Raw genomic sequence first — 144179 nt, forward strand, 5'->3', positions numbered from 1 at the left:
AAAAAAAGGCAGGCTGCAAGCTAATTTGAGTTTAATTCCTTTATTTCTTTCGGAATTCACTTTTCATGCTTTGCCATTTCAGAGCTCGGAGGATCGTGTTTGCGCTCTCTTCAAAATCCCTTCCCATGGTTTCCTCCTGTGATCTGTTTATTCGGTCTAAATTAAAAGGCACACACACACATGTCACAGGTGAAGACGTACACATTGACTCTGATGATTTCTGCTCTGACATGATTACCAGCTGAGCTGATTGAGGGGGACGACCTTCACAAGTGCTTATCCGGGGCCGCTGCTCAGGGCAACCTAATATTGGAATTGGATTATTCCTACATTCCTAATTAGTGCGCTTGGGCTTTTGGATCAGCTCACTTCCATCAAGGATCATCCATGCAATTATATTTATCACAAATCTAAGCCTAAATAGGCTGGTGGACAAAAAGGTTGTTTGTTAAGAAAGGATTTGGAGATGGTATTGATCTTCCTGCGCTGTCGCCCCTATGGAAACATAATTCACTTTCAGACTTGGCCGTACACTCCAACATGGTGTGCTTTATTTTCAAGCTGCTGCAGCTCCACTTTCCTTTTAAGAGAGTGTACCAGTATCAACGATCACTCCAGTGTTCTAATGGTACATTGTGTTTGCTAATCGCCTTAGAAGACTAATATCTGATTAGAAAACCCTTGTGCAATTATGCTAGCACAGCTGAAAACAGTTATGCTGGTGATATAAGCTATACAACTGGCCTTCCTTTGAGCTTGAAGTTTGAAGAACAAAATTAATACTTCAAATATTAATCATTATTTCTAACCTTGTCAATGTCTTGACTATATTTTCCATTCAATTCTCAATTCATTTGATAAATAAAAGTGAGTTTTCATGGAAGACACGAAATTGTTTGGATGACCCCAAACTTTTGAACGGTAGTGTATAACTGAGGTATTAAAAATGTCAGTGTCGTTTTTTAAAATTGTTTTTCCTAAACTTCTGATGGGTGACTGAATTGCATCCCGGGAGAAGCGGCGTCGCGTTGACCGCCTTCTCGGAGCGCGTGTGCCTTTGATCGATGTCGCTCAGATTGACAGTAGCCTGGAGTGCCCACCTGCGACCGGCCCGCAGAGCGTATTCCATGTCGCTGTGCGTTAAGCCAGAGCGCTTTAAATCGGCGGGACTCGCTTCCTGTGACGATCTAAATTACTGCGATCGACGCAGACCCTTAATACGATCGGATGCGAGGCGTGCAAAACACGAGAAGCTTCGAGTTGAACCCCTCGCACGCTCTCCCCGTGAGAACGTGGGTTTCCTGCAGGCGCTCCGGGTTCCTCTCCCCGCTCCGTCCTCTGGCGGGAGGAGTATTCCCGCCATATCTCTCGATCCCGGTGCGACCATCAGGACAGGAGGTGACGGGAGCTGCTCGCCACTATGTGAGAGGCAATGAAGTAACATAGTGTAGGAAGGGATTGCATTGATTGACACATAGTAATATTAAAATATTAATTATGAAATGCTATTGGGACACTTCCACACTTCATTACAATTCATGAAAAGCATGAATTATTCCAGAGTATCGACAGCTGTTCATGAAACAATATTTCAGTTTTTGAAAGTGAAATTGTCACATTCATACCCGAACTGCTTATTTCCATATACCAGAACTACATGTAGTGTACGGCATCTGCTTTTAAACAAAAATAAAAGACTCAAAGATAAAACATGGCTACATACTTATTGAAATCAAGGTATACTTTTGAAATGCATTGTATCATTTTGTAGCCATTATTGAGTCAAAGATAAGTGATACATATAAGTTAAAAACAGACTTCTTTGTAACTTTGTTCACAATAGTGATGACACTACTTACATGTGGTCAATAACATTTACAGTGCTCACAATGACCTTGAAAACAAGTTTTATTTTACTAATTAAAACCACAAGTTCATGCTCTTGCTGACATTTTTACATTACACTTTGTGTTATTCCCGATAAGAACAGGGGGGATGTTAATCGTTAACCTTTTAACTGACAATACACCACATGTTGACCAATACATGATGTAGTTTAAAAAAGTTTAAAAAAATAAATAGAGCCAAACTAAGAGGAATGGTTTATCGCTTAAAGGAGCACAGCTGGTCCACCTTAAAGGTCGGTCCACCTTAAGTGAGCCTGGGTTGTTGTCGCTCACCTTGGGGCTTATTAACCCCTTCGGGACCAGTGGCTTGGTTCTTCAGGAGTTGTAGAAGTTATTCACTCCACATTCACTCCAGTGCTACATTATCATGTCTGGCACACAGCGGACACACCTGCAGCGAAACTAATTGATGCTGTGGAGACTTACTGGGAGAGTGTCTGATCCTGCACACTGGTATTGGTACCGGTGCGTCCCGGCTTCCTATGGGAATGTGTTTGTCCATCTGCCACATGGAGGCTTGTTTCACCGTGTGTTCCCTTCTGATTTGCAGAGCTCCAACAAATCGTCAAACACATGTGAGTGCTATCTTTCCATCTCTCAGAGCTCTCAGAGGGAGAGCAAAAACACTGTTGCTCCTGCTCTTTTAATGTGATTTTTGCAGCGTTCTTGACTCAGGATATACACGACCAATAAATGCAACGTCAACAAGAGTGATAGTGTTATTACATTTCTATAAATATATAAAGAGATGTTCGCCTTTTGATTTACTCGATTAATTGTCCCGGAGCAGATTTATTCACCTTTTTTTCAAGATTACGTGAAGAGGACATAAAAGTCGAGGCTCGGATACGTCCTGGCCTCCTGGTGGTCTCTTCCTCGGTGGTCTCCGCGGATGAATATTGGTTCCGCTGGAGCCCAAAATCTTCTCTGCTGAATATCCGGCATGCATAGTGGGACCGTAAACCTGTTGTAGCAGCAGAGGCTGTCCAACGAAGAGATGAGGGTGGGGGTGTGTGTGTGTGTGTGTGTGGGGGGGGGGGGGGGTAGTTGCTTAGCACATGTTGTTTGTTCGCGCTCTGGACTCCAATGTCCAGAAGGCTTGTTTCCGAAAAGATTCAAGCACCAGACCCCTGAGCTCATGTGAAACTGATGCGTGGAGGACACTGATCCATCCTGAAACGGGACAACACATGTCCAAAAACATCCTCATCCGTGCCTTCCTCTAAAGGTGCGTTCACACCAAAAGCAAAGCGATTTTTCGCGTCGCCCAGAACGAGTTTACTCGCTCTACCTTTTGCCGTGTTCAGGTCATAAGCGTTGAGACGCTCCGCGAGGGGCGGGGCTTATCTCCGTGTCTCGTCTCCGTAAAGACCGTTATCATCTCCTTCATCCACCAGAATAACTAACCACTAGTTCTGCTTTATATTTGTCGTGGACATCCCACACACTAACGCCCTCGTGTTTGGGTTGATGACATCACCCGTAGGCTCACTCAGCTCGGTCACTTTCACCGATGAAGTTACTGTGACGTCTGAAAGACTTCCGCTTCCAGCGCTACGAGAGCGGAACTCAAGAGCTGATTGGCCGAGTTGCGACATGACCGCCTCAAAGTTGAAATATTTCAACTCGGGGCGAAAATTGCGCCGCTGAAAACGCGCCGCTGAAAACACGTCGCTGTAAACGCGTCGGCCACATCGCGTCGCCCCAAACGCCCCAAACTCGCCGCCCGGGAAAATATCGTGTCTATCGCAGCCACACGCGTCTGTACGTTGACTTTTCATGGGATTCGGTCGCGCGAAAAAATAGTTTTGCTTTTGGTGCGAACACACCTTTAAGAGTCAACATTTTTCTCGTCCACATCTCTGGCAGATATGGGGGGAGGGGTGAGGGTCAGGCATTCAAATGAAAAGCGGCGCGTGAAGAGCAAAGGGCCCGGTCGTAACGAGCCTCGCATGCTTTGTGAATCGAGGGTAAGCCGAGCACACACACGAAAGGGGCTTCGTTTCTTCCCTTCAGGGACATCTGGCAGGGGTAGGAATGCGCAGCTATACCCGTCTTCCCAGAGGACTCGCTCAGCTCCTCCACGAGTGTTACAGTGCAGCTCGACAACAACAACAACAACAACAACATGACAACGTTAAGTCTTCATCTAGCAGGCTACTCGTGTCCTGGTTTCTTGTTTCCCTCTCTCTGAAAGCATACGGCCTGTCAGACACGTTCATGTGCTTCATATGTGCATTTCGTCATAATGAGGATGTTAGAATCGAAATAAGGCAAGCGATGGCCTCGGGCTCCTGTGAAGACTGAACATGCTCTTGTCTCGTACACCTGCAAGTGAATATGCCCACCAATTAGCCCAACATATACGTATTCTGTCCGATATATGTTTGCTAGTTTGAGGCAACATCTCGACCACCACCAACTTGGAAGACTTGTTTTAGCCACGTTAAGGATGGCGATGTCGGTCGGATCGTTGGTTCGTTCATTACTTTGGTCCACTATTAAAAACAATTACTCTATTAAAGACATCGGTAATCCCTGGGATTTTCATCTTGTGCCATAATCAATGCGGAGGTGTCTTGAACTTACGTTCTCTCGACTGACCAGCAGGGGGCGACTCCTCTGGTTGCAAAACAATATGATTGTATGGAAGTCTATAAAAAAAGCAACCTATTACTCACTTGATTTATTCGCACAGTAAACATTGTAAACATGAGTTCATGGCCTCAATCTCTAGTTTCAAGTCTTCTTCAACACAGCATGATGTTCATTTGGTAAATTATAGTCCATTTAGAGTCCAATGGACCATACAGTGGAGAATGGGCTTACAGTAATGTGATTGACAGGTTGCTTTTCTGATACCAGAGCCATAGCATACAACACAAATAAATAACTTGTATTATCACTTTTTGCCCACAAAGGGGTCAAAGGTCACGAGCGGAGCTGACGGATTCAGTGCCACGGATGGTCTGCTCGCTCAACAGACGTATATGTGCAGTATTAAAGTCTTTTTTTTAAAATGCCATGAAAGAAAATGTCATGGACAGGACACACACACACTCTTCCGTCACATTGGTCTCTCTCACCAACCCTCTGCATGTATTATTTATAACATGCTAATGAAGAATATTGATATTTAAGGCCGGCTGTTAGGGGCCAAGGCCGCTGCTACGATGTCAAAAAAGAAAAAGAAAAAGGAAAGATGTTTTTTTCCCCAGAAAGGGGGCCTGCTGCGCTGAAGCGTTATCACCGGCGTTTCTCGATGCGAGGCGGACTTCTCTGATGAGGCCGGCGTCGCCCGAGAGCAGAGAGGCGGGCTGCCTGGAAAGCGAGCTTTTATGTGATGGCCGCCGTATCAGCGGGGCGGCAGATGACAATCTCGACGCCGAAAAAAGGGTAATCAACTCGCTTATGGCCATCACGAGGGGGGGGACAATGCGAGAGGAGCTTTCTTTAATTATTAATGCATTTTCCATGTGGGCAGCGTTAACCTGCTGCTCGGCCATTCGCAGATACAACGACGCCAGAGGCGGCTCTCGTGCCCCGATGTGCTCTCACCACAGAGAGAGAGAGAAGCCATTTTCATCATCGTTACGGCGCGTACACTCGAGCCGCCATCTGTCCTCCGACACAGAAAGAAACTCTTTTTAAAAAAAATCTGGTTTTCCTCGTTTTCTCTTTGTTGTGTTTTCTTTGTTGCATTTTGTTTTGAAGCTTTTTCGGCACGTCATTTTAGCAAGTGTACACATTTAAATAATAATCCATGTATTTACATAACTGAGCTTTGGGTGAGATTCACAGTTTGATTTTTGCCAATACAAAGAACCTTTGTTTAAGCCCCCAAAAAACGACAACAAACAGATTTCACTTATTCAGTTGGGACAGAAAATAAATAAAAAATTGGAGAGGAAAAGAAACCAAACTAGGCCAGAGGATTGGACGATGGGAAAGAATCTGCAATGTGTGAAGACTAGTCGTGAATGAACCCGGCTGGAGCCCATGAGAGGTCAACGCAGGACAGATGTGCAAACACAAACTAAAAATTAAAGTGCACAGTGCAGATGCAGCCAACTGCATACTTAATAAGCAAGAAGCGAAGTGATGGGAACCTGTCTGAGAGCAAAGGAAAGAAAAGAAGCAGGTTATTTCATACAGGAAATGTAAAACCAGAGAAAAGATGAATATAAAACCCCCCAAGGGCAAAACAGCTGCTGTTGCTATAGAAAGGAAAGAAAAGAGGTTAAACACTCAGAGGGAATGAGCCAACGCAATACCTGCTTTGGAATGAATCACCATGTATGTTCCTCCTGCTGTGTATTTACACCAGAGCTTTAAAAAAACAATTCTTATACAACTCTCGACGGGATAAAAAAAGCGTATTTAAGGAAAAGGCCCAACTATTCCTTTAAGGTGGACTTCAAAGAAAAGTTACGGTCGATGATGTAAAATGCAAAATAGTGCAGTGTTTCAAAACTAGATCAAAAGGTCGTTGCATCACCAGGGTGAACGGCCCAGTAGACATTTTGTGTTGATATTTCACGTCTCTGGGGCTCTTAATACAGATACATCGACTTTCATCTTCCCCGTCCGGGGGAGAGGGTTATCTTTCATTTCACAATCAGCAGAATCTGACTGAGAATCTTTACAACGTGTCATTAACGCTCTTTCCAGCTTGTGGGCACAACAACATCATCCGACCGCTTCAAGATCACCATGAGGGATGGAGCAGCTGCCACGCCGGCTGACCCTGCAGGGGGTCGGGAGGCTCGGCCCGCTGAGGTTAATTAGCCAGGACGGGCTCGTGGTCCATCGTGCAGGAGTTAGCATCTCTCTCTCTCTCAGGCTGGCAGAATATTGACATGAATACACATCAAGATGTCCTTTGTTGTAAATGGTGTTAAAGTAAAATACAATACAATGACTAACGTCTGGCGCTGGCGACCGGAGGAGCATGGAAACGCCGGCGACAGCTCAATTATCCACACATCAATCAGCCGGTTCGGTAAACGGAGCCGGAGTGATGTGGTGCGGGAGATCGATGGCCCTGCGGTCTGCTCCTCAGACGAGTCCCCCCCCCCCCCCCCCCGCCAAGCTGCATGCATCCGGTTTCTTACATTGACAACTTCAAAATAATGCCGATTGTGCCGGAGCTTTGATCGGATCGTCACTGCGTCACATTAGAGATGTGTTTAAGTCCAGTAGGCATTATTTTATCTTTCTTCTTCCAACTCCTGAGGCTGCAGCTGTTCGAGGCTCCAGACGAAGAGTTAACACGCTGGCATCTGATTGGATAAGCCTTCGTTGACTTGTTTGCTCATTGATCTCCCTGTTTAAGTTTTATTCATCTGTAAAACAACAACCTGACCAACCCATACATGTGACTATTGTGTTGTTCTGTTGTTTCTATTTGTTTGGACAGCCCAGTTTGTGTGTGTGTGTGTGTGTGTGTGTGTGTGTGAGGCGCTGTCTAGACTAGAGGACTGAAACAGAGATCGATAGACAGAGTTTCTTGAGCTTTTCTTGCTTTTAATTAGAACTTTTGTTCCTAATTCCATTTTCAACCTGTTCACCGACAGAAAGGAAATGATAGGGAGGGGACAGAGAGAGAGAGAGAGAGAGGGAGAGGGAGGGAGGGAGAGAGAGAGAGAGGGAGCGAGAAAGAGGGGGTGAGAGGGAGAGAGAAAGAGGGGGTGAGGGAGAGGGAGATGGAGAGGGACAGAGAGAGGGAGAGAGAAAGCGGGGGGAGAGAGAGGGAGAGGGAGATGGAGAGGGACAGAGAGAGGGAGAGAGAGGGGGGAGAGAGAGGGAGATGGGGAGGGACAGAGAGAGGGAGAGAGAAAGAGGGGTGAGAGAGAGGGAGATGGAGAGGGACAGAGAGAGGGAGAGGGAGATGGAGAGGGAGAGAGAGATGGAGAGAGAGAGAGAGATGGTGATACAGAGAGAGGGAGAGGAAGAGAGGGATGGAGAGGAGAGGGAGAGAGAGGGAGGACGAGAAAGAGGAAAGCTGCTATTTTTCTCCGCACCTCCTCCTCCTTATAGGATCATTGTGTCCAACTCAAACACACGTGGTGCCGTGTTGTGATAGTTGTGATTAGTTGATGAATAAATGTATTGACGGGTTGGAACCCGTCACTTTATGCTGCTGGTGTTCGGCCGGAGGCTGCTGGCAGGAGGCTGCTCTGATTGGTCCAGCACATTTGGAAAGTGCAACTTCGTCCACACGGTGATTTATTCACGCGCAATAAAGAGCTTGATTGAAAGCACATATGCTTTGTCATCAGTTTTGTTAATTGTCCGATATTTATATCATGATTTATTGGGAGAAAACAATTTATTAGAGTTAAAATCTGACAAAATGGAATAACTCTCTTTTCATAACCATATTTTGGCAAAGATTCAATGAAAATTCACGGTTGAATCTGTCTTTTTAGATCAAATAGTCGACCGTTGTTGGTCGCCCATAGTCTCTAACTTTGACTCTCTCTCTCCTCTGTAATCCACCGTGAGGCTAAACACGGAGCTGAAACTCCCTTTAAAGCTCTGTGGAGAATAATGATCTATCATGACATCATTCATCGCCTTTCACATTGTCACATGTCACGTGGTGCATCATTATCACACACATATAGATGATATATTCTATTATAATGCACAGTATCCGTCCTCTAGTTACAGCCCATGTTGAGTCCTTCCGGCCTGTGAATGGCTAAAATATTTACATTTGAAAGGTTCCGCATGACTTCTCAACAGACCGTTGTCATGCGTTGTGGTAATTAACCCTTTCATGTATTGAACAGCCTCTTGTTATTGACCCAAACTAATTGCCAACACGCTCTCAACAAATGACTTTTCTGCTTCGCTCAGTGCGTTTACATGATGGTATAATTCGAATCTTGCTTTAGTCGGACTCTGCTATCTTTTGGGGGATCTAATATTATCCCAATATACATGGCAGTGAGTAATTCGAATCATTGGCCTTTGAAAGCATGTCATATCCGATACCATAGGTGGCGCTGTTTTCATTACAACTCGTGGTGATACAGCCATTTCCGCTTGACCTCTTCACCACTACCAACAACAACCAACAACAACATTTCGAGAAAGAACCATGAACTTTAGTATGTTCAACTCCTTCAATACATTAAGCATAAATTCCGTCTGCTCTTCGGTCCAGAAATGTGTGGTGGCTCTTGTGTTCTCCATAGCGTTGTTTGTTTGTTTTCTGCCGGCCAGGCTCCCGGCAGTGACAACTTATCGTCTCTTTCGACTTCCGGGTCACGACATGGGAGGGAGGGGGGAGGAGGGCGGCGGGATCTCAAGCGTGCGCAAAGACGCAAAGTCCAGTTCCTAATCCAATTCACCGTTACATGCCGCGATAGTCGAATTATCAACCGGATCGGATCGAGTTATCCAGGGGTGTTAATCGGATCGTAGTCGGACCGCACATAGTCGAACAAAGGTGTTGACATGAAACGGATCATTCGATTTCAGTCCGACTAAGCCAGTTATTCGAATGCATGTAAACACGGTCACACAAAAAAAATCCATGACCTCTACGAACTACAAAGATTCTTCTCACCTTTGTGTTATAATTTTGCCGCGCTCGCGTTATTAATAATAATGCATTTAACTCATTCATCTGAAAGCTGCTGTAAGAACCTTTCTTGCTTCTCCGTGCGTTTTTCTTTTGTTTGTTCGCGGCTTTTGTGGAGAGGGTCTTTCAGACGGCGTGGAAGTAACGGCGAGGGCCTTTCTCTCGACTGTGGCCCCGTGAGTGCGACGTAATGGAACAGGTAAGAGGCGGTCGAGCTACACGTACTGCTGATGGGAGGTTGCTCCAGATGCCATTATCCATCACGGCCGAGGACGGAGAGCTCTCACATCCACATCTCATATTATCACCTCCCGTCCTCCGGGGTCTCGGCATCTCTCTGATGTACATCACAGAGAAGACAATGGGGGGCTTTCAGAGGAGTCATTTGCTGCTCCCTGCTTCTTCACCCTCCTCCACACCCTTATTTCATCTTGACCCCTAGGCCCACTGCTTCTGTCCCCAAATTGTCTTTCTGGTTCACGATCATCTCCAGATAAAAAGCGGCACTGTGTTTTTTAAATCTGCAATCGCACCAATAACACACGTCTCCCCGCATTAGTCATCGCGCTCTTGTTTTTTTGGGGGGGATGCGACGCCTCCCAGTTAATCGACCTTGTTCACGCGTGGCGCTCCATCACTCAGCCGCTGCAATGAGACGGGGTGTGTGTGTGTGTGTGTGTGTGAAAATGGCCTCATTAAATTTCACAAAAGTCTCCATCACTGGGGAAAAGAGAAAAAAAAAACACCCGAAAAAACACCCACAACCAATTTGAAGACGTTGTTGTCGCTCCTTCATCGGAGGAAAAAAAAAAAATGTCATGAAAAATGTTTGCACATGAAATGTGTGTGTGTGTGTGTGCGCTTTTGTCAAATTGTCACACCGGAAAAGTTTATCCAAATCAAGATTCTGATTTTGAAGTTCGGGGTGGTGCTTCCGGCTTTCTGCCGGTGATAATCAAATGCAGCAGGTGGTGAGGAAACGTGCATCTCGGCAATCATCTCCATTGACATGCGTTAATGGCTCATCAGACTAAATTGTACTAATAACTGCTTTCGGGAATCGTGATTGCGCGTACTTACGAGGGTCTCGGTGTCTAATAAGGCTGGTGTTTAACTCCCGAGGAGCCGCGCGTCTGTTTTGAGAACCTATGACGATGTGCGATGGATCATTAAAAACATTTAATCGTGTACGGTGAGGAGCGAAAATTGGGGATATTTTTGGGCGAGTGGTTACGGATCCTTTTATCTTTGGCTCGCTCACAATAATACTGTCGTAGACTCGGACTAATGCTCGTCCGTTCCCTGCAGCCGTCTGTTGCATCTTCATTGAATTCACTGGATACGGCGCCTACGTGAGGATCTGGATGGCCGGAGCGTCATTTAGAATCAGAATCAGAATCAGTTTTTAGAATTATGCTTTTGCTTTTCTGCACGTTTCCACGGTCCCGATAAATAGTTGCAGACCGACTGCCTTTCAAGTGGCTACACAGCGTCGAGGTTTGGTAAACGGCTTTATTTAGCATTCTGTGGGTGTCTAGAACACAGAGACACAATGTCTTAGCGAGGAAAGCGTGTTACTGCAAATCCTACATACATACATCTAGAGATCCCCCAGCCAGACAGGTTTTAAGAATATTTCTATCATAATAATTGCTGTCTCGGAAGGAAACAAGTTGTCAAATTGTCTGTTTGTACAGATAATCATCTTTTAAAAGATTATTTCGCAGCATTTAGGGAGATGGATTTGTTGTCAGAAATGGAAATATGATATTGATCATTATCTTTTTACTATCAGAGATGCATTTGCCAATAAAAACCCAATTGTTTTTTAGCCGATCGGACTCAAGTGTATAATATTTTCGCCACAGTGTGATGGTTAAAAGTTCAGTTTGGCATGGAGATTAAGAGATGAAACACAAATGTTCTCATCATATACACTTTTAATACAAGCTACAAAACTAGTGCAGACATAACAAGGTTCATACTAACACAAACATTGTTTTTTTAATGCTATGCTCTATACTTATTAAGATATGCATATTGCTATTTAATAAAACAGATTAAAGCGCCGGATTGTTTTTTTAGTTATTGATCATTTCTTCAAACACATTTATCAACAGTTCACACGATCTGACAGAAACACAAAAACACAACAACGTGTAGCATGAAGGGGGATCTATTGGCGGAAATACAATAAAATAATGTTTTATTTTTAAATGTATAATCACCTGAGAATAAGATGTGTTATATTTTGGTTACCTCGAATGAGCTGCTATATATATATGTACACAACACAACACCAAACATATTTTCCTTCTGCTACACTAGAGAACTTTCAGTTAGTTGCAATCTCTACTCTCAGCACTAGAGGGCGCCAGATCCTACACATTGCACCTTTAAACTGAGAAATAAAAAACACGTCAGGCATTTAAATTGGTTCACAAGTATAATACCATGCCATCATTCTCATAAAATACCAACATCGGATAAGAACGTGTTTATTTTCATCTTCATCCTAAATGTTTATTGCTTAAAACTAAGGAGATTTCTGTCGGAAAAGGAACGCTGAAGGGAAACTTTGACAGTCCAACTGTCTTTTCAGCCCTAATATTTTCCCATTATGTCAGCCGAGTGCATCTGTTGACACCACCATCGCACCACGATCCGGTTTTATTTGCTGCAGTAGCTACAAAGAGCATCTCCTCAACACGCCGCTGTATATCTGCAACAGAGGCAAACTGTGCAGTCTATCTGCTTTCATTAAGACAGAGTGCTGCGCTCCCCTTCTACGGTAATTGACGTGTGGGTGAGCAATGACTTACAGCGGAGAGTCTCGCAGACAGGCCGGCTGAAGGGAATACCACGAAGTAATCAATATCGATAGCAAAGCAGCCCAAATGAGAGGAGCGGCTGGCGGGAAGGGTCCTGTTTAATAGGCGGCGGGCGAGGCCGGAGAGACTTAGTGGGCAGCACCCGGGAGTTTTAATAACACAGAATCAATGCACGCCGCAAAACCCTTTCACGGTGAAGTTATTAGTTGGAGAAAGAACAATGCAAAACTGTCAGCGTGGAGTTGTGGACTTGCAGCGATTTTCAACAGGGTCCATTTCGGAGGGCAGGACGGATCCCCACGCGTTGACGTGTCGTAGCTCTGCATCCGTCTCTCTCGTTAACGCTCATGGATTTGGGAAAAAAAAAAATCACAATTCAATCCGCGGTCTCCGGTTGCGAGACATCGATGTGAGGAGACGTCCGGCAGCTGGTGCTTTGCATGATGTAGAGGTTACAGAGCGCGGGGAGATTTGTCCTCTTGTTATCCCGTCGGCCCGGCATTACACAGACACAACAAAGCTGCGGGATTTATCTCAAAATCTATTATGAAAAATGAGGAGGCAGAAACGAGGACCCGTCATAACTCAGCGGATACTCTCACGGCGTTTGCCGAGGGGCGGGACCACATGCGGAAGCTGAAATATGGCCGCTGACACAGTCGCGAATAGAAGTCAAAACACACACACACACACACACACACACACACACGGAGCGGCATCACTCTGAAGGTAGAGCCCATAAAAAGTAAATGAGCTGCTCGGTGTGTGTTTAGCGAAAAGCTCGGCCGGTGTCGTGGATCGTGATGGACGGGCACTTGTGGATGTAAATGAGCGGCAGGTGATATTTAGAGCGTCGTTGGTGATGCACGACGCCTGTCGGCTCGTAATGCAGATCGGCGATACGCAGGAGAAAGATTCTCAGCCCGAGGCGTCTCGTCACGATATTTTGTGGGCGAGTTATCTGAAATCCTTTTAACAGTTGGCCATCTATGAACCTCCATGATTCTCCTCATTGCAGTTGTCACATTGGATTTAAAGGATTTTCAGGTGTTCGCTTTAACATTTCCTGTGGAACCTCTCAGGAAGGAGTGGGTTCGCATCCCGACTGCTGCTGGAGCCGAGGTTAGACTGTTTGAACCCGCTTGTGGAGGACAGAATGAATGGCCTTTGTAACATACACAATAATCATTAATATTAGTAATCTGGTCTATATTCCGTTCCAATTAACGTCTATAAAATAATAAATATAAAGCTTACCAATGGAAATTTATGTATGACAAATTTCATTATGTATTATTATTTCTAACCTTCACATAAAGTGCATATGGTATGAACTTTAGACACAATTTTCATTAATTATTATTATTATTATTTTCATTATACGTCGATTATTTTCTCGATTTTGCCGAAAAGTGAAAAAGGTTTGACACAATTTCCCAAAAGTTCTTCAAAATGCTGAAATTGTAACACCAACTTCTCAAACCCAAATAATGTTCTATGATTATAAGGAATAATTGTTACAGCTCTAATGATATTCATGTCAAAGATTGAAAAAAAGTAAAAAAAACGTGTCCTCTTCAGGCAAGATATCAGCCTCAGAAATCCAAGTGTTCTTCTCAACAACAACCTGGTGGTGTCGCTTTGGGCGTGAGACCCGAAGAGTGAGTAAATAGAGCAACTAGACGCCTCGTGTAAATGGAGCGGACACTCCGTCTCTTCTAAGACTGATTAGAGATCAGTTATCTCCTGTGAATTGACCTTTAGCATTACAGATAGAAATGACTTAGAGGACAATCTCTGTGACGCTCCGGTCCATCAGAGGCTCTGAACCCATTCAATGTGGCGGTAAGACGCTGCCTCGCGGGTCGTCACTGTTTTGATGATGACATCATTCAGAGGAACAGGATCATGATGTTGAGCTCTGGCGGTTTCATGAATGCCGACACTTGGCATCTCGTCGCAGCGACTCGTTTGGGTCCAGAAAGCCCGAGGAGCTGAACGGCTTTATGCTACCAGGCTGACCAGCAGAGAGGAGAGGCCGTGCAACCAGTGCTACCAGTGCTACCAGTGCAACCCCGTTCAAATCCAGTCCTTAGAATAGACTTTTAGCATGAATGAATGCCACTGTGCTTGAGTTGTAATATCAATGTTTTTGAAAAAGTTCATTGCACCAAGAATGTGGGCCAGCTGCGTGATGTCGCTGTAATTTCCTGAGCCGGCGTTGGGCTTGAATGCGACGTGAATGTTCAGATAGGAAACACAACGGCATTGGGCAGGTTTTGAAATGGCTCCTCGTGTCACTCGGAACGGCTTAAAGGTTCCAGGAAATGAAACAGGTCTTTTTCCCCGTGGTGTTACCGTGTGGCCCGAGGAGGAATGTCCAGCTGTCCATCACGTTACACAGAAAACACAGCAAAACATGTTTTGTTTTCTCTATCAAACCTCATGTCGATTTCTTTCCTCTTCCAATTACTCAGTTCTGCCCTCCAGTGAGGGGTGATTATAGATTTGACCTGCAGGTAAAGTTCGGATCAAAAGTAAAAGTGATTTGAGTTTTATTGAACGAATGTTTTGTTTGAAGACAATGTGACATTGTTACAATCTGACAATGTGACAATGTGACAATATGACATTGTTACAATCTGACAATGTGACAATATGACAATGTTACAATGTGACAATATGACAATGTCACAATGTTACAATGTAACAATGTGACAATGTGACAATATGACATTGTTACAATCTGACAATGTGACAATATGACAATGTCACAATGTGACAATGTGACAATGTGACAATGTAACATTGTTACAATATGACAATGTCAGAATGTCACAATGTAACAATGTTACAATGTCACAATGTTACAATATGACAATATGACAATGTCAGAATGTCACAATGTAACAATGTGACAATGTGACAATGTGATCGGCATGTCATCTGTTACGTATCATCTCATCTCATGTGGACTATTTTTATTGATTTTTTATTCCATCCGACAATATTAACTATTTCAACAACTGTTTATGTCATATGAAATAGTTGTGGCCTCGAAAGAAGAAGAATTACGTGATTACTCGTTTAGTCTCCCACTGTGTTCCAAGGGGGGCGGTGTGTGTGTGTGTGTGTGTGTGTGTGTGGGGGCTGATTTGATTTAGCTTTGTTCAGAAAAGTGCACGTTTCCTTTCGACTCATTATTGAACAGCGGCGCATGCGTTTGGGTTCTGAATATTTAGGCCGGATGTTTTTTTGTGGTTATGATTGTTCAAGGCTTCAAACTGTGATTTTCCGGATATTCTGCGATCCAAATAAACGAGAGCTCACACTAACCTTCTCTTTCTCTTGTGACGGGTGAAGAATACACCTGCTCACATCCCAGCTTGTTCCAGGGCCGCATTGTTATGCACTTGACACTGAAACAGGAAGTTGTTCCTATTTATATCGGCACCCATTGAGATGCTACGCTTCCAGTTTCTTTGACCATCACTGACTGATTCCTCAGAGAGACCGTTGTCTCTTTGCGCCCCTTAACTTGTCGGTCAGGTTGAAGGATTTCTTTTTCCTTTTCTTCTGCAAACCCTTCGTATGACGCGTGGAAGACAAATAACACGTATAAAGTCGTGCTCTCATCCATCCAACTGTCACAGATCAACCCGGCTATACCACACTTTTAATCGGCGGTGGAATCTGGGAAATGGTGCGACAGTATTGCAATTAAATCCATCCGATGTCCGATGCTCTCACTGTAATGACGGCCATAAGCATAGTGCAGTGTTTGCAGAAAATAATGCCAAATATTCACCCACTGCTCCCCCTCAATATTCATCCTGCAGCAGTGCGCGTGGTCAGTTCACATATCTGTGATAACAGCAGGACGGTTCAGCGTCCTTTATGGAAACTGTTGTCTTCAACTGAACAAGTGAATTGTTTCATTTGAGTATAAAATGTGAAGTTTGCTGGAACTAATCGAGCGTAGTCGCCCCGGTGTGTTTTGATGTGAAGCCCAGTGCCAGGCGCAGTTTACAATCCAGCCTCATAAATGCGACATTGTTTGTTGGCAACATTAATGGAGGAGGACACGAGGCAATTTGGGCCCTGTGTCCCCCTCGATTAATTTGGCGTGCAATTTCACGTAATTGTATGTCTCCATCCCGGACGCCGCCAGTGAAGGGAACAGCCGTCAGGTGTGCAGTTGACTTTTTGGGGGTTTAAACTATTCCAGTTTTTTTTGTTTTCCTCTGTGAATGAAGAGTTGTCTTATAATTCACATAGTTTCAATTATTCACACCTGGGAGCTGCCCAGGAGAACTATTGTGTTCTCCTGTCAACTTTCCGACCAATTAGCAGCTCCACTGGAGCGGTTAGCCGTGCTAATGCTTTGCTCAAGGGCTCTTTGACAGTTGGGATTGAGACTTTTTTTTCACTCGGCGCTATGGGGATTCAAATGTGCAAACTTTACTAGCCTGTAGCTTTCTGCTAGTCTGTAGCTTGCTGCTAGCCTGTAGCTTGCTGCTAGCCTGTAGCTTGCTGCTAGCCTGTAGTTTGCTGCTAGTCTGTAGCTTGCTGCTAGCCTGTAGCTTGCTGCTAGCCTATAGCTTGCTGCTAGCCTGTAGTTTGCTGCTAGCCTGTAGCTTGCTGCTAGCTTGTAGCTTGTTGCTAGTCTGTAGTTTGCTGCTAGCCTGTAGCTTGCAGCTTGCTGCTAGCCTGTAGCTTGCTGCTAGTCTGTAGTTTGCTGCTAGCCTGTAGCTTGCTGCTAGCCTGTAGTTTGCTGCTAGCCTGTTAGCTTGCTGCTAGCCTGTAGCTTGCCTTCATATTTGGTTTTAGAAATATTTGGTGGAAAATGTCAACAATTTAGCCCACAAAAAGGGATTTGTTATCACGCTTCAGGTTTGTTTTAAATTGTATTCAACAAGAAAACACTATCTCTAATTATAATTATCGTATATGTTATATTATTGTGATTTCTGTACATGTATATTCTTTATAGTTTTACATTTACATCACCCATCGGGATCTAATCACTGCTTTAAAAAAGTTTGTTTCTTTAAAGCAAAAAAGGTGACACCTTGTTACAGAATATTCATGATGGAAACGCTCATTTCCAGTGGGAGTGAGGTGATTGACAGCCTCGCGAGGGAGTAATATCACCCCTGTAGTGACACAACATTCACATGTGGGAAGACGGAACAACTCACAAAAGATATGATATGCTGTGAATGTGAATTGGGTTAATTTTTCATTTTTACTTTTAATTGTTCAATCAGCGCAGAAGATGAGTGTGATTTTCTAGATAGTGTGAAATGCTTCTTTTTTTAGCTTGACTATTATTCATATAATGATTTGGTTATTCTATTAGTCTATTAGTGTCTATGTATTTAACTGTGTTGCTCTACTGATGTGCTGTTACTCCGCTGTGTCGGGATGAGCCTTCATACCGTTGACCTGCCACTCACTTCTAGTTGGTTAAAGCTGAATTACACGCTGTGTTTTCATATGTATCCCATAATTTTAATCCACAGGCTACAATGACAACTTCCATTTATAGAAATATGCGGTTTGGTTTCATGAATAATCAAAACAACAAAAGACTTTTTGTTTTGCCTCAGGGAATGTTGCTGTCAGGAAGGAGACAGAAAAGGATCCGCCTCCAGCTTTGAGAACGCACGTTTTTTATGAATCATCCGCACGCTTATCCTCCCACCTTTGACCCTGAAGAGAAGTATACAGCGTTGTAAGAAACAATCAATATCGTTGTTTCTCTGGAACACGAGAGGTCACATGTTGACGACATCACCTGAACGAACAACCAATATCGTAGAAGACAATCTCTACAATATTGATCTATATACACATTAGATATGCAGCATTCATAAACAAAGGCTAGATGTTTTTTTGGTGTTTTTTTGGTTCTCTTAAGCGGTGACCTGAGGCCATCCGCTCAAATATAACAATCACACAGCCGTTTTAACTGCCCAGTTAAAGCACCTCTTAAGCAGTTTAGAAAGCAGCTTAAGCTCCGCCTTCTCCCAGAACTCAAAGTAACTCCATCCACCACTGCTCCCATACACCCATCAACTAAATATCATATTACAGTGGGTGTTAGGTGAGGGCACGTGGGATGTGACCACAGAGCAACAGGAACTGGTGAGAACCGGTTCACTCGCATATCAACTGTGAATCTTTAAAACCGCCTGAGGAGATAACGAAGTGCACGGCCTCTGCTTTGACCTCTGACCTCTTTTTGCCATATTTGCTTGCAAACATCTGCCCGAAACACGGCCTTTATTAAAGTTATTTTTTTCCATCACTGGCACTCAAAGCGGAATCCCTCAGGAGAAACACGCTCTGGAGAGTGGGCGGACTCGCTGGTTGATGTGCTTTAATGTTTCTAATGGCCGTTCATTACGAAGCTGTGAGTGCTTTGACCGTCTTGTTAGGCAACATGCTGTCTGATGCCACGCTGAATATGAATCCCCCTGCAGATCAGAGCCAAACCAAGTGTGGCTTTTTCCTAGAATTGCATTCTCATTTGCCATAAAAAGAACACGACATCTTTCAGAGGAGGACTATAAGCGGTTTAACTCTAAAGATAAAGTTACAAAGAGAAGTCGTCGCTTTCCAACTCTCACTAGTTCAGATGTCAAAGTCCTGTAAGTATTTTCCTCACGTGCTTCGTCATCTCATTTCATTCATCATATTGTAATATTTGAAAGTTTTTTTTTTTTCATCACCGTGAGGACGATCTTAACATCTACAACACAGGTGTCAAACACAAGGCCCGCGGGCCAAATCCGGCCCGCTGCATCATTTTAAGTGGCCCCTGAAAGCTTTTCTTAAAGAAATTGAAGCAACATTTCCCGTGCTTTTATTTTGAAGGTTTCATATTAAATGGATTTATGTTGTATATTCTTATCTACAATATGTCTACACTCAAATAAACAATAATCAAATGCAAAGAGTTATTTAACAATATGTTCGAGGAGCTTCTAAAGTGTTTCCGGCCCTTTAAGAGGGCAGCCATGATGCTGATGTGGCCCACGGTGAAAATATGTTTGACACCTCTGATCTACAAGTATTAAAGGCCGCGAACGAATCTACGAGGTGGATTATTTTTGCGGTGCTTGAGTCGGAAAATGCTGAGGCAACGTTTTTTGGAAGGAAATCATCAAACGAGCCGAGAAGAAACTCGGCTTGGCAGAAGCTTTGACAAATGGCCGACACATCCCCCCCCAACCCCCCCATCTCCCCTCCCGCCTCCTCGTTCTCAGCGAGCTTGTTTTGAAGCTCTAAGACTGTGTTTACGGGCACCCACCGGGGCTTGAAATTAGCACCTGCCCTCCAGTATGTTTAAAAATTAATTGAAGCAAGTGGTGTCGTCAGGTTACCAGCCAAGTTGGCGAGCGGTGAATATAAAAGTGATGCTTTAAATAACCAAAGAGCACGCTGCACAGAGCAGGTGGAATATAAAAGTGAGGAGATGTTATCCGACGATTATTCCTAACAACCTCCAAAAATCATTAATTAATGTCAGTAACAAGTGGAGAAAAAAAAAGTTTCCATGGTGACGTCGTCACAGTCCAAAACTAAATACTTTTGGTTTATAATTACTATAAAACACAGAAAATCACTAATTTCTCTTATTGGAAAAAAAAAACTGGAAACAGAGAATTGTTATTATTTTTTCAATATTTAGCTCAAAACTAAAATATATTTACCATGACTTCAACTGATTGTTTCATCCGTCCACGTCGGACCTTTTAAAGTCTTATTATCTCCCTGGAGCGTATAAGACGCACGGAAAGTGAACTGATTTCACTTTTTAACATGAACATGTCGCTCCAATAGGCCGAAGAGGAGGAAGACGTGGTACTTATCCAAAAAATTCTTACTGTAAGAATCGAAATGATGTTCTGGCTTCGTGTCTGTACATGTCCTGACTTCCCAGCATGCTCTCATCGTGCTCGTGCACGAATATGAACCAGTGATACGACCGCTGCATCAAAGCCGTACGCCGCTATCTGAAATTAATCAACACCCCTCCAGTCATACAGAATTAAGTATTCACGGCGGCCTGGGTATGAAAGTGCAATGAAATGTATTATATCTAAAATGGGAATGACCCTATAAGAAAAACAGTTATTGAGCTTTCGCACATCTCAGAGGACAGAAATGGCTTTTTATCCTCCACCGACACTTTTAGTTCTATTCAACGCGCCAGGGGAATTTGATTTGAGATATATTTACCTCATATATTTCAGATGCATTGGAAGATTTCTAAAGTTGAGCTTTTTGGAAGTTGCTTGTTTGTCTGCTAGTTGAAAATATATTTACGTAGAACGAGTGTGTAACACTGTTTCAAGAATATTGTGGTTGTATATACAGTATATAGTTAGCAACTTACCTTTACTTGTTTCTTCCTCCCTAGGGTGTTTGGGCAAAAGACTTCCCCAGGGGCCCAAAACAACCAGGCATAGTTCCGGGAGAGACCAATGGGAGGAAGCGGGTAGGGGGGGGGGAGGGTGGGGGGGGGGGAGTAAGGATGTGTGTTGCTGTTTAACCCTCCTGTTACCTTCACATTTACTAACATATTTTACCCTCGGGGTTAATTTGACCCCAGCAATTAAAACCTCCAGAAAATTATTAGAATTAATATTGTTTCCCAAGTTTAAGTGTGAGGTACTTTATGTTTGTTTGTTGACTACCTAAATAGCCCTTTAAATATCTAAAAAAGTTGATATTTCTTATATGTTTGACACAGTGAAAAACAGCCTGGGGTCAAATTGACCCCAAAGAACACCGACATTAAACATTGAATGGGGTCAAATTGACCCTAAAGGTAACAGGAGGGTTAAGTTAAATATAACTGGAGTTATAATGTACCTTATTAATAGGATGGACACATGTGATGGTAGATTGGTATGAATAATTTGGAAAAATGCAGCACCGTGTTTAACCTGTAACTATGCTTTATGGTTATAGATATGATATTATCTCATTGATACGTTCCCCTGCCTCATTACTCTCCCTCATCGCTGTAAACACACAGCGTGGCTGTTATACATGTGGAGAGTGTCTCCGCACTTTGGCCCACTTTGTAGGTTCAGGAATATTGGGAATTATTTCTTTTTGCATCTGTGTTTCTGTATTTGGAAACACACCAGTTATTTATTAACTTAAAAAAAAGAAAGCCCGCTATTGTCCATATAGGAAGTTACACGAATATCAATCCATGCAGTCTTTGTCCTTATTTCTAGTTTCCGTATGACATAATAATAACGGAAAAAGAAGGAAACTAGAACGGGCACTCGGTAGAGTGCATACCGTCGCATATCACAAGATTGGGCATTGAATTATGAACATTTTTGCATTAGTTGCATGCCAATTGGATAGAAATTGACCGCTCTATGGTAAAAAGAAGATTTGGACCTTTTCATGACCTTGACCTTTGACCCGATCGATCCAAAAATCGAATCAAATGGTCCCCGGATAATAACCAATCATCCCACCAAATTTCATGCGATTCGGTTTAATACTTTTTGAGTTATGCGAGTAACACGCATACAAATAAATAAATACACAGAGATCAAAACATAACCTTCCGCATTTTCAATGCGAAGGTAAAAAGACGACGTTTAGCATCACATGAGGAAGGGAAAAAAATCCCACGGAGGTCATCAAAGTCGAGGTCGTCAGAGGACAGATTGCCAGACGTGCTCCATCATATCGCTGCTGCTCGTCCTGGATGGCCCACGTGGGAGAAGAAGTGTCTCTCTCTGTTCAGGCTTCTCTCAGCAGGTCCTCTCTGGGGAGGACAGAGTGCCTCAGACTCGAACGAGTCCTGACAATATGTCTGCTGCTCTTCATTTGCTTTACTAATAAGCATATGTCAGCTGTTGGTGAGTCTCGTGCCGGGTGGGAAAGCAAAGGGCGACGCTCATCGGAGCCTCAACAGAGAATACTTCCCTTTAAAACAGGACACACTAACGCGGTGTCTAAATCTCTTTTACTGCGTCAAACAAAGAGCTCGTTGAAACTTCACTAATAGAGGAAAGAATTGACCTCCTCCAGCTCATTACCTTTTCAACTGGGACTTCTTTTCTTCTCCTCTTTTTAATTATTTAGTCAAATAAAGCCCTGAGGTGGTAACAATCTTCAGGGCCTGACACCGTTTGCCTCACAATCCAAACCCCTGTATAACCACGCAAAGGAACCGCCTCCATCTATGAGATGGACCGATGAATTATCGTTATGTATGTCGAAAGAAAAGAGGATGAATGATAATAATAAAGATGTAATAATATATCAGATTTGCAAATTCAGACACAATAATAATAACTTTATTTATATAGCACCTTTAAAAACAAAGTTTTCAAAGTGCTCTACAGAGAATCACAGCAAAACAAATAGAATAGTAAGATAAAAATATGAAATTTAAAAATTAAATAAAATACAAATTAAAAAGATAAATAAAAAGCTAAATTAGGGAAACCAAAGAACTGCATAAAAGTACGACGTCACTTAAAACCTGTTTTTATAAAAATGGGTTTCAAGAAGTGATTTAAACGAAGTTGAAGTGCTTGGAGAAGTCCCGGAGACTTGGGAGGGCCCATGCTGGTGTGTGTGGGTGGGTGGGTGGGGGGGGGTGTCGAACCTGAAGGGAAAAGCCTGGAGAGTTTAAAGAAAACGGTGTGCTTTCGGAACATTTTCGTAGACACACTCTTTAAATGAGTGTTGGACCACAGCTGTCATGTGTGAGTGAGTCATGTATGTTTGATGCAGTGTTTTCTTCTTCTTCTTCTCTTTACGCCGCTCTTCCAAAATGAAGTGATACACAGGGGAAGTCATTTATTCCCTCTCTGCAACTGTCTTGCTTTATTTCTTTAAAAAATAAAAATAAAAAAAAAGCTGGATACCGTTTTTATTTATTCATAATTCTGTGAAAAGGTACAGGCTCTGAATAATTTAGTGGGTGATAGGGTGGTAAGGAGGGAGGGAGGGAGATCTGGTCTCTTCAGTTGAGGCACTGCCATGTCACAAAACCAGACAAGACAACAACAACAACAACAAAACTAGAACTAGAATATTTGTGACATTCCAGGAGGGTTGAGGACATTTGACGTGTTATTTAAAAATGATGGATTATGATCGCCGAGGCACGACTGCTTACGACTTCTCATGGCTTCATGGAAATAAGCGGCCTGGAGGTAAAGAAAACGTGCAGAGGATCCGACGGCTTTAAAACACACACGGGAAGTCGTGTTCTTAGTGTGTGATCGGAACAAGATGGATTCAACCAATAGGAAATCCTGTATGTGAGAAGGGCGGGAGAACGAGAGGCGAGAGAACGAGAGGACCCTCTGTGGAGCAGCTGAAGAGGCTTTCAGATTGCTTCGTGGATTTATTTGGGCGTATGTGTTAAGGCTGGGATCACTGGAGCATGTGTTACACCAGATGAAGGACCACCTGTCCCCGACTGCTCTAACAAGTCTGATAGAGGTTCCATAATGGCCCCTCGAGGCAGCACCGTCGCCCCCCTCTAACGGCCCGAATCAGCATATATTTGGCATTTTAACTTGACAACGACAGAAGGAGAAATCAATCAATCTGCACTTTTTCGGATTAACTTTCTGCCGATTCATCGATGAATTGCCCAATCGTTCCAGCGCCGCGCCGAAGTGCCCATTCGATCGTGAGTGATCTCCAAAACCCCAAAGCCGGCGGTGAAAGCTTGATTATCCAAATCGAAATGCTTGAATGAGCTCAATACATTTCATGTCGAGCTGAAGGCTTTCGGACGGCGGCGGGGGAAAGGTCATTCGTCATTCGGGGAGGAAAAATGGATTACGCAGAACAAACTTGATTTTCTTTTTTTCTCCACTCGGTATATAACCCTTCCTGTCCCCCCACCCCCCCACACACACAGGGCCTGGAGGGGAACGACACTGTCGAGTGAAAGGTCTGTCGAGTCCGCAGGTGTGCATCTAATGGTCATAATCTCATCCTGGAAGGTTATTCTCTCACGTATGTGACCCGACTGCTGAACGGAGGCGATGTTTGTCATTAACTGAACTTGTTGGAAGCAATAAATATTTGCGGCGTGACGAATAATATTCAAGACGGCTCCGTTGCGTTTCGGCGTCTCTGTTTTCTTTGGCCGTGAGCCAGCATGTGCAACACCTAGAAATTGGAACGAGAGTAGCTGAATGGAAGTGAGCCATAATTAATGTCGTTAGTAACCGTCTAAGGAGGTATTTTGGGGGGCTTCACTGTATTGTAGCTGGAAGTACACATGGTGCGGTGGCCCCGGAGGTGCAAAACACAACATTATTACAGAAAACACAACAATATTACAGACAACACAACCACGGTTCATACAATCCTTGGGTGTCCTCGTCAACTTCAAGTACACAAGTACACAGGTACACTGCTAACAATATTGTAGTGGGATTTAATTCATGCATATGGATCTACAATATTGATACGTGTTCAACACCCCCCCCCCCCAAAACCAAACACAGTTAATCATAAATACCACTGCAAATACAGCATCACCGTGTTGAACATGTTTACAACTCTCAGTAATTCAGTCAGTGCTTCCATCAATGACCTTGTGATCTCGGTTTGTCTGGAGGAGGTTATTGAGGGGGGGGGGGGGGGGGGTGTTCCTCAACAAAACCACACACACATTATATAGACACACAGCTGCAGAAGGCTGATGTGTAAACGTGATGAATGAAAGAGTTACTTTCTGGATCCCTGACTTCCTTCTCATTTGAAAGGTGTTCCTCGTATAGAGCTTTGTTTTGAAACATAATTTACCCCTCTGTGGTTTTTAAAATCTTATTCCTCAAAACCCCTTTGAGGAATAAGATTTTAGGTTTTTGTGGGATTATTATTAACATTTTGAGCAGGCACCCCATTTGTCACTTACTTTCTGAAACAATGTAAAAGCTTCACGACCCCCGAGTGGGCCATTCACCATCATATTTTATTAAGCTTGTGTTAACTTCAGGTCTTATTTCAAGCATCAAACCAAAAAACACATTAAAATCCATTGAAAAGCCAAACTTTGAAGCGAGGGAATTGTAAATGTCAAAACGCTGACTCATGTTTATTTTCTGACTTAACCTTGGAAAAAAAACACATTATTACCTTCGCATTGAAAATGCGGAAGGTAGTGTTTTGATCGCCGTGTATTTCTTTGCGTGCGTGCGTACGTGTTATTCGCATAAGTCAAAAAGTATTAAACCGAATCGCATGAAATTTGATGGGATGATTGGTTATTATCCGGGGACCATTTGATTAGATTTTGGGATCGATCGGGTCAAAGTCATAAAAAGGTCAAAATGGGATGATTGGTTATTATCCGGGGACCATCTGATTAGATTTTGGGATCGATCGGGTCAAAGGTCAAGGTCATGAAAAGGTCAAAATCTTCTTTTTACCATAGCATGGTCAATTTTTATGTTCATCATTCAATGCCCAATCTTGTGATATGCGAAGGTTTGCGCTCTACCGATTGCCCGTTCTCGTTGAACATGTTTTGGTTTCTCACATGGTGAAAGAACAAACGGCAGATCCAACAGTGTGAGATCCTCACAATACATTTACTGTAGCTCAAGCATTTTCAGATATTTCAGCTGGCTCACACCCTACGGCCTCCCAGAACAACTCATTTCAGTCGGGGTCACGGGGGGCTGGAGTCTATCCCAGCATGCATTAGGTGAGAGGCATGCTGGACAGCTGGAGAAACCAGCGGTCTGTCGCAGGGCTAATACAGACAGGCGGACAAATACTCACACTCACGCCCTCAGGCAATTTAGTGTTTCTTTCCCCCCCGACCTGCATGTCTGTGGACCGTGTGAGGAAGCCAGAGGAAAGACAAGCAACGCGCCGAGAGCACACAGAACCCCCCAAAGTCTCCCAATGTGGACCCTTGTTCCATCGGTCAAAGAAGAAACATTTTTAATAATCGCACCTTTGAATTTTTCGTCCGTTAACGAGAATTTCATGAACACAATGTTCACGAGACGTAATGAAATTCACTCCCCGGTCACCTACGGGAGCTATTTCTGTAGAATTCCCGATTCCTCTGCACGCCAAGGGTGTTGAAACGAAGAACAATCGAAGAACAAAGCTTCAATTCAGCCGCTACGCATACTAACGCACTGATGCGTCTCATTCTCTATTCAGCCAGAGTGTTGTTGTTGTTGTTGTTAAATGGAATGCAGAGGAGGTTCAGTCCAAATCATCGCTTGTTTTTTTCACACTTCATCCTTCCAAACAGGTTTCCGTTGCAGTGACAGAGCACAGCGTTTCGTCTTGAAAATGCAAATATACAAAGCATCATCATCTGAGGACTTGCTCGTTTTATAGGTTATATGACCTCAGTTCTTTTTCCAGTTCTTCCCTCTAAAATCACCCGATATTCTTCATTTGATTTATTGTCTCAGGAAACATTGTAAACACCAGTTTATGGTCTCAATAACCTGGTTTCAGGTATTCTTCAACAGCGCGATGTTCATTTAGGAACAATGGTCCCATTCAAAGTAAAATAGACAATAAAGCAGTGTGCTTTAGGGCGGGGCTACCGTGTGATTGACAGGTGTCCACCACTACCAGAGCCGTATGTAAGGCATTCTGCTCACTATCCAAGATGGCGACGGTCGAAACGCCAAACTAAAGGCTTCTGAACAGCAGACTACGAACCGATTGGTAACAAAGCGGTGTCTACGATGCGACGTCTACGATGCGACGTCTACGATGCGACGTCTACGATGCGACGTCTACGCCGCCGTGATTACGTTGCTGTGACTACGTCGCCGCGTCTATGTCGCCATGACTACCTTGCAATGTCTACGTCGCGATGTCTACGTCGCGATGTCTACGTCGCGATGTCTACGTCGCGATGACTACCTTGCAATGTCTACATCGCAATGTCTACGTCGCCATGACTACCTTGCAATGTCTACGTCGCGATGTCTACGTCGCCATGACTACGTCGCCATGACTACCTTGCAATGTCTACGTCGCAATGTCTACGTCGCCATGACTACCTTGCAATGTTTATGTCGCGATGTCTACGTCGCGATGTCTACGTCGCAATGTCTACGTGGCGATGTCTACGTCGCGATGTCTACGTCGCAATGTCTACATGGCAATGTCTACGTCGCAATGTCTACGTCGCAATGTCTATGTGGCGATGTCTACGTCGCGATGTCTACGTCGCAATGTCTACGTCGCCATGACTACCTTGCAATGTTTATGTCGCGATGTCTACGTCGCGATGTCTACGTGGCGATGTCTACGTCGCAATGTCTACGTCGCAATGTCTACGTCGCAATATCTACATGGCGATGTCTACGTCGCAATGTCTACGTCGCAATGTCTACGTCGCAATGTTTACGTCGCAATGTCTACGTCGCAATGTCTACGTCGCGATGTCTACGTCGCAATGTTTACGTCACAATGTCTACGTGGCGATGTCTACGTCGCGATGTCTACGTCGCGATGTCTACGTGGCGATGTCTACGTCGCGATGTCTACGTCGCGATGTCTACGTCGCGATGTCTACGTCCACCTCCATGCAGTCTGTGGGTAACACGGACCCCGGTTGACCCGTCGGCGCGGCACATTCAAGCTGTTGCATCACATTCGATACGCGCAGCAAGTCTCTCTCATTCTGATTCTGTGCAGATGTTCCATTCATGTTCATCAGCGCCTTCGCTCCCTAACGTCTCCGATCTGATTAATGCTGCGATTCATACGCTACGAGAGATAAAGAAGCATAAACAGGAGTGTTTAGTGTTTGTGCAGAGTATCTAGCAGCCTGCAGAGAGAGAGAGAGAGAGAGAGAGGGAGAGAGACGTCCCGCTAATGGAAATCATGGCGCTTCCTTCCCTTTTTCTGTGTGATTAAACAGCCAATAGAATTGGGATAATAGAGAATTGTTTTTCAGTGAAGGGAGAAAAATAATGCACCAAAGCGTCAAGTATTTAGTGAAGTCTTGAAATGCTTTCAGCGTATGATGGGAAATGCCACTTCTTAATGGATCGCAATCTTCGCTATTTAAAATGCTGAAGCCTCTGGCTGATTGCGTTCTGCTCGGCAACACAAAGTCATTTCACATGTCAAAGGCTGCACATTTTAGAGTTGATCATTTCTAAATGGACAAAAAAAAAATGAAACAAAAACATTCAGAACTCACACAGACTGATAAAGGTTGACGGCACTAAAATGACGGCTTAGTGTGTTTACGATTCTGAAAATCAGTTAGGATCGTGAATACTTTTTTTTATTATCGCCTCTCCACCCCACACACACACATAACATGCTGTTAAACGCGAGTTCATATTGGTTATAAGTGCCGTTCATTAAATATAATGAGTGATATTTTAAAGCATCTTCTGAAAGTGTGTCCCGATCAGGCCAATCAGGGAACGCTTCCAGAGACTTTGTGATGGCTGGAGACCGATTAGAAGACTGTCGTATGCATCAGAGCTTCATCCAGGAAATAACAAGAGCCTCGGCAATCAGAAACAGGGGGGGGGGGGGGGGGATGTGATTGCAGCGTTTCTGAGATTAACAGACATCACACACACACACACACACACACACACACAGAGGACGGAGCCGGTGGTGAATTCCCAGCTGAGACCGAAGCACCAACAAGGTGCAACGGAGAGAAATCTCATCGCGCGACACCGCCGCTCAGATTCTGGTCGCGACACATTCGACGGCGCCGAGAGGCGCTGACGCCGCTCGCCGGGAACTCTCCGCCGAGCGAAGATGCGTCTCGCTCCTCGGGCCTCGCGTCAAACGAGTCGGTCCCTCGTGTTCGGCGAGATCTGGAACGTTCCCTCTCTGGGTTACGTTGGAATGTTTAGCGTACGAACGGAACTTTGAGCACATAGAAGAGCTTGTGGTTCTCCGATGACGAACATTTTCTCCACCAGGGGGATCGTGAGGGAGGGGGAGGGGCCTGTGTGATTATGTGTGTGTGTGCGTGTATATGTGTGTATGTGTGTGTGTCTGTAGGTGTGTGTGTTTTTGTGTGTGTGTGTGTGTCTGTGCTGGTGTGTGTGTGTATGTGTGTATGTATGTATGTATGTGTGTGTGTGTGTGTGTGTGTGTATGTATGCGTTTGTGTATGTGTATGTATATGTGTTTTTGTGTGTATGCATGTGTGTGTTTGTATGCGTGTGTGTGTATGCATGTGTATGTATATGTGTTTGTGTGTATGTATGCGTGTGTGTATGTGTATGTATTTGTGTGTGTGTGTGTATGCATGTGTGTGTGTGTATGTGTGTGTGTGTGTGTGTTCGGCTGCAGCAGACTGTATGTGCTCAACCACCTCCACTTCCTCTGAACACCTGTTCCTTCCCGTTTCTTGCTGCCTGTTTTATCGGCTGCCTGCTGCCTCCTCGCTCACATGGCGGCTGAGACACCTGCAGGTCTTCAACTGTTTGATCAGGAAACTTTGACTAAAACTAAATAAACGCAGCACAGATTACAGCGTGTGTGTGTGTGTGAGATGTGCCCCATAAAACCCCGTCTGCTACACATTGAGGGGGGGGGGGCTAATCATGGTTTGCATTGATTTAATTAAACATTAAAGCAGTGGTCATTGCACACACACCTGCCGCAGACCTGCGCTCCACTGAGAGCGACTTTCTAGTCGTCTGATCATGATTGTTTTCATGTGTGTGTTTTTTAAAGCAGCTCTTCAGACTTCCTGGAGCAGAAGCAGCCCAGGTGTTCCTGATTACAGAGCGATCCGCTCCGTGCAGGTGTCCCGGTGAGCCGCGGCGCCGTGACAGGAAGCAGAGGCACCGGGGAGCCCGACGCTAACTGGGTTGTCACACCTGCGCTTCCCTCCCTTCCACATGTCACCGTGCCCCATGACGTCATCACTCAACACGTAAACACAGAGCGGGACACGAGACGTGAAGTCGCTTTGGGTTTCCAGTCTCCTCTCACTGGTCTCTGGAAACATGTTTCCCTTTATTGAATATGGGAAATGATCAACGTGCTGCGTTGAAAGAATCAGAAACAAACGAGGAATTTTTTCAACGCAAGGAGGAGGAGGGAGGGAGGAAGAGAGAGGAGAGGAGAGGGAAGGAGCGGAAGAAGGAGGAGAGAGAGGAAGAGGTGAAGTAGTGGGGGTAGTCCCAGTCAGTCAGTCAGGTCCATTGTCCCATGATGAGCCCGCCGAAACGGGAAAAAAGCTATGGTGGTGGCGAGCCTGGATCATGATGGCTCCCCTCCCTCCTCAGGAGGGGGAGGAGAGGGGGGGGTGGAGGGTCGGTGGGAGGGGGGCGACCCGCCCTTTCTGGCCGCTTGAAGTGAACAGGACCTGGAGGAAGGCAGATTGCAGCCGATAACCCTCTCGGCGAGCGGATGATGCGCAGATGATGGACTCAACGATGGCGTGTGAACTGTACCATCATCTTAGATGGACTGACCCGGGGTCAAGGCGGCTCCGCCCTGATTGAGTGGTTAGGACTCATAAAGATAAAAGGAGGAAATAATTACAGCCGGAAAGAATTTAATCTTCCATAAGAATCGAACCATTGATTTTTCCCTCCTCCTCCTCCTCCTCCTCCTCTCATTTGTTCTCCGTTATGATCAGAGGAGTCTTTGTTTGGCAGGATAAAAAAAGGTAAAAAAAGAGAACAAGGACCCAAGATGGAGGGGAAGAGACAGGCAGTCTCATTATCGCCAGAAGCAAAAGTTCCCGGCAATGAAAGTCACGTGACCCCGTGTGGGCACACTGCTTATATTTTCCCAGGGTGTGAAGAACTCTTTGATTTCTTTGACTTTCATTCCGTAATGAGCCGTCGGTGCTCTCCCGCTCCGCGGTTCCTCCTCTCCTTCCTCTCCTTCCTTCCTGTGTTCTGTTGCTGGTCCCCGTGACCACGTGAAGGATCCTTCACTCCCTCTTCCTCTTAGAGCACTCGTCTCCTACCCTGCGTATTAATGAGCGGGTCCCGGGTCCTCTCCATAATCCATCAGCATAAATCTGCCCTAACAAGAGTGAAGAGCGTCAGCCGATCGACGAGAAGCTGCTCATCGATCACAGGCTTCAACACCATCTCGGTGAACACATGAAAGATTCATTCATAGTGCTCTTTCTTGGGCGGGGGGGGGGGAGAGAGAGAGTAGCAGGAGGCCCTCTTTAGCTCTACATTATGAAGATGCTGCGGCTCTATGACATGACTGTATTAATAATCCTTTTCCATTAAACTTCAAAAGTTTTTTTTTTTCACAGGTAGATTCATATCTATTATAAAAATACATTTTAGAGGCGTGTTTTTAGTCACCGTCCGCGCCGGAAATTATTTTTAGCTTGTTTGATCGCCCTCCAGAGCGAGTTTGATCCGTCCGTTACATCACCCTGCGTGCTTTGATCTCATATCTCATTGTTCAGCCCTCTGTTCTTCACAGATGATCCCGTTATGACAAGAGCAGAGCAGCTTGTGGGGTTTTCCTTCTCCTCGAATAAACGCAGAGCTTTAGTCCTGACAGCCCATGAGTGCGCGTCTAGGGAAACAGGAAACAGGAAACAGGGTCTCCCTCGCGAAGCTTCACAGAGAACATGACGGGCAGCTGTGTTCACGAGCAAAAAAACTATCTTTCTCGCGGGGAACGTTGTTTCTACGATGTTGGAAAATGTTTGTCGCTTGTATCCCACCTGGACTGTGGACATGGTCTTTTCGTCTTTTCACAATGTCGCTCTTCCAGGGGATGAAAAACCAGCATAAAAGCTGGATTAGTTTGATCTTTTTTTCATCATTTCTTGCTGTTAAAAACATGTGCTAGTTCAGGATAAAGCCTTTTGGGTATCGCCCCAGTTCTGTGATCAGTGCTTTCTCAACTGTGACATGTCGGAGCTCCGGGTCTGAATCCCTCCCCAGTTCTGGCTTTCATTATTATTCCCTTCATCATCATAAACACTCGGTCACTCCGTCATTTGATCGAGAGCGGGGGAATTTCGGACATTTACGAATCTCCTCAAGCTGTGATGCTCAACACGATTCTTCACCGGTTGGTGATGGATTTGGATGGATTTCAAGTTCAAAGACATCTCTGCTGACCCTGCTCCAAAGCAGACTATAGAATATAATCTATAGAGTCTAAAACTGTCACTTTTGCACCTATAAATTGGGGGATTGTCAAGTAGATAAAGTAGAGTGCATACCATGAACAGTACTTTTTATTTAAGGTTCCATTATAGATTTTTTTGGGGGGCCGGATGATTAAATATTCATAAATATGCTCTGAATTTGGAAAGTTGCACCTTCATTAATCATTTCATTTGTATTATAAACGGGCACAAATCAACACAGCCGCCGTACGTACAACTTTCCAGTCCTGGAGGTCGATGCAGCTCCGGTGAGGAGTTGAGTCGGAATGTAATTTGGGCCGTAACGCTGAACCTCTTGTTGCTCCGTGATGAGAATAACAACAACAAATCAAAGTCCACTCCTTCCACAGTCGCCCCGCTTCATTTCCCCCGAGAAACACGGAGCAAGCCGATTGCAATAGAGAGGCAGCGGCTCTGTGAACGAGCCGAGGTGAAGTAAAGCAAAGCAGCGCGCTTATTGCTTTGTTGTTGCATTTCATTGCTTTCTGGAGGAAGGAAAGACTCCTTTTAGCTGCAGGTAATGAACTGATGTTGTTGTTGTTGTTTATCGGGAGAATTAGAATTGACTCTGGTTTGATGAGGTCAGAAGTGAACTAAGTGAATCAGTCGGGGAAAAAATACAGCGTCAACCAGCTGCCGTGGCATTGAAGGCCGCCTCGGACATGAACCTCGGCTTGTTTCCTGGCCTCCGATACATCTTGAAGCCCTGCAGTGTTTGCTGCTCATTATGCTCCAGGAAAGCAGAAATAGGACCAGGAAGCACACAGAATCTTTAATATTGGGATGTTCACTCTGAAGGGAGCGAGACTTCTCCTTTTACTCAAAGTAGGAGTGAGGACATGAAAAAGAAGCTTTCAAAAGAAGACTTTTAACCTTTTCTCGTAGTTGTAATTGTAAATTCATGATAATGGCAACATTTTGTCACTTTATTTCCGCTCTGATGGGTGTAAAAAAGCCAGGGAACACACTTTGATATTCACATTGACACCTAACATTTAAGGTTAATGTTTTCAGTGACTTCAAAACAATATCCTGTCGACGATTTTTTTTTAAAGACAGACTTAAACAATGTTCTCAAGAGTTTTTAATCTACTTGTTCAGCACGTAATGTCATTATTAACCTAATCATAGTGAAACATGTCCGCCGGTTTGTATTTAAATTAAACCTACAGGACATGAAAGAAGAGATGATGTGATTTTCAGGGGGAGATCTCCAGCGTCGCCGATGTCATATAATTGTAATAAAACTCATCTTTGAGTCAAATGAGGGTGTGAAAAAATAAAAAATCCACCTGGAGAGTCACACTCGAGATGTGTGTGTGTGTGGCAGGAAACGGGGGTTTAATTACTCAAGAACACGCCGAGGTTCACACTTAAGTCAAAGGTTCAATCCCTAGGGGAGATCGGATTCAGATTATTGTTGCATACAGTTGTGCATTAATGAGGAAAAAATGGCAGCCGGCCAAAACGCAGGTCTGAACACGTTGTGCTGTGTCAAGGGCGGGTCTCTCCTAAACTAATGGAGGCGTTTGACTAATTATACTTGAATATAGAATATTACAATATGACCTAATATGCTTAAAGTTACTCTCAGGAACTTTTACCAAGGCCTCTTTAGAGGGGAGAAGGCTCGCAGAATCAGTAACTTCGATTAAATCGCTTCTTAAAACCCATTTTTATAGAACAGTTTCGAAGTGATGTCGTCCTTTGATGCCGTTCTTTGGTTCCTCTAATTTAGTTTGTCTGTTTTAAATTTTATATTTGTATTTCTCCATTCTATATGTGTTGCCTTGATTCTCTGTAGAGTACTTTGTAAACTTTGTTTTGAAAGGTGCTGTATTAATAAAGTTATTATTGGCTCTTCCTCGATACTGGTTCTTGACAGTAGTCACTTTGACCTGATTTAAAGGGATGCCTCTGTGTGATTTGATGATTTAATGAACACCTTTAGGTTTTTATTTATTTAGATTCAGCATCTTCCTGATGGTGTGATGCTTTATGGGGCATCTTGTTTGTTCCTTGTCGTGTGTTTCTTGTCTGTTGTGCTCTGTGTCTATTGTTGTCTGTATGCATTTTTTGTAGCACATGAGTTTCCCCACTGGGAAATAATAAAGTTTTCTAATCTAATCTATTCCATTCCTTTGATGGAGAAACTTGTGGATGAAACCAACTGATCGGTGAGTCGGCGTGGTGCGGGCGTGCTTCGGCTCAGTCGTTGTTTCAATGCTTCCTGGAAACAGTCAAAGCAGTTTTTCAGCACTACATTTGTATATTTGTGTGTGTGTGTGTGTGTGTGTTTTACAATCATGCACACATTTCCTTTGGCTGTGGTCTCAGATGTTTAGAAGCTGCACCTTTTGTCACCTGTAATTGTCTGTAATCTCTGTCATCACTCATTTTAAATGGCAATATAGCCGATCACACAGCACAGCTGTTGTCATTAGCCGGATCTTTGTTTGCTTTGTGTGACGCAATCCCACCGGAGCAGCTCGGTAATGGTGATTGGTCAATGTTGTTTTTTAAAATCTAATTCCATCCCTGTTCGTTACCTGACTGGAACAGGAACAGAACATCTTTAAATGTAAATTTAAACATTGTATTTCTGATGACAGAACTTCCTCCTTACCTTTTTCTTTCTTTCATGTTTTCGTTTATCTTTCTATCTTCATCTCAAAACTGCAAACATTAGAATGCAGTGGTTAGAACCCAGTGGTTAGAACCCGGTGGTTAGAACCTTCTGGTTAGAACCCAGTGGTTAGAACCCAGTGGTTAGAACCTTCTGGTTAGAACCCAGTGTTTAGAATCCGGTGGTTAGAACCTTCTGGTTAGAACCCAGTGGTTAGAACCCGGTGGTTAGAACCTTCTGGTTAGAAACCAGTTGTTAGAACCCAGTGGTTAGAACCCAGTGTTTAGAAGCCGGTGGTCAGAACCCAGTGGTTATAACCCGGTGTTTAGAACCCGGTGGTTAGAACCCAGTGTTTAGAACCCGGTGGTCAGAACCCAGTGGTTAGAACCTTCTGGTTAGAAACCAGTGGTTATAACCTAGTGTTTAGAACCCAGTGGTTATAACCTAGTGTTTAGAACCTGGTGGTTAGAACCTAGTGTTTAGAACCCGGTGGTTATAACCTAGTGTTTAGAACCCGGTGGTTAGAACCCGGTGGTTAGAACCCAGTGGTTAGAACCCAGTGGTTAGAACCCGGTGGTTAGAACCCTTGAAGCGATTCTGGCCTGAAGTCATAATAACGATGCTGGCGTTTATTGTATGTGCACCCTTAACTTTATTTCACAGTACTTTGTCTGAAAGCCGATAACATAGTATTAAGAAATAAAATAATAAAAAAACACATGTTTGTGCTCTTGTTTGTTTTGATGCACTGGAACAACAACTGTTGATCTTTCTAAAGGTTTTTATCAACACTCTTATTAGACACAGAAGTGACAGAAGTGCTACAATACGCAGTATAAAAAAAACATGTCGCTAAATGAACTAGAAACCTGACAGCTCTCAGAGGATACTGAAACGCTTTTATAAAAACAACAACGAATGGAGACTCGTCAACAATATCAACATTGGAATGAAACAAAAGGAAATGTACACTTAATACACATATCCCAAAAATCTTAAGGCGGTTGAAATATTAAGTCACACAACCAAGTTACCACTTCAGAAGGCGCTTACATAACACATTCACACTAGGCTCATGAATGCTTCAGCTCACATTAATGAGTAAAAGCAGCGTTATGACACACGTCCATGAAATGGATGCAGCGTTGTGACGGGACAAAATACCAAAAGGGATAACTTATGCCTGCAGTTGTACTTTTACACACTCAATGCCCAAAGGGGAGAATAAAGAGTTTCATAATATGTGAGTCTCCACCCTCCCCCCCCGTCATCATCTAGAGTTGGTCTGTCCTGCTTTTCCTTCGTTGTTATTGAAGTGTTTCATATTCACGCTGTTTTCTACTTTTCAATAAACCCTCGTAATGTTACGTTATTACAATTCTTCAGGATTGAAATACAGATTAATTGATCATCCGTGAAAATATGGAGTGAGTCATCATGAGCCTCGTTTTGGAATACGTTACACAAACACCTCACAAATGAGAAAAAAATTATATTAATATTAATATTTGCAAAAAAAACTAAAAATCATGATATACAAATTCACAGCCAGTAAGTCAGAGGATTCAGTTTCAAATTCTGAAATTTTACTCTAGCACGTCGATATTTCGTCTGGTACGTAGCTTTCATATAATATACAAAAAGATTTATTAACAGCCTAGCAGTAAATAAAACAAAAAACGTCTCAGCAAGCAACAAGGCCCATCCGGAGAACAAACTACTTCCAGCATTAATCGGATCAAACATTATGCAATTCAACACACTGGAAAAATATTGAAGCAAAGGAAGAAAAAAAAACAGTCGTTAATAGCAAGAAATAAATATCTATATTTTTGTACATAAAAGCTGCCGTAGACAGATCAGAATATGTATCTGTTACATTCATCCATCGGGCTTTCCTGCCTCTACCTACACAACAGGTGACAAAGAACAGCCGCCTCCCCTTCAGAATGTTAGTGGTTCACAGGAGGCGCTCGGTACCGTGTTCTGGATGTGGATATGAATGTTTCCCAATGTTTTCAGTAACTGATGCAATCAAAAGAAAGGAGAGAAAAAACAGACTTACCGCTGTGTGTTTTTTTACGATTCCCAGACAGAAATATTGTAAACATTTCAGCTTTTTTTAATACTTTTGGTACTAAAAGATACAAATGATGGTTCGAGAAACTGATGATGGAGACTTTCCTCTCAGCGTGGAGCATAAAGTCTGCATAAAGTCTGTCAGATTCCATGCAGTGAATACTGCGTCGTGTGATGAAAGGGGACATTGAAACTGAATCCGTCTGGATCTTTTAAATGCATGTAAGAGCTTAAAAAAAAAAAAAAGGAAAATATTTCTTTAAAAAAACAGGCGGCGATGGTTAAAATGAAAGGTTTAAAGTGTCCGTTCTTCAGCAACAGAGCTCCATTTGATAAACCTGATTCCTCCACTAATACTTCATCCATTTACACAACAAACATTGCAAATATAGATATCCATATCTGTACATAGATTTTGTTGAATTTAATATATGCGGGGGGAGGGGAAGACAATATTTTTTGAATGAAGGGTCCAAATAATTCCTCAAAAACTGTTGAGGTTTCAGTAGACATATCTTCAGATAGTAGTTTCATATTACACAACAGCAAATCCACTGTCACAGGACTTGGCCATGCGATACCCAAAAAAACCTATAATCCATTGTAACATATATATATATATATATATATATTTTTTCTCTTCAATCGATAAAAGTCTTTCCGATGAATGCTTTTACACAATATGACAATCTAAAGACTCTTGAACCCATTTTCCTCACAGTCAAAGGAGAATGTGACACACGCGAGCGAGTCGTTGATTATAATATGGAAGTATCCATTGAAATCAATCGTCACCATGAGGTTCCCGTGTCATCTCGCCAATGTGCGGTCCATTTAAAAAAAAAAAAACGCCTTAAAGAGGTTATGATTTCTGTTGGGACGATACACCTTTCCAGTAGTCTAAAATATCATGCAGGTCCTCATCCTTTGCAAACTGGACTTTCTTACGCAGCGCGTGGCCCGCCGCCATGTACTCCTCGTCTTTGTGCCGTTTCCGGTGGAGTTTGAATCGCTCCCAGATGCTGTGCGAGGGTTTGCAGTAGTACTCGGGACTGGACGAGTAGCTCTGATTGTGGTAATGCGAAGACAGCTGGGAATATGCTAATTCTCTGGAGCGGGAGTGAGTGAGAGGCTCCAACATGGAGGATTTGTGGCCGTCGGGACCTCGGAGCTCCTCGATCTGCGCGTCGGGGTACGAGTGCCGGTGGTCGCCGTACTGGCGGATCCTCTCGGCCTCGGCCCTCAGGATGGCGGCGGCGGGCGTTGCGGTGAGGAGGGTCTCTCCTTTTGGGGAGTTTTTCTCCGTGTACTTGGACTCCGAGCGGTAAGGTCGCGGGCTTCTCATGGGCCCCCCCGTGGCAGTGCTGGGCCTCTTCGGCGAGATGTCCGAGGTCCGACGCCTCTGCAGGGAGTGGTGATAGCTGTCCGTGTACCCCGGGGAAAGAAGGCCAGATTTACTCTGCGGGTGTTCCGATATTAGGACGAGCTGGGGCTCCGCCGTGGACACCGCGCCGGATTTCCCTTGAAAAGACGTGGACTCTGACTTTAAAACGTCGATGCAGTTGTTGATGATCTGATTGACTTTATCCACCTCTTTCGCAATGGTGGAAATCTCCGCCACCGACCCCTGGCTGTTCCCGGCCATTCCCATGTCGCACTCCCTGCGTTCATGGCGCTCCATGCTTCGCACCTCCATGTAATTTCCTTTCATCATTTTCGGAGTGTCGCTTATCTCTTGAAATTTGTACTGCTCCATTTCTGCCGCGGATGGCAGGTACGGCATACGTCCCATGCTCTCCCCGGCCAACAACTGCTTCTGGGACATTCGAGATATAGTGGCTCCCTCCATCTCCTGTCCGTATTTGAGTTCTATTATATTTTTCTTCAGGCTGTCGGCTTTTTTGTTCCTTTCATCTTGCCGACGCTTCCGACGCAAGCAATAGTAGACCACGCCCAGGAAGATGACCATGCTGAAGAGGCAGCCCAAAATGGTCATAATGTAGTGAGTGGCCATCGCATTGTTTACATCTGTGACCTTTCCTTTCAGAGTGCCGGTCGTGATTGTCAGACAGGTGTGGTTGTGTCGAAGGGAGTTGCGTATCGAAGCGACGCAGTACGTGTAGTTAGTGTGGGGTTTGAGGTTCTTTAGTTCAATGTCCTCCTTTATAGCTTTCAGGTTTTGAATATCGGTGAAGAAGCTGTTGTTGTACTGAACCAGGATGTACATCTTCTTGAAGGGGTGAGGAATCTGAACCATGATGGTCGCACCCGTGTTCGATACCTCCTTCAGTTTCATCAGGGTGTTCACTTCCACGTCGTTGTGGTTGCTGATGGTGATGTCCTCTGGCTCCGTGCCCGAGGGACAGTCTTCCATCCCGCATAGTGTCAAGTCCGGCGGTGGGGTCATGGGCTCGGTGGGCATCAGAATAAACGGTGTCACATAGTCGTCGGTACACACGGTGGTGAGCATGTGAAGTGCATTCCGATGCGTCGGATTGTTCGGATTCTGGCTCAGTAAACTGTAACCGGAGACGCCGGGCGGGGAGTCGCAGACCATCCGCTCATTCGTCCTGTTTGGGAAAACCGAGAGCCATTTGACGAAACCAAGGAGTTCACACGAGCAGTTGAAGGGGTTGGTGTACAGCTCGCAGGTGGTCAGTTTCGTCAAACTGGTAAACGTGGACCCGTCTAACTGCTGGATTCGGTTCATGGAGAGGTCAATGTTCTCGATGTTGGGGCATTCCCAAAAGGCATTGGGTGTCACAGTCTCGATCAGGTTGGCCTGGAGGTAGAGGTACTGCAGCTTTCCTAAACCCCTGAGGATCCCCTCGGTCAGGTTCCGCATTTTGTTGAAGCCCATTTGAAGGACTTGCAGGTTGAACTGAGCGGAAAAGGCCCCATCCTCTATGTAGGAGATGTCATTCTTCGTCAGGTTCAGGTAGGTCAAGTTGGCAAAGCGACTCAGGGCAGAATATTGGATGGTTTTAATTTTGTTCTCATTCAGACGAAGGTCCACAATGGTGCTGTTGATATGCTGCGGGATGGCCTCATAAGGCGGTTGGTTTTGGCTACAAATTGCAAGCCATACGAAGCCCTTTTCACCCTCGATTAGCCAGCAGTCTCCGCTGACTCTGCCGATACGAGTCAAATACACAATGGCTACAGACCAAAACAAGGCACTCATCACCACACCTGAGCTGCAGGCCATGGGTGCTTCTCTGAGAGTTATGTGAAGGGCCCAAAATAAATTAGAGGAGGGGTGATACCGAAGTGGTTTCAGTGCAGCTGAGATTTTGTTGGGATGTCAGCCGGATGTGCAACTGTTCTCCGAGCCAGAAAAAATCCTTTTATTTGTCTCCTCCTCATTGATGGATGGTAAAGTCCCCATGTAGCAATCAGAAGGATGTTGAGAATCAGCCCTCGCACTGGGTTTCTTTCATTGAGGTTTGCCTGCCGTGAAAACCGCCTCAGGTTGGCTTGTGCTTCCCTCCTCAGCGGATACCATCATTAAATGGTCTCATCTTGTTGTTTCTGCCACTGTCTTCCTATCTGAGTCTCTCTCATGTGCACGGAGGAATAACCTGCGAAAGACAAGAACACATGGTTGACATTCATTACAGTTTGATCAGCATAAGAAATATACTTACATTGCATTAGCTGGTATTGCAATGTTGCATTGGAAGCCCATGATTCATGTTTACTGTAAGCCCTCCGTGTTCTTGCCCCACCAATTATTTTTTCCACAATTTAAGACGCCTTTGCAGTCCCTGTGGCAGACTGCAATTTGAGGGAAATGGTTGGCCAATTACCACTTGGCAGGTTGGAGAGAGCAGGGTCCCTGTTTTCACGCCATGAACCCGTGAACTGTCAGACGCAACTGAGGCTGGCCGATGTTAAGAAGCTGCATTAAATCAATTACACAACACAACATGAAATTACACTTTGGATCAACGTAGTTTGGATTTTTCCTCTGAAAACCCTCGAGGGAAATTGAGCACACGGTGTGATTCTTGAAAATGTAATTAAGATATTCTTGCAAAAGGAGACGAGCAGTGGATGAAAAAACGTGAAGCGAAAGAAAAATATCCAAATTCTATTTTCTTATTTCGACGCTCGTTAATCTCGCTTCTCAAATAGAAAATATAACATATGACATTCTAAGAACAATAGCTTTTCTTAAACTTAAACAGGAGTTAGTATACAAAGTATATGTATTTATAGAATGTGATTGAATAGATCAGGTCCATTGTTACCAATATCCAAACCAGCTATTTTAGTCAGTGTCAGCCTGATCTCTGATGGGTGTTTCCCAAACTGTCTGCAGAGTGACACTTTCATGTCAGTTGCACATTCATTTTTTATGGCCATCGAAGAGAAGACGAATCTCATTGGCAACCGCTGTGTTTCTATCTTCTTTCTATATTGTTTAATATGACCCTTTTTAACCCCATATCTGTAAAGGGGCTTTTTTAAATGTAAAATGTTGTGCTAATTTTTCTTATTTTTTTGTTGCTTTTTTTTCTTATTCACTATTGTACAGCTGTAGATATATTTTACACAGTGTTGCTTCCAAGTGTCGAGATTATCCTTCTTTCAATGGACAAGCTTCCTCTATTACATTTATATCCCCTTCATTACTCCAAGGGTACGACTACTCACGCGAAAATGAACCGGAAAAAATGTGATGCGACCTGCTGCTCAGGTGTGCGGCAGTGCTTGAAAGTCTGCAATCACCAATAATAATATGTCTTTAGAAGCAATTTGCCAAATTGATTTTTGAGAGGATGTTTATACTCCACCGCAGGTTGAAATGTATTAAGCAGATCAAAGAGAACACAATGTGCAATCTTCAATTAAGTTAGTTACAAGGAGATTACTGTTGGGCAACCTCCAAAATATGTAAGATTAGTTCTTGACAAGAGTATTATCCACTACTTAGTAAATAACGAGAGTTAAAATGTGCTGGAAATGAGCTCATCGACGCCGACATATTGAAATGAGTCACACTCTATTCTGTTCTCCAGCTCTGACAAAGGCCAACACGAGGTGCCTTGTTGGGGGGGGGCACAGGGGGGAGGTTGTGTGTGTTAGTGAGAGAACATGGCTCCTCACAACAGGGATGAATAAATGTGACAGTTTATGGCAGAGAGAATATTCTTCAACCCCACCTGCCATAAAGGACCTAGAGGCCATTACCCGCTGTCGTTTGACCTTTTTCTGAGTTTAGTTGATCACATTAAGATAATATTAAAGTGTTGTTGGTTTTCTTACCCATACATCAAGTCGGGGATAAACAACTGACATTATACTTGTTGGGGGATTGTGTCGTATTTCAAGAGTTATGGGACATTTTGACGAGTAATTAGATGAACATACTGTACTTCATATTTTGTCATAATTTGCCCTCTTTGTTTAACCCTAAAGACGACGGGTACCCCCTGGGGACCAGTAGCAGTTTTTAAGTAGTCTAAAAGTTGAATTCCTGGTGTTTTGAGTTCCTCCTGTTCGCCTCATTAGAGTTCAATCCTCGGATCTCCTGAACACCGAGCCGATTGGACCACCCAATAACAAATCCCTGTGGTTTCCACATTTTATATTCCCACGGTGCCAAAGTAACACCCAGCAGTACAGGAGGAACCGCTCGCTTGCACATAAACAAACTGTATCCGAATAATAACTAAGAACTGAATGATAATAAATCTGCTGCTGGGGGAATAAGCTTCCCGGCTCGGAGTCGTCTCCAACAGTAAACACTGTGCCGTGCGCTGACAAACTGATAGTGTTGCATGTTTCACACAGATTCGAGCCGGCCTACGGCGTTTAGCTTCTTGGTGAATCTTTAGCTCAGAGTTCAGCCCATTTTTATTTGTATTCCGCCATATTTACTGCAAAGGGAGGAAACTGGTACGTCTTCATTGCCAATTCACTATTTCTGCCTTCCAACTCCACACTTGCCAAATGATTGCACAATACTGCAAGCTGCTCTGCTGCGAGCTGAATGTGTTGAATAAACGCTGTTGCTGCGAGTTTGATAATGGATCGCTTTTTTAAAACACAAGTCACGGTGCACAGAAAGGATTAAAAAAAAACTCAATTCTCTTCGGCTCCCACACTGTTAACAAATGATCCGCGATGGGGCCGCCGCGATGACTCCGTAAAAAGCGCTGGTCAGCTATTCAAGGGAGATAAGGGGGAGACATGAATGGCGTGATGGAGGACGCTGCAACAGAATGCCGAAGGCTGGCCTTAAAAAAAAAACCACACTCTCAAAGCCTCCGGGAGGCTCCGAATCAAATGTTCCATGAAATGAATATGAAGAAAAAAAAATACATCTCCGCAGAATATCTGGCAAAGCAAAGGATGTCTTTTAAAAGAGGGAAAACGGTGCCTCAAAATTGTTCCCCAGTCCCTGACCTTTTATTGCGGATAGCAGTCTCGCACACGACAGAGAGACGGCGAGTTCATCTGACCCGACCTCTCGGCGTGGCGCCGGTTCAAGATCCTTCGGCGGCTTAAATGGAAGTTTAAGTTAAAGCTGGGGGACTGTGCTCTCGATCACAACGCATCGGCTGTTTTTGTTGTTGTTTGTCCACATGTGACTCACTCCAGTGAGCCTCAAACCGATTCGCCGCCTGGCCGCTGAAAGCCATGCATAAATTACAGCCGGGCTCGAGTCCCGCGTGACGCGTCCTCACAAGCTCGTCGATGCTGAAAAGACTGGATCTTAACTTTTTGCACTCATGTTTCAGAGAATCCACCCGGCCCGCGGCGTCGAGTTGTTAGGGGACAAACAAAGCAACCCACGACATTTTTTTAGGATATTGGTTTTATGCAAATCAGATCATATCGAATATGCAGATCTCTTAAATGAGCCAAAGGCATCCAGCAGGGTGCGTTGAGAACTTGGGTCTATTTGAAACCACAGACCCACTTTGCATAATGGCAGCAATCTGCATGGTCCAGTGCTCGTCCTGAGTGCAGCGGGCCAGAACACCCAAGGCATCAGAGCCCAGTATATTCCTCTGTCACACGCAGGCAGCCATTCCACAGTCTCTCTCTCTTCCAGTTCTGGCTCTATGCGCCGGGTGATGAAGGCTTTTCTTTTTCTCCCCCCCCCCGTCTGTGGATAACCTATTGAAACTCCAACCCTCCCGCTCTCGAAACAACGATTCAAACTCTGTCTTGTACATTTTCTGATCCGGTCGCTCGTCACGCTTCAGGAAATCATGGGTTCTTCTTTTTTATGAAAAAAAAAGAGGGGCGAAAAAAAGTCATATATAGATTTGAGCAAAGAGTCGTCCCAGAAGAGCGTGAACGCCGGTTCGGCCTTCGAGGAGAGGGGCTGAAGTGACGGGCTGTGTCATACTTTAAGGGGCATCTCGCGGCTCCAGTGGCTCTGTGTTTGTGTCTGGCTGGATTTCTGCAGATGAGTCGTCCTCTCTCTCTCTCAGAGGTTAAGGATTGCTGCTCCGCCTTTAGAGCCGAGAGCTTCAAGCCACACTTTGACAGAATCTCCGGAACGCCACATTGCGAAGGAACAATCTCTCCGACGCCAATTCCTCTCTCTCTCTCTCTCCTCACGGACGGTCGTATACTGCATGCAGACCAACCCGACTGCATGTCGCCAGCCAGCCCGCCCGCCCGCCCTATCTCTGCCTCTCAGTTCCCAGTCAACCCCCCCTGTGCATACCAAAACACATTTTGTTCTGTTCTATCTCCAAGTGCTTCAAAAACAACATATCAAAGGATCGTTTTTTTCTTTCTCCCACATGCAGTCTGAGGCCGCGCCGCTTCTTGTTTCCTCCCCGCCGCTTCCCGTCTTGTTTCTTTGTGATGGTGATTTGGTTGAAGGTGCCTCAATCTCCGAGGACCCTCCTCATCCCTACCAATGACGGACCCTTTATTTGATGTGGTTTGGAAACGTACACTCTTCTTGCCCGGGTGAATGCGAAAGGAGTAAAGATTGGAAACCAGAAGTGGGGAATCGATTGAGTTTAAATGGAACTACTTCTCCTGGGGAAGGTAAACATTGTGCTCGTTGAGGAACTGAATGGCTTCGCGGGGAAGGAGAACGGAGGGCACATATGCTCGGGTTGTGTCAGAGGATATTAAACTCATGCATTAATTACTCTGGGAAAATTGCCTAGAAAATAATTGATGGTCATGTGTTACTCCTTATTGCTAAAAGGTTCAGCGCTTCAGGAGATGGGAGCGCAGCAAAAGCACTTTTTAGTTAAAAGGTATAGAGCACTGTGTGTATTTGTCTTCCAGGCGAAGCCTTGTAGTCCTGCATGGACATTGGGACTTCTTGAGGCTGAAATAACAAGTAATAAATGTGGTGATGTTCAGCTAATTCACTGTTAAAAAGTGTTAGATTTAACATCGTTTGCTTGATTTCTCATTCGAATTTCACACAAGTTGACCTCCGTGATGAAGAAGGACACTTCAGATTCAGGTTTCAAAAAAGTTTATAAGAAGCATCGTGAGTATGGTGATACCTGCAGATGTATTTTAATCAGGCTTCTTACACATTTTGACAAATGGATTTCCATGACTTTTCCAGGACTTTAAACCAAATTTCCATGACCAAACTGAAATCTCGGTATAAACATGAAAACAATAGAAAATGTTGCGTATTGAGAGCTATCGCTGGCCTATATTTTGAGCGTCTTTCTTTAAAAAATATATTAATTATTTCAAACTCTGCATAAATGAAGATGTGATTTTAACAAGTTTCCAGGACTTTTCCAAAACTGTTATGATTTAAGTTTTTTCCATGACTTTTGCAGGCCTGGAATTGCCCATTTTAAAATTCCATGACTTTTCCAGGTTTTCCATGACCCTACGAACCCTGTTTAATGTGGAATTGTTGCTCCATGTTGGAGTTAGAGCTTCTCAGGCGGACCACAACACAGCTAACATGTTCTGCTTCTGCCTCGCACGAGTGTTATCTCATCATAACTCATTTTTAAGAACATGTGTTGAGCTTTTAAACCTGCTGTTGTAGGGTGAGGGCAGAACACGGACCCAAAAGAAGCACAAGGAGTCAGATTCCGGTTTAGTCTTCAAACAAAAGGTTTCTTTAATTGAACCGAGCAGAACCACAGTCTGGCAACGGGAGGAAACAAAAGCGCTCTGTCGACATCATGCAGGAAGACACAGACTAAATACACTGGGGAACGAGACACAGGTGGAAACAATGAGGGCGGGGCTAGATATTCACACGGAAGGAAACAATCAGGAACAAAACAGACAATCACAGGGAAGGAAGTGCAGGGAAACGGGGGAAACGAGAGACGGTGACTTCAAAATAAGACAGGAAAACTCCAGATCATGACACCTGCCCTCTGTATACAAATCTTTCTGGTAAACAATGAGGCAAAATGGCCGCCTTCCCTTTGATATTTTCATTCATTCTCTGTCAAATGTTTTTGTAAACGCAGTGTTAGGTTCAAATGAGATCCAAGCTCCCAGTGCTGAAAAAAGTCCCGGGTTCAGAGAGAGCAAGACAAAGCATGTAAGGGTGAATAAGTAACGCGGGCGGTGTACATTTTTATTTTCTTTCAATGCCACTCGGTAAATACATTTTCACGAGTTAAATTACCACACATGTTTTTAAAAATGTTTAATTTATGTATTGTTGGGAATAGTTAATGAGTTGATAAGTGCAATAAATCTCTTACTGTACTCATGTCATGCATCGATACACCAAAACAAATTCTTTGTACGTCGGCGATAAATAATCTGATTGTGTATTCATAAGCTGTGATTTATTCATCATCGCAGCTGCTCACTGAACACCTCACGTCTGACTTGCCATTTAAAAAGAAAAGAGACATTACTATAATTGTTGAGGAAACAAATCAAAACGAATGCACATCGACATGCATTTGTGTTACTTTTCCTCATAATCAAACATCCGAGATGTATTGGAAGTTCTTCTGAGATGATTAAATGAAATTTAAGGACAAGTGTCATCTTCTTGCTGCCAATTAGTACTGCTCCCTGCTAATTAGCTGCAAATGAGCACGAGTGTGTAAAGTATCGCTGAAGTGTGAGTGGATCTGAATTAATGCCGATGATGCATTAGTGCTAAATGTCAAACAACAGAAGCTTTTGGGATAATTAAGGCCAAAATCTGCAAAGGTTGGGCGGATACGGATGTATAGGCATGCTGAATATCAAACGTGTTTGGAAAGTTACATTCCGACGGCTTACTGCTTGGTATTCCACGCAGGTGTCATACTTTGTAAAACTTTAAATGACTTACTGCCCTGCCATCTCTTGTAAATTCCCAATATCTCACTCTATTGTTCTTCAGTGTATCAAGAGTTCTTCAGACCGAGCACGAGTCGCGCTTGGACGAGTAAAAAAAAAAAAAAAAATCTCATTACAAAACTAAAAGCTCTACTTTGGGGCGACACCTCTCTGTAAAGTATAGCGTGGAATCACGCCGCACCGATGCAGACAAAAAAAAGCCTGCAGGGAGAATGAAAGCCGTTTGGCAGAATGAATCAGAAAACAAGGGGAGCAGAAAGGTGCTTCCTGCTCGAGCGTGCACGACGCCGATTTTTTCTTCAAAAACGAGTGCTGTGAACTCGGCACTGAACTGTATTCTGGAACCCCAAACCCCCTCGTTCAGCTCCACGGGATGCACACTGAAGAGGGGCAACACAAAAAAAGGCCAAGCGGGCGCTGGAAAGCATTTATCAAAGAGACGGGAGCGAAGCCGGAGTTTAATTTAATTCAGTACGTTTTGAGAGTGAAACACAAGTTTGAATAACACCTTAAGGTTTAAATGCAATTTTCCAGGCCATCAACTGACCATCAGCTCGGCACGTTATTTTGGCCTCCGAGCCGAAGCGGCTGCCGGCCTCTCTTGCTGCTGACTCATGACAAGTCGGGCTAACGCGGGAGGGCTGCCGCCGAGCAGCCCCGGGCGCGACAGGAACTCGTGGAAAAACTCACCGATCAGGTGGATTTAACAGGCTCGCTGGGCGTCGAGCCTCTTTACGTGTTTATTAAAATCTTATATTTAGAGAATATGCTGACAAAATCTGTGATGAGACTCGCTCCCCTCCCCTTATCTTTGTGGATTTCCCTCGTCCATGCTGAGCTGAGCTTTCCCCCACCAATTAACCTTCAGAATACGACCGGAGCTAATTCAATTTCGCTGTATTGCAGCACCGTGCGTCTGACCGGCAGCTCGACCTGCCCTCGGTGTTCTGATTGACAGGCTGCGGGAGGGCGGAGCAGCCGTTCCCCCGCGTCGGATGACCGCCTGGAACATATTGAAAGACATCCGGCGAACGCGTACGTAGAGCAGTGGATCACAGTTTAAACAATATAAAAGATTCTGTTGGGCTGATCAATATTGTACGCAGATGAATCGGAGAAAGGCTAAATAAGCTTTACGTTGGTGCGGCGCTGTGATTTGTTAACGCAGTGTCAAATACTGAAGCACAAGAACAGAGCTTCAACATTATTATATAATAAAAGTAAAAGTAAAATGTTCTTTGACCATCCGGCAGGATGAGGAAGAGAACATTATGACATTGAGATTATATATACGTACACTATCGTTCAAAAGTTTGGGGTCACTGAGAAATGTCCTTATTTTTCAAAGAAAAGCACAGATTTTTAAATAAAGATAACATTAAATTAATCATAAATACTCTCTATACGTTGTTAATGTGGTAAATGACTATTCTTTGGTGTTTAATGAAGTCTCTACATAGGTGTGTAGAGGCCCATCTCCAGTGTTCTAATGGTACATTGTGTTATCGCCTTAGAAGACTAACGGAGGGGTAGAAAACCCTTTTTATGTGAGCGCAGCTGAAAACAGTTTTGCTGTTGAGAGAAGCTCTAAAACTGGACTTCCTTTGAGCGACAAGTTTGAAAAATAAAATGTATATTTCAATAAAAAAAATCATTATTTCTAACCTTGTCAATATCTTGACTATATTTTCTCTTCATTTTGCAATTCATTAGATAAATAAAAGTGTGAGTTTGCATGGAAAACACCAGATTGTCTGGGTGACCCCAAACCTTTGAACGGTAGTGTAAGAGTTAGCTTTTTAAAGACTACGTTTGAAGGTTTACAGCTCCTTTTTACAGAACCCAAAAGGTGTAAGCTATCACCGTTGAACAAGGTGACGAGAAAAAATCAATCGGCGCAAACAAGGATGTTCGGAAAGTCTGACTTTTCCCGACGCTGCAATCTGATCTGGAATGAAAAGGAAACCCGAGGGAGGCGAATGGAAACAACCGCCTTGTGCGACGGCTATACGTCGAGTAATAAAACGTTGAAAGGGAAGTTATTGTTTCTGACGAGGAGAATTCTCTCAGGCTCAATGAGGGGCCGCGGATGCAACAGGAAGCTCGTGCTCCAGTGAAAAAGGTTTCTCGGGCGCGCCGCAGGAAGCGAAGCGTACCCTTGAGCAAGATCCCAACGCTAGATGACAGGTACGACACCGGGAGGACTTTCACCCCAGTTAGCGAGGGAGGATGCACCAAATAAATGCTTTGAATGCTAATGGCCATTAGCGGGGATGAACACATATAAAATGCTCTGGGAATATTGTGTCATAATTTGCATTTTTATTGCTTTTTTGCTCATTTGAATTCACCTCCACAAATGTGGGCGGGGGAAGAAAAAAAACCCAAAAGAAAATGTTTTTTTACTCTCCACAAAGGGGAATTATTGCAATAAACAGTGGTTACAAATAAGCCCCTTGTGCTTCAGTAGCTCTCACATGCAACACTGTGGTTGTCACAGCTATAACAATGCCATTCACGTTTTCTTCACACATATGCCTCGTCCCTGGCAGAGATTTCATTCGAATACATCATTCACTATTTAAGGAAGCGAACGCTCTAATGAGCTTTTTAACAGCCGGTTCCATCACCAGCATGGATAAATACAAGTCCTCGATTTATATATATATATATATACATAAAAAAAAAAACCTGGCTGTGTTTCACAGATGCTCCTCGACAACATTGCCTTTTTGCAGACTTCTTGCAAAATACTTGTTCAAGGGTGTGTAGTCAATAAATGTCATCTGTGCCATAACCTGCTAAGGAGACGAGGCAGAGGCAATTATCATTCTACAACAAAGTAGAAAGGTCACATGACAAGATAGATTACATAGCGGGGAGACGCCGTATGTGACGGGATTAATCATTTCACCCATGAAATCTGCTCTTTCCACAAAGTAGAAAGAGAAGATTTCAGTCAAATTGATTCAGTTACACAATTTACTCTTAAAAGAGACTGCTCTTTATCTATTACACTGAGGATCTATCTTAACCATTAAGAGCTATTCCAGCTGTTTATCCATTCCTTTTAGCCACGTTTTTTAAACCATGTATCTCATAAGTTTAGCTATATATTTTAACCATGTATCTCATATGTTTAAATATCTATTTTAACCATGTATCGCATATGTTTAAATATCTATTTTAACCATGTATTTCATATGTTTAAATATCTATTTTAACCATGTATTTCATATGTTTAAATATCTATTTTAACCATGTATCTCATATGTTTAAATATCTATTTTAACCTTGTATCTCATAAGTTTAAATATCTATTTTAACCATGTATCTCATATGTTTAAATATCTATTTTAACCTTGTATCTCATATATTTAAATATCTATTTTAACCATGTATCTCATATGTTTAAATATCTATTTTAACCATGTATCGCATATGTTTAAATATCTATTTTATCCATGTATCTCATATGTTTAAATATCTATTTTAACCATGTATTTCATATGTTTAAATATCTATTTTAACCATGTATTTCATATGTTTAAATATCTATTTTAACCATGTATCTCATATGTTTAAATATCTATTTTAACCTTGTATCTCATAAGTTTAAATATCTATTTTAACCATGTATCTCATATGTTTAAATATCTATTTTAACCTTGTATCTCATATATTTAAATATCTATTTTAACCATGTATCTCATATGTTTAAATATCTATTTTAACCATGTATCTCATAAGTTTAGCCATCTATTTTAACCATGCATCTCATGAATTTAGCTATCTATTTTAACCATGCATCTCATAAATTTAGCTATCTATTTTAACCATGTATCTCACAGGTTTAGCTATCTATTTCAATCATTAATTGAATATTTAAGCTACCTATTTTGATGCTAAGCCTTCATTTGTTATAGATGACTCGATATGTGGACTTCTATATATTGTAGCGACCCTGTAAAGTGGGTTTTGTATTTGTAGGGGTCCGTCGTCTATCACAGGGAGGCAGCGTGCACGCTGCTCGAGGGGCGTGCCTGTGATTGGTGGAGCAGAGGGGAGGCGGGGTTGACCTGTCCTGGGTTCAGAAGTTGAGTATGTTAGACGAGTACCATGTTGATATTCCTGTTCGTGCTTTAGAGAATAAGAGCTCCTCGTCAGTGTGTTGGAGAATGCTGACAATAAAGTATTCCTTCAAGTGTGGTACCCGTCACCTGTATCCTCTGTTTAATATGCTCCGGGCTTCCAGCTCACGGCCACGTTGACTTCCAGCTAACCTGGATACACGTGAATCTTGATCGCAGACAGCTGGAGACAAATGTTGCCCGTGACTTGGATACATTTAACGTATTGACTAATCTACTCTCATCACTAATCTGTTGTTTTCATAGAAGAGGTTTATTACACCTCCGATAGCTTTTCACGACCCGCAGTCGTGACACATTACCGCCCAAGTAGGACAGTCAGACACTGATACTAATCTATAATCCATTTGAGGTGCAACCTTCAAGCTGTAAGGGCTATTATCTGAAAAGGGATACGGGAATGAAGAAGCACAGGGGAGACGGAAAACACATGAATCATCCTGATGAGGTCACTTCCTGTTTAATATAGAAAATAAACAAACACAGCAGGATATGATGGGAATTATAGCTCATGTTTTTAAAAAGTGATGTTTTGAATAATGAAGTGGGGCGGAGACATATTAAAACGTACTGAAATGATATCTGCAAAAGGTTTATCAAATGATACTGTGGCAAAATGGTTCTCATTAGAGCATCTCATCTCCTGCGAGCTTGTTATCTTACAGAGCGAAGAAAACTTCTTAAGGAAAACGACTAAACAAGATTCAAAGTGAGACAGATGAGATCAGTTTGAGCTCCTTATTGTAAACAGTGAGTCACATTACATTTACTCAGTCGTGCCCATCAAATGTATTTAAAGACTTGTTTTTACAGCATGTTTCATGCCTCTCAAACGAGAAAAAAAAGCATCATATTGGATAACGTCTTAGAAAAGAAGAAAAAAGTTAGTCGTTAAAGAGACGACAGAAGTGAAGAGCTTGAGAAGAAGAAACGGAAGCAGATGACCAGAGATCTTTCTTTAAAAGGGGCGTGGCCTCAAGGTTTTTAATCCTTCTCTGTGCGGGCGATAAACCCGAGCCTCAATTATCTCCTCCTGTCTCACTCAGGAAAACGTGATTACAATATGTGTTGCACAACAACAGGTGGAGTTACCTCGTTTTATTTGCTCTCGTTTGACCAGACACAGGAGAGGCTTTCGTCTGACTGACTGAGTGGCATTTAATGAGAGGAGAAGAAGTGAGGTTTCATGATTTCAGAAGCGCTATCATCGATGTGGAAAGAGCTCCAGGAGGGAGCGGGGTCCGTAACGACCGGCTGACAGCTGCCTGTCAGACCTGCGCGGCCCTATCGTAACTTTCATTAATTTCCTTCCACGATTGCCTCCCTCACCGCGAAGTCGCAGCCCGGCTGCACGAGCACGTCTTCATGAACACAGATGACATCATTATTAAGAGCCAACCCCGTGTTGATTGGCTGTATGGGTTTATACGGGCTCCAGAAGGCAATCATCGGAGTCTCCTTTCGGCTTTGTTTACAACGCATTTGTAGGAAAGATGCATTGTGGGCAATAATTGGTTTGTTTTTTTGCATAACCTTATTGTTCCATATGGGTTCTGGAGATACTTCATATTGTTTTATCGCCTTGACGCCTCGTGCCTTTTCCTAATTGTATAAATGCAGTGAATGTTCATATTGCTGTTGATAATCACAAAGTAACGTCATTATAGGGAACATACACTGTACGTTTATTTGCCTGCGAATGACCTTTTTTTCGTGAACAAAAGGAATATAAATGTATTCATGCACGGCTCATAAAACATAATCTATATTTTAGGCTAAACTCTGAGAAGCGGCTGTTCTCTTAAAATGAGAATATCTCCACCTCGAAGGTATAAAAATAACTATGTAATGACTCATAACAACAAGAATCTCAATCATTACTTATGTGCAGAGAGACCTTGGTGACGGCAGCATTGTTACACACAAAAAAGTCTATCATGCACACAACTCTCAGTTTAAAGCAGTTAAAGCTTTTTTATTTCGTAAATACCACTATATGAAAAACAAACGACTTCACAGAATATTTACTGAAGACATGTCCCATCTAATTTGGATCCACTTATCTTCTGCAGGGCAACGCCTTTAATCTCAGGGCGGCCACATCTCCTGTAGATGATGCTCTCACCCCATAATGAATGGGCTCAGGGGGCACGGAGTGAGGAACGTGATCTCTTGACATTACACTACATTAGGGCTGATGACACTTTGACGAGAACAGAAGCACCGAGGAGGCACTATTGTCTCTCACGCTGATCGAACGTCGCGGCAATGAAGTGATCGCACCAGTCGTCAATCAGAGAAGTGCAAAGCAGCCTCTTAGCCCTCTGAATATGGATCGTGCTGCCATGCAGGGTGTGGTGCGTTGCATCGCTCTCGCCTAAAGAGACGGGACGCTCGTATATAGTCACCATGTTCCACCAGCTTGACGTCCTAGGAACAGATTAGCACCTCAGTGGCACATGCACGACACGTACTTATGGTATTTTTGTAATTTGGCTTCCTTGAGGGAATTTTACTTCTTGATTCTTGTTGTTGAGTTAGTACTCATGGTTAAATGCACTTATTATAAGCTAAATGACATGTAATGTAATGTAATGGTAACTAATTCACTCCTGCAGGGACATAAACCAATGCTTCATTTACAACCAGTGGTTGTTCCACGAGTTGATGCATCAAGCTTGATTGATATCGGGCTATATGAAATAAACTGAATTGAATCGAGCAAAAATGCGAGCAAAAAAGCGAAGGAAGGGTTAAATTCCTTTGATGAGGAGGGAGCCCAATAATTGCCGACCATACAGATGTTCTATAATCACTTTATGTGGCCAGTTTAAGGCTCCCTCATGGGATCCGTGTCCCTCGCAGGCTAATCCATGATGCTCTTTACGGTAATCCATTCAAATAACTCTCCTCTAGTACCATCAATTAGGGATGCGGGCTGACGGAGGAGGCTGGCACGAGGCAGCCTGATGGGGATGAAGCAGACCAGATAATGATCACAGTGATCAATGATGAAGCCTGGAGGCCTTTGAGTAGCGTCGAGTAAAGACTTCAGGACAGATGCAGAAAACAATCACATGGTCAGATGGTGACGTGCACTTTTCTCGTACTTTTAATTTTTCTTTTAATACTTTTAATCTTAGATTTGTTTTTTTACATTTGTGTCTTTTCCCACACAATTAAATGAAAATTTTCTAAAATCTGAATATATTTCTAAAAATAAATTCATGCTAAATGAATATTCTGTTCACCAGATTATAACCATCCAAAGTTTTGGGGATTTTATAATAATATTTCGTCACAGTAAGGGATCATGGATTGTGGTTATGACTGTGAGTCAGCGGTTAGCAGGTCTGTCTTTCAATCAAGGGGTTGCCGGTTCAATCCCCACCCTAGTTGATGTGTCACTTAACCCTGAATTTCTCCCAGTAGTCGTGTCTACGGAGTATGAATGCAACATGATTGTAAGTCGCTCTGGATATAAGCGTCAGCTAAATGAAATTAAATCTCAGGAACCTCTCGTGAATAAATCAGACCAACCTGATTAGGAGTGTTTCTGACAGTGGGCTTTTCCTCCTGTGGCACACTCAGTTAAGGAAAGTCACTTATCTCTGCAGGGCAACTAGGAGTTATGGGTCCCCTTAAAGAATATTGGTCTAGACACACTTTCTTTCATAAAAAATAAAATAATTAAACTGGGAGTTTGGTGGTCCCTCTCCAGCTGTGGGTTCACACACCCGCTAACACATGGGCTAACTTCCACCAGCAGCAGCAGCAGTAGCATCAGTAGCAGGGCTCTTAAGTTTTGAAGACAGGCAAGAGTGACATTTCCATCAGCCCCCCCCCCCCCCCCACCGCAAAACGAAATTTTCGGATATCAGTCAGTCGCACGCAATTCCAGGATGCTTTATTTTCATTGGTTGCTGGATTAAATCTTACCCAGATACAACAGATACGTTTTTTTTTCTGATTGGCAATTGTGTAGCCCATTTCTTTTTTTGGATTGGCTCATAAGTGGCACCTCACAGCAGAACTCCAGGGGAGCGCTTGATTCCTCCACGGTGAGGGCAGCGCGGCTCATGTTTGCGTGCTGCGGCACATTAAAACATTAAATAGCCGAGAGTTTTTTTCAGCGTGAGAAATACGATGTGTGGCGGGAGTGCGTGACTTAAGACCGAAATGCGTGAGTCTCACGCTCAATGCGTGACACTTGAGAGCCCTACAGTAGCATCAGTAGCAGTAGCATCAGTAGCAGCAGGAGTAGTAGCAGTAGCATCAGTAGCAGCAGCAGTGGCAGTAGCATCAGTAGCAGTAGCAGGGGGGGTGCAAGTGACTTTTTTTGGTCCCGATGTGACGGAGATCGGAGTCGTGTTAACGCGACACGTAGAGACAGAAATGACAAGCTGCTGTAGAGACGACCAACAACAGACGTATTGGAAGCTCATTCTGCGCATGCGTTAAATGCGTTAAAACAAATTAACTAATTAATCCTGGAATTTAATCATAACGCGTTAACGCATTATTTTTCACAGCACTAGTTTATATATATAAATATTTCTGGACAGTTCGACATGGGAGAATTCCCTTTGAAAGGCGGGGGAGGGTTAAATCAAAAGGCATTCGATTGATCCAGCACTCAAAATTCATATTTAATGTGTCCAACTGGGGATTTTTTTTTAAAGCTGTCCAAACATGTCTTTCCCGATATGATTTTCAAGGATAAGGAAAAAAGGGCTTATTGTCTCTCAGCTTCTAGTTTAAATCAAAATGACATAAAGAGCCGCTCCCACCTGAAGGGGGGAAGATGCATCCGAAGTACAACCACAAGGGGATTCTTTGGTAAATGATGACTCCGAAACCTGAAAATTCAATATCCATTTAAGTGCTTTCTGGCAGAACTCGCACACTTAATGTCTCGTTGCAAGCTGATTTAGATGATAATACATAAAGCACTGAATACATTATCTGAGGTCTAAGAAACGGTTCTCCAACAAGTCTTCATTATTTCTCCATAGCTTTGTTTTTTACCGCCGTTAATATCGCGCCTCTCCATTTTGAGATTTGTTTTGGTGAGGTTTTATTTTTATTTAATGGCCGCATCACGAGTCAAGTATTGTTTTACAAGTTAAAATTAAAATACATATGTTTATATATATATTTATACTACTCTAGTAGCCCCGTGAGGTTCGATTGCTCATTTCAGAACATAATGAGTTGTAATTATTTTCCCCGCTTTGAGTTTTGATCTCAGTACACCTCGGTTATTTTCTTCTTCTGCCACAGGAAAGTAAAGAGCAAGAGGAAAGTGTCACATTTAGACCTAAACTCCAGCGCCGCTGACACGAGCCTTGAGGAAGCCAAAGGGCATTTCGGCTTCTCTAATTTACATGACACACCAGCTCGGTAACAAGTGAGTCGGTGAAACACAAAGGTCGGGCAGGTCAGGAACATGTTTTTCTCGAAAGTGAACCGGTGACGAGTACTTTTCTAAGGGCGCTCGTTAATGAGTCCTATATATATATTTATATATACATATATATATATATATATATATATATTTATAATATATATATATTTATAATATATATATTTTTGTATATTTCACTAAACAAACATCAGGCCGTGAAATAACTAGTTTGTTGGTCGGTGAAAGCAGAAGAAAAAACAACCTTCTGTATAATAAAAATACATTTAAAAGGATCACATGTTGGTAAAATGTGTAATCGGTTATAGACGTAATATTCAGAACTAACTCAAAGCAGATTGCAGCTCTTCGATCTTAATGTGTCAGGAAATGTAGTTTTTGTGTCTCGTTTCCTGTTTTATTTTGAAGTCCCCTTCTCTCACTTCCTGTCTCTGTGATTGTCTGCCCTGTCCCTAAATGTTTCCACCTGTGTCTTGTTTCCTGTCTTATTTTGAAGTCCCCGTCTCTCACTTCCTGTCTCTGTGATTGTCTGCCCTGTCCCTGATTTTTTTCCACCTGTGTCTTGTTTCCTGTCTTATTTTGAAGTCCCCGTCTCTCACTTCCTGTCCCTGTGATTGTCTGCCCTGTCCCTGATTGTTTCCACCTGTGTCCAATCACCTGCCCCTTCCTTCTGTGTATTTAAACCCTGTTCGTCTCATTCTCCAGCGTTACTGGTCAACTAAGGCCTGTTACGCAACCACCTGGTCGGACGGGGGTCAAACTCATTTATTGACACGAGTAGGGATGAGAATTGATATTTTTTTTATTTCCGATACCTTATATTTCCCTGCTTATCGATTCGAGATTCCTTCGATCTCTTATCGATTCTTTTTGGGCAAGGGAAAAAAAAAAAAGAGCGGGTTTATTTTTTATTATTTTCTTTTATATAACACACAACACACATACACATTACACATTTACTTTTTTTATTTAAACAAAAACATTATATTCCTCTTGAACTTAAAATAAAAAATAAAACTTACATAACTTAAAAATGTATTCTTGTTTTAATAAAAACATGTTAGAAATTACAGTGCTCTTTTCTTTTTTTTTTTGGTATATGAACTGAACTAAAAATGAAACTAGTAGCAGTGCAAATACCACCATCAAATGTATATCAATTCAATCAACAATTTTTGTGCAAAAAAGCCATGTCTGTCGAGGATCCGATCCATCGATCTCCTCAGGATATTGTGTCTCCAGCTCAGGAGAACACTCTCAGATGGGAGGATGAACACAAAAGATATGAGAGGTGTACAAAGACGATGCTGTAGATGACCCTACCACCCAGACCACTGCCTCTGAACCGTGACTCTGAACATCACTCATAAATGGGATGGCGGAGCAATTTTATTATTTATATAGTGAAAGCTTATTTAAAATGAAACAATAAACAAAAACAAAAAATCTGAATTTGCTGAGCTGACATAAACATTAAGAGGAGGCAAACACTACCTCTGATCAATGCAGTGACAATGGTGGGAAGAAGTAGCTAAAAGCTTGTAGCTATTAATAAAAATTTAATAATGGATAAAAATGGATAATGTTGTTAATAATGGGTAAACGATAAACGAACACGTTTGCGCCTGAATACACACGCCTCCAATAATTAATACCATCAAACCTTTAACCAAAAAAACTGACTTCAAATCCAAAACGAACGTGAATAATAATCAATGCAATGCGGAGCTCAAATGTGTACAAAACGAAAGAAGACAAGAAGAAGATCGTGAATGACTGACAGAAAAAATAAATGGCTGGACACACAGTGAGGTGGTTGGGATCACTTGGAGGAGATGAGATTGAGAGCAGAAGAGATGAGCTGCTGTTACGAGCTGCTTTGTTAGAACATGGTTGCTTCATTGCCATCTCATTCATGCGTTCATAAATGTTATGATATTTTCATTAGTTCTTCATTCAAATAGGAATAGATGGCATTACCGTCATTTAGTTTTGATGTTTATTTGTTTTTTCGTGTGAACTTTGTCCAAACTTGCAAGCCGTTGCCATGTTTTTGTTAGCCACGAAAAAACGCCACATGTTTGCTGCACAGAACGAAAAAAAATTTACCGACCGCTAAAAAACAATCGGTTGGAAGATCCCAAACCATCAAATTGTTCTAAACTAACATCAGAAGACACGAGTGGACATTTTATTTCTAGTTTCACTTGTGAGATGTTCTAATTTCAAACGGCCACCATTAGGCGTAATTAAAAGAGCAGATGACGTGTCCTTTGAGTGCCTTGTCTTTGGCGCTGTGCTTGTTATGTGTATTGATCAGAGGATTAGCGAAGGCTTCTCTCTGATCCTCTTAGGGCCCGTTTGCTCATGCAGAGCTGCAGTCGACTCTACGAGAGAAAGAAATACCTGCATTCACCTCGGGAATCTGGGTTGAAGTCCGCAGTGGGAGAAAGCATCCCTGGTGACCTCCAGCAGTGCGGATGTTCACCGATTCCTCCTTTTGAACTCTGAGAAGAAGAAGAAAATAAATGAAATGTCAAAGATGTCAATTCATTAAGTCATTTCCCTCTGGCTGGAGGTTTGTTGACCGTTCATATAACATGTTGGTATTTAAGCCAACACACACATTCAACCCATGGAGACCGGTGTTCATGGGGCTTGTGATGAAAAGCTGCTTCTTCAGAGGATAACCTTCTTTTGGCATTGCAGCCTCCGAACTGAATTCAACAGCATGAACGCTCCTGTTTTTTATTACTTCCTCTCATTTTTCTCTCTCTCCAGAAGAATCAGAACCTCATTAACCTTATCTTGCAAGCAAACAGCTTAATGGAATCCTGTGTTTCAGTGTCCGGTCTTGCCAAAGTTAGTTTTACTAATTAATCAAACATCCGCCCGCCCCCTCCCCCCCCCCTCCCTATCATATTAATGACTCACTGTAAAGTGAATGTGCGGCACAAACCGCCCGCAGAAGCTCAAATGGCGTCCGTCTTAATGCATTTTTTTTGGAAGTTAAAGTAAGAGGGAAAAGCAATGTTTTCTGCTTAGGAGAGATGGATGTTTTGTATTCACTACAATAAGTGAAATAGAAATGAAATATAATTTCCTCGTCTTTTATCCGCGCTTCGTTCCCGCTCTCAGGATTGTTTTTTTTTAACGAGTCTCTAACGACGCAAAACTGCCATTTCCCCCACCTATACATGCAGAACATATTAATATCTGCACGCGAAAGCTCCAGATTATTGCACAACCGGCATTCATATTACTCCTCTTGCTCCAGTGAAACTGTGCTCTCCTCTCCTGGTGACTCAGAGTGTGTGACATGCCGTTATCAGATGGAAAGCACGGGCAACAATTCAATCTCCCAACAATCGGTAATGGAAATCTGCAAAATGGGTAGATTTTCAGTAAATGAGAGGACAATAGATAATGCATTTCAATTAGCTGCTAAGGCGGCTATTTGCATCCCAGTGAAAGGGGGTGGTAGTTTAAGTGGCCCGAGGCAGCTGCCTTTCAGCAAAGGCCCCGAGACAACACAAAAAAACCGGCGGAACCAAGGGAAAAGGCGAGTTGGGGAGTCTTCAGCAGTATTCTTTTAATTACTTATCATAATGACTCCATTTAGCTGTTCAATGGCCCATTTTACGGCATTGAACAGGCATGGGAAGCTCTCTGTCCTTGGCAGGGACCGTCCTGCAGCTGCCCCTGCCTGTCACGCTTTAACCAAAAGGGAGCATTTCTCTTTTTTCTACCCCCACTCCGGGCTTTAAAGGGACGGCGCACACGTTTTTTTAAAGTAGGATTGTATGAGGTCTTTATCCAAAAGTCGTGTATTAGAGGGCAGGCAGCACCCCACCTAGTTTGGAGAATCAGGCATGGGACCAGGGGAGGACATTTACATATTTTTTAGGGGGCAATTTTTACCCCGACTGACTGAAATCCAGGGGCATTTAAAAAAAATTTGGGGGCACTTATTGAAACTTGTGAAATAACATATCTTTTGTTCAAAAATAATAAATATACTTATTCAGGCTTACAGTATGAGCAATTAATAAGATTATTAGGCAGTAGTCTAGGGATTCAGTGTTTTCTTAGATTTTTGTTAACAAAAAAAACATAAATCGGACAATCATATTAAATGTTATTCTTATTTCTTTGTGGTTATTTTGTTGTTATTGAATTTTTTAAACAACGATAAACAATTTAACTTATTTCTTTGTTTTTTTATAATTTCAACATTATATTTATGGATTTCTTAGGCAATACAGATAGGAGAGACAAAATAAAGAACAAAAAAAAAGTATTATTAGAGGAAATTATTGGGGCATTTTTTGCCTCTCCACGTGATATCCGGGGCAAAGATATATTTCTTAGGGGCAGTTTTGCCCTTTGCCCTTGTGTATTTCCGACGCTGCATGGGACGCAGAGTCATATGCTGCTGTGGATACAGGCAGCAGCTAAATGTAATTTAATTAAAGAACAATATCAATTTAAGTGTATGGTACATTCAGAATATCTATGTTTTTGGCTTTGCTGAGCTTAGACACGATTCATTTTTACTTCAGTTCCCTGTTGGTTATGTAAATAAATGTGAAAATAATGTAAATAGCATAAATTTAAAGCGATATTGTTTCTTTTAGGGGGCAAAAACAAGTTTTCCCGCTTCCCCAAAACACAGCAGCCATTGCTCTTTGTCCTTTCTGCTTCTCCAAATACCCACTACTATATATATATATACGATAATATAAGGTAATATGAGTCATATACGTACAGTAAAATGACAGTAATGAATAGGTAGGTGATGCTTCGGAGGAAGCGTTGTTCAGGTCACATCTAGAGGGAATGTATTATTAATTTATCTCATTAGAATAATGTTTCTACAATAAGGTGTTTGAACATTTTATTCGGAACCACAGCTTAATTACGCAAAATAATCTTTTCCTGACACTAACTAACAATATCTATTAATATCTTTAATATGAAATATAATGTAGCACCATCCAGACTCTCCTCTCTCTCTTCTCATAAGAACACGACGATGATGAGGGCGGGTCAGCTCGCAGCCCCCCCTCCCTGAGGTGCTAGGGTGCAAGAGGGGAAGGGTGGAGGTCGTGAGGAGAGCCAGACCCCATGTGGTCTCGAGGAGCCGGAGTTTCTGGCTCACCTCTGGGATGCTGACCCGGAGCATGGAGAGGTGGAGCTGTGGCACCGCTCGGACTGATTTCTGCCCAGCTGCTGACGTGCAGAGGAGCACACGTTCATGTGCCAGGACAGAAATAGCTCGCTGGAAATCACAGCTCCGCGCAATCAGAATTTAAATCACGTTTTACGTCAACTTTCTACCGGATGATGGTTTAGGAATGAAAGGAAAAATCTAATTCGTCACACGCCACGAGAGGGATTTTTAAGATTTGATATTCAGGAGTCTTTGAATAAAGAATGAAGTCAACATATTCAGAGAAGTAGTGACCCCCAAGTCAATGTATGTGTGCCTGACCGTCTTCATTAATGGAGGAGCTCAGTGTGCTTGAGTGTTGGGCAGAGTGAAGGCCTCACTTTTAAAACAAAGATAGGAGAGAGTGAGATTTTTTCGAAATGAGGTATGAAGGAATCAGCCAGGAGGTTACAGGATCTCATCCCCAAGCTTCACCATGCACACCCTCAATTTGCTCTTTGATACATTTGATATTAAGCAGTATGCATAAAGTGTGTGACTTATTGTCAGGAAGATGATCTCAACATTTATATGCACTACTGTCATTTTGGCCTTCATCAGCACGAATCAATCATTTCATTTCATTTATTTTACGGTACACAGTCTACCCAGGGGTGAATGTGTCAGTCTTAGCTATGAGGCTACATTTCAACCGTCGTCCCTGTGGCCAGATATTACAAGCCTTCACTAACGGAGAAAAAGATGATCACAGAAACATCATAAAAAGCAATAAACATACAGGTTTACGATCAAATACCGACCTCATCATAAAATTATTAAAGAAACATCATAAAAAGCAAACATACAGGTTTACGATCAAATACCGGCCTCATCATAAAATCATTAAAGAAACATCATAAAAAGCAAATCCATCCTGATGTTATGTTTTTTGTCTTGTTTGCTTTCGACGGACAACACACATCAGAGTCACTATGACGCTTTATTTCGTCTTTGTTTTTTCGAGTGATTCTTTTCCGCTAACCATTGTGCTTCAATCTCTAAATTGACAGTATTTCGGCAGAAATTCCGTTACCCGTGAACTTAACCGAGAGTGCAGTTTAATTGTTTGGGAACACTTTTGTTCGACACCGTGTTGCCTCTACAGGGCCGCAACTTACAATTATTTTCATTATTGGTGACACAATTAGACGAAAAGATTAGTTTCTAACATCAGAAACCAGTAAAAAGGGCCCTTCGCAATTTCCCATCGATCTCTTCAGACGTCGTATTTTGTCTGACCGACAGTCCACAACCCAAAGATATTTTAATTTACTTTAATGTGACACAAATATAAGCAGCAGATTCCCACGTTTTGAGAAGCTGGCGCCACAAAAATATGCCATTTTTGCTGGAATTTTTTATTAAAAAAAAAACTGTGTTCACATTTCAACGCTCCCCTGGAAAGGGAGGCGGCCGCTGGCCCATTTCTTCACAGGGAGGCGGAGGAACCTTCAGTGCACCATTTTGGAGTCCAGCTTTGAGGAAAGCACTTTTGAAAATGAGCGAGGTTTAAAATTTACCGGCTTGCGACTGCGAAGCCGATGCAAAGTGTTCACAAAACAAAAGAAAAGCGACTCCGGCTCTGTGAGGAGTCGGTGTCGCGCTCCTCGGTGAACCCGGCGAGCATCAGGTGTTCCCAACAACCACCGGGCAATTTAAAGAAAGCGTCCTTAAAAAATGCGCTGACCTCGGCACCGTGGGCGATGTCACGCCGCGCGCCGCTTCCCACCGAATTAGTGCCAAATCACTCCATGTCAAGGAAGAAAAATAAACCACATGAGCCGTGGTATAGCCCGCTTAAAAATAAAGAATGTGTCACATGTTGATGCCAGAATTATTGATTTTTTATCTCTGTCATTGCGTAAGCCAAATACAATGTTGACGGGTTTATTTCATGTCAGAAAATACCACGTGAACTAAAATAAATCGGTGTTAATTTAAGTGTTAAGAGGTGTTATAGATACTGGGACACTCCAGTCAGAGAAACACGTCTCAGATGATTTTGACATGATGACAAGGTTTAGGTGGCGATTACATTTCCTGTTACACACTCCACTGATCCCCAGCTGCCAATCAAGGAGGGGGGGGGGGGGGGTTGAAAATAAACCGGTGGTAAGAATGATATAAATACAATTGTTATAGGTTCAATATGGAGGATGATGAGGATGATGAGGATTTGTGTTCCATTAGTCTCTGTGTTTTTCTGTCCTTGTCTGATTGTTCGTACAGCCGGTTGTTTTGCTGTTATGTAACTTTTATGTATTTGTTGTCTGGTATCGTGTAACTTGTAAAAACTTTAAATAAAATGATTGAAAGAAAGAAAAAGAACACAACGCAGCATCGCATGACGCCGTGAACAGGGATCACTCACCGGGATGTAACTTAAACCCAGAGGTGGATCCGACCGACGGTGACGTAACCAAACCGCGTGAGGTCATGCGATTTACATTTTGATTGCTGATACTCAAAGACTTAAAGTTATTATTATTTATTTTTTTTACATCTGAGTGATTCTCAGGAAAAGCCTTAAGGTTCAGAAACGGAGAATCAACACAGCTACTGTCCCTCCAGGGAGAATAAGAGAGTATGCACTGCCTGTTGAACCCACAAATAACAAGCCTTGAGCAACACACACACACACACACACACATGCCTCCATTTAAGCACTTGTCCTTGTGTGTGTGTTTGCCCACAGTAAAACTTTGAAATTGCCCTCCTAAAAATTGATACGCAGCAATACTTACTGTGGCCTGAACCGTAGCAAATGCTATCTACAGTACACACACACACACACACACACACACACACACACACACACATTTGGAGACAGAATGGGTTTCCTGATAGCTTCATGAAAGCAAGATACTGGTGTGCTATTTCTTCACTCATTCAATATTTAACTGGCATGGCATGCTTTCTGGAGCACACATAATGATGTTGTAATGGCTCCACGGGAAAATGGAACATGGCCGGTCGTAGACTTAACTGGCAAAGTACAACACGAAACGACGTGTCGGGCGAAAGAAAAGAAGAAGAAAAAGGAAACCTGTGAGACGTTCTTCTTCTGCTGAGATTTGCTTTGCTTTTAAATGTTACACTCTCGTGTTGAAGCGTTTACACGCCGCCTCATCTGAGGTGAGAAGAAAGGGATGAAATATTCAGTTCAGTGATTCAACGATTATACAAGATTTTATTTGTGATTTACCGGTAAATAGGATTCTGCCAATTAGCCACCGACAAGTCATACACTACTCAGAGAATACTCGATTTCCTGTTGAATAACTTGCTGTTAATACACTGTTATTTGCTGTTTTTGAGTTTTCCTTTTTTTTCTAAATCACAGGTAATGAAGGAAATTTGACAATCATTGGGGCGATGAATCTCAGAATTATTTATTTTATTAAAAAGTAAGGCTCTCCCCCCTCATATATTGCACCTGTACAAATATGAAAAAATAAATAATAAGTGAGAAAAATGAAATAAAAAATTCTGCTCTTAAAAAATGTATGTAATTTGAAGGAATAAAATGTCTGACTGTATATAAACACAGCAGGTTTTCAGATTCAATAGTACCATTTAAACTCCATCTTAAAACATACTGTTTACACTGGCTTTGGGTTAATTAAAATATGTGTATCTTCTCTGTTTATTTATTTTATTGCCCCATCTTTTACAGTGTATAGCACTTTGCTTTTTTAACTGTTAAATGTTTTGGCGCCTGTTATTGCAAACTTGGTTTAATTGACTACTGTACTGCACTTTGTGACACTTTATCTGTGATTAGTGCAACATAAATAAACGTTACTCACTTATTTTATATTTCATAGCGTTACCCATGTGGTGTTCAACATGCTTTTGCAGATCCAGACCCTGAACTCAACCCTGAGAAAATATATCATAAATGTCATCCTGCATCACCTTGACAACCCACTCCTATACGACTGTGTGTTTAACTCCATGTTGATCATGTACAGCACAGTTATTCACGTTAATAGTTTGTTATATAATATTCTATTTGGGATCCTGACGCGTTGTAGTGTTGTGTGTTTTCCCTTCACATATAACAGCTGTGCCCTTAACCTTTGCCTCATTGAAGGAGGCCCCCCCGCTGTCAACAATCGGTTTCAGTGGTGCGTTCACGGTCTCCTGAGCTCTGTGAACAGGACGCACCTCGGGCTACGCGGGCAGGAAAAGCTATTACGTATAGCACAAACTCTCGGGCGGTTTCCTTCTGCCTGGGGAACCATTCACGTAGCGTCGGATACAGGAGTTTCTTCTTCGCTTCCAGGCCGGCTCTGAATAGTAATGAATGAGAAACCGAGCGGCTCTGTAAACACTTTGTGGAACAGACAATGTCCAGGAACTTCTCCGTAATGACTTTTGTCCTCCGGTCAAAGTCAGATCTCCTGAGTGACGCGCTCGATGATTTGTTATTATCTGGAATAAGTGGGCTGGAATGAGGAAGATGGCAGAGTATAGAGGGCTGCCTTCATCGCTTTGAGCGGGCGGCTGAAGAGGAGGCACTGAGGCTGTTGAGAAGATGAAGAACGAGACCGGTGCACAGGCTAATGCACGAGGCTCTGTCCAGGAGCAGAGAGGCTTCATCACGCCATGGCGAGCAGCTCCAGGAGGAGGAGAACTCACGCTGCTCTACGGCTGACGGACACCCAGGGCTCCGGAGGGTTCTTCTTCTTCTTCTTCTTCTTCCTTGTTGTTCGTTTTCTTCTTCTTCTTGTTCTTCTTGTTGTTGTTCTTTTTCTTCTTGTTCTTCTTTTTCTTCTTGTTCTTCCTGTTGTTGTTGGTCTTCTTTATCTTCTTGTTCTTTTCTTGTTGTTCTTCTTCACCCCAGTAGAAATACATGTATGACACAAAATGTCACTAAAATGACAAAGACTAAAACGGAAAATCTATACACTCTCCACTATTTCACTCCTCATCTTCTCCCCCCCTTGATCTTTTTCTTCTTGACTCTGTAACTGGGACCTCTTCCTCTTCCTCATTTGTCTTGTCCCTCTTTTTCTTGGGCTTCTTCTTCTTATTTTACTGGTTGCTTTTTGACCTTTTCAGCCTCTTCATCCTCCTCTTCATCCTCCTTGAACTTCCTCTTCTTTGAGGTGGAGGCCGTATTGGAACTGCTGATGGATCGTGAAGAAGCTCTTTCTCTGATACCTCCACAGGCGAGCTTTGGGAAAACAACCGGCTGCAATGAAGCGCTGGCGATGTCGCAGCGGCTCCTCCTGTCCAGCGCCTTTCTCTTAACTCTTTAAAAAAAGATTGTATCGTGAAGCAGCGGCAGGAATGTCTCCGTCGCCGCTGCCGCGATTAAATGAAGACCTTCAGCAGAGGGCAACAATCTCACCGGCAGCTCTGGCATCGATGGACACAAATTCACGCTGTGATTGTGAGGCTTGTAAAAGCAAGTCCGTGAAGCATCCCGCGGTGCACTTTGGGGATTGTATCGCCTTCATCATTGGAAAAACAACAAAATTTTTACCCTGAATAAAAATTAGACTCAAATACTTCTTCAAAGTGGGTTATTTCCTCATGTTCGTGGTCTACACTCTTGGGCAAATAATTTGATCCAGAAATAAATGCAGTGCATATTAGAAAATGTAATACTGACAGAGACACAGTCGGGCTGTATGGAGATCACTTTACTGTGTCAAGGACAAAAAGCTCTAAAGCAGCCATCAGGAGGAGCTGGCAGTTAAACTGATGAGATCAGAGGAGACTTAGAGGACTGTGAGATGTAGACTTGATGCACCCTTGAGTCCTCAGAAGTGTTGAGGATGACAGAAAGCTATTAAATCCTTGTGTTTAACTTTATTATTATCCCTAAACCAGTGCAGATGGATTTTTGTTTGTTTTTTACCGTGTAGAACTAAGTGCCTGTATTATGTCAAGAAAGGAGAAGCATGAGACGGGCTAAATGTGTTCCACGCCCGACATTTAGCAGCCGCTGAGGCATAACCGGGACCTGAAATGAAAAATGGCGAAAAGTTATCACCTGTATGACTCGGGGAGAGAGAGAGAGAGAGAGGGAGAGAGAGTCAGGTCCACAGAGCTGCAACGCACATTATGATAACACGCAGGCCCTCACACTGAGACGGCGTCGGGGTCGTTTTGGGGGTCACTGGCTGCACGGCAGAATGGACTCCATGTTCCTCATTTAGAGGAAGAGGCCAGCGCTCCAACTTCCCGGTCACTCGCTCCGGGTTCATTCATACATTCAACCCCGGTATAAACGTTAGAGGATTATAAGCGTGGCTCTGCGGACACGATTCCTACGCCTGTCCATTCATCCCGCTCATGAATATGGATTAGTTTGAGACCTCGCCGCCTCTTGTTACCGTGACGTGAGGAGCAAAAAAGAAAACAAGGAAAAGCAACCTCTCTCCAGGTGAGAGCACTTACATCTCCCGTCTCTCCTCTGCAGTATCGGCCGACTCAATAAATCACGGAGGAGCGCTTCTCCTCGACTCTGCAGGCCGCTAAGACGGCAACGCCGTGACTCAGCACACTCTTGGCCCGCATCCTCAAACACGCGTGTGTGTGTGTGTGTGTGTGTGTGTGTGTGTGTGTGTGTGTGTGTGTGTGTGTGTGTGTGTGTGTGTGTAAAAGTGCATCGAAAGTTAAATTCCGCGTCGGAAAAAAATGACCGCGTGTGCAATATGAGCGACGATTAATGTAATTGGCTGCCTTTCGAAACCGGAATTGAATAATTAAAAAGGGAAGATGAACAGACATCATCTATAATACAAAGAGGAGAAAGTAACCGGAGATACGAGCATGAACACGTATTGTTGTCTGTGAGAGAGAGGAAAAACTAAGCGGTGTCGCATTTCACGGTTCAATTTACAGCGTACAGTAGAGGCGGAACGTCTTGATACGTAACACCTGTGCCAAACTCGTTTTATAAACCATAAATAAGAAAGAACCAGTGCATTGCGGCTATTTCCAGTTTCCCTTCCTCCAATCAGCACTCAGGGCACCGAGGGAAGCGTCCGCACTGAAGGCATCATTCAGTGTCTTCGTATTGATCCGCTCACTCGAGCTGCTAATGCACTTTGGGTCTGATGAAGCAGTCGGTCCAAGGCCTTGCATCGTGCAACGGAGACCGCTAACCAACCCCGGGACTTGGCCTCGTGCGATAATAACGCCCCGGGAACGTAACTGTACGATTTATTTTGACTGGACACGTTATGTAAGGAAGGTGCAAAGCGTACAGCTATAAAACAACAACAGCTCTTGTTTACACTGCCGGGATTATGCGACTCGTCAAAAGGGTACAACGCTTTTTTTGTTTTTGTAAGAGTGCATTGCACGTTGACATCACACACTTAGTCCTGACTTTGTACCCTGAAACGTTCTGCTATAAAAAAGAGAAAGAGAGAGTGAGAGGTAGGTGAGAGACAGAGAGAGAGAGTGAGAGTGAGAGGTATAGACAGAGAGAGACAGAGAGAGAGAGAGAGTGAGAGGTATAGACAGAGAGAGACAGAGACAGAGAGAGAGAGAGTGAGAGTGAGAGGTATAGACAGAGAGAGACAGAGAGAGAGAGAGAGAGAGAGTGAGAGTGAGAGGTATAGACAGAGAGAGACAGAGAGAGAGAGTGAGAGGTAGGTGAGAGACAGAGACAGAGAGAGAGAGAGAGAGAGAGTGAGAGTGAGAGGTATAGACAGAGAGAGAGAGAGAGAGAGAGTGAGAGGTAGGTGAGAGACAGAGAGAGAGAGAAAGTGCTTTGTTGTTAATTTAGTTGCAATTCTTCTTCCACTCGGAGACCAACACTTTATGAAGTTTTCCTGGAACCAGAATCAGAATCGATTTTTATTCATAAGTATGTTTGCAGAGAAGAAATTTGGCTTGGTGATTCGTGCATAACAATACAGACAGGGCAATAGTGTAAGACATCATAACACAATATATATACATATATATCGGAAAATGATTACAGAGCATGTTAAGATAAGTCTGTTAAGTGGCACGTGTGCATTTACAGTTAAGAGTTGAGCAGGAATGTGTAAATACAATTACATTCTGATCTGAAATACAATAGGGGGTATTTGTGTTGTGTATATAAAGATATACGCTGATGACACTGTAATCTAGTTTTTTAAATCAATATATTCACGCACTATTTAAATGATGGTTTAATCAGCAAACTTTCTGTCAGTGAAACTCCTGCTGACTGCTAATTAAACTCAACTTTTAATTGAGGAAAATAGGTCATTAAATATTCCATCTATTACTGTTTTCAGGATCATTTAATCGAGTTTGTTCCACAGAAAATTTATCTTAAATGAAGATGATGATCCATCTTTTGAATTTGTGATTTAGCAGCTCAACAAAAAAACTTCAATTGGGTATTTTTTTAATTTTTAGAAACACGGCTTCATTTTCTTTTTTTTATGCTTTTGATATTAAATTTAAAAAAAATATGTCTGTTTTTCTTTACTGTGTAATATTGTTATTATTTGATTTATTTAGTTTTAAATAACAAATCAACATCTAAATGATGGTGAATAACAAATAAGCACAAAAGAAAGTAGTGCTATAAATTCCAGGTTTTCATACTCTTAGTTAATGAGTGCAATTTGCCGCTAATAAGTCAACCTCATTAGCATGCAACGGCATTACTATGAATACATAAAAGATGGCATGCTGTTCACAGTGATGGATTACCAATCATAAGTAACATAAACAAGGACAAATTCACCTGGGGACTCTTAGAAATAAGATTTAAGTGACTTTAAAGCGGCAGGCAGGAGACATCCCTGAGGTGGAGAGTTGCTTTTAAGCTGTAAGTGGATTAAGAAGACGCCCATTGAATAAAGATTATAATGAACTAAAAGAAAAATATTTCTAGAGCTCATAAGGGAGCTTTCGTGACAATTTTTTTCACGTTCAGTTTCGTCACGTTCGCAGTTAATTTAATTGAATCTCTAGTTGTGTGTATTTCTCGCCACCAGGATGACGACGGTGACACACTTTGACTTTGAAGGTGTTGGAGGGATGAAAACTTGCAGCATCTCTAATTGTCCATCAGCTCCTCGCTAACTCGGGCGATCCGAGGGCTCGGCGTACATTGAGGCTAATGTCTCATCGCTAATGCTGAGGCACAGAAGCAGACCGGTTCCCCCCGGTTCTCCCCCAAGAGGCTTTACCATCTAATAGGACCTGAGTGGTGGCGAGAGAGGGGGAACAGACGTGTAATGGATGATGGCGTCGCTTGACCACGGACGACCTCACTTTGTTCAAATTGATCTTGGTGGGTAGTTTTAACCAGTAAATATTTAAAGTAGCATATCGGGTTGCTGTGCAGACTGAACAAAACCTGCATCCTTCAAAACTCATTCAATGTGCCGCTTCCTGTGACGTCCACGCATGGGAGATTTTCTATTTCCCGGCTTTTTTATTTACTCTTCTTATTATCAAACCTTTTCTCAAGCTCATCGTTAGTGTATTGTGTTCCTGTACCGCTCTACTCCTGGCGCTCTTGCTCAGGCCACGCCCATCTCAGGCCACGCCCATTTCAGGCCACGCCCATCTTCCTATTAATCTCCACACATGGAAAGGTTTCGCGACTGCATCTCGCTACTGCCGTGAGAAATCGTGTCATATTAACATCTGACAAATTACTACATGAAAGGAATGGAGGCAGGTTCCCAAAAATGTCAAACGTTAAAGTAACTTTTGACACACACACACACACACAAACACACACGCACACACACACAAGTTGAAAACAATGGCAGCGTCACTGTCGGGGCTGGTAATAACAATAATAAGTCTTGTGAAGCATCATTGTGAAGCATCATTGTGAAGCATCATTGGGAGGCATCATTGGGAGGCGACATTGTGCGGCATCATTGTGAAGCATCATTGTGAAGCATCATTGTGCGGCATCATTGTGAAGCATCATTGTGAAGCATCATTATGAAGCATCATTGTGAAGCATCATTGTGAAGCATCATTGTGAAGCATCATTGTGAAGCGTCATTGTGAAGCATCATTGTGCGGCATCATTGTGAAGCATCATTGTGAAGCATCATTGTGAAGCATCATTGTGAAGCATCATTGTGAAGCATCATTGTGAAGCATCATTGTGAAGCATCATTGTGAAGCATCATCATTGTGAAGCATCATTGTGATGCATCATTGTGCGGCGTCATTGTGATGCATCATTGTGCGGCGTCATTGTGCGGCATCATTGGGAAGCATCATTGTGAAGCATCATTATGAAGCATCATTATGAAGCATCATTGTGATAATATGATAACACTCAGCAGCTGCATTGAGCGATAAGATGACGGCTGCAGATCTCTGGCTCATTACGTCTGTGATGCTCACCGTATGAACATGAATTGAACGTCATTGTGAAGCATCATTGTGCATTTCATCTTCTTCTTGTAGTCAACAGCATCATTGTGGCATGTGGCGGCTCTGTAATATACGCTCCGTGTGAAGCGCACTTCTTCTGTGGCCTCTTTTCATCGCACGAAGAATCAGTGCAAACCCGTCCTTCGTCGCCTGCGTCTTCGTGGTCGATAGATCTCTGTAACCCTGGATGTTTCTCTGTAGTCGTGCGTGATGCAGCTCCATCCTTCGTTTCAGACTCAACAAAACCCACTTCACCATCTTTACTAGTTCTCACATGGCCCTGTCTACTCCACTTTCTCCACCGCTCGCTCTCGATCCAATCCAGTTCCAGTGACGTCAGCGAGTTTGCGGAAGTAGCAATGAGCCCTCAGCACGCTAAACGAACACCACCCCCCCCCAAAGTAAAAAAAGTTCCAATCAAACAAAAGCGTTGATATAGATCCACATCCGAAGGAACGTGAGCTGTTGCTGCCTATAACTCCGGTCTTATGCCCAACATGGACGCAGACACAGGAGGCACGTGTTCATGGACTGAGGAGGAGGAAGAAAAGAAAAGCCAAAAGGAGAGTACCGAGACAGAAATCACAGATGGAGCAGCGAGCGCCCAGGCCAGCGCAGGGGGCTAGACTAACAACCAGACTACCAGAGCAGACCTGGGAATGGTGAGTGCCGAGGCATCCCCAGCGGACGACTCGACTCATTTTTATTTACGGTTTGAGGCTACTATAAACAACCAGCTAACAACGCGCTAGCAACAACTACAATTAGCGCAGTGAGTTCTAGAGTTGGGACCTGTGACCACTCACACACCTGGCACACTCTGTGCAGGTGGGGGGCCTGGTTGAGGGGTGGAGGCTGCAGGGTCCAGATGGCATATCTGGGCGAGTACTGAAGCTGAAGACCTGTGCTAACTCTAGCTCCTCAACACCACCACAATATTCAACCTCCCTGGCTGAGTCCGTGTACCCCTGCTGCTTCAAGAGATCCACACTTGTCCCAGCATGCCCAAGAATGCTTCTCCATGATGTATGAATGACTACCGACCCCCACCCTGGTCATGAAAATGCTGAGAATCTGCGATAGGCCTCCATCTGATATGCCTCCCTTTCTCCATCTTCCTCCAAGTTTGCTTATCGCCCAATGCTGTCCACACAGATAGATCCACTCCCCAGGCTGTGCACACACCACCACACTGGGAGGCCTGAGAGGGGGGGCCAGAGGGGGCTATGAGGCTTTCTGTTTAGATAGTCCTCCCCCAGATTCAGCCTCCAGACTGGCCTGCTGAGCTGAACTGGCTGATGACTGTGTGTGTGACTGTGATGGTGAGGCTGATGCTGACCAGTCAGGGTGTCAACACAGGTGGGCAGACACCTCAGACACACACCTGAACACAGGATCCCCCACCCAGCCTCCCCCCTGCGCCCTGTACCTCACACATGTTCACTGTACTCCCTGTACACATCAACACCATCATCAGACACCCAACATGGTGGTGGGCCTGATCTCCGACGACCACGGTGATCTCCGAAGGCCCTGAAGAGAAGATCTATCACCAGGATCTGGTTCATCTGACCACAACAGCCTCATCATGAATGTCACTCAACCATATCAGCTGATTGTGGACTTTGGAAGATTTAAGGAGGTACACTAACCACTGGGGATTAACTGGACTAGCGGGGAGAGAGAGGGGTGGAGGTGCACCGTGGCATCATCGATCTGACATGGTCAACAACATCAGACACAAACACAGACACTCTGCACACACCACAGAAAGAAGCCTACCACCTCAGGCAGCTGAGGGCACTGTCCTTCAACTAAACCCAGAGTTGTAGAGAGTGACAGGACCTGAGCTCCCACACAGCTCCATGTGGAGCCTGCAGGGCCTGGTTTGGCAAACAGAGTGCCGAGGCTGGTGTCTGGCTGAGCGCAGGAATGTGCCTACACTCCCACCTATTGGACCCAGGACACCAAACCCAGGAGGTGTAGACCAGGCAGGAGCACCCACCCAGAGGGGATCACCACCACACAGCTGCTGCCAGTAGGCGGGCACAGAGGCGCACAGCTGCCAGAACAGAGAGAGCGAGAGAGACGACTGAGAGAGAGTTTTCTTCTGAGTTTCTCGATCATCAGGATTGTGAACACGACCCCCCACATGAGACACACAACCACAACTCACACACACACACACACACACACACACAACACACACACACACACACTTGTTTTTGTTGGGTGTGTGTTTGTAAATTGTTGCCCTGCTGACTTGTTGCCCTACTCATTCACTGCACACCCTGTGTGTCACACCCATGTGAAACATCTTGAATCTTGAATCTTGAATCTTGAGCCTCTTTCTTACCGCCCGGGAACACATGTTGTAAACTCTGCTGGAGAAAAGACATCCAAGTCAATAAAAAACAACCACTCTGGAGTGTCTGTGGGAATACATGTGACCCACTATATAGCGCAGCTGTTTTCTTCATCTTTTCTGCTCGCGTATTGTCTCCGTTCCTCTTAAGACACGACGTGGTTGCCAGGGTCAATGAAAGTATTGATATCAATAGGATTAACATACATTAACATCAACGGGGCAGAACTCCGGGAACAGGGACCGATATTAAAACTTTAGAGAAAGACTCAAACTTGGTTTTCACTCATAATGCCAAAAATCAAAGTAATATCACCTCCTTTCATCCAAATGGAGTCAAGGTGAGCACTGGTTTTTAGAGCCTTGGTGATGTCATGGCCTATGGGCCTCATCCAATGAGATGCCAGGGATGTTCCCAGGCTTTTGAGGGCCCGGGTCGGCCGATTTCCTTTGTTTCAGTGTTGTGATCTTTGCCTACATTAACAGTGTTAGGGTTACCTGGCTTTATGCTAGTCTTCCGGTCCTTTTTCCAACATCGGTCTGTGCTGGCTGTGTTCCTGGGCTTTGCCTTGAAATCTGCTCCGGTCATCTATAAGATGGTTCCATCCCAATGCATGTGTGTGTGTTCGTCCTCCTATTGACTTGAACAAGAGGTCAGCCTAGAGCTCTTATTACCTTTTTTTTTGTGTTGCCTCTGTTTATAAGAAAAATAGCCTGTCATCTTCATAGTTTAATCAACTATTTGATCAACTATCTTGCTGGTGGTGCTTCAGGGTAACTGTACTTTTTAAATCTGGACCTTATTTTCCCACTTTTTTTGTGTGTCTACCTGACTAATCATTCCTGAAATCAGTATTGATCAAGCGCCCCGTAGACAACAGATGCTAATGGACTGCAATGTAATCTTATCAAGGCGCTACGGCACCATCGTTTATGGGAACTAACGGGGATTGTTGTTTTTTTTGCCACCGACGGACTCTGATTGTTACCGTAAGCGTCTGACAACATTATTGAGTCAAGTCTCGTTCTGAAATTTCGTGAAGTGACGTGTTTAAAAAAATAATTGTTGGAGTACAAAGAGCGTATCGTGTTAGTGTTATCTAAAAGCTTTTCAATGTCATTGGCTGTTAATTCGGAGGGTTTTGACAATGCGGACGATGTCTTTGAATTCGACGTCCGCCCATTAAAGTAGATTAAAGTACAGGGATGAAGAGAGAGAGGGAGAGAGGGAGGGGCAACAGACAAAAGACGGGACCTGTTGCATCCTGATATTCAAGTGAAAGGGAAGGTAAACATGTTGTATTTCTCTGGAGGGTCCTCTCCATATTGTTCACCCACACTTATGATGACAATCTGAACCCGGGCCATCTGTCAGCGGCACAATAAAAGCACTTTTAGTGAACGTAGCGCCACACAGACGCCTCACGGTTAGCCTTGCAGTTCATTTCACGGCCGCTGTCGGCAGCGTTGTCTCCATTCGTCACTTTGGGCACAAAAACACGATAAAATAGGGTCCAGGTTGAAAATATCGAAGGTATACGCTTTAATGCTGGTACGTGAACTCTGGCACGGCGAAAACAAGCGTGACAAAATAATGAAGTTGTGTGCAATGAGTGATTCAGCGAGCTCAATGCAAGAGGGAGCCAACAGAAACGTTCAGTGATGAGGTCGTATATCACAACTCTAAATACTGCAGTAACAGGACTTCTCTCTCATTTGCTGTTTGGCCTAAGATCAATACTCGGGGGAGTTGGTGGCCTGCTCATTGCTTTAATGTGGAATAGAAAAATAAAGTGGTTTTGGAGCCTTCAACCATGGAGAGTGAGTTTTGAAAAGCAAATGTCTAATATGGAATCATATTGCCAATTAGTCATTTAATTATGGGCTTATCCAAGAGAAAGAGTACAGGCCTAATCTGGTGCCATCATGCTCCAACACATGAGAGGTGTTACTTAATGCTCCTGTGAAGCTCCTGAATATGTATTTTCTCAACCAGCGTCTCACGATGAGCGATGTGGATCTACAGGAAAACAAGAACATCTTTCTGCCGAGCTGTTCTGGCCATTTCACGTGAGAGATTGCTTTTCTCGCTGGTGTGGAATAAAAAAAAGCGAAAAAACGGCTTTGTTCTGTCGCATTGATTTTAATACTGTTTTTCAAACTGTCCGTCGTGAGTGTTGAGTGCAATGCAGAATCAGGGAGAGGACTCTCACATTTTTCAGATGTCACACGGGAAACGATTCCCTCGGGCTCGGGGTGCAGGAGGGAGGCCGTGCAGGATCGCGGCGAAGCTAAATCGACGCCGTTTGAAAGGCAGCGCGAAAAAAAATGCGACGGAGGATTCGCCGGTCGACATGTCGGCGGGGGAGAAGAAAACATCGGCGCTCTCAATTTCTCCAGTTGAGGTGAACGTCTTCAAAACGTCAGCGAAATCAATCCGACACGTTATTGTCATATATTCCCGTGCAACCCTGCTCTGAGTCATCTCAGCTGAATATTAGCTGAATATCTAAATAATAAAAATAATCCATTTTATTTATATAGTGCTTTTAAAAGGTACTCAAACACATGCTCATACACCGTAGTGTCTACAGGGAGCAAATCAGGGTTAAGTGTCTTCTTTAAGGAGACATCGACTAGGGCGGGAATTGAACCACCAACCCCCTGATTGACAGACAGGCCTGCTAAACGCTAACCGTCAGCCTGAATGTCACAATAAAACATTTTATTTCCTAATCATTTGAATTGTGTAGTCGTCTATACAATTCCGTATTACAGATGACATTTCCAAAGTTAAAAAAATGACATTTAGATTTTTTTACGTTATACAGCAGCACATCCTCACAGGTGTCAAATAATGCAGCTTGGTCAGTGGCACTAAACTTCATTTTTAACGTGTCAGCGTTTCCATATCGGCCATTACATGCGGCGCACAAGTCTTTTCAGAATAAACTACATCTGAGATTTAGGCAACGAGACCACTGGGTTAAGTTTAACGACGTTGACTCATGTGCCCGGCGTGACGAAAGGTCATTGGTACTTTAAATCTAGTATGCGACGCAGACAACCTGTAACACCCGGTTCCGTGTCTCCTATGTTCCGTGTCTCCTATGTTCCATGTCTCCTGTGTCTTCTCTCTTGTTTAATTCCCTGCACCTGCCCTCAGCCACTCTCGTCTCGTTACTGTCTGATGTCGTACACCTGTTTCCCCCCCTATATATTGTGTCAGTCTTTCTGTTGTCTCCTGTTGGATTGTCGTCTCTTGTTCCGTGTCCTTTTCCCGTCGTCCTGTCCCCGTCGTCCTGTCTGTGTTCCTGATCCTGCCTGCTTCGATCCTGCTTGCCTGCCTGCCCTGGCCGATCCGACCCTGCCTGCCCTGACCGATGATCCTCTGCCTGCCCCTTTTGGACCTTGTTTATTTTTCAACTGTTTTGCCTCATTAAAGAGCGCCTTTTTGTTACTTATATTTTGTCCATTCTGTCTCTCTGCACCTGAGCCTCACCCTGTTACACTCCCCGTGACACAACCTGACTTAGGGGCGGTTTAAATAGGTTTTGGGGGGATTGGTTCAGAGACGCTCATGAATAAAGTTGGTCTGTTTCCTTGCTTTCATTTACACTTAAAGACAGATAATCGGAAATCGGCCGCACAGCCTCAGAGAAATTGCTATTAATGCGTTTCCAGTGATGTAATAACTGTTTTATGTCTTTGGGCTAAGTAGTAGCCGTCGAGTCGAATAAAACTATGGAAAAATGAACATTATGTCCCCGTGGGAACAATTGAAAGATGGAAAAGAAGCATCAGGCCTGTGTAGCTAACGCGGCACGCGGCTGCTCTAAGGCTATACACTTCATAGTGTATAGCCTCTCTCCACCAGGATTAACAGGTTTTTTCAGAGAGCTCGGCTGAATAGCGCCGCCGCTCGATATTACTCCGCGGCCGCGCGTGAGTGAAGTATGATAATAAATGAATCGTTCTCCTGAACACCCCATTAGTAAACCTTATCTTTGCACAGCCTCCTGCAGCCACCAGCTATCACACAAAAGCCCACATGCTTCTGGCCCAGGCAGAAAGCCTTCCTTCTCATTTCTCTCTCTCTGTCGCTTTCCTTCTTTGTCTCTCACCCCCTCCTCCTCCCCCACCCCTTTCACTTTTGCTCTCATTTATTCATTGGCTTTTCTTTTCTCTCCAATTTTCAAGCATAGGCACGTGTATCCGGGACCGGACCGCAATACATCTGATCTAGACCCATTTGAGTTCTGATATGACCTTTTAATAATATAAAAAGGGATGCTGGGGATTACAGTGAACCGAGGGAAGCAGTATTGTTCATTCAAATTTAACGTTTTCTTGGATTCCTCCTACTACTGTGTTGCTGGAGCTTTTTATTTGTGTCTCTGTTGTGTTTTCTTTTAGATTTTCTGGATTGTTACTCATATTATTTGGTTATTGGGATCTATTAATGCAGATATACTGGGGTTCTGAGGGTGTTACTGCCCCGTATAGACAGGATGGGCGAAGGATAACATCGGGATGTAATAAGTGGCGTCTATACGTATGTAGGTAACTCATCTTTCCACTTCAGGAAGGGAAGAATAAACAAAAAAATCCTCACATTTTTCATAATTTCTTCAAGCTTTAATAAGACTGTCGTGCGATTCGCAAACATTCCCTCGCTCGGTTTCTCACAATAACAACATTCCCGACACTGAATATATTCGCGCTCTTCCGCACAGTTTTTGTTCACACTTTAATATCACATGAAGCTCAGTACACTTCCCATGATGCACTATTTCGATTACCCGTGTACACCGTTCAAAGAACGCGTGCCCGATTATCAGCTCCACAAAATGCTCAATGAAGAGTTGAAGACATTGACGAAGGCGTTGTGAATTGACCCGGCTTCAGCTCTGAGCCCCAGACCGGCTCGCTTTGGGTCCTCGTCCTGTTTTCAAAGTGTTTTATAGGTCAAAGTTCAACAGCCATGTAGATGACTCTGGCTATAAATATTGGAAACCATCGAATGCTCCACTACGGTGCAGCGACGAAGGAGATTAGCTTCAGTCGATAAGAATACCTTGCTGTTTGCCCTTTTCTGGACAAGTGCACTTAAAAGAGGAATTTAAAAGGTATTTGTCTTTGCTCCTGGGAAATCCAAATGTTTTTTCTTTTGCCCGCGCTGCATTATATATGAAACGTGAAAGTCAAGGCGGAGATTTTGTTCACCTAAGTGTGATTTGCAGCACATTTCTCTTTCCTCGCTGCTATACGTCATTCTACCTGGCTGCACACCAGCTACCTAAAAGCCTGTGTGCTTACATCGTCCGTCGACTTGGAGGAGATGTTTGTCCAAATGTTCAGATCCGGGCGACCCCAAAAAGAGTGAAAAATACTGGCTATTAAACCACAGATTCCTCATCCGGGGCACGCGTCTTCTAGATGGAGGATACGCATTACAGCCCCATGTGAAATACCTGTGATGCTTCCTGTCCGACCGATATAGATTGAGTGTGACATCTCGTGAAACACTCGTCAGGTGGTATCCAACCTGTTAATTATTCAGTCTTATGACGCCGATTAATACGGGATCCCTGAAGCGATAAAAACACGAGGTGAAGATCTATCTATCCTCAGCGGTTGTAAAGAACCCACGTTTCAATTTACGGTATGCAACTGTATAACCTCGATTTAAACAACGGTACACAAGAGTGTAATCAGTAAAACGGTGTTCTTTAAAACACTAACAGACATTAATACCAGTACAAAACTCTCTGGAGCAAAATATTCCATTGTTTACCAAGTAAACACACTCACACACACACACACACACACACACACACACACACACACACACACACACACACACATTCATACATTTTTCTTTAGGTACCAACCAGAGAGGAAAGTTCCTAGAAGCTAAAATTTTGTTTCCATTTAATATTTTTTATATTACTGAACTCGGCACAAAGTATTTCCGATACCCAAGCTAACGGCTCGTTAGCCGCCCCGCCACAATAAGACGGGATGTGCGTCGGTTCATCCGAATGACTGGAGGCAGGAAGAGAAGAGAAGCTCTGACATCAGTTCGAGACGCATTTTCCTTTCAACAATGTTTTAAACATGATGTCTTATGGAATACACAAAGAATAGAAAGGAGTTATGTTTCAAGTATTCGGTGGAATACTTTTCATTCATCTACTCTGCATCTTCAGTACACTAAAGGAAAGATATTTAAATTAAATTTTATAGACATACCTTGATGTTCGGGATATTATTTTTCTAAGTTATCAATTCTTCACATTTGCCTTTATTATTATTTTTATTATGTTTTTTTTTTTTTTTCCCTGTTCTGGGTTTTTGTTGTTGCTTGTACGACATTTTATGTTTTGATCCATATGTGTGTGTACTGTTTGTGTGTCTGTAGTAGTTGGGAGGGGCGGGGCTAAAGGGTTCGGGGCGGGGCCGTCCAACTCCTCGTCTCAGAGGAGCCTACAGACCTCGGTCTTTGGACGGTCCTCCATTCGTACATTTTGTTTTTGTCAATGCCTGTCACTATGTACACGTTATGTATGTACCTATGGAAATAAATTACTTAAAATGACTTACTTCAGTGACAGAAGATGCTGGGCGCAGGTGCAATTAGTGACATTTAAAAAAACAATATTTGAAAAGCCAAAGCCGTGGGTTGTAGGTATCTCGTAGAGCTCGGTCTAGAGTCCCCGCCCTGTGCATCTCTTTTGTGAAGGCTGTTCCGTGTTTGGGGATGTGTCGGATTGTTCCGTCGGACTTCTCTATTGTCTCCGGGCGTAACACGGGCCGTGCTTCTGGTTGCCCTTCCCGGGCCTGTCGGGGTAGACAGCGGCAGGCCGTCCCCGCTGGCCTGTTTCACGAGGGTTAAGAACGAGCGCCGCGCCGGGCCGACTTCAGAGATAATTATGCTCAGTGTGTCGGCGTCAGTTTTCAGGGCGGTGTAATTGCACTCTACCTCGCAAGCCCGCTGTGAGAGAAGTGGTGCTGCCGGTCCCAGAGGACCCGGTAGGAGGATTCTGAACGGCTGAACATATGCAAATATCCCCGAGCAGAGTTTCAGGGATATGTGGTAAAGGAGCTGCATTATAAGAGCTCTGGCTCGGGATTGCGGAGCTACAGTTACACGGTGTACGAACTTCCGTCACCATGGCGACGTTTAATTAATCGGTTCAATCTATGGAGTTGTGCTTAATGGATTCTTTAGAGCAATGAATCCACGAGGGCTCTCGAAGCCAGCAGGAGGCTCACTTCCACAAATGGCTCGCCTCCCTAATGGCCGCCCGCTCGGTGGCTTTCATTTCATGACGTCTCATTGGCGATATCGGTAAATACGCCTCAAAATGTACCAACTATCCTAATGATTTGCACTATTTGTCCCCTTGGACATTGAGTATTATGGGTGTTTGCTTTGGATCGTGATGGTAAACGTTGAGGACGAAATCCTGCGAGAAGACAACATGCCAGCACAATCTGTACTATCTCAATCCCACTCACGCCGGTACCAAAGTGGCTCACATCTGGTTCAACCCACGACAATCAGCATCGACTATGAATTAATAAAGTAGAAAAAAACACCTCCAAAGGGCTGAAGGTTGATAAGTTATTCAGTATTTGTTTCCTAGTATCAATTGTGTGACGATACAGTGAAACGGGAAATGAATAACTGCTTGTTTTGTCGAAGATTTATATCTAATATGACAAATAAAACCTTCAAATCCTCCCATTTTAAAAATCTGAACCTAGATAATACATCATGAACATGTTTTAATCGACTGTCAAATAGATGGCAATTCATTTTCTGTCCTTCAAATCGACGAATCACTTCATTACTACATCAACGCAGACATCCTTTAATCCTTTAATTTAATATTGCTAATAAAGTTAGCCGGTTTTTCATTGATCTCGAACATGTGGCAATGGAAACACAGGCAAATTCTCTATTGCCTCGCAGTATATCACCATGCCATCCAAGCCTGTGATACAAGGCCGTTAACCCTCCTGTTACCTTTACATTTACTAACATATTTTACCCTCGGGGTCAATTTGACCCCAGTAATTAAAACCTCCAGAAAATTATTAGAATTAATATTGTTTCCCAAGTTTAAGTGTGAGGTACTTTATGTTTGTTTGTTGACTATCTAAATAGCCCTTTAAATATATAAAAAAGTTGATATTTCTTATATGTTTGACACAGTGAAAAACAGCCTGGGGTCAAATTGACCCCAAAGAACACCGACATTAAACATTGAATGGGGTCAAATTGACCCGAAAGGTAACAGGAGGGGTAAAACACGTTTGACGATGCCTCCGCTCATCGGCCGACCGACCGGAGGAGCCGCGGTCCAGTTTGGGATTGGACTGGACGACAGCGGAAAAGTCCAGAACACTCATTTCTCTCAGCTAGTTTTAAAACAACCGAAGACAAAAACATCCCCCGCGACCAAACAGGCCACATCCTCAGAGGAATATTGGACGAGAAACTGTGTAAAAATTTTTTTTTAAAAATGGAAACGTTTTCACACCAGGCAGACGCAGACTCCAGCTCCTCAGAGGATGAACGGACCCGACTGTCAGCCCGGTGAGAATAACAGCTGATCTGTAGGAAGAGGTCTGTCGTCTCCCAGAGAGCCCCGGCGACACTTCACTTTACTGTCTATCTCTCCTCGTACTTGGACCCGCCAGAAGGAAATGATTTGGTGTAAGTCGTTTGACTTTTCTCCCCAGCAGCCTGACAGACGTCCGTCTCTGTAATGTGTTGAAGGAGCTCGGGGGGAGAGCAGGACATGCAGAGATGTCCCGCTCTCAGACTTCCGATCGACTCGCGCCTCGCTGTCAGTCAGGGGCTCCTCTGTGTGACACTTCGCTGCCTCTCAGGTCCTTCCTCCTCGTCTTCCTCAACTCCGTGTGCTGGAACAAGCAGGTTATCTCTGTATGCAGCTTCACGTGTAGAAGTTCCCTCTGAGCCTCAAGGGGAGGACGTGTGCCGCTCAATGGAAGACGAAGAATTTCCGTAAAATAACCATTCAAGATTTTTTTTGTACCAAGCAGTGAAGATTTGCATGGCGTTGCCTTCTGTCTACCTCAAAGTAAAGCATACCCACTTGTACAATTTTAATATATATATATATATGCATCATATGCATGATCGTGTAGGACGGAAGAGATAATTTATTAATTATTACAACTGAACCGGTGCTCTTTGTTGCATGAAATTGTACATGGAGCTTGTTTACTGCACCTGAAGCGTGTGATAAACATATTCTTTCAATTTCCATGACTTCCATCACTATTGCATCCAATAGACAATGTATTTTTGGATATGTGCCAATTCATGGGTAGACTCCAGTTATCCAGAGCTGCAGAGAAGCACCAGCACACCGGGGGAGGACTGTGCCATCACCGTTCTTTATTTCCTCTTTCTCACACCACTCTCTGGACCTCTCTCTGAGCCTCGACTTTTTAAATGAATTTTAGAGTTGTGGCTCGTCTGAGAATTTCTCTGGTCGAGGACAGCTCCAATAAAAATGAGATTTATATAAGAGCGGGTTGACATTCTTTGTTTGAAAAGTATTTTTTTGTAAATTACGACTGGCTGATCCACCTCAATAAGCCGGATTCTTCTTCGCACACATTCAAAAACATACATAATAGACAGCCAGCAGAGCCAGACACACTGTAAACACTCAGTATGAGGAGGTGAAAACAGAAATGTCCTTCACAAACAACAACAACAAGTGACCTGTTTTCCCCCTAAGAGGGTCAGACTGCATATGCATGTAACAGACTATTGAGCATCCTCGCTCAGCGGTGGTCAGTGCTGCCCTCTCCGTGGTGGGAATCTGTGGAGGCGGGCGTAAACAAACCGTGAGAGTCTGTGTCGTATCGGCGGAGAGGAGACAGAGGTCTAAACTGCATCTCAGACAACAACCTGGTGATCTTACGCGGCCTCAGGGCGCCTTCAGCCCCGGCTCCTCCGTGTGCTGCACGCGGAGGAGCCGAGGCTCAGCAACCAGCGCTCCTCACTCTGGTGCTTTATTAAAAAGGCTCGGCTCGGCTGAAAGTTCTGCATGTAAAGAAATCCCAAGCTGTTGGAGAGATCGCGAAGAACACAATACAGAGATTGAGCCGTGCTTTGCCGTGGATTTACTCCGTAATCCTCCACACAAGGATGTAAAACACAGTAGAAAAGGGATTCGGCACAGAATGTCGGTGTTGGGTGTTATTCTCACCTACGCTGTCTCATTCTGAGACACGTGAGAACAGTTTATTCGACCCATATTTAATTTGTTATAATTACGTGCGTATACATTACAGTTTAGAAAAATGTAGAAAAAAAGACCAGATTTGTTAAAGTAAGAGTTCAACATTTTGGGAAATGCGTTAATTTGCTTTTTGATACCACTCGAATATTTGTAGAGTTAATGTAAACTAAACTTACTAAGCGTTAAGCTTAGCTTAGCTTAGTTTAGCACAATGACTGGAAGCAGCTTATTAACCCCAAATAAAACTCTAAATGATCCTTTTAACACAGATTAAAGAAATTAGATCTTCCACATTTCCATTAATAAACTTTAGAGGTGCCTGTAGGTGGACAAAAAAAGCAAATATATTTCCTCAGCAGTTCCTATTCCTTCAAAGCAGTTTGAGTAGTCCAATCACAATACTACTTCAACGAAATGTTATTTGTATAGCATATATATATATATATATATATATATAAATATATATATATAGTTTAATATTATTTAAACAAATATTGCACAAGTCCAAGACACTATAAACCCTAGCATTTTCTAATAATAAATGTGTTAGTAATAAACAAGAACAAATAACTGGATCATTGAGAGTTATTAGTATTCATTTGAAACTATCCAAAGAAAAAGGGTTGATGAGTTTCTCTCAAAACTCAGATATCGTGGTGATAACAGCGAGACTTCAAGTCTACGATAGTCTGTGTGGTAGTAAACTAGTCTTAGGTATTAGCTAAATTATCCACTTGACCTATTCGGAGCCGGTAAGATCTATCTGAGAGTCTCTGTGTTTTGTGTTGAACTGTGAAATCCCCTCTGGACACTCGGCTCCCACGCCGACCCTCAGAGGGAGCCATATTAGATCAGGGATGTCACTGAGGAGATGATGTCAACCTCAGGGTGGGATGTGCCCGAGGCGCTGTTGACTATCATCTGATAACGATGGCCGCCGCCACCTCAAATCTGTCTCCTCGCCAGTACCACCACGATTCATCTTTTCTTCTTCTTTGGTTTATTTGATAAGGGACAGCGCACATTAATAAAAACATTTCTGTAGATGTGCCAGAGTTATTAGCCAACAGGCTATTTTTCATCTGTAGTCCCGAGAGGCAGATGTCATAAAACAAACCTAAAAACATAAGATTACATATACAATGTGTGTACAATATTTACGCTTTTCAACAAGAAGACTCACACATTCAAAACGGACAAAGCAAATAAGATAAGGGAGAACTCTGTTAAAACGGAGAGAATAAAAACAAAAACATTTCATACTGAAGTTCGAGTACGGCCAGTGTAATCTCAGCATGGCAAATAATGGATTAAGGGGAATTAGAGGCACGCAAGCGTGAAAAATAATCATATGTTTTGAATTCCTTGGCGAGCTGGATCTGTGCCCCGCACACAGGAAGAGATAAAGCCCGGCGTGAGAGAGAAAAGGAGCGTTTTTTATGTGCAACTCGGTGTGCGGCGGAAATCAATTTACAGGTGATAATAATTCATTTCCGAGGCGAGAGGAGGAGGAGGAGGAGGAGGAGGAGGAGGAGGCAATGAAAGATTGCGTCTACATCCCTGTACACAGATGGCACTAATGGGGATAATGATCCATCTCCAAATGAATCCAATTACGGGCGTGTTATTCCCACACCTCGCCGGTCTTCGCGTCTTCACGCGGACGACGTCATTCAGCCGGCGGACGACGATATAAAAAGCGGTCGAGCGGCGCCACGCCGCGCTAATAAAGTCACGTCTGTCCCGTCAGTTTGACCGTTAGGATAGAAACAGATGACGGCGGGCCAGGAAAGCCCAAGAGGGGGGAGGTCGAAGCCGTGAAATCGTAGGATTACCGAGGGGATTAGGAAACTGTAAATACAATGAGGAGGACACAATTACGCTGCTGTGTTGGAGACCAGCTGATGGTGTGGATGTGAAGGCCTGAGTTCATGTTAAATGGGGCTCCTGAAGCCGGCCGTCTAGAAGGTGGAACCCCGAACTGAGAATATACTCTACCTACTACGACTGTGTTGTTTGGGCCCAATGCTGATGTTAGTCCTGTTATTATTTTGTAGTTTTTCCTGATCCATTGTGAGGTCCTGGGACTGGGATGTCCTATTTGTACTGATTGTAAAGCCACATTTGTGATTGTGGTCTGTATAAAATTAACTTAATTGAATTGAATTTGGTTATTGAAAAAAAATCCCAGACCCATTAGATTTGATATTTTTCCAATTTAATCTTCGAAGGTGCTCGCATCGGAAAATCTGCTTGTTTGCCCAAGGTTTAAATGCTATTAAGGATTTAGGAGAAACCACCAACAAGTCACATGTTATTTCTTCTGGCACTGAAAAGAAAAACCCTATCAGCATTTGTCAAATTGAAACCCCTCAGACGCAAACCTAAAAATAAATGTTCCCAGTATCTACTTAACTCAACATATTGAAATGTCTGCACACCATTTCGGGTGTAATCAGCCCGCCGCTGAAATTATATTAGATTCCACACGCCCATCCATGAGACTCTCATCCACATAACATTAGGCTGGAAGCTGTGCAGATTATGGAAAGCGTTCGTTTAAGGGCCGGCCCTCTCTCCCGATGAAAGCTTTCGTGGTGGTTTAGGGAACACCGCAAAGTCACATATCATTTTCTCGGGGCATTAGAAAGTCCAATCATAATCTTTAAAGATGGAAAAACTCCCTCTCGAAGCAAAAAGGACCAATACCTAGCCGCCTCTGTCGTATTGATGCATGGCCTCGACCTCCTCTATTGATTATGAATAGGAAACAAAGTCGGCCGACTCATAAATAGTCGGGTCTGAACTCCAGTTCAAGGAGCTTTACATGCTTCTACTCGTAAGAAAAGAGACAATTCATTCGTGTGCCAACACTAATATATCCATGGTCACTTTCCATCTTTTAATACATTTCTTACTCTATCAAGCAAATATATCACTGAGTAATAGAGCACATAGCATTACAGGCCGGGGAGATCTCTTTCTGAGAGGCATTAATAATAGAACATATTAGCAGGTCAGAGTCTTCAAACGCAGGAATCACTTCTAGTCTCGGCGGAGATATCTGTTTGAATATCTGAAACTGAAATGTGAGTGTTTTTTTGGAGACACAAAATAATCTCTTTTTTTTAAAGCAAAGTGTAGCACCCTGAAATATGTTGTCATATATCTTACTGATTTAATACAACCGTGTTTCTATATTTGAGAGTGTTGATCACCTGTGCACATACTAACTGTGAAGGGAGGAAAGTGCTTGTTATCCCTTTGGAATAGAGCGCTGTCTCTTTAAGAGAGGGTCGCTGTCTCTTTAAGAGAGGGGTGCTGTCTCTTTAAGAGAGGGGCACTCTGCTCTCTCTTTTAGAGAGGTGCTCTCTTTTTAAAAGAGGGGCGCTGTCTCTTTAAGAGAGGAGCACTGTCTCTTTAAGAGAGGGGCGCTGTCTCTTTAAAAGAGGGACACTGTCTCTTTAAGAGAGGGGCGCTGTCTCTTTAAAAGAGGGGCACTGTCTCTTTAAAAGAGGGATACTGTCTCTTTAAGAGAGGGGTGTGTGAAGGGCAGGTGCAGTAAGCAGACTGAAGGTATGCTTGTTTTAACCGGGAACTTGTTAAAGAAAAAGTTAAAGTTGCAAAACAGAAGAACGACATGTTTCTGAACATTTCATTTTCAGCGTGCAATAAAAGCACTAAATATGTTACGCTGTGATTCTGATACAAGAGGTTAGGGGTCTATTACAATCAAGGTCAATAAGCGATATTTCACTCAATGATTTCCTTTGTGAGGAGTTAATATTCTGAATGTAATTAGTTTTCATACAGAACAAGTGGCATGTTGTATTGTGGGGAACTAAAAAGAACACATAGAAACTCCCCATAGCATGAGTACCCTCTTCTTAGTTTTCTGTCTGGGACTCTTGTCCATCAACGACAGATGGGGACGACTATAACACGTCCTCATGCAACGGCGTGTACTTATTTTTGTATACGTTCTTTTTTAAATAGCCAGCAACCTACGTGTCAATTTTTGGCTCTTTTTTTAAACAAACTTCCGTCTTCACAGGCAACCGCTCGGTTGGGTTCAGGCAACATGAGCCGCTCGGCGTGAAGTGCTGCGTCTTAAGTGTGGAACGTGCATGTCGACGAAGTCAAGGGTTTTTCACCTCAAGATATTTCTGGCGGTAATCCCAGAACTCCCCCACACGCAGAGTGTGTCCCTCTTTATACTTCCTGGTTCATTATGTCATATGCATTACAGTACATTAGTGCAACAGTGAAGGAAACCAGCCTGCATTTGGGGGAGATGTCGGTTGGTCCAAATGCTCAATATGTAGTATATATTTTGTCAAAATATGGATCAATATGCATCAACTTGGAGAGGAAATCAGGAAGATGCAGAGTTGGTTCTTCCTGTAGGTTCTTGTCAGGACATAGGATGAGTATTAGATATTAGTTTAGATAAGAAAGACTTTCACTTTACATTCTAAGATTTATTGTTTTCCTAAGGCGTGGTCGACGGTGGAATTTAAATTGCTATATTTCCAATTTCTCAAACTACATGAGCAGAACGTTTTATTTCTGCTCGGATTAAACAGCAGATATAGGACTTCCACTTTGGAATCCGATGTCCACGAGGTGTGTCGAGAGAGATGAAGTTGAATGGAAGCAGACCGGTAGCTCAGCACGAGGAGCTAGAGAAGAGAGCAGGAAACAAGGACTCAAAACAAAGGTGAGAGGAGAGATGAGGAACTGGGGCCTAAGGGGAGAAATGAACAGAGGAGGACATGTGAGTGCTGCCAGTAAGTCCATGTGTGTGTGTGTGTGTGTGTAGCAGGGGGATAATATGGAACACACATCTCACACATCACACTCAACAGGTGGGTCAACAAGGGGCATCTCAAGCAGGCAGACAGGAGCTTATCTTAATTCCGAGGGAGAGAAAATCCAAGATCCTATCTACGCTGACTCCCTGTAATCGATGCTGACAGGTAATTCAGAGCAGTGCATGGGAGAGCTTACAGCTCGCAGGAGTGGCAGGAACATTAGTGTGGCCTTTGTTGCTCTGCACACGCCGTGCAATCAAAGTGCTTGGCAGTTCTAATACGTGCCCAGATATATAACATATTTTTTATCAGGAGCTGAGAAGCAATTCGGCAGAGAACGAGCGATGATGGACGAGACCAGAAAGTAGATCTTGAAATGTACGGGAGGTTGTTTGTCCATCCGCCAGTGAAGTAAAATATGTGATTAAAGGCTCCTGTTCATATATATATATATATGTATATATTTCTTTTTTCTTCTTTTTTTCTTTTTCTTTTAATGAAACTCATCAAAATCTGATAAAGTCGTATAAATCGATGCTTTATGCAGATTTACTTACATGTCATATATGTTATTCTCAGAAATACCATCACTTTGCATTCTACATGTTTTAGGACAGTTTTTGGAGATGGAAAATTTAAGACACTTTAAATTCTTTAGTTTGTTCTCTGTATATCTATAGGCTGATTTTTTTCTCTCTTTGGAACGACAGGTTATGATGATGAGGGATATAAACAGCAGGATCTGGCAACCATCCGAAGTATATGCCGGATTAGTCGTTATTAATCTGTGTTGCTCATGACAACAGAGAGAGCTTTCAATGGATTAATTCCACACTGAAGAAAAGTTAAAAACATAATGATTTTCAACTAAAATGCAGATTAATATACTGTACATCTATTGGGAACAAATATACCTTCAGCACTGAACGTTGTACGTTGGCTAACATGTTGAAGTAAAAATATTTGGTTTTACATGTTTTTTGTCATGCAACATATTTAATTGCATTGTCATTTTAATTTTTTTAAATATTTCCATGCATCCATCCATTTATTGTGGAATTAATATAAAAAATCTGAAAAATATCAGATCTGTGATATAGATTAATTGTTACCACACAGCAGTATTATTAACCTTATTTATATAGCACCTTTAAAAACAGAGTTTGAAAAGTGCTCTACATAGAATCAAGGCAAAACAAATAGAATGGTAAGATACAAATATAAAAAAATTGAAAATAACAGACACACTAAATTAGGGGAACCAAAGAAGTGCATAAAAGGACGACATCACTTAAAAGCAGTTGAGTCAATAAAAAAAACATACAGGAAGGAGAGTGGTCCTCCAACACTGTTGTTTTGAGTTAAAGTCAGACACACTGCACGGATGTAGAGTCCGAACCCAGAGGACCAAAAGGAAGAAAAAAAAGAAATGGAGGAGAGTGTGTAGGCTGCCAGGGGAAGTGTGATGGCTCATGGCCGTGGATCCAGAACACATTAAGAGAAGAGAAGCCCGGTGCAGCTGCTCCCTCAAAGCTGCCATTGGCTTTCCTCCAGTTTTGTGTGTAGAGGACTCGTTATGCAATTCCACCAGATCCTGTTTTTCTCATCCTGAACTATTGCTCGAACCAACACCGACTGGTGGTTCACACGAGTCCACGTGCCGAGGACCAGAATAAACCGGCACAAAAAAAGAGAGAAAGTGTCGTGAATGTGAACTTGTGAAAAAAAACACAAGAGTGCAGCGTTTTTTTTTTTTGCAATACGAGCCATCTTCAGAAAAGCTATCACTCAGCAGCCGGGGCCCGACATCGGGAACCGTGCATAACATATTCTGCATGCAGCGTATTTCACTTGTGAGCGTGTATTCCAAGAGTCATGAAAAAATAAACACAACGGCAAAGTATAATGTGTTGTTCACATCCCCCGCTGGCTGTGCGCGTCCCACTGTTTTGTATTATTTAGTGGCATTTTGCAGTATTTTTGGAGTTCACAGCAGAAAAGTTACGAAGAACAAAGAACTCGTGACGCGAGTCAAAGGCCCTCAGCCAGATGCAGACTGAGGACTTCGTGGTTTGAATGAATACATATAGAACGATATTATAATAGGAAATATTAGGGAGAATATTATTCTGAATGTAATCAGAATACATTCTGAATGTATGTATGAAGCATAAGGAAACGACTGTTTTCTCTATGCTAATGATTCATGTAAATGGCAAGAGTTAATGTTTATATGTATGTCGCATGGGGATGAATGTTAGTTAGTATTTCAGAAATGTCAAAGTTGAAACCCGTGACGTTACTTTAATCCGGAAAGTGACCTACTAGACTTTTATTGTGAAGGAACTGTTTAGTTAGCGGACCGGTAGTGAGCGACGTGACTTGTAACCTCTCCATGCTGTTGTTGTATCAGCTTAGCAACCGGAATGCATCCCCCATCTGAATATGAAAGAACTAACCTGTGAGGACAGGGATTGGCTGTCGGAGACTAATATAAGCGTCTGCTCAGGTGAGGGTCCGGTCTCTCGTTCCGCTCCCTGGGTCAGACAGAAACTGTTCTCCGGGGGTTACAAGGGGAGGAGCCTGCGCGGCTGAAGGTCGGAGCGGACCCGCGATCGCGAGCCTTGATTGTTTGTTTAAACTTCTTGCCATTTAATATCGTTAAACTTAATTCACCGTCCGGAGCCTGACGTCCATCATCTGCGAAGTGGCCAGTTTCTGAACCTTCATAACGCGCTTGACGCGATGCAGCGGGAAGCATCAGGTGGTCGAGGCTCGCATGCGGATTTATATAAATGCAAATGATTGATGGCGGGCGGCTCGAGCTCCAGCAGACCCGGACAGCTTACAGAATAGTACATGCGAGAAAGAGAACCTGCAGAACATTTTGTTCTGAAACTATGCAACATTTAAATTGGCGAGATATTTCATCCGTTCGTATTGCAGCGGCTGACACTGAGATGACGATTAAGAGCACACGTTTGCAGAAGTTGAAGCAGATTAATGGTTCGATTGGAAATGTTTTGTGCAAATAATCAGATTATAAGAAACCAAAGGTGCTAATGAGCTCAATAACAAAATGCCCAATCGTATCACTCCTCCTTTCACAGGGATGGCTGAAGCCTTTAGTTACACCACGCTACTCCTGTGAAGAAGGAACAAAAGATGAAAACATCACCGTGGCCTCTATGCCGCGAAATTATTACACGATCATAAAAGAAAACACCGGCTTGTGAATTTCATCTTTTCTCGACAGCCCAAACTGGCCCATTAAACCGGCCGAGTCCATGAGCAGGGGTCGGCCTTCTGGAATAAATTCACCTGACCTCTTCAGTCCTCTTTAGAAATTCTTGCTTACAAATTAATTGCTCTACATTTGTATGTTTACGCTTCATGACTTGTTTAGTCCTCGAAGGTGAAGCTGTTCATGAAGCTGGACTTGGCGAGGCTCTCAGAGGGAATACTAGATGACTCACTCGGTGAACAGAAGAGCGTTGGACAAGAAACTGCAAGTTTGCACATTTTGTGGCGTGTCGGAAACTTTTTTTTAGGGGAAACAATGTGAACTTCTAATGGAGGACGGGACGAGGAGACGAGTCACTACTTGTTAAATCGAGAAGTTTCAGAGTCTCGGAGGGAAACTCAACTTTTTAATCAATGGAGGAATTTGCAACCACAGAATTCAAATGTCTCTCCCGTGGGAGATCCCTCTAAACGTACGAGCCGCCGCCGCCTCAGACCGAACCCTGGACACGAGCCGAGATGAACCAGCAGAACGCATCGCCGATCTATTAGCTTTTGCTCGCTGATGTATCCGGAGACAGAAATCCCGACCGCCAGTGAACGCGTTGCTTTTAGTCCGCGTCTCAGATTCAACCGCCGGGACATCCTGAGCTCTTATGGTGATGGAAGCCGCACAGCGTCATCCTGTGAACACCAGCCGCTGGAACGATTCAGACATTTTATTTCCAGCGAGCATATTGTACACACAGCATTAGTCTTGAAAAAGATGATAACTTATATATGTGTTCTTTAACTCTTCAACAAAAGTGAGTGCGCTCTATATTACATCACATGTCATTTAGCAGACGCTTTTATCCAGCCCCACGTTCACCACACTGTGCACTTTCCCACTTCCTCTGATGTAGATTCACCCGCTGGCCAAAATGTATTATACTTTTTAATCAGGCTCATATCTGAGAGGACTATCTGGGAAAATTAATTGAAATGTCAGGCTCTTTTTTACTGTATTCATTCTAATTATAATAAACCTAATTGTTGCGTCACATTGCTGAATTGAAGGGTCTCCCACACATTTCTAGGAATATTCCCCCCCCCCCTCAGTACAGGGAGGACTGATGGTACTATTATAATGCATAATTAATGTTTGAAAGTTGAATTTCTGATTTATTGATTAACGAAGAGGAAAAAAAAAACATTGTCGCTCCCACAATAAGAATAGCTGCTCAACTCAAATGAGTATCGTTATTACAATTAGACAGGATGATTATAATAACGTCTCCGTTTGATGATTGGCATAAAAAAAAAATTAAACAAGTTCATCATCACGGCATCACTCAGTGCGTTTACATGATGGTATAATTCGAATCTTGCTTTAGTCGGACTCTGCTATCTTTTGGGGGATCTGCTGTTATCCCAATGTACATGGCAGTGAGTAATTAGAATCATTGGCCTTTGAAAGCATGTCATATCCGATACGATAGGTGGCGCTGTTTTCATTACAACTCATGGTGATACAGCCATTTCCGCTTGACCTCTTCACCACCACCAACAACAACATTTCGTGAAAGATGGCGAACAGAGAGCGAGGCGAAGCTACATCCCTCTACTATTCTTCCATGGTGTTAATAGGAGTACAGCGAATGCAAATGGCACTATTGGCTGAGTTGATAACGGAGAGAAGACGCCGTCGCCGAAGGTACACGGAGAATTTAATTTATCGTCTCTTTCGACTTCCGGGTCACGACATGGGAGGGAGGGAGGGAGGGAGGAGGGAGGAGGGCAGCGGGATCTCGAGCATGCGCAAAGACGCAAAGTCCAGTTCCGAATCGAATTCACTGTTACATGCCGCGAGAGTCGAATTATCAACCGGATCGGATCGAGCTATCCAGGGGTGTTAATCGGATCCAAGTCGGACCGCACATAGTCCGACAAAGGTGTTTACATGAAACGGATAATTCGATTTCAGTCCGACTAAGCCAATAATTCGATTGCATGTAAACGCACTGAGCGTGACATAACAGATGTACCTCTTTGAAAACTTCCCTGGAGGCGGGGCCGTAGGCTAGACGCAGAGGAGTCGACAGCGGGACGTTGCCCGCGGCCAATGGGATTGAGCGCTGAGCGGGGAACGCCCGCGGAGCAAGTATGGCTCCCCGGCCCTCGAGGGAGGCCCCGTCCTCGAATAAGACATCGCATACATGTCGTAATAATCACTGCTCGGGCTCATTCCTGCCGTCCTCCGAGCGCTCGGAGGACATCATGAGGTGCATTCCCCTGATGAAAATCGTCCACGGCTAGAGATCTGAATACATTGTAAAAGGAGGCGAGCGCTCTGCCCTCGCCCCCCTCCCCCACATCCCCTTCACTTTCAGCTTTCTGATCGCTTTGACCGCTAGAAAGCTGCTAGAGAGCCACGAGAGAGCGACTAGAGAGCCGCGAGAGAGTGACTAGAGAGCCACGAGAGAGCGACTAGAGAGCCACGAGAGAGCCACGAGAGAGCGACTAGAGAGCCACGAGAGAGCGACTAGAGAGCCACGAGAGCGACTAGAGAGCCACGAGAGAGCGACTAGAGAGCGACTAGAGAGCCACGAGAGAGCCACGAGAGAGCGACTAGAGAGCCACGAGAGAGCGACTAGAGAGCGACTAGAGAGCCACGAGAGAGCCACGAGAGAGCGACTAGAGAGCGACTAGAGAGCGACTAGAGAGCGACTAGAGAGCCACGAGAGAGCGACTAGAGAGCGACTAGAGAGCCACGAGAGAGCGACTAGAGAGCCACGAGAGAGCGACTAGAGAGCCACGAGAGAGCGACTAGAGAGCCACGAGAGAGCGACTAGAGAGCCACGAGAGAGCCACGAGAGAGCGACTAGAGAGCCACGAGAGAGCCACGAGAGAGCGACTAGAGAGCCACGAGAGAGCGACTAGAAAGCCAGAAGAGAGCGACTAGAGAGCCGCGAGAGAGCGACTTGAGAGCCGTGAGAGAGCGACTAGAAAGCAAAGAGAGAGCGACTAGAAAGCCAGAAGAGAGCGACGATAGAGCCACGAGAGAGCGACTTGAGAGCCACAAGAGAGTGACTAGAAAGCAAAGAGAGAGCGACTAGAAAGCCAGAAGAGAGCGACTTGAGAGCCACGAGAGACCGACTTGAGAGCCACGAGAGAACGACTAGAAAGCCACGAGAGAGCGACTAGAAAGCAACAAGAGAGCGACTAGAAAGCAACAAGAGAGCGACTAGAAAGCCTGCGTTTCCGCCGTGATGTAATGCGCCTATCGGCCGTTACTTTATTCCGTGATTTAACGCTGACTGCGGCGCGTGAGCAACACCACGCAGTGGGAACCACGTTAAATGGATCCATTAGTGCCTTGCTTCTGGACCTGTCAAATGGATGTGCATTAATTCACCCATTCACACACATACACGGTATTTATAGCTCTTTTTACATTTCTAATGAATTTATTGAGCTTCGTGACACATTGGTCGTGCTTTTCGTTTGTGGAATGTGTTAAGATCCTATAAGCACTTGTTATTAATGTTGTGGTTAGGCAGATGCGACATTCAAACATTATGGGGAGCACCTACATTTCTATTAAAAGTGAAGAAGGGTTGTTCGACACGTTCTTTCTGTACTTCTTCTATCTCGAAGGAGGTTAATGCTTTTCTCATATTTATATGTGCACTGCACTATAAAATGAAAAACTAAGTCCATCACTTGATTCTCGGCCACGCTGCCCGAACACCTCGACGTTCTGTTTGTTGAATTTTTTCCGTGTGAAAACTTCTTTTTGTTCCAGCTGACTCATTTTTGGGGGAAGGGACGAAAATCTATCTGCTGAAATTGCTCACTTGGGGAGGACCTCAAATAATCAGTGAGCCAAAGACGGCTGATCATGATGATGATGATGATGATTTGGTTCTAACGGTTACATTTTTTTTAAAAAATCAATATTACTGAATTTTAAAAGCTCGAATTGGGATTGTTTTGGGGTCCGTGAGGGAAGATTCGACAACACGACTGGGAAATGAGACTCGTTCCAGAGATGTCTGATTGGACAGAGGGATTATTGTCTAAAGTGTAACTCATAATCTTGTTTTTGAAGCTCTCTCCGTGGCGGCGATATCTCCCCCTGGTCATTCCATAAAGCACATATTCTTCAAATCGCACGAGATCTCTGCTGTTTTTGTATCCGTCCTTCGGCGCAGCTTCACGCAGATTCCAGGTCTTACCGAAGGAAAAAGCGGTGGAAGCGCACACAGACGCTCTGCACATAATCTCCATATTTATTTGAGGAATAACACCTCGCGGGCTTGACAATCTGGCACTCCAGATCCGCTCCCTCTCTCCGCGCTCCGGTCTCGCAGTGGGTGAGCACCAGGCTGAGCCGATCGGGCCCGAAAGGCGGGCGCTGTTTAACGAGCGATGGAGGGAGCGGCGTGAGAGAAGACGCAACAGGTGGAGCTCTGCATCTGCGGCATGGAGCACTTTCCTCTGCCAGCTGTCAACCTGGATCATAATCGTTAAGAAAAACCGACGTGATGTTAAAAGCTTCTCATGCTATCGGGACATTTGCCTGGGATTTCCATCAGCTGTTGGGGATAAATACGCTCAGCATGTCAGTTATCCAGGTAGATATTGATATGATCCTGATGCTCCGGCTGGTAAGCTGCCAACAAAAGGTCTCGCATCTGATCTGAATCATGATCTGTAGTATTCGGGAACGGAGCTCTCAAAACTTGGCACAGTCCAACTCTGACTATGTTGCTCTTGGCACACCAAATATCGTGATTTCTTTTTCCCAGTTGATGCGGCTCGGCTCAGTTATTGCTTTGAAAGTCCTCGCTTTGTTGCTCCGCAATCAATCTTGTGGGTAAAGCGCACTTTTTTCTTCTTCTTTTGAGAAAAAAAACAAACATCTGCATTGTTAATCAGCCAAAGCTAGAAACACGAGCGACTCAGTGGGATTCTTCACAAACACCGCGAGCCGTAATTAATTCATCACGCAGGTTTTTAAAAAAAACACAGGGTCCCTTATGGAAGGGACCGTGTAAAGCTCGCACACGTTGCCCTCCACAACACTTCATTTAGACGACCGCGTTAGAAATCAGGCTCTTTGAATAATTCCCATCGTATCACAGACTGGGACAGTGTCAATGAACACTGAGTCCAGAACGCAGCGGCCGCTCTCCGATATGAGTGTTATGGTACACTGTGGCCTGCTAATGGTGTGAATACTGGCACTTGTTTTATATGTAGACGCTAGTAGGTTTTTCGCTCCAAGTTTGGAGGCAGTTGCCATGGTAACACTGTCCTATCTTCACTCGCTCGCTGACGATCTGTTTAGTCAACCGATTCCCTGATTTTTTTTAAATGAAGCATCTCTATACTCCGACCCAGTGGACATCGAGTGCGTTGACGGTCGTGTTGCAGCAGACACATGTGCCGAGGTCAGCAAATATTTCTCACTCGCCAACATTTAAAAGCTTATAGAGCATCGTGACAGCGGTGGTTAAAGGCTTTTAAGATGAGATGCGTGGATGCGTTAAAGGTATTCTGGCAGCTTGTAAGACCCAATAGCTATAAAAAAAAAACGTTTCACTTCATTATTTCCTTTAAAAAACATGACCTTTGATCCCTGCATTACAAGAAACAAGGTCATCCGCAGGTTGCAAAAAGCCAGCATATGGGCTGATGAAATTATTGATGACTCAGACAGCCTGTTATTTACAACCTGCCGCTCTCAGCCGGTCTCGGAGCAGCCATCTTATCAATGCATTCAGCTCGACTCTGTGAAATTGCTCTTGGCCCCCGAGAGAAGCTCACTAGAGACTCTGATGCCTCATTTTGGCTCAAACCTCATTCACCTGAGTGGTAAATGGTAACGACCCGGTGCTTTTCGATTCTCCCGACCACTCGACGCCCTTTCACACTGCTCATCATCACTCACACCCATTCATGCGCCGATGGGAGGGGCTAAGGTTCCACCTGCTTATCAACGACACGACCGTTCGGAGTCCCCGAAATATAAAAGTGCGTCATTTTACTTTTGTCTTTGCTTCCATCTCTCCGGCGTCAGACAGAGATCCAGAACTCGGAGAGTAAAGCAGATGCTGCGATTGTTGAGTGATAAAAGCCTTTTGTCACAACAGCTGCACACTGAGTCGAGAGGTGTTCTTGTCGGAAGTGGAGATGATCACTCACAATCACGTGAGTGGTATTATTATGTGTTATGAATAAGAATGAAATCTATATACTACTATGTGTTTGTAAAAATAAGAATTAAAGTAAGTAAAAGTACTACAAATGCTGGTAGTAGAGTATCTACAATACTCGTGAAATGTATGAATATAATGTAGCATGCAATGGAAATACTCAAGTAAGTACCTCAAATTTGTAAAATGCTCTTAAAAACTGCATATAGGATAGCAAGGACTTAAATAGTATTTATATAAATAGTGAGTAGCGGTGCGGTTACCGATTGCAATAAAGTAACCGCCCCTTACCTCAGTTCTGAGGGAGAACTACGGTGGCCTACGAGGACGCTAGCTAGAGTCCATGTTTGGTTTGTCCACTCTGGAGGTGCAACACGAAGGACTACAGCCCCCTATATAGATGTGAAAGACTCATGGATTTGAATCAAACCATTGAATCAGCATTTTCTTAGCTTTAGTTCAAACACATCATTTAATTTCTGCTGCAGGATGCCGTGAAATGCCGATAATCTATAATATATCGGTTGTCTGATGAGATGCTTATTGATTCAGTGAACTTTATTCCTGCAATCCATTTGTGTCCCTGGTGAACCAAGTGAACCAGAGGTTGACTTTGAAAGGGAGGATTTGATTAAGTTCAACACACATGTCAAATCTGTCTTGTGCTCTATCTGCCTCACTCTCACCTTCAAAAGAGCAGTTCCCAGGAGCAGCAGTCATGGCATTCATCCCATGACTGTGACATATATATATATATATATATTTTAAAAATATATATAAATAACTCTATATATCTATATATATAGATCTAATGATATATATATATATATATATATATATATATAAAGAACTCTATACATTTATATCTCTATATATATCTCTATATATATGTGTATATATACATATATATATATTTAAAAATATATATAAATAACTATATATCTATATATATAGATCTAATGATATATATATATATATATATATATAAAGAACTCTATACATTTATATCTCTATATATATCTCTATATATATGTGTATATATATATAAAATATATATAAAGAACTCTATATATCTATATATATAGATCTATATATATATAAATATATATATATATATATAAAGATATGTATATATATATAAAGATATGTATATATATATAGTTCTTTTTTTGTATTTATACATTTTCATCTTCTATAAAGCTTCCTCCTCCAGTTTCTTTCAAAGAAAGTGGAAATAATAACCATCCAAACATTATTAATGATGTTTGTGAGCTCCCCACATCTCTGTGATCAGAGGAATGCTGCCGGATGTCGTCCAGGTTAACCTTGTTATTGGTGCCAGCTGGATATTTGTGGGTGTTTCCCATCAGCCCCTCTGTCCTCTGCGTGACTTCCTCAGCGCTGGCTCAACAGGAAGCAATCGTCTTGCTCAAATCAGCCGTCAAGGCGTCGGTACGACGCTGCGGTGCGAAGGAAGACGAAGGCCTGACCTTTACACAACATCAAAGTGGAGATGAATCCTGAACCGATCATCTGATTGGTCCTCGTCTTCTCGGCTTTCACTTACGATGATTGTACGCTTAAATCTTCGTGCGGCCGGTGGGGGAGCGCCGAGCAAAAACAGCTCCACAATCAACCCCCCGAGTTAAAGAGGCGGAGACATTAACCCCCGACCGGCCGGGGGAGTTGACTCTCAGTGGCGGAGGTCTTTAAGTGTGTTTATCAACTACGACATCATTTAGATGCTGAGGATGTCCTACCGTCTTGTGTTTACAGCAATGCAGTGTTTTTATTTTGCTATTTTTCTGTTATCATATTTGTAAACTTGCGGAGTAGAAAGATGATAGTTAACTTATATCATGTTTACGGAGGAACATTTAAAATTGTCAATTTGGCTTTGTTTTGCCAATAATGTATTAATTAGTGCCAAGAACCAGGACTTTGAATTTGGAATTTAGCACATTTCTTCCCAAACTTCTCTCCCCCCCCCCCCCCCCCCGCTCCAATTACCTACTCCTGCTCCAGATGCTATATGTTACCACTAATGACAAGTGCAGCGATCATCAGCTGTAATTGTGTAAACACAAGCTATCGTCGCCACTCAAGTGTCCAGGCCGGAGCAGACGGGACGGTCTGCTGCTCACGGGGAAAAACAAGTGAGCGTGTTGTTGTTGTCTGGAACGTGAGCCGTTGGTTGAACGACTTCTTTTGGAGACAAAGAGACAGAAATGGGCCACACACACACACACACACCTGGAAGCAGTGTGAAGCAACCCCCCCCCCCCCCCCCCGCTTCCCCTGTCTCCTCTCTGCTCTCGTGTTGTGTGTGAATTAATTCGGAACGATAAACAGTGTGTGCTCTGTACTTAGAGACATGAGTTACCACGACTAACCGAGGACTCCAAGGCGAGCTTCTTTGCATTAGGAGTGGAAAGAATGAGGGTGGGTCAAATTGATTATTTTGTTGCTTTTTAACGGTGGTGCGTAAACAATGAATTAGCATTAAAAGGACGAAAGGCGGATCCAGAAAAAAACCACCGTTTAATTTAACCCTGTAAGACCCCTCGTTGTAATATTACAACGTCACTTTTATCTCTCTAAAAAACACATTTGCAAAAATGTTTTTTGGGGAAAGACCATATTTACATAGTCAATGGGTCCTATTGTCTTGCCTTGCAATGCCATTGGATTGTAAATGTGTATATAGGTGTGGCCATAAGGCCATGAACTCACTCTACCTGCAAACTTTCCCAGAAGCACATCTCCTTGTTTCATTCCACTGGATATATCAACATTGAAGTCAGTAAATTCCATGAAATATTTTTTTTGGTGATTGTTAGAATATGTAGTTCATGTAAATACTAAGTTATTGTGGAATTAATGCATCACATTAGATTTTCAGCTTGTTATGTCATTGTTGTAATTTTACAACGTTGGGTGAACATGGTAGCTAAAATAGCAGGTGCACCTTGCACACGACATGGAGACATTCCACTTCTCGGATGTTCAGATACAGGATAAATATAATGTATTTGATGATTCACACTTTACAAAAGGGTTATTTGTTATAATTTTAAGTTTAGACCATATTTGAATAATTCTAAATGGGTTAGGGTAACCCAAACCCTATGTTATTTCTATGTTCGCAGTGAGATATAGTCAACTGTTTTTTTTATCTGGACTTTGTTGGTTTGCCCAAATATCTCCTTGTTACACAAGCCAGATAATGTGTGTAGAATGCTTTGGAGGATGGTTGTTCAGGGACAAGTGTAAATGTTTTGGAATGTGGGAGTTGCATGTATTTTGCATTGGTCAGGGAGAGGGTAAATGTTCTGGAATGTGGGGGTTGCATTTATAATGCATTGGTCAGGGAGAGGGTAAATGTTTTGGAATGTGGGGGTTTCATTTATAATGCATTGTTCAGGGAGAGGTGTAAATGTTCTGGAATATGGGGATGTAAGAGTTCTGGGGGGGTTGTATTTTCCTTTTGTAAATGTAAGTAGAGAGCACATTAGGCTAGCCAGACAGTATTGTGTGCCATCAGTGGAGTGTATTGCCTGAATATGATTAATTTGCATTGGAATTAGTTATACTTGAACATTCTCTAACTATTGTTTCCATTTCAGAATGCCACCAGCAAGGAGAGCAAATGCTGAAATTCTGCTACCAACTAGGCCCAACGTTGCAATATTACGTTTCCCTAAAAACTTACAAAAACATTTTTTTTAAATTAATCCTTCATTATCTGCATCAGAAGACTCTTACAACATCATCTGACTTTAAAAAAAAAGATTTAGATATTATTTCTATGCTTGGGTCTTACAGGGTTAACAGAAGATGTGTTGAAGAGGAATTGCACTCCAAGTCTTCATCAACGTGTGCAAAAACACATGCAGTGCTCCATACATGCATGACATATTTGAAGAGGTAATTGAACAGGTTGATTTCCTCCGGGCATCATCAGTGTCTCCGCTGTTTACGAGCACAAACTTCATAGGAAGGAGGGGCCTTGTTTTGATTACCACGATGCGACTTTTGGCTCCCGTCGGCCTCGAGGAATTTGCTCAACGCGAGATGAAAAGCGTTCGCCATTTAGCGTGGCGCGCGGGAGCGACTTTATTCACGCGGCATCTGTCATCTTTTAAAGGCTGTCGGTTTAAATTTCATAAATGGTAGGAAACTGCAAACGGCCTAATCACGCTGCATTACCAATCAGGGGATCTAATCAGCTACATTTTCTTGACACAATTTGAAACTGTGCCTGAAATCGAAGATAATTATCTCACCGAAAAAGATGTGCAGCTCGCAGCCAAACGCAAAATACTAAATGCGAAATGCTAAATACAAAGTTACGCTGTGTATGAAATTACTCTAACTCGGTGAACTGACAGCTCACGGTGTAAAATATATTTTCCTGTTTGGTGGACTTTGAGTGCCGAGGACTTTGCAGACCTAGTGCTTGGGTTTTATATTTCCCCAAGGAACCAATTAATGTGATTGGTGTTAGAGAGAGAGTGATTGTGTGTGTGTGTGTGTGTTTTGTACATGTGTGCCCATGTGTGTGTCTCCTCAGAGATGGTTGGTCATTAAAATGATGGATAGTAAGTGTATCATAACAGTAAACACCTTTGTATGAGCCCTATGATGTCACTAAACTCATCTATATTAAACTATAAAAACGCATTTCCAAGATGATCGGCTACATCCTATGAATAAAGAATATGTGCCAAAATCATGGCACATTGTCATCCTCGTTCCTTCTAACCTGATGTTCGGTTTAACGTGTGAAAACACATTATTATATCCTTTGGTTGGGCTTGATTACGCGGGTCAGATCTGTGTCATTCCAAACACTGCGTATAAAACACCGGCCTCAGACCTCTCAGGCACTTTGATTTGTAGACTCTATTATGGTCCATGATTTCCCTTATCGAGCTGCAGAATAAATACGTTATTGAACATGATTATTATAGTTCCCCTGTGTGATTGATGAAGAGCAGGGGCCGTGTGGACCATACGGTATATGAGTCGAATCCATTCATCATCTCTTTGTTTGTCTCCCTGCCACCGGAGGTTCAACACAGTCAGCGGATCAAACTTTGTTTTGATCCTTTCCTGGCAAGATTTGGACAAAAGAAAATATACAATGTACATAATCACACCTGTAAGCTCCACCCACTTCAGTATCTTTAATCATAGTTAAATATGGCCTGCCATTTCAACTGCTATTATTTTATAATTGACACCTTATAGCATGCCACTCATATCATTTAGAGTCTGGATAGAATGCAATCAGTCGTCATTCTTTCTTTTTGAAGGTTACCAGATAATTTTAGGTTCGTGATTGAATTATTATGGTGTTTTGTTGGCAACTAAACTTTATTGTGGGAAACAATTTAATGCGGAAAAAAATCAAGCAGACGAGGCGTTCACTAACAACCGTTAAACGCCACGCTCACCCATACACATCCATAAAAACAGACGGTTCTGTGACATGAGGTGATCATATAAATGTAATGTTTTAGCTCACATTGAGTTGGATTTATATGTGACTGATTAGTTGTTCATATAAAACCCCTTGTGAGTCCAGGAGAAGAACAACAACAATAACAACATGGTGTTTGAAACAGATAAGAAATGAAAGCTCTGTGCGTGTGTGTGTATTAATATTCCGAGTCCTGGTTGGTGCTGTGTACAATGCACAGAGGAAATATGTTGCCCACCGGCCTCCCAGAGCTCCTACAGCTCTCAGCCTATTGTGACCCAGCTCCATCTTTGGGTGGTGTTCATGGGTCCAGTCCCTCCGCCCGCCCCCCTTTGCTCTTTTGTGATGAAAAGGTGACTGACACACACCACAAGGCACGTCATGTGCAGTACAATAGAGGAAAGATATTTAAAATAAAATGTATATACATAATTTGATGTTCGTGATATTATTATTTTTCTTCTAAGTTATCAGTTGTTCACATTTGCCTTTTATTATTATTTTTACTATGTCTCTTTCTTTTTCGTTTTCTTTTGGTTTTCTTTTTCTTTTTCCTGTTCTGGTTTTGTTGTTGTTGCTTGTACGACATTTTATGTTTTGATCCATTTGTGTGTGTACTGTCTGTGTGCCTGTAGTAGTTGGGAGGGGGTGTTAAAGGGTTAGGGGAGGGGCTAAATGGTTAGGGGAGGGGCTAAAGGGTAAGGGGAGGGGCCGTCCAACTCGCCTACAGACCTCGGTCTTTGGACGGTCCTCCATTCGTAAATTTGTTCTGTTGTTAATGTCTGTCAGTATGTACACGTTATGTATGTACTTATGGAAAATAAATTACTTACTTACTTACTATGCCTCATCTGAAGTTTTTTTTAAAAGCATGATTTTAACCGAGGCGATCAGGGGGGGAAGCCCCCCCCCCCCCTACACACACACACACACTAAAAAAACCTCTGCTTTCCAAGCGAGCTTTGACAGAACTGTTACGTGTCGCCAGCTTTAATGGGCTCTCGTGTACACAGGATGTTCATCAAGCGGAGCAGGTGCCTGCAGACACGCCGCCGTGGTGTTTTGCATCCCGCCATTTAATTACTCTGCCCGAGAAGATGGCATGGGCGGGAAAGGAGCGGCGTTCAATCCGCCTCACTCTGCCATTTGGTGACGCTTATTTACTAAAGGGTTTCATCTATCATAAGGCAGCCAGCAGGTGGCTGGGGGGAAAACTACTCAGAAACGTTTCTGGCACTCTTGGGTGGATTAATTTCTTTTTTTTGTGCACTCCAAAATTAATTATGAGTGATTCACACCCTCGAGCGATTCCCTACATCTCCTGGTTTGATCCCCACAATCTGTCAGTGGCACAGCAGCTCATTCCGACTTGATTGTCTCCCGCTTTCTTCTCATATGTACACACACATATATATTCTCTTTCCGATCATGTGGGCTCAGTTGTCGAGGAAAATATGTGAGAATCAGCATCTGGGGCAGCTGTCTTGTTTTTGTTACGGCACATAAAATGCCGGTAAGTAGAAGAAATGAAAATACTGAGCCGTACGGGTTACACGATGCCATGTGCCCGGGCTTTGTTGTTGTTGATGTTGTCTCAAAAATGCACCTGGAATACAGAGGGCTCATCTCTCCGACATTCAACGACCTGTCCTGACTTAACTGTGTTATTTTCCCGGGGATGAGATCAGGCCACAGCTCCGCGAACACAATGTGAAGTTAATGACTCATGAGCTGCTGAATCAAGGTGAAGTTTGTTAATGTTGTTGTTTTTGTTGTATGACTTTCAGCAGGTATCGTCTCAGCGCAGTCCCACTGCGTGAAGGAAATGTACAGTGAGCAGGTTTTGTATTTTCCAAGCGTATCAGCTAGCGACATGCCTTTATTAGATATTGGAAATCCTCCACCCATTGGCTTACTTTCCTAAATGTTAAGTCGCACTGTCAATAACATTTCCTCTTCATGTCTGTAGTCCTGAGGCGAGTCCTTGATGGTCCTGTCCTTCGCCTCAAAGGACTCCTCTGACGACTGCAAACACTGAATTGGAAAATGCTCAGAAAGATTCAAAGCAATGTAAATGTCTGCAGTTATAATCCATTCATTTCCACGTGTGTTCAAACCTAAGATAGTACGTGACTCATAGGTCAGGATCGCTGCAACATAATTAAAATAAAGCCAATAAAGGTTTGAACAGTTTGTATGCCGACGTTGTTTCATATTAAAAGCCTTCCATGCATGCATCAGTCCTCCTTTATTTAAGATTAGATAATAAAGAGAAAATGCATGCTAATTAAAATAGAAATATCAAGAAGTATAACTAGAATAAATTGTTTTCTGTCTTGTAAAACGTGACGATAACTATACTTCCGTGTATGAGCTTTCCTGTTCAAACCATAACATATCTGCCCCCCCCCCCCCCCATCCAGACATGTAGCGCTCACTGAAGTGAGAATCCATTTCTCCCCTCTCCGTTGTGTGTCTAATTTCACGACCACCTTACCATTCTTCACTGCCGACGACAAATAGCTCCTTCTTCCTTCTTCTAAAACACATCCGAGTGTCACATGGGGCTCTCGAGACGGAGGTGGCGCAACAGCTCTTACGGAATGGCACACACTCCGCTCACGGGACACGGGAAGTTGATTTTTTAAAATTTTATGTTTAAAGGTCCGCGGAGCTCCGACTGAGATATGACATGCTGCCTCGCCATATGTCTCACAGCCCCGACCGGTCGCCTATGATTACACCCTGCACATTGCACATTGCCAACCATATAATCAGAATCAGCCGGGCCTCTGTGACCTTTCTCCAACATGACATCAGTGTGGAAACATAGGGGGATGACGTCTGGTGAAAACCTCCCAACTGGACTCACACTGGGGATGCAAAAGTTAAAAAGGATAATCATATCTTTAGATATAAAGTCTCTATTCTCCAAAAGACTCCACAACTATGAACTACACTTTCATTACAAAAGGACTTGCCTCAATTCAGAGATATGGGTTCATAAATCAGGCTCATTTTGTAACGAGTGTGTTGATTCTTCAGCCACATGTATAGAGCCGTGGAAAACCATGTGCACCGCCATTTCCATTTGGAAGAGTTGGTCACATTCCTAAAACCTTCTTGACCCCCTATAGGAGATCTGTCTCTGTCAAACAGCAATTCATCGAATAGGGCATCCTCCTCCTCCTCCACTCCTCGCCGTCATGAGAAGCTGTAATTCTCTCTCAGTATCCTTGGCACGATCTCTCTCTCTCTCTCTCTCTCTCTCTCTCTCTCTCCTCCACAAAGACCGACGCTAAAGCAACTTGCATACAAAATAGCTGACTCAATCATCCGGCTGCATAATCAAGATAAGGGAGACGGGGACGGGGAAAAATGCGAGGGCTAATGCGAGCGACAGCTTTAACAGGAGCAGCAGAACTAAGATGTGTGTTTTTTTTTTTTTTAAACATTCATAAACGCAAAGACGTTAAAAGTTGGAGGAAGTAAGACAGTGATTCACTCTGATGGTAAAGGCTGAGCCCAGGCTGATCTTATGATGTGTGAAATGGCAACCACTCACAATATAACGCATGCAGTTCAGTGGCATGACACGTATTGTTTGTAAGCTTCATATTTTAAAGGCTTTCCTGGCCTTAAATGTGACCAAACACAGCAGCATCCTTTCACCAGAACCGAGATGAGGCAGCAGTCCTACACCTACGTCCACACTGCAGTGGAAAGTCAAAGCCTACTGTTTGGGCTTGTCATTTCTCTGGCTGCCGTGTGACCACCTTCCTGTAAACCTGGCATCGTTTCAGCATTTTCTTTTGAACCCCAATGCGATGGACAACAGATCCCTCCCTCCCTTGGCAGAGAATCCAGGTAGTCTTCATTCAGAGCTGGCTATAAATCTTGAAAAATGATAGGCCAAAGAATGCGTAAAGAAAAAAAAGTAAGTAAAAATCCATAGGAAGCCTTGTGCAATTAAAAACAACCCACACGTCTAGCGTGCAGTATATATACTATGCATTTCCCAGACAGATGGCACAGACGCAGCACAATCCTGAGCTAATCTGAGTGGGCTACTCTACTGGAAGTACACACACCGGTGTGCTGACAACATACCAGGTTCAGGCCATGCATGGTCTTTTGTGTAACTCGTTTTTACATGGTCAGAATCATACCGTTTGTTATGACGTAATGACTATATTGTCATACACACATGTACTCAAATAAATAGTCATCCGTGTCTTTGTGTAAATCAAATAAAGTTCCGCCTCCTGCTGAAGCGGTCGGGGAGCTGTCCGTGGTGCTGAAGCCACATCTCCACCGGGTCTGCCCAAGTACTACTTTCTCCCTGGAGCCGTAATCAGGTGGAAGCTAAAGCTACAGTGTCTTAACATGCACAGGTAGTCAGTGAAATTAATATTTAGAGTGAGAAAACAAAACAAAATAGAAAAGTAGAAGAATACGTATGGCACAAGAGTCGCAGTAAAAGCTAGACTGGACGTCTCCTTCCGCGTAATCGGCGCATGTCAGCTGGCGAAGAACCGAGCGTAAAAAGCACCGACTTCGGCGTGATGGTGCACAACTTCAGCTGTGTGTGTGTGTGCGTGTGTGTGTGTGTGCGTGTGTGTATGTGTGTGTGCGTGTGTGTGCTCTTGGCGATAGTAGAGTTCCCGTTTGGTTCTGCACGCAACATCCGAGCAATATATTATTAAAAGCATTCAACGTGGACCTCATCTTATCCCGTGTGTGAATGCTAAAGTCCTTGCATGCCCGCGCGTGCTCCGTAAAGTGGATCTCTCGCGATCTCGAAGCGTAAAGATGTAGCAACACTGTGCACAGCTTACCTGCTTTGACGGTCGCGGAGCACACGACGCCTCTTCCCCCGACTCGAAGCTGCCAGCTTTTACTGCGTGTCGCCAAACAGGACGCGTTCAAAGACACATGGAGCTATTTATGTTTAGATTAAAATTGAAAAGTAAAAAAAAAAAGAATCCCAGTGTTTCTGTCTTCGGGGGTTGAGAGGCGCACGAAGCGGCTGCTGACTGCGTCAGGAGAGACTCTCACAGATCCATTTAGCGGCGAGTGATTTAATTCAGTGCTGAGCTCCTCACCTTTATTTATGCTGAGCGGACCCCGGAGCTTCTATTACACCGTCAAACACGGAGGAACGAGGGCGCGGGCACAGGTACGCGGCTCGCGGTTCACTGTGCCAGTCGGGACATTGCGGAGGGGAAAGAGTGCCAAGACGAGCGCGTGTTGATCCTCCAGGTCTAGTCGAGGCAAAGTTTACATCTCATAATAAGATTGTTTTGTCACCGCGAGGCTATAAATGGTGGCGGCTTTCGTCACGGGTGGCCGCGAGGGTTACGGCGACTCCTTCGGTGGGAGTGAAAACCAACGCATGACAGGGCCGGTGTGTTGATCGTGGACACTGGAGAGAGAGAGAGAGAGAGAGAGAGAGAGAGAGAGAGAGAGAGAGAGAGAGAGAGAGAGAGAGAAAAAAAAGAGGGTTTCAAGTTAACCAAGACAGTCGGAGTGAAGAGTATCAGCTACGTCACAAGAGCGTTCAGGCCGGATCAGCCAATCTGTGAGCAAACTTTGTCTCCTTCCCCCCATGCACACACACATATACACACACATAGCCACACACACACACACACACACACACACACACACACACACACACACACACACACCTCTTGACTTTATGGGCTGCACCACCGCGCTTGAAAAGGGTTTTTGCATGACTCGGTTTCAGTCTGGTTGGGGCCACGTTGTATTTGTTTTGGCATGATAAGATATAATATATTCCCATTGGTGCTACCAGCAGGGGGCCCCTTAATAACTAAAAGAAGTGCTTAATGTAGTTGAGGAGTGTGTTTCTTCACTTAATATGTCCGTTTAATACGATTTGGATTCTGTTATACTATAATAAGAGTCTGAATACATGGGGTCTTTTCACATTGTTGAATGTTTTGGCAATATTCACATGGACCAACATGTTATATGTGTACATTGTTCTGAATACATGGGGACGCGTTGTGTTTAGGCACTCTAAATAGAAACGTAGTCCGGGGGATGACCCGAGCGAGCCCGGCTCCATGATGCTCTCCTCCCTGAGAGGGAGCAAGTGGCTGCGCGAGGAGACTTGGCACCGAGACGCTGCGCCGTCTCGTCTCCGTGCAGCAGTCACGTTGGAGCGGTGCGATGTGGAGGTGGACAAGCCCCAGGCCCAGGAAGCCTAGTGCGCAGCCGCAGCATTCAGAATGACAGACGCACTGTATCACGCTCCCCCTTAATGTCCTCACGACCCCGCGGCGAACCCTGTGCATGACCCCGCGCGGACACCGTGGCCTTTGAGTCTGGTGTTGCGGCAGAAGGAACACATAGAGGTTTAAAGATGTATAAAAAAAGGAAAAGAGGGAAAAGGGTCAGAGCCAAGGGTCTCATTGTTTTTTTGAAAAAGTATAGCTACGTGATTTATTATTTTATACAAATGCCAATGTTTTTGCTTGGATTCTGAATCCTAGGTATTTTTGTAGTTTGACTTTCTTGAAGAAATGTTACTTTCTTGGTTCTTGTTGTTCTGAGTTCGTACTCATGGTTGATGCACTTATTGTAAGTCACTTTATATAAAAGCATCTGCTAAATGACATGTAATGAAATGCAATATATTTTTTTAGGATACAATGGGCTTAGGCGCATACGTATAATCTATTGAAATATGTGTTTTATTGCCTGAAGACAGACACACGAGCAGATGGGGTGGGCTTCGTGGGTTTTCTAAATGAACCTTCCCAGCTGAATTTACCTTGAGGTTTTGATATTAATGTTTCAGTTCATAAAATACTAATGATGTATCATGAATGTACAGTGGGAGGTAAGTCTATATGAGGGAATATATTTCGATAGCTGCAAATGTGTAATGCCATGGCATCTCAGTAATTGATTTCATAGATTTGTCGGTTTAGCACACCGATCACAGACATCTTGTGTCTGTTTGATACATAGGGGTACTTCATGTAACCAATATGTGTGTTTCCATCGCTCTATTTAACCTTGTTGTTGTTCTATCACATTGAATTTGCATGGCTTAATGACATTGCGATGCTTTCAGGGGTGTTAGCCTGGAGCTGCACATTTTAACCAACCTGATTGCCCTTTCTAAACAAACACACACAGCAAGGATGTGTTACTGAACACTAGTATGAGCAACATTGTATGACTTCCCCTAATAAATAGTAATATATACAATTGGATTCAATTGAATATTTGTTTTTCTGTTTTTGTTACTGATATGAATGGCTAAACTAATGTTTGATATTGCATCATATACGTCTATATACATTTTTCTTTGATTCAAGATTTCACACGTTTTTTTATTGAAGCATTTAATAGAATGGATACACCTATGTGGTAGAGCCTTACTTAGATAATCCACTTACACAAGTTCAAAGAGTATTTGCAATAATAATAATAATTGCAATTGTTTATTTCACCTTGTTCAAGGACAACACAATTATTCTCAGAATATGTCGGTATGTTCATGATTAGTCACATTTGGAGATAATCTGTTGAACTTCTTTGAATCTCAACTAATACGCTGTTAAAACATATTTCTTCGGCAGGCGTTCCCACAATCTAAACTATCTAACAATAAAAAATAACATTAATCTTTGAATTATACATGTACCTATAGAGGCGCTGCCCTTTACATATATTTACTTCTTATTTTGCTGTGTCCGGGATGTTTATGGGCGTCAGCTTTTTGGTACTGCGTGTTCAGCATGTTTTCAAGAAGGAAGGTATAAAAATGTTGGATACATCGGCAATAAAAAAGTTAAAATAAAGGTAATATAATGCCAGTGAGTGAATCTGGGGTTGGCTTTCTCTTTGTCTGCCATGTGTGATGCTGCAGGTGGCAGGTGGCGTTCAAGTTGCGATCAGGGGGCGTTCAGGTGGCGTTCAGGGGGCGTTCAGGTGGCGTTCAGGGGGCGTTCAGGTGGCGTTCAGGGGGCGTTCAGGTGGCGTTCAGGTGGCGTTCAGGGGCCGTTCAGGTGGGCGTGCGCTTCGGGTTTCGTTGAGCCGGGTGGAGGAGGTTAAAACTTTGAATGTTGGGTCAACATGAAGCTCAAGTTGAAATTGATCCCTCAACTTAATTGTGAGTTATGTATTTTCATGTTTTCATTTATTGAGTGCTACTACAACACATAACTGGTGGAACTCGCGCAAAAAACAACTGTCCGGGAAATTTCAGCAGCTCAGTACACTCCCGGTATAGCTTTGGTACAGCACCACTGGTCAGAGACATTTTAATTTGGTTAAGAGCAAGCACATGTAACCGAAATACATTTTTTATTATAATTCACTCTATTACAGAGTTCTGCTCTGGATATCAGGCGAGTTAACTTGTGTTGCGTTCATGTAAATCATGAGAAACTGCTACAAATGAGGAGATTATAATGTCACAAAATGAAGTCCGGGCGGGGGGAAAGGACGCAGATAGGTGGAATGTATTATTCAAATCCTCCATTTACTGGCTAAGCCAATTTGATGCTGAGGAAAGTAGCTGGCAGTAATTCAAGGGGAAGAGATGGCGACTGCCGGCTGATGTAATGGAATATCTGCTGTCAGGGAAGTGCAGCACATCCATCTTACTGGCTAAGCAGTGGGACCGACACCTACAGCCACTTCACCAACCATGAAGTTATGTGGGAGACATAGGAAGCCTTAGTGGGAGAGGCTTGTTGACGTCTAACAGCCCAACTAACGCACCTTGTTGGCGACCACACCAAACAGATGCAATGATGCCTTTCGGAAAGGTATGCAGCGAATGCAAATGATACCTACGTCTCTTCTGCTGTTGGCCCAGCCTTCGCTGCCATCAGCCCCGTTCACATCAAATATCAGATGGGTGAATATCTGGAACAAATGTCAATGTAGTGAAGAACAGCTGCTTTTAAAAATATACGGGCATATGTGGATGCAAATTAGAGCTGCGCCAATTAGTCGACTCCAGTCAAACCTCTGAGTTATTCAGTTCGAAGATTCTGGAAAAGCGTCAAGTCATCACATTTTAGATGTTAAAACCAGGAAGTGTTTGGCAATTTAAAAAAAGGAGACTCGTCAATCACTTTAAAAGGTTTTGATAATTATCGATTGAGCATTATCTTGAGGGCTGAGGCCTACGCATTCAAAAGGGATCGCACTTTCAAACGAGGGACATCAGGATCATGACAGGGTAAATGAAACAGTGTATTCAAGATGTTAGTCTGATTATATAATATCCTTTCCTCTATCTCTATTTGGAAGAAAAGAAAACTCAATATTAATGTCCCTCCAATTAGAGAAGGTTTCATTTTGAATCGTGGAAATTATGGAAATATGGTAAATTACAGAGCCCTCAGATATGCACCTTCCGACTATGTAAGATGTGAGTTCTCAGTTGCATTCCACCATTGAATATTAACTCAGCAATATGCATTTCCAAAGCCTCTGCATGTGATGGCTTCATCTAGAATTCCATTGAGTGGACAATAACAAGCGGCGACACGAGGACACAACAGAGCTGTGAAAAGGAGAAATGTGTTTTACCGTAACCGCTGTGAGCTGCACGGCAGTAACTAAAGAATTACAATGAGCAAACGAGCTCTGAAGAATAATTTGCATAAACACTAGGTAGAGCGCTGAGTGGGACTGGGGCTACGACACAGATCCCATGGCCACGAGCCTTTGTGGGAGTACCATTTGCATTCATTTAAATATTTAGTCAGCACAGACAAACTGCTTGAGAAGATAATTTACACTCACAAAAAAGTTTCATATTGCACCCGGAGGGGACTTGCAGTCGTCACTGAGCTTTTCATTTTGCCCATTGAGCTAGTTAAACGTGTATTTTGTTCTTTCTGCTGAAATATCAATACCTGTCGCCTAAGACGAGGAGACATGTTTGAGGTGTTATCCTCCGATCAGGGGGAGGGACATGTCGCTTAAGCCGAGGTATTAACCCGTATTAAGTGTATTGTCTCTCTTGCTTTGCCTCATTAGGGACCGGTCGAGATGTCAGACGTACCTCATAATCCGAGATGTCAAATTTACACTACCGTTCAAAAGTTTAGGGTCACCCAGACAATTTCGTTTCTTCCATGAAAACTCACACTTTTATTTATCAAATGAATTGAACATTTCATAGAACATATCGTCAAGACATTGACAAGGTGAGAAATAATGATTCATATTTGAAGTATTAATTTTGTTCTACAAACTTCAAGCTCAAAGGAAGGCCAGTTGTATAGCTTATATCACCAGCATAACTGTTTTCAGCTGTGCTAGCATAATTGCACAAGGGTTTTCTAATCAGACATTAGTCTTCTAAGGCGATTAGCAAACACAATGTACCATTAGAACACTGGAGCGATAGTTGATGGAAATGGGCCTCTATACACCTATGGAGATATTTCATTAGAAACCAGACACTTCCACCTTGAATATTAATTTACCACATTAACAATGTATAGAGTGTATTTTTGATTAATTTAATGTTATCTTTATTGAAAAAACAGTGCTTTTCTTTGAAAAATAAAGACATTTCTAAGTGACCCCAAACTTTTGAACGGTAATGTACCTCATCATTCCACCGAGAGGCCGGAAAAAAAATTACCGCCAGGGTCATACGTGCTCTGTAATTTTGAGAAATGATGTCCTCCCCGCCTCCGGTATGTTTCCTGTGAAGATACGTGACAGCTTGTGTATACCGGGAGAGACAGACAGCACACAGTGGAGAGAAAAAAATAAGCGTGGGCAAACTCAGCCAACACTCGACGAGGAAGGGCCGGGGCCCCGTGGTGACTGCCTCAGCCTGACCGGTGGGATGAACACAACCACCTACACTAAAAGCCTCACAAAAGAGACACGGCTATTCCAACAGCTGTGACATGAAGCCCCGTGACTCCGTGACTCTGGAATGAACGAGGTTTATTTACCGTCTGAAGATGGAAAGAAAAGCTGAGAATACCTGATGTCGGTACTCCCAGGTCTCCCAGCTGAGCTCCTCCTGGTTGAGAGGTCAGAGGTCGCCCACCCTCCCTTCAACCAGGGGAACGGAGCTGTGTGTCTGTAAATAGTGTCCGGCTCATATTGGTACCCTTACAGGGAATGCACGGTGGAATTATTTTGCCTGGGATGCAAGACATATATAACTAGAATGGGCACTCGGTAGAGCGCATGCCTTCGCATATCACAAGATTGGGCATTGAATTATGAACATGTTGGCATTAGTTGCATGCCAATTGGACAAAAATGTATCGTACTATGGTAAAAAAAAAGATGTTGACCTTTCCATGACCTTGACATTGACCTTTGACCCGATTGATCCCAAAATCTAATCAACTGGTCCCCGGATAATAAACAATCATCCCACCAAATTTCATGCGATTCGGTTCAATACTTTTTGAATTCTGCGAAAGATTTTGACCTGTTCATGACCTTTGACCTTGACCTTTGACCCGATCGATCCCAAAATCGAATCAACTGGTCCCCGGATAATAAACAATCATCCCACCAAATTTCATGCGATTCGGTTCAATACTTTTTGAATTCTGCGAAAGATTTTGACCTGTTCATGACCTTTGACCTTGACCTTTGACCCGATCGATCCCAAAATCGAATCAACTGGTCCCCGGATAATAAACAATCATCCCACCAAATTTCATGCGATTCGGTTAAATACTTTTTGAGTTCTGCGAAAGATTTTGACCTGTTCATGACCTTTGACCTTGACCTTTCACCCGATCGATCCCAAAATCTAATCAACTGGTCCCCGGATAATAAACAATCATCCCACCAAATTTCATGCGATTCGGTTCAATACTTTTTGAATTCTGCGAAAGATTTTGACTGTTCATGACCTTTGACCTTGACCTTTGACCCGATCGATCCCAAAATCTAATGAACTGGTCCCCGGATAATAAACAATCATCCCACCAAATTTCATGCGATTCGGTTCAATACTTTTTTAGTTCTGCGAAAGATTTTGACCTGTTCATGACCTTTGACCTTTGACCCGATCGATCCCAAAATCTAATCAACTGGTCCCCGGATAATAAACAATCATCCCACCAAATTGCATGTGATTCGGTTCAATAGTTTTTGAGTTTTGCGAATAACACGCATACAAATAAATAAATAAATACACGGCGATCAAAACATAACCTTCCGGCATTTTCAATGCGAAGGTAATAAAAAATGGCTAAGTGCCTGTGTGCCTGCTCTGGTCATTTTTTTCAAAAACCTCCTCCTACATTTGTTTTGAAGCAAGAGGGGAAATATACGTATATTTTATTTTACGCCCATCACCGAGGGGGAAATGGCTCTACATGCATGATTCAGAGGCGTGTTCGGCGCCGTGGGCTCAGTTTATTCCCAGCCGACAAGCAGAATGACACGAGTCGGATTTGAAGTTATGTGACAGACTCATGCAATTTGTAAACATCGTATAATTCGACACTGACGTCAAAGCAAAGTGCTTTCTTTGCACGTTCTTCTCCATCGAGCTGATGACAATAACTGTGCCTGCTTCATTAGGAGCCCTACAATGGGGAACATTTATTCAGATTTCTGCCTAGTAATGATTTCATATACGAGATGAGTGGCTTTGGATGCAGCGTAAATGTTACAATACCTCCGTATTTGAATTATTCAAATTTGAGAGTGCTCTGAAAGAAGAGCAATCCCCTTACTCGGGCGTTTTATTAACAGGCTTGGCTGCACGCCTGTGAAGCCACGAGATCGTCTGACGCGATGCCGTCGTTTATACAGTCGGCAGTGATCTCACCTGTCTGCACACATACTGGCAGACGCGCGTCATGCCCCAAAGGGGTAAAATAACAAGTTAATTATTCATCTGGTGGAACCGATGCCGTCTTTCATCATCTGTCTTGAGAAACATCTCAACCAGACAGTACAGATATGCAGTATATCTATACGGAGATGCACAAGATGGGAAATCCTCCTTCAATATACACTTCCTCGGGTCCTGAGCAACACACCTGCCATGACACACACAGTCGTGGTTACACCCCAACTAAAAGGACCCCAAACAACTATTGATGTATGATGTTTAGTTTTGAAATATATTGAATTATGTTACTTTTATAACTCATTTTTACCAGAAAATGACTTACAAAAAGCCCTCAGAGCATGTTAAAGCATGCAACTCAACTGTATATTACTTACTGTGTACTTCTACTTCAGATGAAAACATGAAGTATTATTCAGTAAACTGTTCAGCATCGTATTAAAATGAAAAGCTGAAGTACATTGTGCCGATAATGCTTCTCTTTCACTCTTCACTTCAGGAGAAATTTGAATGCTGGACTTTATTCAATTCAATTCAATTTATTAAGCATCACCCAATATCACAAATTACAAATTTGCCTCAGAGGGTTTTTACAATCTGTACACATACGACTTCCTCTGTCCCGGGACCTCACATCACTTCAGCAATGCTGTATAGCATTCTCCTCAGTGATTGTGTAAATACTTATTGTTTTTTATGTGTTTTTTTTTATGATTTCATGATGAGGCCAGTATTTTACCGTAACCTGTATGTTTATTGCTTTTTTATTATGTTACTGTGTTAACCTCTCTCTCCTTTAGTGAAGGCTGTAACATCTGGCCACAGGGACCACAGTTGAAATTCAGCCCTAGCTAACGTTGACACATGTACCCCTGGGTTGATTAATGTGTACGGTCCCTGTACAAATAAATGAAAAAATGAAAAATATCGTTTTAATATTAATAGTTAATATTTTTCCCTCAGAAAAAGAGGTTTGGAGTGGCCTCCCTCGCAATGAGAAACATCTGTGCATCCCCGGTAATGCTCGTGCATTACGACTCGTCTGAACTTACTTTGATTGCAGATGTGACAAGTGGAGATAATCCCACGTCACTTTGTGAAAGAGCCGCCGCTCTCAGGGGAAAACACTTTGAATCAGGCGGCGACGTCGCTGAGGGGTTCCTCACCGGAGACTCGGAAGAAGCCGAAGGAAAACATACATCACAGGAAAGTTCAGTTTGTATTCTTCAGGGTGAAAAGTAAAGTAAGACGTTGCTTGCCCGGGGGCTCCAAGTAATTAAATTTGCACCTAAAAAACACACCAAAGTCGATCAGAAACAAATACATATTAATAAATAATACATGATCATAATAGTATCAAGTCACACTGGTGAAAAACACTCTGATTCCAACCTGCTTCCAGTTGGATATCGACTTCATGGGAGGAAAATGAACTGCTGGTTCATTTAATAATGTTGTTGATCATATTGAACATGAAATATGAGTCAAATCACTCCCTTCATATCACATGCCAAGTGTGAAGAAGATGAATGGTTCTCGAGATATGTGAAGGATGGACTGACTGACAGACAGGCAGACGGACGGACAGACGGACAGACGGACAGACATGCATACAGACATGCATACAGACAGACGGACAGAGACAGACAGACAGACATGCATGCAGACAGAAAGACACACACACACACACAGACATAAACACACAAACATAGACACATACAGACAGACAGACGGACGGACAGAGACACAGACAGACACACACAAACATACACACATACAGAAAGACATGCAGACAGACAGACGGATGGACGGACAGACAGAGATTCCTTGATGTACAGTGTGTGTGTGATGTAAAAACCACCCTGCTATCCTTAGATGCTCGCTTTTCTTTTCACAGCCATGTTGGCTTCTTCTCAGTCTGCAGTGTTTATGCTAAGCTAGGCTAACCAGCTCGGCAAAAAAACTTAAATATGCGTATTTTCCCAAAATGACTACCGCCATTAATTTGTGTAAGTCTAAGTTCATCAAACTTAATGGGTGAAAACAACAAATAAACCCATTATGGCAATAATATATGTATACAATCTCATAACATTCCTCATCCTACGCAGTCTTTCGCTCTTGTTGTTTTGTTTTTTTCATTCACAACATCTGACTCATGAAACAGCCTGCAAACACACTGATGGAGGGTCAGGGTCCAGGGAAGTGGACTCGGGCACATGAGCGGTATATTCTCATCAATCTCGGGTGCTGGTACACCGCGGCCGCCGCCGCCGCCGGTGTCCGCAAGGCCCGTTAACAGCGAGGCGCCCACCAGGCTGCATCTGTCTGACTGCAGCCAGGGAGCCGGGGCCTCCCAGTGCCCCATCCATAAGAGAGCCGAGCCCGGCAGGCGGCCCACACAGGCGCTGTGCGTACCGACAAAAGGACATCCGCCCACACCGTGTTGTGTGAACGATTCCCTCGCTCACGTCACGGAGAAGAAACGCAGAGCAGATTGCAAAGTGTACCGTCGGTGGAGGTCGGAAAGCGTCGAGACGAAATACTCAGCTCCCGCAAAACTTTTCATTACTTTGTACTGCGGCGATTTCGTGAAAATAAAGAGAGGGGTGGGGGTGGGGTTAAAGGTCGTGAGCGGGCTTTTGATTTCTGGCAGATGGTGCACGCAACAAGGGATTGTTTTGATAAGCTGCGGCTCAAAGGGCTTCTTTCTTTTGAGGCGAGAAGAGGGCAAAAGGAAGAGCACTCACACGCGGCGGCCGCACGCTCGGCAGGTGGAGGTGAAACCACAACGGGATAAAAGTATGACCCTCACACACACACACACACACACACACACACAAATTGCATGAGCCTACACATTTTTCGTTGTGTATGGCGGACATTTTCATCCGTGTTTTGATGGACAGCAAAATCCATCATCTTATTATTAGCATGACATGTTAACGACTGCTCATCAACACAGGGATGTATTCATGAACTCCGACTAGATTGCGTATTATTTGAAATAACTTCAAGAATCAATACAGGAACGATGATTCAATCTCTCTCTGCAGGAGAACTTTTTAGTGTCATCCAGACCCGCGTGGTTTCATGAGCGGTAAACCGTCGTCATCCACAGCGGCGGTTTTGATTGAATATGCAAAGAAGTTGCGCAACACAGCAGCAAGCTTAACTCATTAGCATTCAGCTTCATGCCATATGGATGCGCACCTTTTATATTAGCCAAGTCATCCAAAATATTGGATACAACCATTTGCTGTGCCCTCCAACTGGATTGCCAAGTTTAACACCTCAGGGCTTTTAAAAAATAAAGTTGTTTCCATAATCTGTGTGTCGCCCTTTTAAAAAGCTCTTTGCTTTCATTTTAAAGGATTGGATGACTTTCGGACAGCAGGGTTGCTTCATGACAGGGAATATGGAATTTAAGAAACTTGTTTTACAAATCAATTTCACTGCCTTGTGTATATATTTTGTTTCCTCTACATATTTATTATTTTAGTATTAGTATTTAGTATTTAGTATTTGGTATTTAGGATTGTTATTGTGTTTTATTTTTGTATTTTTCTTTATTCATTTGTATTTTTTGTATTTTTTATTAATGCTCTAATGATGTGATGTAACCTGCTGGAAATTTTCTTTGGTCACTGCCTTATGTATATATTGTGTTTCCTCTGTATATTCAGTATTTTATTATGAGTATTTAGTATTGTTATTGTGTTTTATTTTTGTATTTTTTTGTATTTCTTGTATTATTATTAGTGCTCTAATGTGCACCAGCTCCTGTGATCCTGAAATGTCCCCACTGTGGGACTAATAAAGAAATATATAATCTAATCTAATCTAATGATTATAGTGAATATAAACTTTTTGCTGCATCCAAACTCAAAGTTATTCTCCTTCCCCTTGAAGCAAATATCAAACTGTTTACAATCCACCACAGTTCTAGAATTATTGAAGTTGTGCAAGAGCCTCGTGCAGCACAAACGGCTAATTGTCATCTGGCCACTCTGAACGTACACCACGATGTTATGGAAATATTGAGTTGCCACAGAAAGCTCTGCAGGGTTTTTAATATAGTTCCAGTTATTGATCTGTGACATTAGCATGAAGGCTGTTTCAATCACGAAGAACAGCGAATAAAATGCAAAAGAGGTTTGAGCTGCTGTCACATAATGAAAACCCAGCGCTCTCCCTTTTCGGGTCATGCACTGATGTGAACCTGCTTGAATCTATACAGGTTTATGTACAGTTTAGACATCTTTCCATGCCGGACATGTATTGACACCCAACAATAATTACAGACTGTACGGTGGCTCCATTGTGTGTACATTGTATTGATATGTGCATGAATTATTGATGAGTCCTGCAGGTCCCTCTTGTTTAACTGAAATATTTAATGAGGTATTTACTGCCTGACAACTGCTGTCACTAATACTAATACTCTGGTGCTATTTGTGAAAGCCCTGCATGGAGACACCGAAACCTCGTTAAAACACTGCAGCAGTTGGACCGACACTCCGGAGTTGCTCCTGAAAGTTTAAACACAATCTCAGAGAAGCACTCTCAGGCCTTAGCCCCCCCCCCCCCCCCCCCCACCACCCACCCGCATATCATCTTAAATGCTCCCTTCACTTCTTGCACATCACGCCGTTTGTTCACGGCAGAATAGGAGTAACACCTGAATCTCGCCGTCAGAACCATCTGCCACCCCCATTATGCTCCCGCCGCGCTGCGTCTGAACTTTACTTTGATTTAGAATTTAGACAAGTGGAGATAATCAGACATCACTTCCTGAAAGAGCTGCTCTCGGGGGGGGGGGAAACACTTTGAATCAAGTGACTACATCGACGGCAGGAGGAAGGGTGGGGGTGTGGGGCTGTGTGTGGGGGGGGATGTTCCTTAAAGGAGACTCTAAAGAAGCCACCAGAAAGTCTCTTGTGGCTTCATAAAAAGGCGTGATGTCGAGGAATCAAAAGGCAGCTCCCGTAAGCTCCCAGAAGCAGCACTTTTAATAATTACTGTACATTTTGTTTAAATAGCTGTAACTCGTTGCTACTATTGAGTGTGCCAGGAAGAGTTATGAATACTTCCACATGAAGGATTTACAAAAGTTGTCAAATGCGCAAATCAGCAGCTATAAGGGAAGCAGCTGGTATTGGTACAATGATCAAATGAATGCATGCAAAAGATAGTCGCTTGTTACATCACAGTGATAGTTACATATTTTCCCTACACTCTTCTGAAAATGAGAGGTTTTTTTTTTTTACTTCAAAGATAATTAAAACCAATTCACGCGCGGTAAACGCTTTGCTTAGTCGGAGAGAGCAGAGTAAATAAATGTGGGAGTTGCTGTGAAACAGAGGATGGGTTTTAATGCTGGATGAGTTTTGTCTCACACAAGCAAGCCAAAGAGCCCCAAAGACCAGGGAGGAGGACCGCGGAAGACCGCACCCGCCTGGTGTCCGGCCTCCAGCCTGGTGTCCGGCCTCCAGCCTGGTGTCCGGCCTCCAGCCTGGTGTCCGGCCTCCCGCCTGGTGTCCGGCCTCCAGCCTGGTGTCCGGCCTCCCGCCTGGTGTCCGGCCTCCAGCCTGGTGTCCGGCCTCCCGCCTGGTGTCCGGCCTCCAGCCTGGTGTCCGGCCTCCCGCCTGGTGTCCGGCCTCCAGCCTGGTGTCCGGCCTCCCGCCTGGTGTCCGGCCTCCAGCCTGTTGTCCGGCCTCCCGCCTGGTGTCCGGCCTCCAGCCTGTTGTCCGGCCTCCAGCCTGGTGTCCGGCCTCCCGCCTGGTGTCCGGCCTCCAGCCTGGTGTCTGGCCTCCCGCCTGGTGTCCGGCCTCCAGCCTGGTGTCCGGCCTCCAGCCTGGTGTCTGGCCTCCCGCCTGGTGTCCGGCCTCCAGCCTGGTGTCCGGCCTCCCGCCTGGTGTCCGGCCTCCAGCCTGTTGTCCGGCCTCCCGCCTGGTGTCCGGCCTCCAGCCCTCGTGCAGCATATGGACGCGTTCAGCTGTGAAAGCCAATCGCCTCCTGCAGCAAATACAACAGAAAGCACCATTTCTCTCAGCACGTCCCATACCTGTCTACTCTAATTGTGTATAAAGTGAATCAAAAGAGATGTTTGACATTTTGAGAAATATTCATATTGGCTTTCTTGCCAAAGGCTTGGATGAAGCCGATTGATCCCACCCAGCAGCGGGTTGTCTTAGCTTAGCAGAAACACTGGAAACAGAGTTATAGGAGCAGCATTGGAAATGTCTCTGATACAGCCCGACATGTTGGAGGGTGTACCAGTGGGTGGACAAGACATCATGTATGATATCATTCATTTATGATACACAGGAACCACAACATTCTCTACCCGATCCGTACATCATGTCCTGCGCACGTCTAACGCTCAGAGATCAGAAAGAAGTGAGATGGCTCACTTGTCAGCGATGGAAATAACTATGTCTGCATCATAAATCAGTGATGGAGGACGCCATAACAAGTGAGACGGCTCACTTGTTATGGCTGTCTTCTGTCTGGTTTAGTATTTCGCGGCTGTTATTAAATCATCAGATATGAACTCAGATATCGGGAAAGAAAAAAAAATTATAAACACATTTTTATATAATTTGAGAGGGGATATTTGTATGTTTAAAAAAAAAAAGTGTTACCATCTCGTTTTTTTATTCCGTACAAAAAAATTGAGTTTAAACACATCAAATGGTCGTGTTGTGGGAGTTTTTTAGACAAAGCCAGGCGACATGTTTTTCCTGTTTCCCGTCTTTGTGCTAAGCTAAGCTACCTGACGCCTGCATGCAGCTTCATATTTGTACTATGCAGATATGAGAGTGGAATCAATCTTCTCATCTAACTGGCGGCAAGGAAGCAAATGAAGGACTTTCCTCAGAATGTCTCACTCTTCCTTTCATTTTCATCACTAGTAGTTTTGAAGTATTATCAATCTGAACTCCTATAAAACCCAATTTAAGACATTTTAGATCTTTTTTTCCCCACATCATCTTTGACCTAAATATGATTAAAGTGAGATATTATCTCAAACCCTCAACATGAAATTGCTTTTCAACTTGGAATATCACGGGAGAGACCCAAAAGAAAAAAAATCTGTAATTACTTTTCTCTCTACGGACGACGGTTTTGTTTTGTAGGTTCGTTACAAAATACCCCCCCCCCCATGTGATGCCGCCACACAGACAGATATCACCGGAGCGGGACAGATGCAATCACAGTAATCAATCCTCCGTGCGATGAAACCATTACAATGATTCAGGTGTCTCTCCTGGAGCGGGTCAAAGCAGAACAATGGCAACCCCGACGACTGAAGATGTCTGCTTCTTTCCCATCTGAAGTTAACACCTGCATGTGTTCCACCAGCTCAGTATGTGTGTGTGTGTGTGTGTCTGTGTGGGAGTGCTGAATATTTCATTCAGGTCAAGGGCAAAAAACTCTTGTTCGCCTCAGTGAATAACAGATCCTCTAACGGCAGACATATGGGCAGGCCAAGCTTGTTCTTTAATTGATAAATTAGACGAGTGTTTTTTGGTCAGCTTTTCAACATTTAGGGACATTTTCAATGTATTGTTTCCGCTGCTATAGGATATAATATCAGTTGTCTCCCGAGCAGAGAAAAAACCACCTGAGACTACAGATAAACCCACTTCATTTCTAAATAAGTGGTGGCTGATGGGTAATGTTAGCAGTCGGTGCTCTCCTCCATGAACGACATGTCACTCCCACATATTTTACGGCCGCATCGCTCGATGACACTCCTGCGGAAAATGGTTTGTTCAAATGAATTCACGGAGAACTCTGATGGGAGGGAGATGCTCTATCATGAATCCCCTGTCATTCTGCTCAGTGCAAAGTCATCAGCAGTGTGCAGCGAGAGGTTCAAAGCCCAGGAACAATCAATGTCAAAGTCTCAGTGTAGTTAAACAGCATGTACCGGACTGCACAATAACACACGAGAATTCATTATTATGCAAATGAGTGCGGTCTCTTTAGGGGCTGTGCGATTCCATTTTCTATTATATAATTTTTTCTGTCACCTTGTTGCACATTTTCTTTCCTTTTTCATTGTTTTGTTTTTTTCTTCCACATCCAATGCATAACAGCCTTGGCATTAAATTAAATTCCAAATGGAAGTTTTAGAGGATGCCTTAGAGTATTTGGTTATGCTATGTCACACCAAATGAAAACAAATCTCATTAAAGGGATTTATAAAAAACGAATAAGCTGGTTGCCTCGAATGGGTCTCTGTCCCTCGGCATTTGATTTAAAGCACAACCATTTTCAGCTGTCGAGTAGAAAATGTTCACTTATTTACACTACCGTTCAAAAGTTTGGGGTCACTTAGAAATGTCTTTATTTTTCAAAGAAAAGCACTGTTTTTTCAATAAAGATAACATTAATCAAAAATACACAATCACTCCAGTGTTCTAATGGTACATTGTGTTTGCTAATCGCCTTAGAAGACTAATATCTGATTAGAAAACCCTTGTGCAATTATGCTAGCACAGCTGAAAACAGTTATGCTGGTGATATAAGCTATACAACTGGCCTTCCTTTGAGCTTGAAGTTTGAAGAACAAAATTAATAATTCAAATATTAATCATTATTTCTAACCTTGTCAATGTCTTGACTATATTTTCTATTAAATTTTCAATTCATTTGATAAATAAAAGTGAGTTTTCATGGAAGACACGAAATTGTCTGGATGACCCCAAACTTTTGAACGAAGCGTTGTATTTTAATCATCTTCAATCCATTTAAATACTTTCAACATTTCATACACTACACAGCCACCGCGTCAAAGGGTGCCGTCTGTCTGGTCAGCAATCACAACTTGGTTGCCCGGCATCAAGCGGCACCTAGGGAGTGTCAACACATCCTTAGACTTTCTGTGAGGCATTCAACCATACCGTGCTCTAGAGACATGGTTTCATGGATATGTTCGGATCCAGCCTCTAATATCTCAACGCCTATTGGATCGATTGCCATACAATTTTTGGACGCACATTCATTGGCTTAAGATGACCGAAACCGACTTTGGTAATCTCCGAGTTTTGAGTGAAACATCTCATGGATTGCCATGAAATGTGAGACACACATAATTGCAATAACTTTGTTTATTTCTAATACTTTTTTTTATGAGCAAATACCTGCAACAATTTTGTTGCCATATCGCCTCAGATGTACAGTTGTCAGATATTGTGAGCATGCTAAACAAAAGATACTTAATATGGTAAACATATTTTAATTTATTTAATATTCATATTTGTCAGAAGATTGATGTGCTCTGTTTCTGTTTGTAGAGTTATTGATATTTTCATGTCAAACCTCAATGCTGTGCCAATGAGTACCGAGCTGATACTGATCCGTGACGCTATTTAAAATGTTCTTCCCATGAGCATATAACAAGGACTTAATTAGAACCTGGATATCTTTTATTTCCAAATACAGCACAAGTGGAAGCCACCTCATTAAATCCGCCATGAGCAATATATTAACGCCGCCGAGTGGCTATCACGCAATCTCAAAAGCACAATGCCAGAAGCCTCTTTTGTTAACACCCGAGAATTGCAAGGTGACCACGTCTGCCTTCTTTGAGACCCGAGAAAATAAAACACATTTGAGCCTTTTTTACATTGCTCGTGCATGTGTGAGAGTTGGAGTCCCAGAAATCATTAATCAGTCGCATTCAAGTGCACGTCTAAGACCCCGTGGTTATGCATCTGCACAGAAACGGACTTCATCAGGTTTCGTCATCTGCGTTCAATTAAAATGTGCAGGGAGCCATCGAGGAGGAGGGTGAAGATGAAGATGAAGGGCGACTCTATTGTTTTGACCAACAAAGGCGGTCGGTCTTGAGCTTGTCAGGGAGCTGCCAGTTGGTGGTAAAAGCCTCCCTGTGTCTCATACCGGATCTCTTTGTGGGAACCTCGGGCAGAAACAACTGCTTCAATAGAAGGCACAACATCCTGAATCTCAGGAAGACAGATAATATTCTCATAAAAGAAAAAACAGGCTCATTATTTTGATGAGAAACAGCTGGAGTGCTGCCAATTAGGCGCTGAATTTACATTATTAGTGAAATGTGCTGCTGGCAGTGATTTCTCTCTTCTTCTTTTTTTTTTTTGGTCTCCCGACAGACTTCCGTGTCCACGGAAAGATATATTACATTGGAAAAAGTTTGGTAAATGGAAAACAACATGTATGCAGAAAGAAAGCAAAGAGTCGGTGTATAAAAGCTGGCAAGTCACCATGGCAGGTGGAGTGAAAAAATATGGGATGTGATTGAACCCCTCAAAGGCTCAGGTCTTTTTAATCAATAAATCATGACTTTTTTTCCCCCACAGATGGCATTTTCATTCTCTTCAAATTCGATCATACATTTCAATGAATACTTAAAAGTGACAACTTTTAATGTCATCACGCGGAAGCTTCTGCGCTGAACTGAAACCCCGAAAGTTAGTTTGCTAATAATAACGCGGCAGTCAGTCACAGTCTCAAAGGCTAAATTATAAACGAGGCCTCATGACCTTTCCACAATAAGGATCTTCAAATTGCTGATTTCAAATTCAGAGTGCATTTTCACTCTTTTGGGGGAGGTCACGAAGGTGAGCGAGGTACTGAATAGGAAGGCATTTAAAATGATCGTTTTATCTCTCAAAATATATTGTTGTCGTTTAAATTAATCATCGTGATACACTTTGCTCGATTAGCATTCGCTCCGTGTTGCGGAGAGATAAGCGTGTGTTGGGTGTCTCAAAATGGGCTTTTCATTGCGCAGACTTCTAATCAGATGTTCAGTCAGGGGGAGAAAAAAATGCCACAAACAAACAGTGGAACCGCAGTGGAATACTTGTGTTAGTCTTCAGCTTCCCTGGGAAGTCTGTGACCTTTGAGAAGCTGAGCTGGGAAAGCAAAATGTCAGTTAAAAATATTTTTTATTTCACTTTTGTAAACAGCGTTTTTAAAAAAAGATTCATGATGGTCCTGTGGAATTTGAGAGACATTTTAAAGTTCTTTTTATATGTGTGTGTTATTCTGCATCTAATTAATGTCAAAGTAGCAGCTGCTTCATCCTCGTTTGAAATGTTTCTCTCCCATTTGGAAGAAAAAAACGATTGATCTCAAGTTTATTGTGACTTACATTTCTTTCTTAGCCCCTAATGAACTTTAGCTGTCTTCTATCATCCTGTCGAGGAGTGGTGTACATTTAGCTTCTCCAAGGTTGTTGTGAGCTCTTATTTAAGCTTTTTACAGAGAAGCCTGACGCTTAATTATACACTTAATGTGTCGCGAGAAAAACATTTCAATAAGCTACAAAAGTGCTTAAAATCTGCACAGTGCTACAGAGTTAGATGTCAAATGAAATAGGCTTATTCATATTCTTACAGAGAGATTGATAACTCTTTCAATACAGAATGCGACAGCCATCAGCTCGTCAGCTTATAGCTTTGCACAAATACTGGAATTTGGGAAAAAGTTTGCTTCAACATTTAAAAAACTGAAGCGTAAGTAAAAAAACAATTTCACAGGAGTCACTTTCTAGAGTCCCGTCTTTGCCGTGGAACCCTGTGAATAAAGTGCATTACCCAACACTGAGCAGATTGTTCCCTCTGCAATAGGAAACAATGATTTTCTTATTGTGTTTTCCTATCCTCGTCTCTATTGGTTGTTTATCGCATTACATGTGTCTCTCGCCGCTAAAGTTGTTGAAACTTTATTTAAATTAGATTGACTTGTAGCCACCGGTGCCTGCAAAGCACACAATCGCTGACATATTTGCCTATTTAAATGTCTAACTAGAACGGGCACTCGGTAGAGCGCATACCTTCGCATATCACAAGATTAGGCATTGAATTATGAACATTTTGGCATTAGTTGCATGCCAATTGGATAAAAATTGACTGCGCTATGGTAAAAAGAAGATGTTGACCTTTTCACGACCTTGACCTTGACCTTTGACCCGATCGATCCCAAAATCTAATCAAATGGTCCCCGGATAATAACCAATCATCCCACCAAATTTCATGCGATTCGGTTTAATACTTTTTGAGTTATGCGAATAAAACGCACGCACGCATACAAATAAATACACAGGGATCAAAACATATAACCTTCCGCATTTTCAATGCGAAGGTAATAAGTGACATTAATGATGTCCAACTGTGGGCGATAAATACCACAAGCTTTTCAGTGAGCAGAAGCAGTAAAGTCAACATCACTGAAATAAGGAACACGCCACTGAAATACTTCCATCAAAGGTTGTGTGGCTTTAAAACAATCCTTTTCTGAACTGCAATAGAAAGCATTTAATTTATTAATTAGAGCCAGCAAAATATCAAAGGCCTCTCTGCTCGCAATTGCTCAGAATTGGCTCATAGTTGCTTGATTGATTGTCTTTCAATTGATCTGTTGATAAACCGGCTCTGTTAAGCTCCCTCAGACCTCTGAAGGCTTGTTGTCCTCCATAAGTCGCCTCTGGGCGGTCCCTTCTGTAATAACGGCTCCCCTAATAAGGACAGATGATGTCGTGGATGTGGAGCTACATCTTAATTCATAACATGCAGCCAAATCTGAGCTGAAGCGCTTTTCACATGGAGATTCCTCCTCGTGCGTCACACGTCGTCAGCTTACACTTACAATCATAATGAAAGATGTCGAACAACAGCGATTCTTTTTTATATTTGTTTGTGTTTTCAAGGAAATGCCATTCTTTTTGGCTGAGACCCTGAGACCCTAAAAACATAAATACAACCATGTTCCCTTTGAAGGATCTACTCAGGCCGCAGTGTGCCTGGAACTTCGATCCGTACACTCTGACACTGTGCACACCTCTCCAACACTCCTCATAAAGAACAAGATTTTCCCGGCTCTTTAAATCCCTCCAAAGTATATTGGCCTCCCCGATTCACTGACCTCATCACATCACTCTCCTCTCGTCCTCACCAGTAAACTCTGCAGCGGTTTGGCCACTGGGCTTTTCGAGGTGGTGGATTCCACGCTTTTGAATCCAAGATGTGCAGCGTCGCTTACTTCATTTAAAACCCTTCATTTCTAAAAGCTCACGTTCCACTTTTTGTTGGAAGCAGTTTAGAGGCTGCTTCGGGCATTTCTTTAGCAAGTAACTTCAATTAAAAAACACGTGTTCAGTTTTCCTTCTGATGATTATATTCAGCGGCAGTGAAAAGAATTAAGCTTTTGTAAACGCACAAGAATATTCAAAATATTAAATAATGAATACGGTACATGTACAAATATCCGTTGCATATTCACAACATAAAAGGGCAGAGATGAAGCTTTGTTAAAAAAATGAAAGCAGAAAGGAAATTAAATCGGAGCTGACATTAAATACGATGAGATAATGTGTTCTTTGTTAAAATGCTGGGTTTATATTTGCATAGTGTTCCACTGTTGAGTCTACATGCCTGTGATTGTTTTGTAGAATAATAATGTAGACTCTTGTGAATCTCTCCTCGACATTTCTGCATCGTGTAAATCGTCTTTTTTAATTTCTGGTTTTGAATTAGGGGTGCACTTTTTTTTTTAAACATCCTCGCGTCGTCGAAGCGGAACAAACATTAGGATTCGACCGCGAATAGGTGTGGCGTAAAAGCTTTTGTTTTGTGAAATGATAATGCTGTTTTTAATGTGGCAGCGCAGATGGAGTGCTTTGAATATTTATGCTCGGCCGGTGTCCATCAGCAGACTTTCAGAAAGCGGATGAGGTCGGTCGGGGCTTTCAGCGGAGAACAAAGGCAACGCTAATGCAAGCAAATGTAGCACGGCCACATAACGCTTTGACTGAATCCAAAACCAAAAAAATGCCATCCACACGTCTGAAGGGAAGAGTGAGGATGGGCTCAGCTGCTGGGTCCAATCTGACAGCATCACCTCGTGTAGCGGTTACATCATCCTGCACACAGCAGAGGTCGGCGCGGTGGCTTTGAGCATCGAGAAGAGTGAGGCCACCTTTTCCCCAACATCTGTCTGTACTGCTGTGAACTGGCTTGTGTGGAATAAGAAATAAGAAACATTTTAGTGGAAGCGTTTCAGCAAACAGAAGAAGACAGCAACTCTTTTTCCACCAGCTTTGAAAAAAACCCACATTTTACAGAGTATTGGGATATTTATTTGGATATTTGTATGTTGAGATATACATATTACAATGTTAAGTAATCGTTAAAAAATGTAATGCTAAAAAAAGGCTATATAAAAGGTGTCTGCACTTAAAATAGTAGGATACGCCACTGATTTATCATTCCACTCCTAACAGTCAAAATCACAGTGAACAGTTACAGAAATTGACTGCAGCAGAACCAAAGATATCATCTATTTAATTTCACACATTCCTCAGACTTCCAAAAAGATGGTGCCTACATTTCCCACGATGCAAGTTGACGGCTAAAGTGTGATAGCAGTTTTTTTTATACCTGGAGATGGACCAAAGAGCAGAACACAGAGAGAATAAATGGTGTTATAACCTTTATTAGGAAAGAACCAGGGGCTGGAATGTGGTGAGCTGGAGGAGGTAGACACAAAGAGGTTACCGAGTGGTCGAGCCATATCGCATTAGTTGGTTGAGAACTGACGATCTGGCAAGGAGCGAGTGCAGGGCTGGAGAATATCAAGCCTGGAGCTTGATTGGGGAATGACTTCCAGCTGCACCGGTCAATTAGTGGGAGGAGCCTAGCCCAGACCGTGACGTAGCAGCTAATGTAGCCTCGTTTAGTTAGCAGATCTCTCCCCCTTACACAACTTGTTTCATCAGTACACCCCAAGATCTGTTTGAGTACTGTGGGTCATTATGCTAACGCAATTCAATTACAGTCTGTAAACTGCATTTATTTTAAAATGCGATACACATTGAACTATACAGAGTTGAATTAAGTCTTGACAACGTCTACAATCTCATGCTGTGTGTACTTTTTGGAAGTCCTAACAACATCCAAGAAGTTTGTGTAGTTTATTTGTGAGAATTATAAGATGTGAGGTCTAGTTATTTACAGTGACTGTTACACCTGAAGTAACAGGTGAAATAGTGAGATTTTAATTTTCAGTGTATCTATTTTTTGATAGATTGGACTACCTTTCCTTGTTCTAAGTACAAGTTATTTACCATTTCTATGAAGCCCAAGTGTATAGTGCATTATCATCCAAGTTCCATCCTCTATAATCACTATAGTGCATTGTAGTGTGACTCCAGTGTTCTCTAAGTGATCATTGTTTGCTTTAACACAAGTTTGACATATATCATGAAATACATGCAAGAACAACACACAACACCTTGTACAATTATTTATTATTACCAATATAAGTTTCTGCCATATCAATATGAGCACTATATGCACAAGTGCTCATAACTATACTCGTGCAGTGTTATGAGCAGATAATAAATAAAGCATGGTGGGTATATTTGATATTATGTTACACAGTGGGAGAGACTGAGGACTGTAGACACAGACACACACTCGGTGTACTTCAAAGTTATTGATGTGTGTTCTGCTCATGTGAAGTAATACCTGAATGAGCCAAAAATAAAAACAATATCTATTCTACCTCTCAACTGTTGAAGAGTATTGGACTCCAAAGCAGAAGGCATGAAATCAACCGGCCACACCATGAACCATCTAACATTTAAATCACTTAATTGCAATTATATTAAGTTAAATATATACAGTGAGCACTTTTCTTTAAACATGTACACGCCAAAACTTATTTCTGAATTTAAACGATGACACATGGTAACCGGCGGAGCCTCGAAGACTAATCTGTTAAGTCATTAGCATGTGTAGAAAAAGTTATGATGACTGAGAGGCATTTAATTGCCTTAATTAAGTAGACGGTTTGTTAAAGGATTTCTTCCAAAGATCACTTCAAACCATTAATACATTATGTTTTCAAAAAGATGTTCACATATACTAAAAGGTATTTGAGTGCTTGCCTTGTTTTGATGTCCAACTTTTGCATCGGGCATTACAGATAACGACGATGGCAGCGATGTTGACGAGCCAACGTACACTAATATAAATATATTAATTCGACGAAAATAACGCTTCACACCTTCTTCAAAACAGAATTAATTGTGCCCTTTGTAATTGGAATGAAATCAAGAGGCTGCATATGTCACGATGAATTTCTGTGCATGTGCCCACACAGTATACAGATGGCGGTTCAGCTCAAAACAATGTGCACTGTGTCATTTATCTGCCCTATTTCAGCCGAAGAGAGGTCATTTGGGATACGCATGCAGCACATTAACAAAGCCATGCCGAAGAGAAACGCATTCAACATGTGTGGCATGAAGTCCTCTTCGGCAACACAGTCTTTCTTTGGGCTTTTATTGATGGAATGGGTATCTTGACAACTTAATGTGCCTCCAGTAATTCCCTTAAATTGTCCTTTTGGAACACAGCCCAACTGTGAAGCCCGGTAATACCCTGAACTACATTAAAACTGGGGCTTTAACCCTTTGGCGGCGGTTCAGGTTACGCAATAGCTAATCATTGGGAGTGCTTAAGAGTTTTTATTACGATGCTTCTATACTTGAAACAACATGGCGAGGCCGCACTGATGTGCACGGCTGGTTTACCAGCAATTCCTGTCTTTTTATATTTGGTTGTTAAAGTTACGATAAGGATCGTTCATTTTGTGTTGGTTTTGGCAGTGGATGAAAGTCGGCGTGCTTCAAAGCACCAGATTATCTTTAGAAAAACCACCATTTTACTGCAGCAGTTGTCTGACAGCCTGCTCCAGGCAGCGCTGGTTACCTCCCTTCCCACGGCCTGGCTCTCAAAACGCATGGAGGCTGTGTTGGCTCCCAGTGGGTACCGGGGGAACAGCGAGGTGGAACTCGGCGGGTCGAAAGCCGGGTCTCTCTGCTGGGTGCTGCTCGAGTCCCAACTGGAGTCTGAGATGAAGGAGTCTCTCTTAAACCTGCATGATTTCATCCCATTAAATGACGAGGATTACGGATAACTATATAGCCAATCTTCTCACTGATGATCTTGTTCAGTTATAAATACATTCACTTAAATAGAGGCATCAGTATTCAATTAAGACTGTTTCGTAACCATCTAAGAATTCCTGAAATTGAACGTTCATTGTGGTCATCATCACCATATCAGAACATCTACACGCCACAGCTAAACCCTACTTCTATATTTAAAAAAAATCTTGTTACCAGTGGGTAATATACAGGTAATATGTCACATTATTCAGTTACATCAGAAGTGAACATTTCAAACTGACAGGCGCCCCGGTCAATTTACATTTCATACTGAGAAGGACTGAGTAAAATAATGAATATGGAAAGTGGCAGCAGGTCAAAGACAGGTGATTGTAAGTTTTAATTTAGAAGACGTCAAGATCCCATCAGTCATTGAGAGACAGCAGCAGAGAGAGAGAGAGAGAGACAGAGAGAGAGAGCATCAGGAACAAGTCATTTCATAACTATGTAGGCAGCAGCAACTCAATTAAAGTGAGAGGTTATTGTGCTGCAATCAACTTTTTTAATTGCATACATATCCACATCGTCCATCTGACTAACTGTAAAGCATTTGTTTCTTTTTTCTTTTTTCTTTTTCTTTTTCTCTTTTGTTCTGTTTTTCTTTCTTTCCCTAGTTCCTTCCTTCCTCTCAGTGGAGTCCAGATACCTGGTGGCTACATCCTCAGGTATATTGGCTATTAAACGTATATTATTTGCAAGCACAACAGGTTTTCGAGGCAGAGGGCGAACAATTTGTGAACTGAGTTGGTTCACACTTTGCTTTGAAAGTTGTTTGGATACACATGCTGCAAATAAGGGGGCATGTTCAACCCACTGGGTTGAACTGCTCTTGTATTCATGCTGTGTGTGTGTGTGTGTGTGTGTGTGTGTGTGTAGGTGTAGGTGTAGGTGTAGGTGTAGGTGTAGGTGTGTGTGTGTGTGTGTGTGTGTGTGTGTGTGTGTGTGTGTGTGTGTGTGTGTGTGTGTGTGTGTGGTAGCCTTTGCTTCCGCTTCCCAGAGCTGAGCGATGGGGGTTGTTGTGTTGCTCACTTCAGGTGTCTGCAGGATTCAGATGGTAATCTGATATTATTATTTATTTTTATTATTTACTTCAGCAATGACATTCCTGAATGTATAAACTGTGCCAAGTCATCGTTCTGTTTTGGAAAATTTAGATTTTGTTGTTGTTTGTGTATATTTGCCACACTCTGATATGGCAGCTCTTAAAAGCTATATCGGTATTTTTTTGTCGAAAAACTTCAACGGTTGCAGCTTTTAATTAAAATGTCAGTTTTGTCTCAGATAGACAAAGAATTTAGAAAGGGATCAAATATGTGGAAAAGTTTGGATTTCATTTGTTTACTCTGCATCACATACAGAGTTGAACGACGTTTTTCTACTCCAAATTTAATCTGACTTTAAATTTAATGAGACTATTGTTAAAATGGGCAGTTATGATATTACTATTGTACAATAAAGTTAATTATCGCTCAAATACAAATGTATTACAAATACTGAGCGATTGCGTGTCATTGTATTTCGAGGTCAGTTCATCAACTTCCAATAGGTGAGCAATCTTCAAAGGTAAAACCGGATCACATAATTATGAAATTAACATTTAATGAAAGGAGATAATGCTCCTTTTTGCCAAACCATTTTCCTTTTGTGTGGTTCTTGCTTCCTCTCACAGTGACACACGTTGACCTCCATTCTTTGCCTTACAGTTTCTGACCTTAGTTGAAATTTTTTTTTTTCCAAACACCTTTAAAAAAATAAAAAATGTCTATAATCTTCCACTGCTTTGTGTAAAGAATACATTTCTCTTCACATTACATTTTACATCAAATACATACAGTTAAGTGGGAGTTGAGCTTCAAGGATTCAAGGATTTGGGGATCACTTATTCGCATTATGCAACACAGGAACGCACCACACAATGCAGCTGCAGCACATCTGCAACACGAGAAGCAAGACGACAACAACATAATAATAATAGTGCATTATTTTCTTTTTGCATCAGGAAGAATGAAAACAGGAGCAACAAAACAATTTTCTGTGCAGATAACCGACATCTTACAATTAAACATTCGACATGAGGAGAACATTGTCCGTCGAGACAATATTTGAGCTCCTCATCGAGTCCTGCGATCAAATGGATGACAACGGCACCGACTTTGCCTACGCAAGTCTGATGTCTTGAAACATAAAGAGTACTTTCAAGTCCAACACCATAGCAACACTTCTGCCTCTGCTTACCTGCTCTGCCCACACATGACTCAGCCTCTCTAATCCACCACAGTAATCCTTCCTGTGATGTTAATGCGAAAATAATAAATGATGCTCTAACATTGTCAAAGAGCGGATTTGAATTTGTTTTGGTTCACGGTAGTGATTGTTCTTTTTAATATTTAACAGAAATGACATTGACTTGAGTCTTATTTTTTTAATAATAATAGATCACCAGTGATGAAAATCCTATGTCAGTGATTAGATTCTGCCAAAGACTAAGACACTATTTATTCATGCATGGCTTGAGACTTGAAATCAGCCCAATGCAAAGAGATTTTATCAGCGGGTATATTAGATATCAAAGGTTAATATGCTTCGTATTCAAAAAATAAATAAATGAAGAACGAAAGATAATCATTACAATAAGCCTGCTTGTTGATCACCCTCAAGGCTATGCTTACTCCTGTGGTTTCAGACATTCATTATTCATAAATGTGGTTCCATCATTAGACATCTCTAATTAATTGTTAAAAAGCTCCGGGGCTCGAACTCACAATTAGCTGGAACAAAGTTAATAACAATTCTACAGCTTCCTGGGTAAGAAGTGTTGTAAGAATGAGTTACAGAAACATTTTGGCATCCGCATCGGCATTTTGCTGGAGGGTATTCAGAAGAGACCTTTAGCAGGTATGTTCCCAGCAAACAAACGGGCACAGTGATGCCAAACAAAGGCTTTTTGTCAACCCTCCTATCAAACAGAACTCTGATGATGACAACGATGTGAAACAACATTTGTATCCCAATCATTCCTTCTGTATCTGCATGGCAACCGCAGCTTAGTTAAGATGTGTTTCATGGGCAACTAGCATCTGTTCAGTTCAAGTATTAAAAAAAGGCCAACGTGAATGTCTGTAACAGGAAGAAGATCTTGGTCTCAAACTCAAAGGAGTTACTCAACCATCAGTCTCTGAACCCGTCAGCTCTCAGTCTGCCGATGGATAATCCTCTGGAGGCAAGAGGCCGTGTGTAGCCACAGGGTACTCAGGCCGAGACCTCCTTTTGCATGCACTGCTCGTTGTTTTCAGTTTCGATTAACAACTCGAGATGCAAAACTGGAGTTGAGGGAAGATTACGACCACCTGATTGTTCACAAGTAGCCGGTTTACGAGGTAATTGTATCCCAAGAAAAAAATGAATCTTCGTCAGACGTTAGCCGGTGGGTGTTTTAGTCCAAAACATTCAACCTCTTTTGCTCTCAACACAAACTGTTTACCTGTATTGAACCAACGACTGCTAAAGAAATAGAGAAAAGAACTCTTCTAATGCCAAATTGTGTCCCGTTGCCTGAGGCATCTGCAAATGAATACAGACTCTGTTTATAGACAATCCTCAACCTTCCACTCTCTACTTCATCCAAGCCCCCAGGAGACTGGGGTTATTTACTTTTTCACAATTGAATAACTTCCACATAATTGTGTCATCAGTCTCACCGGCTAAAATCTGGTATTTTGTGCCCAGCACAGATGTTTCAGTAACCTGTCAAATTGTTTGCTTTGTTGTTGCGCTTTAATGTTTTTGGCTCACTGCACAAGCTCCAAACTCCACAGATCCAAATGACAGCAACAGGTTGCCGTTCAAACACCTGAACAGAGGCGACTCCGACGTGATCGTCTGTCATGTCATTTTCTACAAACAAAAAAAGGTTACAATTTAGAATTCAGCCCGACCGACCCGTTCGTGTCGGGCACCCCAAACTTGTTTGTTGTTGATCCAAATGTAATGAGTCCTTCTGAGAGAAGAATGTCTCGGCCTCCAAAGAGACATCAAAGTGTATTGTGTCGGTATCAAAAGATGACCTTGTGGAGGCTTGAAAGATTGCTTTTAAAAGTTCATTTTGCATTTCGTGTCAGTAACAATCTGTAAGAAATGGGCTTCAAGGAGGAAAAATTGATTAAAACTTCCGTAGAAACTTGAAATCCGCTTCCCCGTGTCCATTCGACCCTACGGGTTCGCCGTTGCACCTGACTCGACTTCAGCTGCGACACGACATGGCGTCCTCCAACGATACACTCTGTCAATGTGCCTTGTTATGGCGCCTGAGAAGCTGGATCACATTTCTTGTTTCACCTTAAACAACAGACGCCGCCAACAGACCCTGAGGTTTTAGAGATTCAATAGTATCATTTAAACTCCATCTCAAAACATACCTGTTTACACTGGCATTTGGTTAAAGTAAATATTCGATGGCCTGCTTGTTTTATGCCATATTGTTGTATTGTGTTTTTATTGCCCCATCTTTTACAGTGTATTGTACTTTGCTCTTTTAACTGTTGAATTGTTTTGGTCCCTGTTATTGCAAAATTGTTTTAATTGAATACTGTACTGCACTTTGTGACACTTTGCCTGTGATAAGTGCAATATAAATAAACTTTACTCACTGACTTACTTTGGCTAAAGCAGCGTTCGGTCTTCTTCCCGTTTACTTAACCCTTGTGTTGCCTTAGGGTCATTTTGACCCGAATCAATATTACACTCTCCCCCCGCCTTAGGATTAATTTGACCCCATTCAATGTTTAATGTCGGTGTTCTTTCGGTAGTGAACAAACAAACATAAAGTGCCTCACACTTAAACTTGGAAAACAATATTAATTCTAATAATTTTCTGGAGGTTTTAATTGCTGGCGTCAAATTGAACCCAAAGGGTAAAATATGTTAGTAAATATAAAGGTAACAGGAGGGTGAAACATTGAATCGGGTCAAAATGACCCAAAGGCGGGGGGAGGGTGTAATATTGATTCGGGTCAAAATGACCCTAAAGCAACACAAGGGTTAAACAATGTCTTCATGGTTTATTGGCCGATTTCCATTCGTGGCTTATCTGTCCAATAAAAGCTTGTTTCACCTCAGATTGTAAATCAATACAATAAATCATTACTGTTTAGTACCATTAAGAATTTTTAAAGATGTACACACCCTGTATTTAATTCCATTAAGTCTAATTGAAGCAAATATTCTTCATGTTCCTGTTATGTGGAAAAATATCCAACAGAATATCCAACAGAATAAATAGGATTGCTTTACTTGTCTCCTATATGGATTGAGTCCGACTGGTTGAAATAATGTTCTTATTTTGGTGAAACAATTATTGCCTTAACCCATTCTCTTTCAGTTTATTTCACATACAGTGTCAGTCTTCATTTGAATAATTTAATAACCAAATGCCTTTCAGTGAAAAGGAAATTAGAATGTGAGAAGGATGCTACCAAGGGGCAGATAAGACCAACCAAAGTCAAACACAATGTTCCTGTTCAGTGAGCACATTCAAATGGCGTATTCTTGCTCCGTGCGCCCCGACGAGCCCTGGACACTGGGTACACTCGCAGAAAACACGGCCTTGAACATTGGAGGCTTTGAAAGGAGAGATTGAAAACCAGAGCCAACAGCACACAGAACCACAGAGGAACACACCTCTCTAACCCCATCAGGCACCAGCCTCTCACTCTTTTCACCACTAAAAAAACATACACTCAACCATAAACACACACACACACACACACTCCATTTGATGCTGCGATGCCCTTGTGAATGAGAACGGGTATCATTCCCCTACTCTGAATTGCTCCTGCCATGTTGTTGATTTAGTGGAGTCTTAAAGGAGAAGAAAAAATATCAGTCTCATGGTGAGGGTGATTTGTGGAGTGAAACAAAATCCCAGCATCCTAATGGACACTTTGGATGTTAGTGCTTCTTCAATAAGTTCATGGATGGAAATGTGCCGCAGACTTCCTGTGGAAACATGTAGTAATTGTATTTCATTAACCGCTGCATATAAGACAGTGAGCATTTCAGATGCTGACCTCGGATTGTTGAAGAGAAATGTGGAGTATCTTGAAGGGATAACTCATGAAAAGGGTTTTGTTACAGCAAAAATTCAACTAACTCATTAACCTGCCTGGTCTCCATGTGTTGCTGGATAACACATCTGCATTGTCAATTAAATTTCGATTACATATTTGATGAGTCACAAATATACTGTGGGATTTTATAAAAGTCTGCAGAGGTCTGCGTATGGCGAAGGTCGGGGTGGCTCAAACAATCAATTCTATCAGTTTATTTGTATAGCCCATTCTCACAAATTACAAATTTGCCTCAATGTGCTTTACAATCTGTACATATAGACATCCCTGACCTTTGACCTCACATCGGATCAGGAAGAACTCCCAAACAACCCTTTACGGGGAAAAAAGGGGAAGAAACCTTCAGGAGAGCAACAGAGGAGGATCCCTCTCCAGGATGGACAGAACAATAGATGTCATGTGACCAGAAGGACACATTAGAGTTACAACACATTCAATGAGTATGACAGAGTGTATGAATCGTTGGTAGTATAGGCATGGACCACGATCCAGACCTCCATGATCCATCAGGCAGATGGAGGTAGAGAGGAGGAGTGGGCGGGGCATCAACAGGACTTTCACCCAGGAGAAAGCTCTCAGTGTCTCGTGGGAAACCAAAAGTGTTCTTTTTTGTTAAAGCCTTAGCTAAAGTTGAAGCAGTTCGGTTGCCGTTTGTTTTGTTTCTTCAAAACTTATTGAGAATGCAGTTCAGTTGTATGTATGAAACTGTAATAGATGAACCTGCACGTATTAATATTCTTCTGTTGAAGAGAGATACAAATAATGAGTATCTTGTGCAACAAGCCAAGTCTGTGTTATTCACATAGTCCAGACATAAACAACCCTGAATTCTAATAATTACATTTACAACTCATTTGCATGAGAAAACATTCTTCGAAGGATGATAAATGTTGTTCGTTAATGTGCCAGAGAAGTCTCAAAATGTTGATAATGAATGAATTTGTAAAATGTTCAGTGACGATGTATTTCATTTGTTTTCTGCCAAAATTCTACATTTTAAAATAAGAATGAATAAATGATCAGGAAATCAAGCAGAAAGTGGACAGCAGGAGGACAGTGAGACATCACATTGAGCTACAGGAGCTGGTTGAACAGATGACTGTCCATACAGAAACAGAAGAGTGAAGTGAATAGAAAGTCAATACAACCATAGTGCGTTCTGATCTGATCCTCAGAGCTGCTCCACTGGAGGAATACTTTAAAAACAGTCATATGTATTATGTAAGTATTGTTTTGCTTTGTAAAAACTGCATCTTTAATCAGCGTTACAATTTTCCGGTGTCTTAAATATTGATGAATATAAATGAAAAAAAGTGGGGAGGGCCGTAGCAATGTGCTATTCACAGAGGAACCTCATGAACGAGACAGCGTGCAATTGCAATATTTCTCATTATCTTCTAATCGGCAAGCTCAAAACAAATTGAAGGTTTCCTCACTCAAATTCAAAAACAGAAAGACTATCACTTTAAATATTAAAACCCCACGATTTTCAAGATAGTCAGCCCGTAACGTTAGGTAACCACAAAATAAAGAAACGAACAATGCAACAAATAATCTTCTTCAATTATTCTCGATTCCCCCGGAGGATGTGAAACAAAGAATTGTGTTGATGAGCGGAACAAACTCCCGGGCTAGATTAATGCGGCAGTCAAAGTTCTCGGCCTGAATCAAAGCCCATAGTTCACAGGAGCCCTCCAGTGTGGCGGGCTGGGAAACATATAGTGGCAACAAAGACCTGTAATGGGATGGAGAGGCAATTTGCCGTTGTTCTCCATTTTTCTCTGTGACCTTTTCTCAGGTGTGCGGAACGTATCTGTGTGCCTCCTGCTGCTCTAAATAATGCTGAGGCAGAATCACACACACATGCCACCGTACCTGCACTCAGTCTCCACTAAATGCCACCCAGTCATCAAACACACAGACACAGAGTGATGAATGAATTTCGGGGTGGTCCGCCCACAAAGACATTGCCGTGTCACCGTCAAATATTCTTCCCATTACGTCTCGTGAAAAACAATACCCAAACGGCCTCATATAGTCATCAAACAACACACTGAACAGCAGCCAAATGCGAGATGAACATGGCTCCTGAAATGTCAGACGGCGTGCAAAATGTAAAAGGCTGATATTCACTCATATTTAGAAATGAGGATCTTCATTTCAAATTAGCATAAATGTCACATATTGAAGAAGTAAGCTCATTTCAGTTCATTTTTCTCTTTGGCATTTTTTTGAAGTCAGGTCCCGACACCATTCTCAGTGTGTGTGTGTGTGTGTGTGTGTGTGTGAGCAGTCACCTCGCTGGTGATAAATCATGCAAAACGACACACAGCAGCAGCAGCAGCAGCACTGACACATCCACCACAACTACAAACAAATGGAAACCAGCTCTCAAAAAGAAAGTCTGTGCTAAAATGAAAAATGCTTGTTGTAGATTACAGATTTAATTTCCCTTGCTCAGTTTAAAATCTATTCACAATGTTTTCCACCTTTCGGAATATTAGATGAGGACCTACAGCAACCCGATTGCCGAGGTTCTCCGTGCGGATCACATCTGTGATTAAAAGGTTTCTCTGTCTGCTGACAACATGGCTCCCTGTGACAGGCCTCTCCCCGGGCAGCTATACTGACACATGGACAACTAAGTGGAGTGCAAGAGGCTAATCAAGGCAGGAGAAATTAAAAGCCCTCATTCTCACAGTTGCCACGTCTGTTGTTTTATGCATCGATTTGTTTTGAGGTTCAACTTACGCCAAACGAACCTTCATTCAGCCTGCATGCGGCAAAATACAGCGGGCTCACATGAGGGAACTCTTTGTCACATGAAGGATTCAGATGTGAATTGCCTCTCAACTGTATGCCAGCTCTCTAAAATATGCATTTGATGTATGTTTTGATCCACCATAAAACACCACCCTTTTGCCTCCCGCTTGAATGTGAGAGATCCTGCAAGCTACAATATGTTGTATAATGTAATTAATTAACCTGCATGAATACATTAGAGTTTGCGTTAATAAAATATAAATAATATGAATATCACACATCTGAGTAACATTGGAACAAGAGCCAAACGTTGAACTCTTTCTAAATGTAATAGTGAAAGAAAGTATATAGACATTTATTTGGATTAAGAATATGGGAGAGATGTGGAAGTATTTA

The 144179-nt window shown here is 42.9% G+C and overlaps 1 protein-coding gene across 3 annotated transcripts; it reads right to left on the reverse strand.

Annotated features, from left to right (window-relative positions):
- Positions 1 to 35873: 35873 nt before the first annotated feature.
- Positions 35874 to 110373, reverse strand: elfn1a (extracellular leucine-rich repeat and fibronectin type III domain containing 1a). Of its 3 annotated transcripts, none has more exons than XM_056408003.1 (3): positions 110140 to 110373; positions 59460 to 59550; positions 35874 to 40770 (listed from the first exon to the last, which is right to left on the reverse strand). In XM_056408003.1, exon 3 carries the CDS (start codon positions 40395 to 40397, stop codon positions 38052 to 38054), a length of 2346 nt encoding a protein of 781 aa, XP_056263978.1. In that variant the 5' UTR covers positions 40398 to 40770; positions 59460 to 59550; positions 110140 to 110373; the 3' UTR covers positions 35874 to 38051. The 3 variants fall into 3 exon arrangements, with proteins under 3 accessions (XP_056263978.1, XP_056263976.1, XP_056263977.1); XM_056408001.1 differs by having other exon boundaries at positions 109873 to 110373; XM_056408002.1 differs by having other exon boundaries at positions 59450 to 59550; positions 109873 to 110373.
- Between the last annotated feature and the right edge of the window lie 33806 nt (positions 110374 to 144179).

This window comes from Pseudoliparis swirei, chromosome 23, assembly GCF_029220125.1.
Source record: "Pseudoliparis swirei isolate HS2019 ecotype Mariana Trench chromosome 23, NWPU_hadal_v1, whole genome shotgun sequence".
NCBI lineage: Eukaryota > Metazoa > Chordata > Actinopteri > Perciformes > Liparidae > Pseudoliparis > Pseudoliparis swirei.

Coding starts and splice junctions, on each gene's coding strand:
- elfn1a (XM_056408003.1), bottom strand. CDS start 40,397: ATGGCCTGCAGCTCAGGTGTGGTGATGAGTGCCTTGTTTTGGTCTGTA.